This window comes from Acanthopagrus latus, chromosome 11, assembly GCF_904848185.1.
Source record: "Acanthopagrus latus isolate v.2019 chromosome 11, fAcaLat1.1, whole genome shotgun sequence".
Taxonomy (NCBI): Eukaryota; Metazoa; Chordata; class Actinopteri; order Spariformes; family Sparidae; genus Acanthopagrus; species Acanthopagrus latus.
Window position 1 is genome coordinate 30239730 of NC_051049.1, and position 144179 is coordinate 30383908.

A 144179-nucleotide genomic window follows, 5' to 3' on the forward strand; every position below is an offset into this window, starting at 1 on the left:
ATTATAATGACCACATCTAGACCAAGAGGAGATGAACTACACATTATACAAAATAATGTGGCACAACTGGATGGGTGAATTCTCTTACATAATCTAGAAGAACAGGTCAACAAAAATACCCCAACAAGAAGCACTTACATCATTCAGACATTCAGGTCAGTGCTTATGTTTGGGTAATCTTGGTGACAAAATATGATGCTGGTTACTTGAAAGTTGTAGGTTTCTACTGCTGGTGAATTCACAATCAAGGCAACCCCAAAGAGAAGCACTTATGTACACAAAAATCAGTAGTGTCTCCATTTGAAGTGGCCTTAGTCTGATTTCAATGCTTTACCTGATGTCCTCATTACGCAGTTGATGATTCTGTCAAATGCAACCGCCCCAACAAGTAGCACTTACTGTTTTCAGAGGTGAAGAGTCAATGCTAAAGTTGGGTCAATAACAAAGACGCAGGCTAAATTTCATCAGACTTTCTCTGTATTCCTCTTGTTTCTGGCATCTGCTTCATGTTGTCCCTGTTGCAGTGGAAGTGATGCCTCCCAGAAAGGGTTGCCCATCTTAACTACTCAGCCAAGACCTTGTCACCATACTCCGCCTACTTCGAAAAGAATGGGAGGTAAATGATGACGCTCATGCCTGCATGCTTTCAATTAGCATGTGTTGAGTGACCAACAGCACGGCAATGAGATGCCTTCATGAAAGTCTTTGTCACATATTGGCCCAGCTGCAGCTCCAGCAATGAAAATGTAAAGTGAAACTTGAAAATGCAGCGGTCAACAATGCTCTCTGTGACAAACTTGTTTTGTCAGGTGAAAAGGATGTGAATGAAGGTTCTCAGCAGTTACTTGGTGACTTCTCTGATGAATTCACAAGCAAGACAACCCCAAAGAGAAGCACTTGTGTCCACAAAAGTCATCAGTGTCTCTATTTGAGGTTATCTTCATGTGATACCAATGGTGATACTTTAAGATGCAGTGCTGAGCATAACTACCCCAACAAAAAGCACTTACTGCAACGAAACCAAAGTCAGTGTTTTTTATTAGGGTAATAATAATGACCACATCTAGACCAAGAGGAGATTCACTACACATTATACGAAATGATGTTGCACAGCTGTCTGGGTGACTTCTCTCACATGATCTAGAAGAACAGGTCAACAAAAGTAGCCCAACAAGAAGCACTTACAACATTCAGACATTAGGGTCAGTGCTTATGTTTGGGTAATATTGGTGACAAAATATGATGCTGGTTACTTGAAAGTTGTAGTTTTCTACTGCTGGTGAATTCACAATCAAGGCAACCCCAAAGAGAAGCACTTAAGTACAAAAAATCATTAGTGTCTCCATTTGAGATGGCCTTAGTCTGATTTCAGGGCTTTACCTGATGTCCTCATTACGCAGTTGATCATTCTGTTCCGATGAAATGCAAGCGCCCCAACAAGTAGCACTTATTCCTCTTGTTTCTGGCATCTGCTTCATGTTGTCCCTGTTGCAGTGGAAGTGATGCCTCTCAGAAAGGGTTGCCCATCTTAACTACTCAGCCAAGACATTGTCACCATACTCCGCCTACTTCGAAAAGAATGGGAGGTAAAAGATGACGCTCATGCCTGCATTCTTTCAATTAGCATGTGTTGAGTGACCAATAGGACAGCAATGAGATGCCTTCATGAAAGTCTTTGCCACATATTGGCCCATTTTCAGCTCCAGCAATGAAAATGTAAAGTGAAACTTGAAAATGCAGTGGTCAACAATGCTCTCTGTGATAAACTTGTCTTGTCAGGTGAAAAGGATGTGTATGAAGGTTCTCAGCAGTTGCTTGGTGAATTCTCTGATGAATTCACAAGCAAGACAACCCCAAAAAGAAGCACTTCTGTCCACAGAAGTCATCAGTGTCTTCATTTGAGGTTACCTTCATGTGATACCAATGGTGATACTTTAAAATGCAGTGCTCAGCATAACTACCCCAACAAAAAGCACTTACTGCAATGAAACCAAAGTCAGTGTTTTTTATTAGGGTAATAATAATGACCACATCTAGACCAAGAGGAGATTCACCACACATTATACCAGATGATGTTGCACAGCTGGCTGGGTGACTTCTCTCACATGATCTAGAAGAACAGGTCAACAAAAGTAGCCCAACAAGAAGCACTTACAACATTCAGACATTAGGGTCAGTGCTTATGTTTGGGTAATCATGGTCACAAAATATGATGCTGGTTACTTGAAAGTTGTAGTTTTCTACTGCTGGTGAATTCACAATCAAGGCAACCCCAAAGAGAAGCACTTAAGTACAAAAAATCATTAGTGTCTCCATTTGAGATGGCCTTAGTCTGATTTCAGGGCTTTACCTGATGTCCTCATTACGCAGTTGATCATTCTGTTCCGATGAAATGCAAGCGCCCCAACAAGTAGCACTTATTCCTCTTGTTTCTGGCATCTGCTTCATGTTGTCCCTGTTGCAGTGGAAGTGATGCCTCTCAGAAAGGGTTGCCCATCTTAACTACTCAGCCAAGACATTGTCACCATACTCCGCCTACTTCGAAAAGAATGGGAGGTAAAAGATGACGCTCATGCCTGCATTCTTTCAATTAGCATGTGTTGAGTGACCAATAGGACAGCAATGAGATGCCTTCATGAAAGTCTTTGCCACATATTGGCCCATTTTCAGCTCCAGCAATGAAAATGTAAAGTGAAACTTGAAAATGCAGTGGTCAACAATGCTCTCTGTGATAAACTTGTCTTGTCAGGTGAAAAGGATGTGTATGAAGGTTCTCAGCAGTTGCTTGGTGAATTCTCTGATGAATTCACAAGCAAGACAACCCCAAAAAGAAGCACTTCTGTCCACAGAAGTCATCAGTGTCTTCATTTGAGGTTACCTTCATGTGATACCAATGGTGATACTTTAAAATGCAGTGCTCAGCATAACTACCCCAACAAAAAGTCCTTACTGCAACTAAACCAAAGTCAGTGATTTTTTTTACCAGGGTAATAATAATGACCACATCTAGACCAAGAGGAGATGAACTACACATTATACCAAATGATGTGGCACAGCTGGCTGGGTGACTTCTCTCACATGATCTAGAAGAAGAGGTCAACAAAAATACCCCAACAAGAAGCACTTACAGCATTCAGACATTCGGGTCAGTGCTCATGTTTGGGTAATCTTGGTGACAAAATATGATGCTGGTTACGTGAAAAGTTGTAGTTTTCGGCTGCGGGTGAATTCACAATCAAGGCAACCCCAAAGAGAAGCACTTATGTACATAAAAATCATTAGTGTCTCCATTTGAAGTGGCCTTAGTCTGATTTCAATGCTTTACCTGATGTCCTCATTACGCAGTTGATGATTCTGTCAAATGCAACCGCCCCAACAAGTAGCACTTACTGTATTCAGAGGTCAAGAGTCAATGCTAAAGTTGGGTCAATAACAAAGACATTCATTTAGCAGGCTAAATTTCATCAGACTTTCTCTGTATTCCTCTTGTTTCTGGCATCTGCTTCATGTTGTCCCTGTTGCAGTGGAAGTGATGCCTCTCAGAAAGGGTTGCCCTTCTTAACTACTCAGCCAAGACATTGTCACCATACTCTGCCTACTTCGAAAAGAATGGGAGGTAAACGGTGACTCTCATGCCTGCATACTTTCAATTAGCATGTGTTGAGTGACCAATAGCATACCAATGGCAATGAGATGCCTTCATGAAAGTCTTTGCCACATATTGGCCCAGCTGCAGCTCCAGCAATGAAAATGTAAAGTGAAACTTGAAAATGTAGCGGTCAACAATGCTCTCTGTGACAAACTTGTCTTGTCAGGTGAAAAGGATGTGAATGTCTTGTCAGGTGAAAAGGATGTGAATGGCAACCCCAAAGAGAAGCACTTAAGTACAAAAAATCATTAGTGTCTCCATTTGAGATGGCCATAGTCTGATTTCAGGGCTTTACCTGATGTCCTCATTACGCAGTTGATCATTCTGTTCCGATGAAATGCAAGCGCCCCAACAAGTAGCACTTATTCCTCTTGTTTCTGGCATCTGCTTCATGTTGTCCCTGTTGCAGTGGAAGTGATGCCTCTCAGAAAGGGTTGCCCATCTTAACTACTCAGCCAAGCCATTGTCACCATACTCCGCCTACTTCGAAAAGAATGGGAGGTAACAGATGACGCTCATGCCTGCATTCTTTCAATCAACATGTGTTGACTGACCAATAGCACAGCAATGAGATACCTTCATGAAAGTCTTTGCCTGATATTGGCCCAGCTGCAGCTCCAGCAATGAAAATGTAAAGTGAAACTTGAAAATGCAGTGGTCAACAATGCTCTCTGTGACAAACTTGTCTTGTCAGGTGAAAAGGATGTGAATGACGGTTCTCAGCAGTTGCGTGGTGAATTACCTGATGAATTCACAAGCAAGACAACCCCAAAGAGAAGCACTTGTGTCCACAAAAGTCATCAGTGTCTCTATTTGAGGTTATCTTTATGTGATACCAATGGTGATACTTTAAGATGCAGTGCTGAGCATAACTACCCCAACAAAAAGCACTTACTGCAACGAAACCAAAGTCAGTGTTTTTATTAGGGTAATAATAATGACCACATCTAGACCAAGAGGAGATTCACCACACATTATACCAGATGATGTTGCACAGCTGGCTGGGTGACTTCTCTCACATGATCTAGAAGAACAGGTCAACAAAAGTAGCCCAACAAGAAGCACTTACAACATTCAGACATTAGGGTCAGTGCTTATGTTTGGGTAATCATGGTCACAAAATATGATGCTGGTTACTTGAAAGTTGTAGTTTTCTACTGCTGGTGAATTCACAATCAAGGCAACCCCAAAGAGAAGCACTTAAGTACAAAAAATCATTAGTGTCTCCATTTGAGATGGCCTTAGTCTGATTTCAGTGCTTTACCTGATGTCCTCATTACGCAGTTGATCATTCTGTTCCGATGAAATGCAAGCGCCCCAACAAGTAGCACTTATTCCTCTTGTTTCTGGCATCTGCTTCATGTTGTCCCTGTTGCAGTGGAAGTGATGCCTCTCAGAAAGGGTTGCCCATCTTAACTACTCAGCCAAGACATTGTCACCATACTCCGCCTACTTCGAAAAGAATGGGAGGTAAAAGATGACGCTCATGCCTGCATTCTTTCAATTAGCATGTGTTGAGTGACCAATAGGACAGCAATGAGATGCCTTCATGAAAGTCTTTGCCACATATTGGCCCATTTTCAGCTCCAGCAATGAAAATGTAAAGTGAAACTTGAAAATGCAGTGGTCAACAATGCTCTCTGTGATAAACTTGTCTTGTCAGGTGAAAAGGATGTGTATGAAGGTTCTCAGCAGTTGCTTGGTGAATTCTCTGATGAATTCACAAGCAAGACAACCCCAAAAAGAAGCACTTCTGTCCACAGAAGTCATCAGTGTCTTCATTTGAGGTTACCTTCATGTGATACCAATGGTGATACTTTAAAATGCAGTGCTCAGCATAACTACCCCAACAAAAAGTCCTTACTGCAACTAAACCAAAGTCAGTGATTTTTTTTACCAGGGTAATAATAATGACCACATCTAGACCAAGAGGAGATGAACTACACATTATACCAAATGATGTGGCACAGCTGGCTGGGTGACTTCTCTCACATGATCTAGAAGAAGAGGTCAACAAAAATACCCCAACAAGAAGCACTTACAGCATTCAGACATTCGGGTCAGTGCTCATGTTTGGGTAATCTTGGTGACAAAATATGATGCTGGTTACGTGAAAAGTTGTAGTTTTCGACTGCGGGTGAATTCACAATCAAGGCAACCCCAAAGAGAAGCACTTATGTACATAAAAATCATTAGTGTCTCCATTTGAAGTGGCCTTAGTCTGATTTCAATGCTTTACCTGATGTCCTCATTACGCAGTTGATGATCCTGTCAAATGCAACCGCCCCAACAAGTAGCACTTACTGTATTCAGAGGTCAAGAGTCAATGCTAAAGTTGGGTCAATAACAAAGACATTCATTTAGCAGGCTAAATTTCATCAGACTTTCTCTATATTCCTCTTGTTTCTGGCATCTGCTTCATGTTATCCCTGTTGCAGTGGAAGTGATGCCTCTCAGAAAGGGTTGCCCTTCTTAACTACTCAGCCAAGACATTGTCACCATACTCCGCCTACTTCGAAAAGAATGGGAGGTAAACGGTGACTCTCATGCCTGCATGCTTTCAATTAGCATGTGTTGAGTGACCAATAGCATACCAATGGCAATGAGATGCCTTCATGAAAGTCTTTGCCACATATTGGCCCAGCTGCAGCTCCAGCAATGAAAATGTAAAGTGAAACTTGAAAATGTAGCGGTCAACAATGCTCTCTGTGACAAACTTGTCTTGTCAGGTGAAAAGGATGTGAATGAAGGTTCTCAGCAGTTACTTGGTGAATTCTCTCATGAATTCACAAGCAAGACAACCCCAAAGAGAAGCACTTGTGTCCACAAAAGTCATCAGTGTCTCTATTTGAGGTTATCTTCATGTGATACCAATGGTGATACTTTAAAATGCAGTGCTGAGCATAACTACCCCAACAAAAAGTCTTTACTGCAACGAAACCAAAGTCAGTGTTTTTTTTACCAGGGTAATAATAATGACCACATCTAGACCAAGAGGAGATGAACTACACATTATACCAAATGATGTGGCACAGCTGGCTGGGTGACTTCTCTCACATGATCTAGAAGAAGAGGTCAACAAAAATACCCCAACAAGAAGCACTTACAGCATTCAGACATTCGGGTCAGTGCTCATGTTTGGGTAATATTGGTGACAAAATATGATGCTGGTTACGTGAAAAGTTGTAGTTTTCGACTGCGGGTGAATTCACAATCAAGGCACCCCCAAAGAGAAGCACTTATGTACATAAAAATCATTAGTGTCTCCATTTGAAGTGGCCTTAGTCTGATTTCAATGCTTTACCTGATGTCCTCATTACGCAGTTGATGATCCTGTCAAATGCAACCGCCCCAACAAGTAGCACTTACTGTATTCAGAGGTCAAGAGTCGATGCTAAAGTTGGGTCAATAACAAAGACGTTCATTTAGCAGGCTAAATTTCATCAGACTTTCTCTGTATTCCTCTTGTTTCTGGCATCTTCTTCATGTTGTCCCTGTTGCAGTGGAAGTGATGCCTCTCAGAAAGGGTTGCCCTTCTTAACTACTCAGCCAAGACATTGTCACCATACTCCGCCTACTTCGAAAAGAATGGGAGGTAAACGGTGACTCTCATGCCTGCATGCTTTCAATTAGCATGTGTTGAGTGTCCAATAGAATACCAATGGCAATGAGATGCCTTCATGAAAGTCTTTGCCACATATTGGCCCAGCTGCAGCTCCAGCAATGAAAATGTAAAGTGAAACTTGAAAATGTAGCGGTCAACAATGCTCTCTGTGACAAACTTGTCTTGTCAGGTGAAAAGGATGTGAATGTCTTGTCAGGTGAAAAGGATGTGAATGGCAACCCCAAAGAGAAGCACTTAAGTACAAAAAATCATTAGTGTCTCCATTTGAGATGGCCATAGTCTGATTTCAGGGCTTTACCTGATGTCCTCATTACGCAGTTGATCATTCTGTTCCGATGAAATGCAAGCGCCCCAACAAGTAGCACTTATTCCTCTTGTTTCTGGCATCTGCTTCATGTTGTCCCTGTTGCAGTGGAAGTGATGCCTCTCAGAAAGGGTTGCCCATCTTAACTACTCAGCCAAGCCATTGTCACCATACTCCGCCTACTTCGAAAAGAATGGGAGGTAACAGATGACGCTCATGCCTGCATTCTTTCAATCAACATGTGTTGACTGACCAATAGCACAGCAATGAGATACCTTCATGAAAGTCTTTGCCTGATATTGGCCCAGCTGCAGCTCCAGCAATGAAAATGTAAAGTGAAACTTGAAAATGCAGTGGTCAACAATGCTCTCTGTGACAAACTTGTCTTGTCAGGTGAAAAGGATGTGAATGACGGTTCTCAGCAGTTGCTTGGTGAATTACCTGATGAATTCACAAGCAAGACAACCCCAAAGAGAAGCACTTGTGTCCACAAAAGTCATCAGTGTCTCTATTTGAGGTTATCTTTATGTGATACCAATGGTGATACTTTAAGATGCAGTGCTGAGCATAACTACCCCAACAAAAAGCACTTACTGCAACGAAACCAAAGTCAGTGTTTTTTATTAGGGTAATAATAATGACCACATCTAGACCAAGAGGAGATGAACTACACATTATACCAAATGATGTGGCACAGCTGGCTGGGTGACTTCTCTCACATGATCTAGAAGAAGAGGTCAACAAAAATACCCCAACAAGAAGCACTTACAGCATTCAGACATTCGGGTCAGTGCTCATGTTTGGGTAATCTTGGTGACAAAATATGATGCTGGTTACGTGAAAAGTTGTAGTTTTCGACTGCGGGTGAATTCACAATCAAGGCAACCCCAAAGAGAAGCACTTATGTACATAAAAATCATTAGTGTCTCCATTTGAAGTGGCCTTAGTCTGATTTCAATGCTTTACCTGATGTCCTCATTACGCAGTTGATGATCCTGTCAAATGCAACCGCCCCAACAAGTAGCACTTACTGTATTCAGAGGTCAAGAGTCAATGCTAAAGTTGGGTCAATAACAAAGACATTCATTTAGCAGGCTAAATTTCATCAGACTTTCTCTGTATTCCTCTTGTTTCTGGCATCTGCTTCATGTTATCCCTGTTGCAGTGGAAGTGATGCCTCTCAGAAAGGGTTGCCCTTCTTAACTACTCAGCCAAGACATTGTCACCATACTCCGCCTACTTCGAAAAGAATGGGAGGTAAACGGTGACTCTCATGCCTGCATGCTTTCAATTAGCATGTGTTGAGTGACCAATAGCATACCAATGGCAATGAGATGCCTTCATGAAAGTCTTTGCCACATATTGGCCCAGCTGCAGCTCCAGCAATGAAAATGTAAAGTGAAACTTGAAAATGTAGCGGTCAACAATGCTCTCTGTGACAAACTTGTCTTGTCAGGTGAAAAGGATGTGAATGAAGGTTCTCAGCAGTTACTTGGTGAATTCTCTCATGAATTCACAAGCAAGACAACCCCAAAGAGAAGCACTTGTGTCCACAAAAGTCATCAGTGTCTCTATTTGAGGTTATCTTCATGTGATACCAATGGTGATACTTTAAAATGCAGTGCTGAGCATAACTACCCCAACAAAAAGTCTTTACTGCAACGAAACCAAAGTCAGTGTTTTTTTTACCAGGGTAATAATAATGACCACATCTAGACCAAGAGGAGATGAACTACACATTATACCAAATGATGTGGCACAGCTGGCTGGGTGACTTCTCTCACATGATCTAGAAGAAGAGGTCAACAAAAATACCCCAACAAGAAGCACTTACAGCATTCAGACATTCGGGTCAGTGCTCATGTTTGGGTAATATTGGTGACAAAATATGATGCTGGTTACGTGAAAAGTTGTAGTTTTCGACTGCGGGTGAATTCACAATCAAGGCACCCCCAAAGAGAAGCACTTATGTACATAAAAATCATTAGTGTCTCCATTTGAAGTGGCCTTAGTCTGATTTCAATGCTTTACCTGATGTCTTCATTACGCAGTTGATGATCCTGTCAAATGCAACCGCCCCAACAAGTAGCACTTACTGTATTCAGAGGTCAAGAGTCGATGCTAAAGTTGGGTCAATAACAAAGACGTTCATTTAGCAGGCTAAATTTCATCAGACTTTCTCTGTATTCCTCTTGTTTCTGGCATCTTCTTCATGTTGTCCCTGTTGCAGTGGAAGTGATGCCTCTCAGAAAGGGTTGCCCTTCTTAACTACTCAGCCAAGACATTGTCACCATACTCCGCCTACTTCGAAAAGAATGGGAGGTAAACGGTGACTCTCATGCCTGCATGCTTTCAATTAGCATGTGTTGAGTGTCCAATAGAATACCAATGGCAATGAGATGCCTTCATGAAAGTCTTTGCCACATATTGGCCCAGCTGCAGCTCCAGCAATGAAAATGTAAAGTGAAACTTGAAAATGTAGCGGTCAACAATGCTCTCTGTGACAAACTTGTCTTGTCAGGTGAAAAGGATGTGAATGAAGGTTCTCAGCAGTTACTTGGTGAATTCTCTCATGAATTCACAAGCAAGACAACCCCAAAGAGAAGCACTTGTGTCCACAAAAGTCATCAGTGTCTCTATTTGAGGTTATCTTCATGTGATACCAATGGTGATACTTTAAAATGCAGTGCTGAGCATAACTACCCCAGCTAAAAGCACTTACTGCAATGAAACCAAAGTCAGTGTTTTTTATTAGGGTAATAATAATGACCACATCTATACCAAGAGGAGATGAACTACACATTATACCAAATGATATTGCACAGCTGGCTGGGTGACTTCTCTCACATGATCTAGAAGAACAGGTCAACAAAAATACCCCAAAAAGAAGCACTTAAAGCATTCAGACATTCAGGTCAGTGCTCATGTTTTGGTCATCTTGGTGACAAAATATGATGCTGGTAACTTGAAAGTTGTAGTTTTCTACTGCTGGTGAATTCACAATCAAGGCAACCCCAAAGAGAAGCACTTAAGTACAAAAAATCAGTAGTGTCTCCATTTGAGATGGCCTTAGTCTGATTTCAGTGCTTTACCTGATGTCCTCATTACGCAGTTGATCATTCTGTTACGATGAAATGCAAGCGCCTGTAGTGTCTGTGTGTTTCCTACACATCCTGGGCTCTAAGACAATAGTGAATAGGAGGAAGACAGGATGAGATGGGACCAGATGCTCTCCTTAGACAACTGCGGGAATGTGACAGGGTGAGGGCCCCCACAACCAGGAGCCCTGATCAGCCCTGAAGTGGGCATCAGAGATAAGCTACAGGAAGGAGCCCACACCAGAGGTTAAGAGCTGACTCAAGGTATACATTGTCATTTAAGTGTAGAGAGACCATCCTGTCCACTTTAGCTGACATCAGCAAAGTTAAGTAACGCACACAAGAGTTATTTCATAGAGGATGTGAGGCAGACCCATCCTTCTCTTCTTTCCCATTGGATAGATGTACCTTGAACCCACCAAAGTGACCAATTGGGACAAGTAGGCGGTTATGGAGAACAGACTTTAAAAAAGGCCCCCACACCAGAGAAAGGGGGGTGGCACTTGGTAGAATTCCTAAGAGCGAAGGCGTAGGAGTTCCGATAGGGCAAGAAGGGGCAAAAACGTTTGGCATTACTTTGCCCTAGATTGGAGAATATCAGAGGTGTGGCCGCACTCTGTTCGGATGCTAGGCTCAAGTCTGTTTTAATAAAGATTGCTCTATCATTCCACCCAGCCTTGCCTCCGCAGAATTTTTTATCAACATACTACACGCCGACACCTTTGAGGAAGACAGCCCAGAAACTACAGGTGGCGTCACGAACAGGATGGTTTTTGACAACTTGGACACACGACAGGAGTCCAGAGACTGACTTTCACCCCAGCCGGCAAACAAGGTGAGCATTTTCGCTCCAGGGGTCAAACTCAGGCCCTGGATGGGACTGTGTGTGTGTTTTCCAATATCTGTCAAACCGAAAATTACCAAAACGGGGGAACTGGGCAACAGGTGTGTAGTTTGTTGATACGATTCTGTCTAAATTTTCTAAATTAAGAGAAAAGGAGAAACTGATGCAGTAGAGATTTGTGAATTAATTGGTAATACGATGCAGGTATGGCGTTGAGCCATTTGCTGGAAGTCATGCGTGAGATTAGTCACTATTTCCTATGCGCTAAGTTGTCTCAAAGAGTGAAGAAGAAACAAGAAAAGAAAATGACAGAAAAGAATTAAAAAAAATTTAATGAAGAATAAATAAGAAAAGAAAATGACAGAAAAGAATAAAAAAATATAATGAAGAAGAAATGGTCAGACAATATAGAGAAAAGAGATTGCTGACAATAGAGGAATAGAGAAAAGAGAATTAGAGAATAAGTGAAAAAGGGAAACTGCTGTGGCAGCAATGACTGAATTGATGGCCATCCGATGCAGGCAAACATTGTCATAAGACATGCGGGGCATTGGTCTTCATTGGCTGCATGGTTGAGTTGTCTCAAATACAGAAAAAGAATAGAAAAGACTGGCCGGAAAAAAAAAAGATGAAGACCACAAAAATTTAGAATGAGAGAGAAATGTTATGTCAAATCAAACTTATGGTTGTGACAATAGAAATTCGACAAGTCTATGGGTGCGTGCGACGCCCATGGACTCTAATCTAAAGTGGTTTGGCACTTGGTGGGCTGTTAGAGGCGGTTTTCCGTATTCTGAGTCCAACAAACCAAGTTGCAGTATGTGTTAGGTAGAAGAGCTCTGATGAAATTCAGCTGAATAAGTGTTTGTGTTTGTTCGTCTAAAGGAAAAAGAGGGGGCCCGGTGGTGGTTTGTAGTGTTCAGTGCGTATTGTGTCCTCTGAAGCTGTGTGTCGGGGTTAGGAGTCAGCTAAAGTTGATGTGAAAGCTGAGTGTTTGTCCATGGAATTAATTATAAGTAATCTATATAAATGCGCATTATTAGAATATATCATATACAATGCATAGGTGTTGTATAGATAACGTGATATTCAAAAGATAGGATATTAGATGGATGACCCATAGGGAAGTACGATTCCTGCCCTTCCTTTGCCTTATAGGTGATTTGTACCTTCAGCTAAAGTTGTTACTGTAAATCCGAATTAGATCTTGAAGGACTAAAATTTAGGTGAAATAGAATTAAATCTATGCAGAACTGCACAGAAGTTCACATGAAGGAAATATTACTTGGTGTTAATTAGCTGTATAGCAAAGGAAAGGAGGAATTGGTGGTTTGGAGATTTCCCTATCAATAAAGTTATAAGTCTTATGCATGACTAGCACTATCGATCACCTAAAAGAGAAAGAGTAGAGGCAATAAGGAGAGCTAAAGGGATATTATGCGGAGAGAAGATGCAGAAAGTAGGTGGGAAAGTTGATAGCAAGTCAAATATAAGATTAAAACACGCATATATGATTTGTGTGACTAAAGGCAATGCATCCTAGTTGACTGTGGATCAGAGGAATCCAGTGGGGTGTTCTTAGCCGTTATCAAGCAGGGGATGAGTAATTAACTGGGGATGATGCTTGATTTGTTGGTGGAGAAGTTCAAGGAGTACGAGTAAGTAGACATTTGTGGACGTACGGACAATTGTTTATTTGGCTGACTGGTGTAGCTGGTCAAGGTATGGAAATGGCCTTTATGCACAGTAGCCCCCACATATCAGAGGGGGAAGCCCTGATGCGAAGTGAAGGAAAATTAGTTCAATTAGAGAAAAGTAATATCTCAAGCCTAAGTATTTGTAAAAAGAAATTTGACATAAAAGTTAAAACATAAATCGCTGAAAAAATCTGAAGATAGGAGACAGCTAAAAATGCATGATTGGAGTGTGACAAATACCAAACCACAGTACTGACAGGATTGGGTATTTAAATATATTGGGGAAATCTGGGTTATCCAAAGCTGATTAGTTAGACATATATGTAGTGGAGCCTGGATATTTTCGTACAGGGAGTAAAATCAAATCATACACATTGAGTTTGCTCTAAAACACCTCCTCAGAGCAAATGATTAAATCGAAATTTATAAATGATAAAGTGGTCATGAGTTTAGCAATATTTCTTTAGGGCGTAGTTTTGATCTAAAATGGCGGTTTGAATGTTGGCAGATAAAAAAGGGTTGATTTAGGATTGACAATAAGCTGATCCAGCTGTCTTTGACTCGCTGAGGTTGAGGGGAGTTCAGAGGGCGCGTGACCGCGTAACAGAGAGAGAGGACACAGAGAATACAGCTGGTGTGTGAACGCGCAGATAGAGAGAGCGTCGCTGCGAGTGTGGAGTTACTCCCCCTCCCACACTTACATATGGATAACCGGTGATAACTGTTTAAAGCTTCAATGATTTTACCTCCGAGTTTTTTGAAATACATTGGATCCGCCTTAATAACATGATAGCGATGTTAAACTAAACCTGCATGATGTTTATATTGTTTGGATGATGATAAAGAGTTTTGGCTTGCTCTATGGATGAAACAGTCTTCATTTGTGTTTTTTAATCTACTTCTCTCTATATACCGGGGTCGCGAGAGTCCGAGAAAGAAGACATAACATCTAAGAACGGGAGACGTACGACAATCACCGGACACCGGTTAGGTATGCTCGTGACATCTGCCTGCGTGACCCACGCTGAATCTGTCAGGCTAGTGCGATCTTATCCACAAACCCCTTAAGGACACGCACACGGATACACCCCCTGAGATAACCCTAAGAAGACAGAGACACGCATGCTCATAAACTCACAGACGTTTAAGGCGACAACATTTACATGCTCACAGTGTTATTGAATATACAAGGGGAACACGAATAAGGGAAGAATTACAAGTAGAGCTTGGTAATTGACTGATCAGCTACAGCAGATCATTGGTTGTTGACAGCAATTTCATTATTTGAGTATAGGATTTGATTCAATCTTGGATGATTCAGTATCTGATGTCTGAATTAGTTTATAATTATTGGAGGACATAAACAGTGGAAAGACTGGCACAGACGTCAGCGACAGTTATCAGTTGTCAGAAAAAGCTGATGAACTTTTAGGTTTCTATTTTCCTTCTATCCTCACAGACAGTCGAGTCCAGAAAAGTTACAGTTATTTAAGGCGATACATTACGGGCTCTCACTGCGGTCCGCAAATTTACTCCATTGTTTCTTAAGAGATGTTTCTGGTGACACAGTGTTCTGGGAACACAGTTTTGATTGATTTATTTGGATTTGAGTAACTTCCTGAAAGGGGTAATTATCCTTTTTAACAGTATCTAAAAATTTATGAACAAGAAAGTAGAAGGATAGAATTTCACACTGTCAATCCTGATGGGCTCAGGAATTTCAAAAACATCTACCCCTGTTGGTGTGGTACAAAAAAGCAACGTCTTCATAAAAGAGATTGCAGATATATCAGAGAAAGGGCATAAGCGCTGACTGGAAATTGGTCAACCTTAACCGGTGAATGAAATCCTTAATGAATGAATTAAGCCTAAATTTTTCCAGGGAAGCTCAAGTGGGCACAACTGTCTTTTCTAAGGATGCCCGGAGCACAAAATACATGAATACGCATACACAACATGATAAATCACGATTACATTCAGACTGCAGAACATTGAACAACAGATATTTTGGGAAATATCTAAAGAGATAAGATGATTCAGCTTAAGAGCGGACTATAAATCACAGTCTCTCTGAATATGGTTCTTATAGTAGGAATGTCTAAAATCAAGGACTCCAGTGAACAAGTGTAAGCATTACAATTTCTAAAAGAGATAAAATTGGTAAGATAATTAGATAAAACAATCAGTAGGGCCTTGTAGATACGAATCATGTAGTGTTGTTCTGTCCTTACAGATATAGACGGTGATCCAACTTTGTCGTGAAGGACCCAGTGATGAGTTCTAAACCCATCACCTGTAATAAAACAAAGTACAAAATGATACCTGCCTCAAGGGGTTGCAAAGGGGGGAGAACAGCTTGAATGTAAATGACGTCAGCATAATCTAGAGCAGAAACAAGGGGGGACCTGAACAAGTTGTTTTTTATATTTCAAAGTAAGGCAAGATAGGTTATAATAAATCAGTGATCATCTAGATTTTAGTTGGTTCAGTAATGCGAATTTAAAAGATAGCTTATCATCTATCCAGATATTCAGATATTTGTAACTGGACAACTTTCAACAGGAGTCCCATTTAATATAGAGATTCTACTGTTTATAAGAGGAGAGACAGACAAAGCTCGGTATCTTGGAGTTGTTTGAAAATCAGAGATAGAAAGAAAAGAGGAAGAAGCTTGCGGAGGAATCAGGTACTTCAGGTGTGCGGCTCAGTCAGGTTCAGATGAATGGATAAGTCGCCACTCAAAACAAACTCTGCTCAGCTTCAGTTGTATAGTTGTGGGACCACAAGAAGCACCCATGAGAACAAACAAGGATGAATATCTTGGCAAAGAACATGACATGACTCTTAATCAAGGATTATGAACAAGAACATGTGAGAGAAATGATGGCAGAAACAGAGGATGCTGCTTCTGTTCCAACAAAAGAAACTCTGCCATTTGGGAAAGTAAAAACCAGGAGCTCATGAAAATGATGATCTCCACCCAAGGACTGGGACAACTACAAACAGTTGTTTACGGACACAGCACGGACATTGGACTCGGGAAGTCAGCCTGACCAGCAGAAGTCGAGCTCCAACCCAGAACCTGGCCTCCACGGAAGAACTAGTACCCAACAGAGGAGGAGGTAATCCAGGGGACGATATCACAAACAAAAGGGCTACTATAAACACGTCTTGTAGATAACTAAGAGTCCTCAGAGCAACACACCATTGTTGCCTGTAAAGAAACGTATGGCTGTTTGGCTGACTTTCCAGCAGACGTACCTGATCCACATGCCTGGGTGGCTTGAACTCCTCCAAAGGCTATAGTTAGTAGAGTGGAAATTACAAGAAGCAATATGAATTAAAAAGTTCTTACTGGTCCAGATCAGTCAAAGATATTGAACGGAACTAAAATACTAATAGTGAAAAGAAAAACAGAATTAGTCAGTAAAAATGTTCAGGTTGTAAAATATACATGAGAGGCAAACTATAAGTAATTAGTAATACAATAGTTACAGCACTGGGTAAACAACTGAAAACAGCAGGCTGAACTATGCTTACAAAAGAGAAGCTGAAAATTAGTGTGCATGAACAGGACTTGCCATTTAGAATTAGACCACATAGGCGCTATGGCTGTTGTGTATACAGGGTCTCCAAGTTGAGCTATGGCTCAATAACCAGCCTGTTAGACCAGTTTACTATTTGATTGAGTAAGTTTTATTTCCAAAAGAGGTTCCAAAGTCAGGCTGCACGATAACATAACTTCTATTCAATACAAGCATGGTGAAGTAGAATCATGATGCATTTGTAGAACATCAGGAGCTATAGGAATGAGAGGATGTCATTCTAGCAGAACGCACCACAGTAGATTTGTTGAATATTTGCCGACCCCAAATTGAAGAGACCACCAGATGGTGTCTAGAAGCAAATGGGCAAGCCCATGTTGCAAGGGGGGAAGGTAAGAGAAGAAAATTCCAAAGGAGCAGAGTTTTTGCAGTTTTTGCACCATACCTACTGGAACAAATTGATCATGTTATAAATGGATGTACAGTCTGTGTGAAAAACGACGTTAGGAGAGGGGCGATGGTCCCTTCTGGTTATATTCGGACTCCAAGAGATTATACGTATGAGCTAGTCAGGGACTTTGTTGATATAATAAAATCAATTGAAGAAAAAACAGATACAAATTTTAGCAAAGGCCTGAGGTTTGTCCTACCAAGCAGAAGGCAGCTCAGTCTGTTGCCAAGTTCTTATGTTGGGAGGTCATAAGCCGATGGAGACTTCCAGATCACATATTTACAGATAATGGGAGAGAGTTTGTGGATAAAATTGTAAATATGATTGTACAAAAATCGTGAACTCAACAACATGTAGGAGTGGTTTATCATCTCCTCAAAACCAAGATATCTGCGAAATTTTATAGTGTCCTGAAAATCCAAATTGTTAAAATCTGCCAACACACAGGTCTAAATTGGGTAGTGGCGCTTCTGCTTGCATTGATGGCGTGTCGCTCAAGCAAATTACGACAGAATCAATCCCTATTGGAAAAAAAAAGAGGAAGGTGTAATTTAAATATTTGACTGATTTACATGGGAGTATATTTACATATGTCTCCAACAGGCAAAAGCAGGAGGAGGTGCTAGAGAGGCTTGAGAAGAAAGAAAAAAAGAGACAGAGGGAGACCTGGAGAAAAGGTGTTTGTGAGTTCAGAAGGAAATGGTTTAATAGCCACAGGAAGGTGAATATTGAAGGAGATTTCGGCCTCTTTCCCCTATACATAGAATATAGTCCAAAGACCAAGGAGAATATAAGTGGTCTTAGTAGGATCACATCTTGAAAAAGAAAGAGAACAAGGCACGTGGTCTGGGTCAATCTACAGGACCAACGGCATGAATCCGGTGATATTCAGGGACTAGTTTACAGCCTACATGCTATAAATTGGCGCTGTTTAGAACGAAGGTGTCAAACAACTCACTTGGCTGAATAGATTACATAAAGTGTTTATTTGATGAAATCCGGCGTATGAGAAGATCAGAGTGATTGTGAAGTTTGTGGGAACGATAAGCTCACTGAATGTTTAGGCAAATCTGTCCCAGTGAATCACCGAAACATGAGGAATAGAAGGGAAATTAGGAAATCTATCTGACCGTTATAGGCACTGAAATAAGGGCAGACAAATGGGGTGTTGCCATTGAAAGGTAAAAGTAAATATAGAATGTTTAAAGAAGGTCAGAGCATTGAGCAGTACATAGATAAGAACAAGATTGGAAATGAAGGGTTAGGGTTAGGGGTTAGGGTTAGGGTTAACCCTTGCCACATATTGGCCCAGCTGCAGCTCCAGCAATGAAAATGTAAAGTGAAACTTGAAAATGCACTGGTCAACAATTCTCTCTGTGACAAGCGTGGCTTGTCAGGTAAAAAGGATGTAAATCAAGGTTTTCGGCAGTTGCTTGGTGAATTCTCTGATGAACTGACAAGCAAGACAACCCGAAAGACAAGCACTTGTGTCCACAGAAGTCATCAGTGTCTCCATTTGAGGTTATTTTCATGTGATACCAATGGTGATACCTTAAAATGCAGTGCTCAGCATAACTACCCCAACAAAAATTACTTACTGCAACGAAACCAAAGTCAGTGTTTTTTACCAGGGTGATAATAATGACCACATCTAGACCAAGGGGAGATGAACTACACATTATACCAAATGATATTGCACAGCTGGCTAGGTGACTTCTCTCTCATGATCTAGAAGAACAGGTCAACAAAAATACCCCACCAAGAAGCACTTACAGCATACAGACATTCAGGTCAGTGCTCATGTTTGGGTAATCATGGTGACAAAATATGATGCTGGTTACGTCAAAAGTTGTAGTTTTCGACTGCGGGTGAATTCACAATCAAGGCAACCCCAAAGAGAAGCACTTCAGTACAAAAAATCAGTAGTGTCTCCATTTGAGGTGGACATAGTCTGATTTCAGTGCTTTACCTGATGTCCTCATTACGCAGTTGACGTTTCTGTTCCGATGGAATGCAAGCGCCCCAACAAGTAGCACTTATTCCTCTTGTTTCTGGCATCTGCTTCATGTTGTCCCTGTTGCAGTGGAAGTGATGCCTCTCAGAAAGGGTTGCCCATCTTAACTACTCAGCCAAGACATTGTCACCATACTCCGCCTACTTCGAAAAGAATGGGAGGTAACAGATGACGCTCATGCCTGCATTCTTTCAATCAGCATGTGTTTGAATGACCAATAGGACAGCAATGGCAATGAGATGCCTTCATGAAAGTCTTTGCCACATATTGGCCCAGTTTCAGCTCCAGCAATGAAAATGTAAAGTGAAACTTGAAAATGCAGTGGTCAACAATGCTCTCTGTGACAAACTTGTCTTGTCAGGTGAAAAGGATGTGAATGAAGGTTCTCAGCAGTTGCTTGGTGAATTCTCTGATGAATTCACAAGCAAGACAACCCCAAAGAGAACCACTTCTGTCCACAGAAGTCATCAGTGTCTTCATTTGATACCAATGGTGATACTTTAAAATGCAGTGCTCAGCATAACTACCCCAACAAAAATTACTTACTGCAACGAAACCAAAGTCAGTGTTTTTTACCAGGGTGATAATAATGACCACATCTAGACCAAGGGGAGATGAACTACACATTATACCAAATGATATTGCACAGCTGGCTAGGTGACTTCTCTCTCATGATCTAGAAGAACAGGTCAACAAAAATACCCCACCAAGAAGCACTTACAGCATTCAGACATTCAGGTCAGTGCTCATGTTTGGGTAATCTTGGTGACAAAATATGATGCTGGTTACGTCAAAAGTTGTAGTTTTCGACTGCGGGTGAATTCATAATCAAGGCAACCCCAAAGAGAAGCACTTACTGTATGTACACAAAAATCATTAGTGTCTCCATTTGAAGTGGCCTTAGTCTGATTTCAATGGTTTATCTGATGTCCTCATTACGCAGTTGATGATTCTGTCAAATGCAATCGCCCAACAAGTAGCACCTACTGTATTCAGAGGTCAAGAGTCAATGCTAAAGTAACAAAGACGCAGGCTAAATTTCATCAGACTAGTAGTTTTCTACTGTTTCTACAGTTTTCTACTGCTGGTGAATTCACAATCAAGGCAACCCCAAAGAGAAGCACTTCAGTACAAAAAATCAGTAGTGTCTCCATTTGAGGTGGACATAATCTGATTTCAGTGCTTTACCTGATGTCCTCATTAAGCAGTTGACGTTTCTGTTCCGATGAAATGCAAGCGCCCCAACAAGTAGCACTTATTCCTCTTGTTTCTGGCATCTGCTTCATGTTGTCCCTGTTGCAGTGGAAGTGATGCCTCTCAGAAAGGGTTGCCCTTCTTAACTACTCAGCCAAGACATTGTCACCATACTCCGCCCACTTCTCTATGTGGCACAGCTAGCTGGGTGAATTCTCTCACATCATCTAGAACAACAGGTCAACAAAAGTACCCCAACAAGAAGCACTTACAGCATTCAGACATTCAGGTCAGTGCTTATGTTTGGGTAATCTTGGTGACAAAATATGATGCTGGTTACTTGAAAGTTGTAGGTTTCTACTGCTGATGAATTCACAATCAAGGCAACCCCAAAGAGAAGCACTTATGTACACAAAAATCAGTAGTGTCTCCATTTGAAGTGGCCATAGTCTGATTTCAATGCTTTACCTGATGTCCTCATTACGCAGTTGATGATTCTGTCAAATGCAACCGCCCCAACAAGTAGCACTTACTGTTTTCAGAGGTGAAGAGTCAATGCTAAAGTTGGGTCAATAACAAAGACGCAGGCTAAATTTCATCAGACTTTCTCTGTATTCCTCTTCTGGCATCTGCTTCATGTTGTCCCTGTTGCAGTGGAAGTGATGCCTCCCAGAAAGGGTTGCCCATCTTAACTACTCAGCCAAGACCTTGTCACCATACTCCGCCTACTTCGAAAAGAATGGGAGGTAAATGGTGACGCTCATGCCTGCATGCTTTCAATTAGCATGTGTTGAGTGACCAATAGCACGGCAATGAGATGCCTTCATGAAAGTCTTTGTCACATATTGGCCCAGCTGCAGCTCCAGCAATGAAAATGTAAAGTGAAACTTGAAAATGCAGCGGTCAACAATGCTCTCTGTGACAAACTTGTTTTGTCAGGTGAAAAGGATGTGAATGAAGGTTCTCAGCAGTTACTTGGTGACTTCTCTGATGAATTCACAAGCAAGACAACCCCAAAGAGAAGCACTTGTGTCCACAAAAGTCATCAGTGTCTTCATTTGAGGTTACCTTCATGTGATACCAATGGTGATACTTTAAAATGCAGTGCTCAGCATAACTACCCCAACAAAAAGTCCTTACTGCAACGAAACCAAAGTCAGTGTTTTTTTACCAGGGTAATAATAATGACCACATCTAGACCAAGAGGAGATGAACTACACATTATACCAAATGATGTGGCACAGCTGGCTGGGTGACTTCTCTCACATGATCTAGAAGAAGAGGTCAACAAAAATACCCCAACAAGAAGCACTTACAGCATTCAGACATTCGGGTCAGTGCTCATGTTTGGGTAATATTGGTGACAAAATATGATGCTGGTTACGTGAAAAGTTGTAGTTTTCGACTGCGGGTGAATTCACAATCAAGGCAACCCCAAAGAGAAGCACTTATGTACATAAAAATCATTAGTGTCTCCATTTGAAGTGGCCTTAGTCTGATTTCAATGCTTTACCTGATGTCCTCATTACGCAGTTGATGATCCTGTCAAATGCAACCGCCCCAACAAGTAGCACTTACTGTATTCAGAGGTCAAGAGTCGATGCTAAAGTTGGGTCAATAACAAAGACGTTCATTTAGCAGGCTAAATTTCATCAGACTTTCTCTGTATTCCTCTTGTTTCTGGCATCTGCTTCATGTTGTCCCTGTTGCAGTGGAAGTGATGCCTCTCAGAAAGGGTTGCCCTTCTTAACTACTCAGCCAAGACATTGTCACCATACTCCGCCTACTTCGAAAAGAATGGGAGGTAAACGGTGACTCTCATGCCTGCATTCTTTCAATTAGCATGTGTTGAGTGACCAATAGCATACCAATGGCAATGAGATGCCTTCATGAAAGTCTTTGCCACATATTGGCCCAGCTGCAGCTGCAGCAATGAAAATGTAAAGTGAAACTTGAAAATGCAGTGGTCAACAATGCTCTCTGTGACAAACTTGTCTTGTCAGGTGAAAAGGATGTGAATGACAGTTCTCAGCAGTTGCTTGGTGAATTATCTGATGAATTCACAAGCAAGACAACCCCAAAGAGAAGCACTTGTGTCCACAAAAGTCATCAGTGTCTCTATTTGAGGTTATCTTCATGTGATACCAATGGTGATACTTTAAGATGCAGTGCTCAGCATAACTACACCAACAAAAAGCAATTACTGCAACAAAACCAAAGTCACTTTTTTATTTTTACGAGGGTAATAATAATGACCACATCTAGACCAAGAGGAGATGAACTACACATTATACCAGTGGTGTCAAACTGATCCAGTAAAGGGCCATGTGGCTGCAGGTTTTCATTCCAACCAAGCAAGAACACACCTGATTTGGATCAGCCAACCAATCAGCCAACCAAGCAAGAACACACCTGATTTGGATCAGGTGTGTTCTTGCTTGGTTGGAATGAAAACCTGCAGCCACATGGCCCTTTACTGGATCAGTTTGACACCCCTGCATTATACCAAATGATACTGCACAGCTGGCTGGGTGACTTCTCTCACATGATCGAGAAGAATGTCATGTCTCCTCTTTGTTTTGTTCTTGTTTCTGGTTTTTGGTTTCTTGTATTTGATTTTCATCCTTGTATCTTGTCTTGTGTTATGTTTTGCTTTCTCCATGTCTTGTGTCTCGTTTTGCTTTCTCCATGTCTTGTGTTTCTTGTTTTGATCTTCCATGCCCTCATGTGTCCTTTAAGTTCTCCCCTCTGGCTCCCTCTGTCTGTTGTCTTGTTCCCTCCTGGTCTGTTCCTCTGTGCTCCTCCCCCTCATTATCACACCTGGTTTCCTTCCTCCTCTCTCCTCACCTGTGCCTCGTCATGTCATTAGTGTCTGTGTATTTAGTCTCTGTGTTTCCCCTCACTCCTCGTCCAGTCATTGTATTCTGTTTGTTGTTTCCATGCGCCATGCTCCATGCTCCATGCTTCGGTCCCGTTTTGGTATGTCTTGGTTTTGAGTTTTTTTTTCATGTTTATGTTGAACTTTGAGTTTTTGTTTGAACTTTGTCTTGATCTTTTGTTTGCTACTTTGCCTGTTGAATGTTTGCCTGCTTTTGGTTTTTTTTTTTTTGTAATCAGCTTTTTTTAATAAAGCTCGCCTTACGTTTGTTCCCATATCCTTGCCTACCGTGCGTACTGCGTTTGGGTCCTCCTTTCCCTTCTTTAGTTTTCCCCTTTTTTACCCTGACGTGACAAAGAAGAGGTCAACAAAAATACCCCAACAAGAAGCACTTACAGCATTCAGACATTCAGGTCAGTGCTCATGTTTGGGTAATCATGGTGACAAAATATGATGCTGGTTACGTGAAAAGTTGTAGTTTTCTACTGCTGGTGAATTCACAATCAAGGCAACCCCAAAGAGAAGCACTTAAGTAATAAAAATCAGTAGTGTCTCCATTTGAGGTGGCCTTAGTCTGATTTCAGTGCTTTACCTGATGTCCTCATCACGCAGTTGATGATTCTGTCAAATGCAACCGCCCCAACAAGTAGCACTTGCTGTATTCAGAGGTCAAGAGTCAATGCTAAAGTTGGGTCAATAACAAAGACGCAGGCTAAATTTCATCAGATTTTCTCTGTATTCCTTTTGTTTCTGGCATCTGCTTCATGTTGTCCCTGTTGCAGTGGAAGGGATGCCTCTCAGAAAGGGTTGCCCATCTTAACTACTCAGCCAAGACATTGTCACCATATTCCGCCTACTTCGAAAAGAATGGGAGGTAAAAGATGACGCTCATGCCTGCATTCTTTCAATTAGCATGTGTTGAGTGACCAATAGGACAGCAATGAGATGCCTTCATGAAAGTCTTTGCCACATATTGGCCCAGTTTCAGCTCCAGCAATGAAAATGTAAAGTGAAACTTGAAAATGCAGTGGTCAACAATTCTCTCTGTGACAAACATGGCTTGTCAGGTAAAAGGGATGTAAGTCAAGGTTTTCGGCAGTTGCTTGGTGAATTCTCTGATGAATTCACAAGCAAGACAACCCCAAAGACAAGCACTTGTGTCCGCAGAAGTCATCAGTGTCTCCATTTGAGGTTATCTTCATGTGATACCAATGGTGATACTTTAAAATGCAGTGCTCAGCATAACTACCCCAACAAAAAGCACTTACTGCAACAAAACCAAAGTCAGTGCTTTTTACTAGGGTGATAATAATGACCACATCTAGACCTAGGGGAGATGAACTACACATTACACCAAATAATGTGACACAGCTGGCTTGGTGAATTCTCTTACATGATCTAGAACAGTGGTGTCAAACTGATCCAGTAAAGGGCCATGTGGCTGCAGGTTTTCATTCCAACCAAGCAAGAACACACCTGATTTGGATCAGCCAACCAATCAGCCAACCAAGCAAGAACACACTTGATTTGGATCAGGTGTGTTCTTGCTTGGTTGGAATGAAAACCTGCAGCCACATGGCCCTTTACTGGATCAGTTTGACACCACTGATCTAGAAGAACAGGTCAACAAAAATACCCCAACAAGAAGCACTTACAGCATTCAGACATTCAGGTCAGTGCTCATGTTTGGGTAATCATGGTGACAAAATATGATGCTGGTTATGTGAAAAGTTGTAGTTTTCTACTGCTGGTGAATTCACAATCAAGGCAACCCCAAAGAGAAGCACTAAAGTACAAAAAATCAGTAGTGTCTCCATTTGAGGTGGCCTCAGTCTGATTTCAGTGCTTTACCTGATGTCCTCATTACGCAGTTGATGATTCTGTTCCGATGAAATGCAAGCGCCCCAACAAGTAGCACTTATTCCTCTTGTTTCTGGCACCTGCTTCATGTTGTCCCTGTTGCAGTGGAAGTGATGCATCTCAGAAAGGGTTGCCCATCTTAACTACTCAGCCAAGACATTGTCACCATACTCTGCCTACTTCGAAAAGAATGGGAGGTAACAGATGACGCTCATGCCTGCATTCTTTCAATTAGCATGTGTTGAGTGACCAATAGCACAGCAATGAGATGCCCTCATGAAAGTCTTTGCCACATATTGACATAACTAATATTGATCTAAAATTAGTCTTGACAGGCATAGTCTACTATTCATATGCAAAATATGGCTAGGCAATATGTTCAGTGCATAAGCTGGAATATCAATGGATGTGGCAATCCTGTTAAGAGAGGGAAGGTGTTAACTTATCTGAAGTATAATAAGGCGGACATAGCTTTCCTACAGGAAACACACTTTAAAGAAGGAGAGGCATTGAAATTGAAACAGAGTTGGGTTGGACATGTTTTCCACAGCTCCTTCTCTAGTAAGCAGAATGGAGTAATAATATTGATAAACAAAAATTTAAGTTTTATTCTACTCAAGGAGATAAAGGATAAAGAAGGCAGAATGGTATGTATTCAAGCACTGATCAACGGTTCCAGGACAATATTGTGCAATATTTATGCACCGAATAAGGGTGACCCACACTTCTTTCATGATCTGAACAAGACGCTGGGAGAAATGGAAGGCCAGATAATCTTGGCAGGAGACTTTAACCAGGTTTTAGATCCCTGCCTAGATAGAAGCAAATTTAGGGGCCCTCTGATGCCAAAGGATAGGGCCGCAATGCACATGATAAACGAGGATGTAGGGCTGGTCGATGTATGGCGTTTGGTGAATCCCACTGGAAGGGAATACACTTTCTTTTCACACTGCCAAAAATCTTACTCTAGGATCGACATGTTTTTGATTTCGAAAACCATTATAAAACAAGTTGTGACGTGTAAAATAAATGCAATGTCTCTCTCGGACCATGCTCCAGTAGAGCTCGGCATTGATATAAATACTGATGTAGAGAAAAAAGGTAGATGGAGAATGAATACGTCATTGATAAAAGATGAGAATTTTAATCTACTGTTGAAGGAGGATATTAAATCTTTCTTTGAAATTAATGCTGGCAGTACAAACAAAGAGCGATCAAAAACCAGGAAATAGAATTAACAAAGCATTTTTTGGATAAACTGTATCAACAGGTTTGTGAGCTTAAGTTCCAATTGCAGGATATTTATAATAAAAAAGCAGAATATGCTTTATTTAGGCTTGGGACAACATTTTATGAAGGAGGAGAGAAATCAGGCAAGCTACTGGCTAGACAATCAGGCAAGCTACTGGCTAGAATGTGATTCCTGCAATTAAAAAAGGCAATGAATCAGTGTCTTCAACAAAGGAAATAAATGAGGTTCTACAACAGTTCTATAAAGAATTATACACATCAGACATTAACCCTCAACAGGATGAATTGACGGACTTCTTTATAAACATCGATATGCCTAAACTGTCTACAGAACAAATTGAGTGGCTGGACAGCTCGATAACAGAGAATGAAATCAGGAGGGCTGTTTCTTGCATGAAAACAGGGAAGTCGCCTGGCATGGATGGTTTTCCGGCAGAGTATTATAAGCAATATATAGATATTTTGGCACCAATATTAAAAGACGTATTTAATGAAGCTTTCACATTAGGTACTCTCCCTCCAACATTCTATGAGGCCTTGTTATCTGTTATACCTAAAAAAGACAGGGATACAGCAGACCCTGCAAATTATAGGCCACTGAGCTTAATTAACGTGGATTGCAAAATTTTAACCAAGATTTTGGCCTTACGTCTGGAAGGTGCATTACCGAGCATTATACACTCTGATCAAGTGGGATTTATGAAAAATAGGTCATCCACCGACAATATGAGAAGACTTTTACACTTGATATGGTCCAATAGGACAGGAACAGATTCGGTGGTTGCTCTCTCACTGGACGCTGAGAAGGCATTCGACCGGGTTCAGTGGGAATTCTTGTTTGTGGCCCTATCACATTTTGGATTTGGACAAACATTTATTAGCTGGATAAAAATCCTATATAAAAGTCCAAAGGCAGCAGTGATAACAAACGGTTTGATATCACCCTTATTCAACCTCACTAGAAGAACCCACCAGGGATGTCCTTTATCCCCACTATTGTTCAATATCGTGTTGGAACCTCTGGCTATTGCTGTAAGAGGGAATGGAAATATTAGGGGGGTGGATTTGGGTGGGAAGCAACATAAATTACTATTTTTTTATTATTTATTACGGATGATATTTTGATGCTGGTAAAAGACCCACTGAATTCAATACCCCACTTAATGGATATAATAAAATCATATTCCATATTATCAGGATACAAGATTAATTGGACAAAGTCAGAGGCCATCTCGGGATTATGCCATTCGAACTCAGTGACAAATTTTGGGTTTAAATGGGTATCAAATGGGATGAAATATTTGGGAATAAAACTAAGCCAGGATGCCGAAGAAATACCAGCATCTAACCTCGAACCAATACTACAAAAAATAAAAAACAATTTGGATAAATGGGAGAAAATTAGGCTTACATTATGGGGAAAGGTTAATGTCATAAAAATGGTGATTTCACCACAACTCAACTATATACTTATGATGGTACCAGTTACTATATCTCCTCACTTCTTTAAACAATATGATACGATAATTAAAGACTTCTTATGGGAGTGAAAAAGACCCAGAATTAAGCTCAGTAAAATGTGCGCACCCAGAGCTAAAGGAGGACTCGGATTGCTGGACCTAAGATTATATTATATTGCCTTCGAGATGGCCAAAATAGCCAAACACTGGATTAAAGATAATAAATTAGATTGGGTTGCTATTGAAAATAAATTGGCATCTCCATTTTCGCCTATAGATAGACTGTCTCAGCCTTCACTTGACTTATCCAATCCTATCATGTCACATTCCAAAGAAATATGGACTAAAATGCATAAGATGTTTAATTTGTCACACTGTAAGCAATCCTATTCCTCCCTATGGCATAACACCATGATTAGAATTGGAAAGACATCAGTATTTTGGAAGAAATGGCATGATAGTGGTATATGTACTATTGCTGACCTTTTTGGAAGTGATGTGTTTGTGTCATACCCGGAGCTAATTAGAAAGTATAAGCTCAAGGGGAAAGATCATTTTTGGAGATATCTTCAAATTAGGAGCTGTATTACCTCCAAGATTCAGTACAGAGATGGAAACCACATCACAGACTACTTCACACTATCTGAGGAGTGCCATCGAGCCTCTGTATCTTACAGAACAACCAACAATTTGCTAAGTAGTGACTGCAATAACTTAAAGGTGATATGGGAGAAAGACTTAGGATGTATGATAGAGGATGAGGATTGGTTGAAAATACTAGCTGACAAGGGAAATTACATTAGGGAAGCTAAAGGGAAATTCATCCAATACAAAATAATACATAGATACTACTGGACACCTTTAAGATTATATAGGATGGGAGCAATAAATGACAATTTGTGCTGGAAATGTCAGAAAGAAATGGGCACTTTTTTACATTGTATGTGGGAATGTCCAATTATACAGCCCTTCTGGCGAATCATTCTGGAATATTTAGGTAATTGGGTTAGAATAAACTTACCAGTATCTCCTAGACTCTGTCTACTAGGTGACAGAAGTCAATTACACAACATATCAGGTAGAGAGTTTTCTGTGATCATGGTTGGCATTACAGTGGCTGCTAGGACAATACTTAAACACTGGAAAACGCCTAAAACCCCAGGATTGAAAGAATGGGTCGATGCTATGATAAAAACAACTTCTTATGAGCGTATGCTAAATAGGATAAACATGGTTAAAAAGGGTAAAGCACCAGCATGGGACAATTTCTGGTCATATATCACGCTGACTAATAAACCTGTAATATGAACATGGCTAATAATTATTTCTGTATTGACTTGCCCCTGAAGCTGATTTGTATCTTGACGCTGTGTATTGGATATTGGATTTTATATGTATGTATGTATGTATGTATGTATGTATGTATGTATGTATTTTTATATTTTAATATTATTATCATTATTGGTATGTATGTATGTATGTATGTATGTATGTATGTATTTTTATATTTTAATATTATTATCATTATTGGTATGTATGTATGTATGTATGTATGTATGTATGTATATATACACTATCTGTTCTGCGCTTGTCTGTCATACACCAAAGGAAAAACCAATAAAAATTTGAATTACAAAAAAATAATATAAACAGTACAAATGGTCACATTACAACCGGAAATGTAGCGTGTTTTTGTTTTTAGTGAAGGAGGCACCGGGTTTGATGAAGCAGTAGGTTTGTGACGCTTGTTTCCTGTTGACAAGTACTTTCACTTTTAGTTGGGACGGAAGCCTCCTGTGTCCGTGGGAAGGTAATGAGCCTTTTTTGACTCTTTCTCTTTGCTGACGGACTCTGCTTCTCTCGTTGGTGATGCTGGTGACTGCTGTTTGCTTGCTGCAGTAAAAACAGCAGAAATGTTTCGCTCGGCTTCTTTAAGAACGGTCGGCTGGAGAACACCACTGGCGCTCCGCCATGTTGGAGGGAGTGATCGATGGATTAGGAGAGTTAGAAACAGTACAGTAGTCATTATTACTGCGCAGTATCACTACTGATGACTGACTGCAGCCTTTGCTGCAGGCGGAGACAGCTGTGAGCCACTGACCGCGTCTGTCTGCATGTTAGCGCTACAGCAGAGAGCTGACAGAAGACGAAGCTGAGGTTAGCCTCCGATGCGGCACTTAAGGGGAAAGTTAAGAGGAAATTAACGTAACGTGCAGTGCGACTGTTTGTACACTTATTGTCTGTTTTTGTGACACTTCTTGATGTAACTTCTTGTTTTAGACATTTTAGGTAAGACATTAACTTTGCCTGACACCCGCTATTGTATTTGTGAAACGTTTGTTTTATTTGTAAAAATGCTAAAAGGGAGATTTCTCCGTTTTTGTTTGATACCTACAGACCTCATTAGACCAGGTCCAGATCAAAAACCACTGTACCCATACTTCTCAAATCTGGATTCGATTATCCTACAGAGGCTAAAGATTAATTATAACACAGTTTATGATCTGTGAAACCTTTATTCTACTTGTGAAAATGCAATAAAGGCAGATTTCACTGTTTTCTCTGCATATCCTCATTAGACCAAGTCCAGATCAAAAACCATTGTACCCAGACTTCTCAAATCTGGACTAGATTAATCTACAGGCCCTGATGATTCATTCAGACACAGTTTATGATCTGTGAAACCGTTATTCTATTTGTGAAAATGCAATAAATGCAGATTTCACCGTTTTCTCATCATAGACCACATTAGACCTGGTCCAGGTCAAAAACCACTATGCCTAGACTTCTCAAATGTGGCCTAGATTATCCCAACGAGGCTAAACATTCATTATAACACAGTTTCTGATCATAAGTAAAGCTAAAAAGCATCCAGCAGTAGAAAATAAGTTTAGCTTTGGATTTTTGGTGTTTAACAGTTTTTTTGTTTTTTTTTTTAATGTCTGCTCATGTTTTTTCCTTTGAGATCACATTACAGGTTTTGGCTGCATGAGATCACAGGCCTCCAAAGAACTAATTACAGGAATAGTATTCTCTGTGTTAACAGTGTACTAAATATTTTGGAGAATAAATCTTTGTTGGGTGGTCTATATAGACCCATGTTTCTTTTGCATTCCTGTATGAAAATTATTACTTGGACCAACCTTTTTTGTTTTTTAACATGGTCCAAGTTTTATGGTCTCAAGTATGTTTTTGTAAGGTTGTGTCTTTTTTTTATTTATTATTACATATGACTTATGATTAACATAATAGTCATAAAATGTGTCAACAATGTCCTAATGAACACAGTGTAAAAATTTTTTTAAAAAAAAGGACATTTTGTTTGGTTTAAATTTGTCGACGAGGCAATATTTCTCCTCTATATACTCAATATATTATTCTGTCTATAATAACTTGATCTATCACATTTGTAGAAAAAAGTTTCTTTTCATGCAATGACTGCTGGTATTACTTTAATATCACATACACCACTTACGCACTGCTGTGTATTTTAAAGCCAGCTTTAAAATAATTACATTATCTTACTTAATAATTCAGGTAGGTCCCTTGTAAATGAGACCCTGGTTAATTTAAAAAAAGCCATTGGCTGTACTCAGTGGGGCATGTCATTTGTTGGATTTTTTGATTTGCCTGGCAACAGATTTTGTTTTTTTGTTTTTTTTTTTAGTGGGAGGGGTTATAAATATAACCATATGGCCACTAATTGCAACGGTTGCCACAATCCAAAGGATAATCAAGGCCTCATTTGAGAAGTCTAGGTACAGTGGTTTTTGATCAGGACCTGGTCTAATGTGGTCTGTATGCTGAGAAAACAGTGAAATGTGCCTTTATTGCATTTTCACTAATAGAATAAAGGTTTCACAGATCAGAAACTGTGTTATAATGAATGTTTAGCCTCTGTAGGATGAACTAAACCAGATTTGAGAGGTCTAGGTAAGGTGATTTTTGACCTAGACCAGGTCTAATGTGGTCTATATGCTGAGAAAACAGCGAAATCTGCATTTGTTGCATTTTCACAAATAGAATAAAGCAGGGGTGTCCAAACTACGGCCCGTGGGCCAACTGCAGCCTGCGGTCCAGTTTTTATTGGCCTGCAGCAAATTCTGAAAATATAATTGAATATGGCCCGCACAAATAGCTTTAGCTCAACTCTGTTGCACTTCTCAGTTTCAACACTAGAGGGAGCCAGCCACAGAAAAGGTGCCTCTTCACTAAACAAAATTCAGCACAGAAAAAACTTTACCACGAGTCACTAGAAATGGCAGCACCGAAGAAACGCAAGACAGCAAGTGAGTGTAGAAGATTTCAGACACGGTGGGAAAATGAACATTTTTTCAAAGAAATCAACGGAAAGTGCGTCTGTTTGATTTGCAATGAAGATGTTGCTGCGATGAAAGACTATAATGTCCATCGGCACTATGAGACCAAACATCGGAGCTACACATCGTACACCGGTGCCGAACGAACACACAGAAAGTCAAGCAAATGGCAGCTAGCTTGCAAGCTCAACAACAGTTTTTTTTTTTTTTTTTTTTTTTTTTTCATGTTAACAAAATACAGGAAAACGCCACAACAGCAAGCTATGAAGTCGCTAAACTTATTGCTCAGCACGGCAAACCGTTCTCAGATGGTGATTTCATAAAGCAGTGCCTCAACAAAGTCACAGAAATAATGTGCCCGGAAAAAGTGCAGGATTTCAACAACGTGAGCTTATCCAGTGGCACGGAGAATCGAGGACTTGTCAGCTAACTTGAAACTTCAGCTGAGAGACAAAGCTTGTGCTTTTGATTTTTTCTCGATAGCATGCGATGAGAGCACAGATGCCACAGTCACTGCGCAGGTGTTAATTTTTTTGCGGGGAGTAGATGATAATTTTTGCTGTACGGAGGAGCTGCTTGATATGATGAGCCTAAAAGGCACAATGACGGGTAGAGATATTTTTGAAGCTGTGTCAGAGGCAGTTGAAAAGATGGGGCTTAAATGGGACAAGCTTTGTGGAGTAACAGCAGATGGAGCTCCAGCCATGACGGGCGAGCGCAAAGGAATGGCATCGATAGTGTGCACCAAGGTAAAAGAGAGCGGAGGTGGGACTGTTAGGATGCACTGTATAATCCAGCAAGAAGCACTGTGTGCCAAGACTGTCCAGCTCGACGATGTGATGAACACTTTGTTAAAACTGTCAACATAATTCGAGCTAGAGGACTGTACCACAGACAATTTCAAGCTTTTCTATCAGATGTGGATGCTGGATACGGGAATGTACTCTACCACTCTGATGTGCGCTGGCTCAGCTGCGGTGCTATGTTGAAGCGGTTTTATTCGCTGAGATCAGAAATCGACCAGTTTTTGAAGGAGAAAGGCTGACCTCTTCATGAACTGAGTGACCCACTGTGGCTGGCAGACCTGGCATTTTTAGTTGATCTTACTCATCATCTGAATACACTGAACAAGAACCTACAAGGCAAAGAACAGCTGGTGCCACACCTGTATGCGCACATGAAAGCCTTCTGTGTAAAGCTCCGCCTGTTTGAGACACAACTACGAAGCTTTAATGCTGCACACTTCCCTGCGCTGTCTGAAATCAAGTCTGCTTTCCCAAAGGCCAACCTTTCTGCTAAAAAAGAGAAATATGTGTCTGTGATTGCATCTCTCGTGACAGAATTCAACCAGCATTTCCAAGATTTTTCTGTCATTGAAAAACAAACCAAGCTGTTCTCAACCCCCTTCCTGGTGGATGCAGAAGAAGTGGAAGAGAAAATGCAGTCAACATCAAGAGTCAACATCAGCTTCTCTCCCTCCTTGACTTCTATCAGAGTTTGGATAATGCCACGCTCCCTCTGATGAGACACCACTCAAAAAGAATGATGAGCCTGTTCGGCTCAACATACATATGTGAACAAACATTTTCTCTGTTAAATCAGAACAAAAGCAGACTGAGAACCAGAATGACTGTTAGCCATCTCTGTGAGGTCCTTTGTGTCTCAACCACCAAACTTTCTCCTGACATGTCAGCCATCCTTCAATCGAAAGGACAGCATTTGGCCCTCACTATAAAAACTTTGGACACCCCTGGAATAAAGGTTTCACAGATCAGAAACTGTATTATAATAAATGTTTAGCCTCTGTAGGATAATCTAATCCAGATTTGTGAAGTCTAGACCAGGTCCTGATCAAAAACCACTGTGCCTAATGTGGTCTATATGCTGAGAAAACAGTGAAATCTGCCTGTATTGCATTTTCACAAATAGAATAAAGGTTTCACAGATCAGAAACTGTGTCTGAATGAATCTTCAGGGCCTGTAGATTAATCTAGTCCAGATTTGAGAAGTGTGGGTACAGTGGTTTTTGATCTGGACCTGGTCTAATGCAGTCTGTAGGTATCAAACAAAAAACGGTGAAATCTCCCCTCTAGCATTTTCACAAATAAAATAAACGTTTCACAAATACAATAGCGGGTGTCAGGCAACGTTAATGTCTTACCTAAAATGTCTAAATGTTTTTTCCATCAAGAAATGTCACAAAAAACAGACAATCAGTGTACAAACAGTCGCACTGCACGTCACGTTAATTTCCTCTTAACTTTCTCCTTAAGTGCCGAATCTGAAGCTGCTGAATTGGAGGCTAACCTCAGCGTCATAGAAGTAGCCTACAGTTTTCAAGTAGATCACTAAATCCTCCAGGAGAAGTCTAACTGTAGGACGAGTACATTACTGCTGATGAAATGTGTACTAGACTTTATATAAGTAGGATTTTGAAAACAGGGAGGTTATTATAATACAGTATGTTTTCTTGGTACTTTGAAGCAGTTCGTGTCTGCCAAGTCAGTTTCACTGTGGCCGCGGTCAGCAATGGCTGCCCAGCAATATCATCTTTAGACAGGGAGAAAATGCCCTAGCAGCTGACCTCAGAGCGACATTGGAGCTACGGAGGCCCAGAAACTGTACATAGGAGAGAATCTGCTGGACTGGAATTGACCTGGACTTTTATTGTAATTTTCAACTCTGCTGCTAAGCAGCACTTAAACACAGATGCCCGAAATGCTACTCGTGGTTATTTGGGTTGTCCCATCCTTTATGATCATTCAAATGTCAAATAACAAATAAGCCATGTTTTAATGTGCGTTTTAGTCTCCAGTTTGGTTTTACATTGCCCTTCGATTGAAGGAACGTATCTGCTTTTAAGTCATGGGCCTTAAGTTATCATTATTTATTAATACTATTGTCATCCTTTTATTAGTCTCTATATTTAGGTTCAAACAACACTGCTCCCAACTGCTGACCAAGGCCAGAGTGAAATTGTGAAGTCAGACACTGGCAGCTACACAAAAACTCCCTTGCTGCCACATTTAGCAGCTGTATGAAAACAATGTTTCAATTAATTTTATTGACACGAAACATGTCAAATTTTACAAATACACTTAACAGTAACCAATATCCCTTAACAAATGTCTCAGTTTAGTGAGTTGTTGAGTTAGGAGACACTTTATAAACTCTGTGAAACTCTCTGACTAGTTCTTCTAGATTTGGACCTTCTTGTACAGTGGCTTGCAAAATTATTCACCCCCTTGAACTTTTCCACATTTCATCACATTTTAACCACAAATATGAATGTATTTTATTGGGATTTTATGTGATAGACCAAGACAAAGTGGTGAATAATTGTGAAGTGGAAGGAAAATAATACATGGTTTAATTCATCTCCCTACTCTGATACCCTTGAATAAACTCCAGTGCAACTAGTTGCCTTCAGAGGTCACCTAATTAGTAAATGAAGTCCACCTGTGTGTAATCTAATCTCAGTGTAAAGCCTCAAAGGTTTGTTAGAGAACATTAGTGAACAATCAGCATCATGAAGCCCAAGGAACACACCAGACAGGTCAGGGATAAAGGTGTGGTGAAGTTTAAAGCATGGTTAGGACATGAAAAAATATCCCAAACTTTAAACATTTCATGAAGCACTGTTCAATCAATCACCCAAAAATGGAAAGAGTATAGCATAACTGCAAACCTACCAAGACATGGCTGTCCATCTAAACTGACAGGCTGGGCAAGGAGAGCATTGATCAGAGAAACAGCCAGTTAACGTTAGCTATCTAGTTATAGGGTTGCCACTTTCCATGCTGACTAGCTGAAAGATGTCCATGAGGTTGTATATGATGAATAAGCAATTACTCTTCAGGTGCTTTGACTCTAGCAAGTGCAAAGGTAGAAACTAGCTCACTACTCATTAAATAAGGAGTGAAACTATCTAAATCAACATATTCATTTGGCAATTGATTTAAAAATAGTATAAATCAGGTGAGTTTGCAAGATTACCTAGCATGATGGCTAATTAGCGGTTAGCTTTACTAGCAATTAGCATGCTAATAATATAATATACATTCATGAATATGAGTGCTATTCTTTGTCCATGACAATCTGACAAACACATCAGTAATGGCAAACTAGCCTACATTTAGGTTAGCCTATTTAATGTTTAATCTTCAGTGATATTAGCTGAGCTGAATTCCACATTACTAACCAGTTAAACATCCTTTAATACCTCTGATCTGTTACTCTCTAACCTGTTAGGGCTAGACAATCATTCCCATGATGGGAATGATTTTGGTTTCCAACTTGCTCAGCTAGCTAGCCATCGAGTTGTGTGTGTCATCATCTTACCCAAACATTGGCATCTCCGTGGCTACGGTGTAATGATTCCATTCGACTCCCAAGACTATTCTCACCAGACTGGCCAATAGGAACGTGGTGCCACTCATGACATTATTTTCACAGAGAGCAAAATCCTGCCAGTATGCATCGAGAGCAAAGACAAAGAGGTTTTGAGAGAGAGAGAAGAAAAACTTTTTGAGAGAAACACATTTTTTTTTAGAGAGAACATGTTTTCACACTGATAGGAAAAAAAGTAGAGTTAAAGTATTTTGAGAGAGTATTTTTTTCTCAGAAATAATTTGAAAATTTTCAAATTTATGTTTTTTTTTATGTTTTTATGTTCTGAAAACACTTTCTCTCAAAACTTTTTTTCAGTCTCAAATATTATTTTTTGCTATTGGTATGAAAACTTTTTCTCTCAGATATTTTTTTTCCTCCCTTAAAATGCTTTTTTTGCTGTCAGTGTGATAACTTTCTCTCAAACATTTTTTTTTCTCTAAGATCATTTATTTTCTCCCATGTAATAAAGACACAAATCTAACTCCATAGGTCTATCACATAAAAAATCTAACTCCATAGGTCTATCACATAAAATCCCAATAAAATTAATTTAAATTTGTGGTCAAAATGTGAAAAAGTTCATGGGAGGTGAATACTTTTGCAAGCCACTGTATATTCAGCAAATGCTACATTAACTTCTTCCTCACAAATTGTCACTCAGACATGGGATCATGTCAGCTGTGAACTGACAGACTTTAAGATGTCCAGTTTCGGATCGCTCATGACAGATGTTTACATTAATTGTAATTGTGTGTCCGTCAATGTAAATGGTCCTCCATGCTTTTTGTGTGTGTGCTGAGCTGCTCTTCATTTCACTGCAGCTTCATGACTCCATCTACTGGACAAATGGTAGAGGTGATTAATGATTTGTGTTTCTTCTCCAGATGAAAGTATGTGTGGCTGTGGCTCAGGGCTAGAGCCAGCATCTTGTTATTGGAAGGTCGCCTTGCATGGCAGCCACAGACATCAGTGTACAAATTGCTTTGGACAAAAGCGTCTGCTAATTGCCCTAAATGTAAACGTGTGTGGGTTAAGAAGCATGAGTGTAATGATGAAGCATCAGTGTAATGATGGCGTGGAGGGAGTCCTTCCCTGTAAAACCCCTCTGCAGGGGGAACATGACAGCCAAACCAAATCTCAGAGGTGAGATAAGAATCTCTACCTATACACATTTTTTCTTAACATCAAAGATCAGAACTATAAAGATCTGCTATCATTATTCACACTCAAAGCTCTGCGTGTGCTGTGTTCCAGCTCAGGACAGCAGGACACACCAGATTATGCTGGACCTGAACCTGAATGCAGCTGTGAGTCTTTCAAGACTGACAAGTCCATGGAGCTATTGACATCTTTCAAAGAAGATGCTTTTCCAGTGACAGAGTAAGTCAACATTAAGTTACTTTATAATGTCAGGAACATTACAAAACACTTACAAGAATGAAGTTGAGTGCAAAAATTGTGAATGATATTCATGACGAAGTTTTCATTTGAGTATAATCACCTGAAACTAAGAATCACTGTGTTTTCCTTGCTCTGGAACAGGGCTGTTCAACTATATTGTTCCTAAGCAATTATTCTTATTATGTATGTAAACTTGACACAACACACCACCACACTTTTTACAAGGATTATGATGTTTTTATTATCACACCCTTTTGATCCATTTCTGTGTGTTTTGGTTTCGTACTGATGTGGTAAAACAGATTTTTAAAAAAAAACAGAAAAAATGGACCAACTTATTTTATTGGAAATTCACGTGTTCAAATTCAGCATTCAGTCATAATGTATTGAATGGAATTTATTATTAACAGACAGTAATTTCTCTTCTCTATCCAGCATAAGGCATTCCAAAAGTTAACCATCAAGATGATGGTTAACTTTTGGAGTGCCTTATTGCATGCCCCAATCACCAACACCACGATAGTAGCTATGTTGTTTGCTATCAGAATGGAGGACATCAGCAAGTTGAGCCATCCTGACATGACAATCACAACACAGCATATGAGAAATAGTGTATGGAAGTATTAATAGTTCTGAACCATAGATGGTAAAGCAACAAAGATCAGGCTGCTCAATGACTTGGTACAAAGCAGCTGTCTTAGCTGGCACATAAGAGTAAGAGTCAGGATGCCACTTAGCTCAGTTAGTAGAGCAGGTGTCCCATGTACAGTGGCTTTGTCCTTGCTGCGGTGGCTCTGGGTTAGAGTCCCAGCCTGGGACCCTTTGCTGTATGTCACTCCCTAAAATGTACTATCAATAAAGGCTGTACTATCAATAAAGCCCAAAAGCTGTACTATCAATAAAGGCCAAAAAAAATACTTTAAAAAGAGTCAAGAAGAGTATGCAGATTTATAGGAAGTGTACAGCCTCGCCTGACTGCATCAGCTTCAGTAGGGCCCTCAGCAGAAGCTCGCAAAAATGCTGCCATGATAAGTCATTAGGATATATCAAACATTTAATCAATCAATCAGTCAGTCAATCATTCAGCCTTTATTTAAACTTGAGAGATCATTGGGGGCAACCTTCATTTACAATGACATTGAGACAAATAAAAAGACGTAAGGTGAGAACAACAAGGAGAAATGCTGACAACATAAAAACAGACCCACAACAGGCTAATAAAAAGCCAAAGCCATGTCAGATAATTTGACACCAAAATAGTGTGAGATAACATTCAGTTAAGTAAGACCACTAAAACCTTGCAGTTATGCTGGAATAATTTAATAGATAAAATAATTGCAAATAAAACAAAGAGACAGTCACATCAAATGGTGACAATTAAAATAAGTTACAACATGGTCTGGGTGGATACTGGATTCTGATTGGCTGGAAGGTGTAAATTAACATTTACATATTGACACCACTAGGATTCACCTCGTTTTGCATTATCCCTTAAGTGGATGGTAATAAAAATAGAAAAATAAAAAACAATTACAACTGGTGGTTGGGAGGTTCAAGATCAAACTTCTGAGATGGCTAAAGGGTACAAGGGTAGTGATTTTGATTAGGTGCAACATTTTGTTCCAGGAGATGGGTCTATAAAATTAAAAGCAGTCTTTCAGCGTTTGGACCTTACCTTGATGATAGTGTGAGAACTTTCTAGTTAGGGCTTTTTATATATAGAGGAAAAATGATTATCACGTCTTTCTTTGAGGAAAGACCACCCAACCTCATCATCTAAAATACAATGATGTGTGCCACAATCATCACCAATAATAAATCTAGAGTACAGAACACTAGTCCAGAAGTTGAAGAGATGAAGAGGCTGGTGCCTAGACTGCCTCAGCAACCCGTTTTTCTACAAAACATAGAGAAGATGATTTGAATCCAGTGGAAGTGGACATTTTTTGTCTCAGTCGGCACACAAGATTCTCTAAGTGTTTTTTTACTTATTTATCAATCCACAGACTGCGATATTTATGTTCTATGAATATCCCAATCTAAAGTCTGTTTATAGCTTTTATTATCATAATCTGTAGCTCTGGCTCTGTGAAATATCATGAACTTTGTTGATGACGGTTCTCAGTCATTCGGGTCATGGTAATTCTAATAGCTGTTTTGTAGGCAACTGGACTTGTTTTCAGTTTGTTAAAGACGTTTCACCTCTCATCCAAGAGGCTTCTTCAGTTGTAACTAACTGGAGGGGAGTTGCAGGCTTTCAAACTCTGTGTGGGAATGTCCTCACAGAGCTGTTAGGAACAGGCGCGTGCACACATAGGGCCCCAAGGGGTGCTTGAGCCCCTGCCTTTTTTGCCTTATATTAAAGAGTGCCTTTTTCGTGTGGGTTTTTTTAATGAATAAATAAATTCCTGTTGTGCGAAGGGATGCCAAAAAAATGGTGGTATAAAAATGAGGATGGACAGGTTTCTGCCTCAGTGTGTTGGTAGGTTTGAAGTGATCCAGGATATGATGTTTATTAAAGATCCTCCTGAGTTTCTCAGATATTCCCGCGACGTAGGGATTGATGATGTTGTTATGGTTTCTCTTCACCTCCTCTCTGTCTGCTCAGGATCTTTTGGCAAAGGTTCAGTTTGGGTAGCCACAGGTTTTAAGTGTTCCCTTGATGTGCTTCTGTTCCTGCTCTTTACCCTCGGTCTTTCTGGGCATGACCTCAGCCTGATGGTTTAGGGTTCTGATGACCCCCTGCTTGTGCTTCAGTTGGTGATGAGAATCAAACAGCACGTATTGATCTGTGTGCATAGTTTTTTCTGTACAATGTTGTGACGCCTGTCTTCCTCAATGTGTACTGCACAGTCTGTGAAGGGGAGACTGTCTCCTATGACACCATCCTGTGTAAACTTGATGATATTGTCTACTGTATTTATATTACGGCTTCTTGAGTAGAAATGTATGTAAAAAGTGAGGTTACATCATAAGAAACCATTGTTTTGTCTGTGTCCAGTGTTATTTCTCTCACCTTGTTGGCAAAATCCTCTGACTTTTTGATGTGGTGTTGAGTGTTACTGACCAACAGAGCTAGGATACTGGCTAAGTGCATAGATATATTATAGGTAGGGGTGTCACGATACCAAAAATTCAGTAGTTAGTGCCAATACCAGTAAAATTACACGATTCCCCACAAACTCTGGACCTTGCTGACCCCCCCCTGACCCCCCCTCCCCCCACGGACATTACTGACCCCCCCCCGCCCAAAAGGCACCAGCCACTTTACAAACTCAGTAAAACTCAGTAAAAGAACACTTAGAAAAAATAAATAAATAAATAAATAAAAAATAAAAAAAATAAAAAAAATTGCAAATTGCACTATGTACAAATGTTTCACATGTTTACATTCCGTGATGTCACCTGTATATATTTAAAATCTATATTTAAATCTTTATTTTTTCATTTTTACTTTTACTTCTACTTTTTTTACACTCATTGTGGGTAGAGAGTAACAGAATTTCAATTCTCTGTATGTCTTGCACATATTGCAGCATTGACAATAAAGCCAACTTTGAACTTTGAACTTCTCGATGCCAATTTCGATGCCACAGTAAAAAAAAGGATTTTCTAAGATTCCATGTGCGTGAACTTGGAACATGAATTTCTTTATTAAGATATTTTAAAAATATCAAAGAAAGAGCACAGGTATAAAGTGCAAGCACCTGCCTGCCCTGCACATTAGCTCCAGCCCGCACGCATATGTACAGTAGATGCAGTCATTTGAAGTCACAGACAGGTGGTGGCAGGCAGTTCATTTTAAAACATTAACTTAAAACATTAACATAAAAATCAGAGCTGTCTATTGATTTTTTAAAAAAGCCAAGAATGGGACAGCAGCACTGCACTTGTTTTCAATTGCAAATTTAACTCTAATGTACTAGTGCACTATCCAGTTATCAATTAGGAAGCAGTTCAGTGTGGCATTCAGTGTGGTCATGGCAAAATTGCAGCTCTGTCACTCGCAAATTGTCTTTTATGTGGTAAAAATTGTTTTTTGGGGCGTAATCATGTTTGACAAACCAATTGCATATTAATTTGTAATTATATTAAATTAAGATATTCTGTGAATTTCACTAGTTTTGACACGATTTTTGCAAGAGACATGCTTTCTTTCTCTCTCTCCTAACAGAGTTGTGTTAAAATGTTAATGTTAAAAAAATGTTAAAGCTACAGCATAAGCTACATGCATAACCTAAGCCATAACAAATGTGCCCACCATCCCAAACATCATGTAATGTGTATTTCAGTACAACAGATTAAACATCAAAACAAAACAGAAAACATTCATCCTTTGGATGTTGTTAATATGAATCAGAGCTCACCATGAATTATTTAAACAAATCTGGATGACAGTGCTTTGCTAAATTGGAAATATTACCTCCCTTGGTCTGAAGACCACAGTAGCATCGTTTGCACAATGGCTTCTGCGGGTTAATGATAATGTCACAGTCATCTGCCGCATACGCTATCGCTATTTCTATTGCTATTACTGCAGCTGCCGTTGCCACCTTCCACAGGTGTTTTTTGTTATGCCTGCCATGTGTAGTTCCACTTGTTCCTGACCTACTACTTCTGAAGTAGTGATGGGAATGGCAGTTCTTTCTACTGCACTGAATCTCTAGAATCCGTTGATTAAAATGATTCGTTCAAAAGATTCGTTCACCGAATTGTTCAGTGCTCTCTAAATCCCTGAACTGATAAGCAGCCAAATGATCTGTCATTCAGTTAATAATTCAGCCCTGAGGTTCACGTTCACTTACTGAGGGACGGTGTGTTCAGGGACTATAGTACACAATCATTCGCGGGAGATGCAGCGCTGCTCAGAGTTGTATATATGCACTAAAATTACTACACAGTGAAAGTGTCCTCTGTGCACAGTAAAATCACTTAACATGATGCTACACGGATGTTAGCAACACAGCGCTAATTTTAGCAGTATGGTTACTGAACGTGAATCATCTCCTCTGCCCTGGCTGAGTGAGAGACACAGCACCACTTTCAGCACAGTACGTGAACGAGAATCACGTCCTCAGCATCAGTTCTCTGCCTGCAGTTAGGTTCGCATATCATGAACGAATCACAGGGGAACGTGATTCACGACCTGCTGTCCCTGGTTCACGAACGACCTGCTGAGGACGTGAATCACGTTCGCGCTGTCACTGAATCAGCAGAACATGAGTGACGGCAGCTGCTGAGAATCACGCTCGCGAACGCGCTAATTTTAGCAGTACGGTTACTGAGCGTCAGTTCTCTGTGTGCAGTAGGTTCGCGAATCATGAATTAATCACAGCGCGAACGAGAATCACGTCCTCACAGTTCTCTGTGAGTCGCGGCAGTTCCACTCCCGACTGGCATGTTTGCAGCTGAGCTCAATTGAACTGAGAAAGGAACGAATCAGTCCATGAAGTGATCCCGTTCACTTCGAGAGGTACTATATGGGCATCTATGGGCATCATCGGTGTTTTGACATTTAAGAATTGAAAGGTATCAAAAGTATCGGTTCTCGTGACATCTGTAATTATAGGTAACTGAGTTTATGCTGCTGCTGATGGGTCTGAGTGGTGTTCCTCCCTTGTGTATCTTGGAGAGTCCATAGGTGCATGGGATGGATTCCCCAGGGTACAGTCAATAATATAATGGCCTGTCAATGGCTTTGTCCTTTTCCAGTTTTTTCAGATACGTCAAAGGGAGATGCACTGTCGTGTCTAATACAGTGGACTACCAAACCAAATTCACTGATCTGCTTAGTGATATTACACTTTTGAGACTCTAATGTAAGATGTTAGTATTTCTAAGGTTTAAAGACAATCCTGCTGGATGTTAAAAGAATGTTGTAATTGCTGAACTGTTAAAAGCTCAGAATCAGCAGCCCGATACAGATGGCCATAACAGTTTGTATGTGGCCCATTGGTATTTTGTTGGAAGAGGGGTTTCAGGATCTCTTGATGCAGAAGTAAATCTCAACACTCTTAATACAAAAACATAAAGACTATAGATTGAATCACTGTGATATCACACTACCCGCTACGGTGTCTTTCAGTTAGACAACCGGATTTGCAGCTTGATTTCCATTGCAGAGATATGTGAAATCAGTGAACTTGTTTATTTTTCTTGTCATTTTTAGCTGTAACTGTAATGTTTAAAGATACAGAGTTAAAAAATGTTGGTCCTGTAATGGCTGTGGTTGGTCCAGTGGTGGTGCACTCTATGGCTTTTTGTTGTTGTGTCATAGATGTGACAGGAATCCTGCTTGCAACTTGATATGACAATTTCAGTGCATTTATTTTTGTTGTTCTTACCTCTGAATTTTGAGTAAATGTCTCTTCAAAATTCCTGTGCTTTGTCTCATAATGTCATTTCAAATTGGAAATCTTCATCACAGCTATCGTCTCCTGGCATATGAAGCACATGGGTTTTGTGCTGGTTGGAGGGAGAACAAGTGCACGTTTTTCAGTCCACACTTTTTGAATTGCCAGCTCCTACAGCTGACAAAATGTCAATATGCGAACTGCTCCAAAAACAAAAGTGAAATTTTAAAATTGCGCTTGCAGTGACCCAGCTGTCTGTGTATCGTTGGCATGGAGACAAGTCCCGGTATACACGTGCCAGCCCAACCAAAACACATAGTGAAGGAATAACAGTTTGGGGGCCACAAATAGGAAGCCGGCAGGCCGGGTGCAGCCTGGGGGCCGCCTATTGAGGACCACTGGTATAGAGGAACAATACATCGGGTCAGCTTATAAATCATGACAGAATCTAAAGGCACAGTCAACAAGTCGGAGCAGTTTAATGTTGTGGAGAGTGAGAATGGGTGACCTGTGGACCAAGAAAAAGCTAACAACAAGCTAGTGACAAGCAAAAAGCACACAGCATGGCCCACACATTTACCATCACACCACCGGGACCATTCAACTTCGAGCCAAGATTGTGTCCCGCATTGATAACATGGTTTGAACGATTCAGGCTTGCTTCTGGTTTGAAAGAAAAAGACCAGTGTACCAGGTTAATTCTCTCATTTACACAACAGGAGACAAGGCTGACGATATCCTGAGTATAACGACAACAACAGTCCAACAATCTGCTACTGTGCGTTCAGCGCTACTGTGTCTATGCTCAGTAGCCTGAAGCTAACCTTGCCGGTAAGGGACTCACCTCTGCGGGACGGTCGGATCTCCCCTGTGCACTGTGTGGCTGGATAAAATGATCTGGTGTGTCTTGCTAAGTATGCTTGATCGGGGCTGTCCGCTGCTAACTTGCATGCTTTCCTGGGTACCAAGTCATCCCCGTGGATTATAACTAACACTGGTCCTGCTCTGTCCTGGTGCATGATGTCTGCCCGCCTGCCGACTGGAGTGTAGCATCCTGGAGCGTAGCATTGTGGCTACAACCAGTTAGGCCTACATTCTATTCCATCGCACCTGCCAATCTGGACTCATAGCCTCCACATCATCACCTGGACCATCAACCTGCTGGACTACACTGATTCCAGACTTTTCTCACCATCATGTGGATTTTCAAACTCTTTATCTGGATCGCTCTATGTTTCACCATCACAAAGGCCTCCCTGCAGTTGAAATACTCCACAACGGAGCTGCTGTGTCTCTGGTCCCACTTCAGGACCCCTCCAGCTTTACTTGCCCATCGTAACATTCCCAAACGACCAAGATATGTGCACCATGGATCTGGTCGGAACTTTGTATTGCTGTCACGTTGTTTGTATTCAAACATCGGCACTTTCTGGTCCACCGAGCCCCACCCCCCTCAGATTATCACCCGTACTGTCAATCATAGTGAGTTATCCACCCTGCCCAAAGCCGCCACTTACGCGCCACTGAGTGATTGTGCAAAAAGAATGGACTCTCATTGCACACCCAAATCTACGCTGAACATCTACACAACTACAAGAGCAGCCTCTCCGCTGCTGAAACTTCCTACTATGCCAACCTAATCAGCACTGGCAAAGGCCCTCTTCTCATCAGTCAGCCACCTACGTCGGCCTCCTAGAACCCTCCCCCTCAACATCTCCACTGATCAGTGCAATGCTTTTCTGCAATTCTTCGACACCAAAATCCACACCATCCACCTCCAGTAGGTCTCAACTTGCATTTCTTCAGTGGAGCCACCTTGGATGGTTTCCTCGGGGGCCACCCATCAGCACCCTCTCCAACTTCATCCCATTAACGGAATACACCATTTCTGACCTCATCCGTAAAGCCATATCTACTACCTATCAGCTTGACCCCTCTCCCCACGACCCTCATCAAAGCTTGTCTCCCATCCATTTCCCCTATGATGACAAAAATAATTAACTCCTCCCTCTCCTCTGGAAGTGCATATATATATATATATAAATATATATATATATATATATATATATATTATATATTATATATATTATATATTATATATATATATATTATTATTTATTTTATATATATATATATATATATATATATATATATATATATATATATATATATATATATATATATATATACACTGTAAACATTAGCGCATGCTACTGCTAACGCAAGGTGCATCCTCTCCCTGAGAGTGACATAGCAAGCAGGGCTCTCCAAGTGGCGTTGACAGATGGCACTCATTAGTATTTAAAGGTGCAGGCACAGAAACAGACTGCTCTGAGTGGAGCTCTGTAGAGCAACTTTTAGACAGCTGAAATTCAGGACCACGGATGGGTTTGGGGCCATGCATATCGAATACAGAGCTGTTGGACCTCTGACAGCTGTGTGAAACAGTATAATATGGGACCTTTAAGACCAGTTGAAAAATTGCAAGAATTTACATTTTGCACTGTTGGATCTTAAAAACGTTCTGAGTTTCAAAATGCAAAAAGAAGAAATGGGAGTGACACAAAAAAAAGAGTGAGCAATTTATTGAAAACAACAATTAAACTGAAATAGGCTGTTCATCAGCTGATCAAAAGTTTAAGACCACAGTCTTTAAAAGCCAAAATCTGTGCAAAAATGTGGATTTAATGTCATTTTCATTGCATTCACACTGTCATGACCTTCTGATGGCAAAAGCCAAAAAGCTTTCTCTTGTTGAACGTGGTCAGATTGTTGAGCTGCATAAGTAAGGCCTCTCACAAGGCTCCATCGCTGCTAAGGTTGGACACAGTAGGACAGTCATTTTGAATATCTTAAAAGATCCTGAGGGTTATGGACCAACATTCCATATTCTGGCCTTTAATTCAACTCAGTTTAAATATAACCTGTTCCTCCTCCTTGTGTGAGGTAAGGAATGCAGACAATACGGGGCTCACAGCTCCAAGGGCCACTATAGGGACTAAATTGGAGCCTGACTCCTGTGTCAGATGGAGGATGATATCTAAACACATACATCTCCAGAAAAGGATAGAGGGCTCATTTAGGTAATTTAGGAGTACAAGACCGAAGGAGTGACAGTAACAGATTTGGGAGATGGACCACATCCTTTTCTAGTTGATTGGGTAGATGGACCTTCAACCCACCACCGTGACCAATCAGGAGTAGGCAGGTACTGCCCAAGGGACTTTAAGAAGGACCCCATGAGTAGAGACGAGGGAGGGGTGGCACTTGGTAGAATTCCTAAGATCGAAGGCGTAGGAGTTCTGATAGGGCAGAGGGCAAAAACGTTTGGCATTACTTTGCCCTAGATTGGAGAACATCAGATGTGGGGCCACACTCTGCTCGGACGCTAGGCCACTTGAAGTCTGTTTAAATAAAGACTGCTCTATCATTCCACCCAGCCTTGCCTCCGCAGAATTCTTTTATCAACATACTACATGCCGACACCTTTGAGGAAAACAGCCCAGAAACTACACTATGCGGAGATGTTGCAGAGGGCATCCCTCATGACTGAGGGCCCTCTTCTGTTTGGTAATGACTGGGTTTTTCAACAGGACAACTCTGCAGTTCACAATGCCCACCTAATAAAGGACTTCTTCCAGAGGAATAATGTCAATCTTTTGGACCATCCTGCGTGTTCCCCTGATCTAAATCCAATTGAGAACATTTGGGGATGGATGGCCAGGGAAGTTTACAAAAATGGACATCAGTTCCAGACAGTGGATGCCCTCCGTGAAGCCATCTTCACCACTTGGAGCAATGTTCCCTCAAGCCTCGTGGAAACACTCGCATCAAACATGCCAAAACGAATTTTTTAAGTGGTCAACAAGAACAGTGGAGCTACTCATTACTGAGTCCTTTTTTGAACCTTTTGTTTCTATTTTTTGGGGGGTTCAGGGTTTTTGGTTTTTTTTTTTTTTTTTTTTGAGCTATGGTCTTTTGATCAGCTGATTAACAGCCTATTTCAGTTTAATTGTTGTTTTCAATAAATTGCTTGCTCAATTTTTTTTTTGTGTCACTCTGATTTCTTCTTTTTGCATTTTGAAACTCTACTTAAAACCTTTTTTAAGATCCAACAGTACAACTGGTCTTAAAATATTTTATATTAGGAGTGTATAAATTGTAAATATCAAATAATAGGTGAAAAATTGTGTTATAAATAATGGGTTCTTTTTTATAATTCAATCAGAAAAACAAAACAAATCACAAATATTAGATTATGAAATTCATTTTAGCAGTAATAAGGCTTACAGTAAAAATAAACACCAATGTATGCCATTGGAGTGTTATAAAAAAAAACTGTTACAAGGTCATAACATCAAAATCACATACATTTCACTATTTATAGCTAAGATTTCCATAAATGGATTACATTTTCTTATTGCATCACTTTATAATGTCATACAAACCTGTGATTGATTGAGTACTACTGTCCCACATTATAGTGTGTGATTAGTAAAAGAAAAAGAAAACAAAAACCTAGTATGGCTTACTACATGCATTGGGCGTATGTGTAAAGATGGACATTTTGTCATTAGCACTAGTTTTACCTGAAGAGGGCGAATGATCATATATGGTCTCTTCATTTTTCACACCAAAAAATTAACTAATTTAACTAATCTTAAACAAACAATACAAACATTGATATAAACATTTAGCTGAGCTATTTAAACATATAATATGTGAGTTTCATCAACTTACATGGTTAGTTTTGATAATACGACTGTCGGTCTGGGAGTAGGTAGGGGTCAAAAGCCGCACCCTGTGCGTCCTGGCGAAAGAGGGAAATTCGAAATGCTCATGGCCGCTGCTAATTGGTCCGATAGCATGATGTCACTATCTGTGATGTAGCCTAATGGTCGCTGATTGGCTGAAATAAATCACATGGTTTTACGACCTCACTAGGCCGCATAACAGCGCCATTTTGGATGTCTGTTTAAGTGATCATATGTAGTTGCTTGCCTGATAAAGGGTTAACACAATGGACCTAAAATCACAAAAACAGTGAAAAACACAAATATGTTTAACAAACCAATTTTATTACTTAAAATGCAAATAAAAATAGTTGTTTGCTAAAATTGTGCCTAAGTTTTTGAAATTTACAAATTTCAATCTTTATTTTCAATCTTTATTTATATGGCGCTTTTCATACAGAAAAAAGTAGCTCAAAGTGCCTCACAGAAATAAACAAACAACAGCAGAAGAGTAGAAACAACAAAATAAAATGAGAAGATAGTTAAAAGAACCCAACCCTCCCACCCCTTCAGACATGGACAGAGACATACACACTCATACACACACTCACACATACGCACACAGACACACACACACTCATACACACCCATGCAGTAGCTGTCACTAAAGAGACATGGCTGGACAGCGAGACTTGGTGCATGGAGGAAGCTACCTTTCAGGAGCCAGCCATACTGGGAGAGATCTCGGGCCAAGGCCGCAGGAAGCACCACCACAGAGACCACCCCAACCCGGGCAGACAGGAGGCCCCACACCAAGGTGCAGAGCCCTCTGGTCACCCGGGCCAGAGCTGTCCATGGGACAGAACCCCCCGCGGCCAGACCAGAGACCACCCCCAGCCTGGCAGGCCCCCATGAGGAAACACTGGAGATTAAAAACTGACAGACTAAAACAGTAGAATAAAGCAAAAGCATATAAGCTGAAAACACGAGGGACTAAAACATAAAAGTATAAAGGCTAAAAGCACGAGGGACTAAAGGTTAAAATATGAGAGATTAAAACAGTAAAAGAAGAAATAAATAAATAGGTAAATAAAATAAAATAAAATAAAATAAAAAGGATTTATATGAATAAATAAATAAATGAATGAATAAGTAAATAAATAAATAAAAGTGCTCTAATTAGTACGGCATAAAGGAATTAAGAAGAATTTAAATTTCAATTAAAAGCCTGGTTAAAAAGAGCCTCTTTTTAAAAACCTCTACAGTCTCTGCGACCCTGAGGCTCTCCGGCAGGCTGTTCCACAGTCGGGGCCCATAACAACTGAAAGCCGCCTCCCCGTGCTTTTTTGAACTAACCTGTGGTATGGTTAAAAGGCCGGTGCCAGAGGACCTCAGGGTCCGCGGGGGCTGATAGACTAAAAGCAGGTCAGATAAATAAGAAGGCCCAAGACCGTTAAGACATTTAAAAACTAGTAAAAGAACCTTAAAATCAATCCTGAAACGCACGGGGAGCCAATGAAGTGACTTTAAAACCGGTGTAATGTGCTCCCGCCCTCTGGTCCTCATCAGCACTCGTGCAGCTGAGTTTTGTAATAATTGTAGATTCGAAATGCTCTTTTTGGGAAGGCCAGAGAGCAGAGCATTACAATAGTCTAAACGACAAGAGATAAAAGCATGCATCAGCACCTCCGTGCTGGCCTGAGAGAGAAACGGGCGGACTCTGGCTATATTCTTAAGATGGTAAAAACCTGTCTTTGTTATATTTTTGATGTGTGGAATAAAACTGAGCTCAGAGTCAAAAATCACACCCAGATTTTTTACAGATTGTGATGGTTTAAAATCCTTTAACTTTGGTAAAAGTTTCTCTTTCAGGCCTTCAGGACCAATGAGTAAAACCTCTGTTTTGTCCTGGTTGAGCTGTAAGAAAAAACAGTTGTGTATCATCAGCATAACTATGAAAGCTGATGCCGTGCCTCCTGATGACGTTCCCAAGGGGAAGCATGTACAGATTAAAAAGAGTTGGACCTAAAATTGACCCTTGGGGAACCCCACACTTTATTTTGTGGGTTTCTGAGGAACATGTATCCATACTTACAAAGAAGTGTCGGTCTGTGAGGTAAGAGACGAACCAGTTAAGAACAGTACCAGAGAGGCCGACCAGGTTCTTCAGTCTGTTTAATAAAATGTGATGGTCTACTGTATCGAAGGCGGCGGTTAGATCCAGCAGTACCAAGACTGTGAGTTTATGGTTATCTAAGTTGCACCTGATGTCGTTTAAAATCTTTAAAAGGGCTGTCTCTGTACTGTGGTTCGTCCTAAAGCCAGACTGATACTTCTCCAAAATGTTGTTTACAATTAAAAAGTCATTCACTTGATTGAAAACAAGTTTTTCCAAAATTTTACTTAAAAACGGTAAGTTGGATACAGGCCGATAATTATTAAAGGTGTTGGGATCTAGGTTGCTCTTCTTCAGAAGGGGCTTCACCACTGCCGTTTTAAAGGAGGCGGGGAAGACACCCGTCTGAAGAGAGCAATTCACCATATATAACAGCTGATCCTGAAAAAATCCACAAAGTGTTTTAAAAAACGGTGTGGGAATTGGGTCTAATAGGCAGGTCGTGGGCTTTACTTGGGAGAAAACTCGACCAAGTGTCCTCGCATCAACCAGGGCAAAACTCTCTAGTGTTTCCTCGGGTAAAATCAATGATCCAGGTGTGTCGACATTTAAAATCTGTTGAGGTAAGAGACTCGATCTGATGTCATTGATTTTACTTCTGAAGTGGTCTGCAAAATCCTCGCAAAGAGCGTTAGTTGGTGTTTTGGAGGATCTATTAAAATGTGTGTTTGTTAAAAAGTCAATTGTGGAAAAGAGGAATTTTTGGTTGTTTTTATGTTCGTCGATTAGCTTTTGGAAATGGGAGATTCTTGACTGTTTGACTGCGTTATTGTAGATTTTGAGGTGTCCGCGTAAAATTTCATGGTGAACGGTTAACTTTGTTTTTCTCCATCTCCTTTCAGCACTCCTGCAGTTTCTCTTGAGTTTTTTAGTTTCTGTATTTCTCCACGGGGGTGTAGTATTAATGTTTTTTATTAAAAGTGGAGCCACTGAGTCCAGTGCTGATTTTATTTTATGGTTAAAGCTGTCAACAATAAAATCACATGGTGCTGGTAAAATTTCTGCAGGAGTGCTCTGTAAAACCTGAATAAAATTTGCAGCCACTTCAGAAGTTAGGTAGCGTTTCCTCACTGTTCTCACTGGGGCCTCCCGCTGGTTAAAACTGGTGATTGTAAAAAACACACAAAAGTGGTCAGACACAGCCAGGTCCACAACAGAGGGCACACCAATGGACAGGCCATAGGTTATGACCAGGTCCAGGGTGCGCCCCCTGCTGTGGGTCAGCTGCGTGACATGCTGATTAAAATCTAGACAGTGTAGAAGGTTTAAAAATTCTCTCGACATTGAATCGGAGGAATTATCTATGTGTAAATTAAAATCACCGGTTATCAATATTCTGTTATAATTGCTGTGAGTTATTGACAGTAGCTCTGAGAATTCACTGTTAAAAGAGGTGGAATAGCGGGGTGGTCTGTAGACTGTAATACAGAGGATGGGGGGGCTACTAAAAACAAAGGCATGGTATTCAAAGGATAAATATTTGTTAAAAAAGACTTCATTTGACATCATGGTGTCTTTAGTAATTGATGCAGTTCCTCCTCCTTTTTGTCCCCCTCTTGTAGAAAATAAAAAGTTAAAATTTGGTGGGGAAGCCTCAGTGAGAACAACAGGTGCATCAGTGCCAAGCCATGTCTCTGTCAGGAGAATGTTGTCTAAATTGTTATCTAAAATTACATCATTTATGATAAAAGATTTGTTTAAAAGAGAGCGCACGTTCAGCACGGCCATTTTAATGTCCGTGCTGAACGTGCGCTCATCATGTCTTTTCAGAGGAATGTTAAAAACACAGTTTGGTCTAAAAACAGTCCTGCGTGTGATTTGTCTGCATGAGACTCTTGTTTCAATGGTATGGATGTTGTCCGGTGCCTCGGGGGCGATTGAATGGAGGGCGTGTGTCGTGTAGGTAGGGGCGGGTGCGGGTGAGTGAGTGGCAGGTGTGTTTACCGTGAGTCAGGAGGTCGGTGTGGTGCAGGAACGGACAGTCAGGTCAATGTTGACAGATAAAAGCCGTGATCCCTCCTGGTTTGGGTGGAGGCCATCCCGTTTAAAAAGGCTAGGCCTGTTTAAAAACACTGTAAAATTGTCAACAAACGGGATGCTTTTTGTCAGGCAGTACCCCTTTAGCCACAGGTGCAGCTGACGAAGGCGGCTGGTGGTGACGTCACCATACCTAGGTGGGGGAAGCGGGCCAGCGATAATTAGCCGCTTCCCCGTGTCCAGCAGGCGATCCACGAGGGAGATGTAATCCTGTTTTAATACCTCCGACTGCTGGTTTTTGAGGTCGTTGATGCCGGCCTCCAGGACCAGCGTGGAGGCCGAGCTGTGCTGTTCGCTCAGCATGAGGGCAGAGGATGCGACCTCTTTCACGCTGGCTCCAGGGTGGCAGAAGGTCCGGCCGCTGTGTGCTGCCACGTGCCTGACCATGGAGGTCCCGACAACCAGCACAGAGGGGGTGCGCCGCTCCACTGGCTGCCTGGAGGTGCGTCGGAGGCGGGATGGGGCGACGCCGGATGGAGCCTGAGGCTCGGATTTGTGGCGCCGTGCTGCGGTTTTTCCTCGCCGAGATGGAGGGGAGGGATCGGGCTGGACAGGTGGACCCCGGACCCTGGGCTGGTGAGAGCCACGACCAGTTGGATGAGCAGGTCCCGTGGGCGAGCCGGACATGGCACCCACGGGAGGGAAATCCTGCAGGTTTAGAATGTCAAACCTGTTATCCAGTGGAAGATCCGGGGGCGGAGGAGGAGGAGATCGATGAGCAGCCCCCTGTGCACCACTGACCAGTGGTCCCCCAGCCTGAGTGGAGTTGAGCTCACCGGAGCCTCCACTCCATCCTCCCGTCTGAGGCACAGCGGGTCCGCGGTGCGTAGGCAGGCAGTGGAGGGTGCCGATGACTTGGGCTTGGCTCCCTGGTGGTGCCAGCGGGACTCGGCTAGTGCTGGTGCCGGAGTTTCGGTGGTGATTGAGCCGGTCCATGGCAAGGTGGTGTTGTCCATGGTCGTCATGCTCCGGTCACCAACGCCGGATGTCCTCAGGTGGGAGATCAGCTTCGCCTGGTTTGTGGCGACTGTGGAGAAATCCATAAGGATTTTGTCATTCTGTTTGAAGTCAGCCTTCAGACCAGAGACGCTGTCCCTCAGTTTTGAGAGGGTGGGGAGGCAGGATTCACATACCGCTAGCATGCCTGCAGCCGGCGAGGAGATTCGGCGTCTGGTAAGTCGCTCCCAGAGCTACCTGTGGCTAGCTGGTTAGCTAGTTTGCTAACGTTTAGCGACGAGGTGACGGGAGTCAGGCGTATTCTGTCCTGACTGTCCTGACTTAACAAACGTTTGTGCTATGTCGCTGTTTGTCAGAAAAACTTAACAAACTTCAAAAACAAGTGAATCCAAACTTACACGATCGGCACACTTGAGTAAACACGTAAACACGTAATACGGAAGTGCTACGGAAACACGGCACCTGTGGTCTCTCTCCTGCGTGTCTCCCACATGTACACAGTAGAGCCAGGTGCGGAATCAACAAAGGTATATGTAACGATTTACATTTAAATGCAGGCATTGCCTCAGGCTCAGGTTTCCTTCAGCTCCTTCCTTCCTGCTCCACATTCAGCAGTCTCCTCATTGTTTTTGGCTCACAAAACAAAAAAACGACTCCATTACACACTAAACACATTACACCAAACACTACATAACGCATTAACTATACACTCCAAATTCGCCAAATGTCACAAATCTCTCAACTCTCAAAACTTGCTTTCTCCATCGCTGTCTCTGTCACTGTTACTGTTGCTGTCACTCTTTCGCCATCCACCCTCCCACAACTTCCCCCTGTTCCTCAGCAACCAAATGATGTGCTTTGCCATATAATATTGTGATTTGTTGGTGTGGTGCCTTTTTCCACCAATAGGAACGTGTTTTTTTGCTTGCAAACACTTGCAAAAACACTGCGGACACTTTCATGAGAAAAGTGCAGCAAACGTGACGGCAGTGTTAGCGAAAAAGTGTGGCGGACATTATTTATCATAACTCCGGTTGTACTTGGTGTATCAACACAATTTAAAAACTGTTATATAGCTTGAAGGCACAGATAGAGCCGGAACCAAGACTCACTGAGGGTCCGGCTCGCTGCTTCGTCATCTTAAATCAGTCACGTGATTTGATCACGCCGGCATGATCGTCGACTCCTAAGGGTTAAACTAAACTATCGTTTTAATGTTTCGTGATCATGTTTCACCTTTCCCAGAATTTCATTCTGGCTTGATGGGTGGACATTTTCTCCACATTAAATAATATGACAGGATTGAAATCACTTGAGATATAAAAATAAAACAACTTGATCAAAACATTGGGCGGCTGTAGCTCAGTGGGTAGAAAGCCAAAATTTGGTCAGGGCTAAGCTGCATGCCAAAGTGTCCTTGAGCGAGACACTGAACCCCACCCCAGGGCCCTCACTGATGACCCCTGTGATGAGCTGGCGACTTGTCCAGGGAGTACCCTGCCCTCGCCCTGAGACAAGGCTGTGATTGGCTCCAGCAGCAACACCCCGCGACCCCATGGAAAGGGATAAGTGGTTACGGACAGTGACATGACATGACATGACATGACATGACATGATCAAAACATAAAACACACTTGAATATACAGTAGAACTGATGACTTGTACATATTTCTTTTAGTTGTAGCTTAATTATGACTTCACGCATGTGACAAGCAGCCCCCATTATCCCCGCAGCAATGGGGAGGCTGAACGGGCCGTCAGAACTACAAAGTCTCTCTTAGAGAAAGAGGGAGATTTCTACAAAGCTCTTTTGGCCTACAGGGCCACTCCATTGTCGTATGGGAGCTCCCTAGTGCAACCACTGATGGGGAGGAGAATCAGAACACCAGTCCCAGTGACACCAGAGGAGCTACAACCACAGCAGCCTGATTTTGAGAGATTCAGCAAACGAACACAATGTTGAAACTGCAACAGCAACAAACATTCAACCGGAGACACCATACTCAAACCTTGCCACCTCTTCAGACTGGACAGCAAGTGTGGATCAAACCCACACGCATCAGAGGGACAGTTGTGGGCCTTACACATGCACCACGCTCATATGAGGTGGAGATCCTGGATAGAGGAAGACTGCCACGCAACCATCCACATCTCAGTGAAGTACCAGTGCCTCCAACATCAGGTGATGTGACAATACTAGGTCAGGAAAGCTGTCTGAGGCTCCTGAGAGACTGGACCTTTGAACTCTGAACCTCTATATGCACCATGGAGGACAAGAAAGAAAAAAACATATCAAGAGATGTTAAAAAGAGGAAGAAAAGGCCACAATTTTCTGTTTGAAAAGTGAAATTATTAGAAAAGCCATGTTCTGATTTTTTAAAATCTAGTGAGTAATGTCAAGAAAAAGGTTACAACATGGCTACAGTGAAATATAATGTCTTCTGTTAACTTCTCAGTTTACACCAGTGTTGCCAGGTATACGATAATTATCTTATTTGTACGATAATTTTGCCCTCTGTGCGATGTACGATCAATAATCCCAAAAAGGCCAAATATACGATAATTTGACCATTCCATGAATGTGTAGTTGTAACCGGCTGTAATCAGCCTGTTGCAACTGTCAGAGTTTCCAGCCAATCGTGCTTTTCTCAATGTGAGCTACAAGTGACGTGCATGCGTTTGCCTCAGAGCAGCGGTCATGTTTGGCTGATTAGTGCGCTGTGCCCGCCCCCCATGAGTGAGGAAAAGAAAACAAAAAAGAGAAGAAGAAGAAGCAGAGCTGCTCTGGAAGAAGTGCGGAAAAGAAAATGAGAGAATCTGGCGAAGGGGGAGGTAGGAGGAGGAGGAGGAGGAGGAGGAGAGGTTAAGAAGACGGCGGGGCAGAGTCGAAGTAAGCAGCATCGCCTACAAACTTACAGAAAAGAGTGGGAGAGCCAATTCACCGGGTAGTTGAGACCTGTTGCAGGCTTGGAAAGCAAAGCGTTCTGCCAGTGCTGCAAGACAGAGCTGGTGGCCGAATTAACTGTATTAAAAAAACCACAGCAAATCCAAAAACCTTGTCACAGGCACCCTTAATGGGCTCATGCACACGTCAGAGTGTGTGAAAGTGGCAGGTGGATGTGCCAATTTTAAGACAACAACCACCATGCTGCGGTCCATGACAACATCAAATCTATACAGTAAAAGGACTGCCCCCACCCAGCAGGATGCAGCAGACTCAGACAGTGACTCAGAGCTGGGGTTTGAACCTTAAGGTAAGCACAGGAGTTTATTCTGTGTGAAACACATCAAGAATGAGTACAGCAACTTCTCTGGTACAGCTCTTCATTAAGCACACCTCTCCTCACGGGGTCCGGAAACCAAGTGAGGAAAACAGCGCCAATTTACAGGAGGTGACATCACAGATGTCAAAGATCACACATCTAAACACAGAATTAGCTGTAAATACACACAAAGAAGAAGAGCAAAACATGAAAAAGGATTTTGGTGAAATATAAACTACCTCTGAATAAACCAATTATTACACTGGGACAACTGACCAAAACTTGGAAACCCGGCTAGGACTCACTGTAGAACTCTAAGCTCTACCATCAGCTGCATATGCTACCAAAAATATTGGTTCAGAGAAGCGTAAGGGTGATCAAGCCTTGGTCCCTCTTAGATGAATATGATGCCTTTTACACCATACAGATTACCTTCCAATTCCAAACACATAAAGCACACTGCATTCTGAGCTTCACTTTTGGCACAATGTCCCTCAAATACATATTCACAAAAACACAGATACACAAAACAACAAAAATACTTTATGCCCCTTTAAAACAGAGTAAGAAGCAACTGGGACCTCTTAGTAACTGAACCTGTCAAATCCCTGAAGCCAAACGGCTTTTGAACCATGGATTCAATGAGTCTATTAACTCTTTTTCTGACCCTGCCAACCCATGTCCTGATCTCTTGCTCTGAGGCTGCAGGCAGGTGCATTTCTGCAGCCGTATCATGAGTTGGGCCTACCAGTTGTGACTGTGTCCCTGTGCCACCATCTGTATTTGAGGGTTGTAAGCAGGTGTCGGATTTCTGTGAAAGTGCATCTGACATGAGTGGGTCTGAATCGTTCTCTACAGCCAAATTGTCCAAATCAATGTCCCCATCTGAAGGACTCTGCTCACTTGAGGGGCACTGGATACGGCCATCGACAAACTGCTCTTTACAGTCCAATCCTGGAGCATCTTGACCTGACTCATCCAACTCTGACAGTACCTCAGTCAGAATCTCCTGACTCATTGAGCATTCCCTGACGTGCTCCTTATGCATGCACTGGTCCTCATCTCTGTATCCTCTTCCTCCAAAGAATCCATGAAATGAGATACACATGCCCCTCCCTCTGGTTCGATGTCACTCAACTCCCCATCGACTGTCTCAACAGGCAGAAAACTTATATCCAACACCAAATTACGGTGCACCACCTTTGTGTTGCCATCTGCGTCTTCCAACTTGTATGTGCGGGTCTGTAGGTTTCTGTCTTTGACTGTGTACACTGTCGCATTCATCATCTGCCAGCTTTCTCGTTCCTTTTTCTCCCTTGTTAGCAACAAGTACTCTGTCACCTATGTTCAGATGAGTGCCTTTCAGTTTTCTGTTATAGCCTTCTGCTTGCTTGTCTTGTTCTTGGATGGCATGCTTTGTGGCAATACTGGCTGCTTCATGAAGGTGTGACAAGAGTGTTTTCACATAGTTCTTGTGATCAACAACCACTGGGTCGTGCAGCACCTGTTTGAACATCACATCCACAGGGAGCCGCAGAATACGGGCAAACATAAGCTGAAACGGTGCGAATGTTGCATTGAGTGCGAAAGTCAGCGTTTGAATCTGCTGAGGCCACTTGTGTTTCTTTCGTAGGGGAAGGGATCGCAGCATGCTTCCAAGCATCCGATTAAATCTCTCAGTCCCTCCGTTTCCCATGGGATGATATGCAGTAGTATGTGACTTGGAGATACCAGACAGTCTGAGCAGTTCGGCTATGAGCTCGCTTTCAAAATTAGCACCCTGATCAGAATGGACACGTTGAGGGAATCCATACACACAGAAAACGTGATCCCACAGCTTTCTGGCCACTTGTTTAGCAGTCTGATTTGTGCAAGGGAAAGCATGGGCCAACTTAGTGAAGTGATCCGTCACAACAAGAACATCCACTGAATGCTGTTTACGATCCTCCGCACTCCAGAAATCTATGCATACTAACTCCATAGGCGTTCTAATGCTCTTGAGGAGGGCTCGAGCAGACGGGTCAGGTGTTTTGGCCAGAATAGACCTTTGGCAGCACTTAACATACTCCTTCAAATTGGACTCCATCTTTGGCCAAAAGAACCGCTGCCTCGCGAGATGCAGGGTCCTCACCTGCCCCTGATGTCCAGCAAGATCATGTATGCCCTGTAAGACTTTTTCTTTGAGGCTCTCTAGCAGAATGTACTGTTGTCTCTTCTGCTTACTAATGTAGTCCTTACCAACCCGGTAAAGAATACCATTTTTAACCTGGAGTCTGTCCCACTGTTTGATGAGCAAAATGGCTTTTGCATCAAGTCCTGCTCTCTCACGCAGGGAGTGAATCTTGCCATGGCAGTGAGAAATCCTGCACAGACTGGATCAGCTCCACAGCCCTGGTCTCAGTAGCAGCCTCCCATTGATCATGAGCATCCAAAAGAGCCTTAACAGACATAGCATCACAGGGACACTTGAGAAGGTCAGACTGAGACTTCACACCACCACAGGTTGATTTCTTTACTCTGTGACACTGCACCTTTAACCTGAAGGTGTCTTGGATGCCATTGTAACCAACACCCTCAGCTTCAGCAAGAAGATGGCTGTACTGTTCTGTGATGAGCCTGTGACTGACTGTTTTTGCGAAGGGGACTCTACTGATAGCATCTGCCACTATGTTCTTGGTGCCAGGTATGTGTTTCAGGTCGAATGTGTAAGGGGCAAGCTTTGACACCCAGCGCTGCTCACAAGCATCAAGCTTGGGCTTTGTCATTATATAGGTGAGGGGGTTGTTATCAGTCCATACAGTGAAAGAATGACCTCTTAACCAATGGCTGAACTTCTCACACACACTCCATTTTAGAGCTAGAAACTCAAGCCTGTGAGCTGGATATTTCTTTTGAGAGCTGCTCAAAGTTTTGCTGGCAAATGCAATGGGGCGTTCCTTCTCTTCTCTGCTCCCAGTCCATCTATTGAAGCATCAATAGAGAGAATCAGAGGCTGAGAGAAATCTGGGTGAGCAAGAACCACACAGTTTAACAGACACTCCTTCAGACTACACAGGGCTGCATCACATTCATCTGTCCAATCAGAGGGTCTGAGCCTCCTGTAAGAACCAGCGTTGGAGTTTGGCTTGATCTTCCCACGTCTTTTTTGTCCAGCAGTGAGGGCGAACAATGGTTTGGCCATGGAGGAGCAGTTAGGGATAAATTGTTGATAGTAGAACACCATTCCGAGGAATGACTTCATCCTCTTCACTGACGGCATGCAGCCATCGTCCTCCATCAGATCAGCTTTTGACATCTTTGATATGATCTCAACTTTTGCTGGGTCCACAGCCACTCCATTACCATATGATATTGTCAGACTTAGACAAAAGAGAGCACTCAGGTGCAGAATGACAGATGTAATGTCAGATTTTATTTCTCTGTTTTGCGGCTCTCCAGACAGAATGATAAATCAAAAACTATGAAATACTAGAGGACTCACGAGACAAACAAACATGAAACACACAATAACGAAAAGCGCTCCCGAAGGAGGAAAACCTACTCTGAACTATGAATCTTATATATACACACAAGTTAACAACCAAAAACACTCCGAAGAGGAAAGCACACAGGCTATGAAACTTAACTACTCTCTCTATTTTCAAAAGGATACAACAGAAAACGCTCCAAGAGGAGGAAAACAAAAGACTATAAACAAAGCTAAACTGAAACACAAAAATCCTAACCAGAATATTAACAAACAAAAAATCACTCTACTAGAGAGGACAAAATCAGACAATAAAACGTGACAATACTTAACGTGATTGGCAAAGGCAAGGCTGTGGAACAAGGGCTTCAGTTTAACGACAAAATGACGAAATACTTGGGCGACGCAGACAGGGGAAGACAAAGACTTTATACACATGGGGGCAAGGGAACACAGGTGAAAACAATCAGGGATTAGGGATGACGTCAGACCAGGGATACAGGAGGAAGGGCAAGTGACCTGAAACGAGAGGGAGAGATATTTTCAAAATAAGACATGACATTTCACAAGACAGACCCCAAGACAGGACAAACCTCACCACGATGTGACAGATATGACCCAAAAACTTGACTGAGGATTTCATCAGATGGCATTACTTGGGGCTCAGTTTAAGGTTATGGTGTTGTAACCGCTGGAAAACAACCTCCAGTCTCTTCAAAGCCTCCTCTTCAGTTGCTGCGAACACGAGTAAATTATCAAGGTACTGCAGACAGACTGCTGAAATTCCGATCTCCAAATATACTGAGCATCATGCGCATAAATGAGGCAGGACTGTTACACAAACCCTGTGGCATCCTGTTGTATTCATACAATCCCATCGGAGTTGTGAACGCTTATAATTATACATACATAATATGTAATTAATCTAAACAATAGTCCTCTCTGCTCTTCTTCATTTTATTCAGAAAACTGCCAAAGGCAGAGACGTGACATGACGCAGACCAAAAAATCCAATCTTCTCAAACATCATTATCATCATTAACAGTTCTTTATCTTGAATGGGTTCTTTTAAACTTGAATGGGTTCTTTTAAACATGAACGGTTCTTCTGGACATGAACTGTCCTGAACATGAATGGAACTTTCATGTTTGATTCAAGTCCTTTTAATCAATATACTAAAAAGATTTGTTCAAAGGACAATAAAAAATACAAAACAATGTGCTTTCTCTCATTGAAATAAATACACTGCATGTATGCATTGATATTCATTGTTATTTATGATTATTTATTAACAATATCTATGTAATGTTTATTGTTTGAGGCATTTACTGTGGAGTAAAATGTTTTGATGAACAAATCTTTTTCTGCAAATGATTCAATACATCCCACTGTCTCAATTTTTTTTTCAAATTATTTGTCCGTGAATGTCACATCATTGCATGGCAAGTATGAAGTGCATGAAGCTGGGACAGTGGGACACATTTATTTATTTATTTATTTATTTATTTATTTATTTATTTATTTATTTATTTATTTATTTATTTTAAACAAACCATGGGATGCAGCCATGGAGGCATTATTTACTGGCTATTATTTTCTATAATGACTCCATGGATACAGTGGGCGCTGCTAAGCTAGCGGCGTTGTACATCCTAGCCAACACCTGTCAACACATGTTCTGTTGACTATATCACCGAGGCGAGTAGACCCCTGATGAGGCTCCAGTCTACCTTCGACCATCGGCCCCGACGCGGGACAGCAGACAGGAGTGGCCCCATCGGAGGTCCACTCCCCTCGGTGACTTCTTCAACGGAACATTGGTGTTGGTTGTTAATCTGAACGTTAATTTGCAGATTTGTCATGATAACAGATCATCCGCATGAATAGTGGCGATCATATCTTTAATTTTGTATAATAAAGGGATATTAAGATAGGATAAGATGTATATTCATTGACTCCCTGATACAGTAGAATAAAATACAATATTTAAGCTGAGTCAAGTACTGCAATGTTAGAAAAAAAGGCCAACAGTGTCAGTGCTAATGTACCAGACAATGAAGTTTATCACCTGTCAAAAAATGTTGAATGTCCTCAGAAATCAGTCCTGGTTTGGTCCAGTATTTGATTAAAACTTAAGTGATAATACACAGTCACACAGCTTCATATTTTATTGAACTCTGGTGTGTTGATTCTTTTCTTGTTGATAGCTTCTAGCTTATTCAGCAACTTCTGTGTTTAAAGACTTAAAGGAGAATTTCAGTCCCTGGTGGTTATTCTCTCAAACAGTATGTATGGGAGACCAGCCTCTGTGGAACCTGGACCTGAATCCAGCTGTGTGTCCTTCAAGAGTGACCAGTCAATTGATCATTTCATTGATTTTAAAGGGTAAGAAGCCCTCACTACTAAAAAGTAAGCTGTTAATAACATTAACATATCACTGATCCGTGTTTTTATTACTGTTAATCTAACCTGTATGTTTGTTTCAGCATTGATCTTCTTCACTTCATTTATACTATTGCATTTGAAAGCTGCCTAGTATAACCAGTCTTTCACTCTTGACTACAGTTTAACATTCTTTCCCCACTCATGTTCTTACTTCTGTCTGATGACTGCATGAGTCTAAAACAGTGATTGTATTGAGGCTGTGAAATGCTTACTGCAAAAAAAGGCTGATTCCAATGAACGCCTCTATCAAAGCAATGTTTCCTAGTATACGGTAATGTCACCAAAGAAATATGTCATGTGTCAGTGTTGACAGCCAGACTGTGATCAGCTGCTCTAAAACACAGAATTTACTATCAGAAGAAGTTTGAGGAAACACACACTTGGTTTCTTGCTGATGCTGCCGATGGATTCACGAAAGTATTTTATAACACTGACAGTTGTGTCACAACATTCGATGATCAGGCTGGAATTCTGCCTCTGTGAAGATAAGTGATAGGGGTTAGAGAAAGGTGTTGTAGGTATCTCAAGGGCTCCTGACACTCAATGAGACAATGCACACCTCTACCACAGCTAAAAATAATGTTTGATGTCGAAGCAGCAAAGAAAATAATACATGTCAGAGAAGTATGAATTGCTAGCCATACCAACTTCTATGATGAACACCTGTGCCTGCAGCCTGAAGAAGTATGCTCTTGAAGGCAGCACAGGAATGTATTCTGGACTGTTGATCAATACAATTGACACTTTAATATGAGGGGAAACCATTTGATTTACTTTTGTAATCAACACTTTAACTCAAAGGACCTTTACCTTGTGTTTGTCTCTGTGTGGTTAGATACAGTATAACATGAGCTAATTCTTCTTAAATCCTCCAAAGAGTCAACCAGGAGAGCTCAAAGGTTTCCAGGGATCAGTCTTCCCATCCGCATCAAACACACCTGGACTCCATATTTATGGTCTGTACATGTACAAGTACTTTAACATCTTTTCTGTTACCAATAGTTTCTATTAGACCAGTCTGTCCAGCATGGATCGGATATTTTTTCCATGATTTATTTGGCTGTGTTATTCATATAATACTTTGTTTCAGCTGCTGGAGGAAAACATTGTCACGTTTGTGAAGACTGAACTAAAGATGATAAAGAAGGATCTGAGTTCAGATAAACCAGAATGTTTTCAAAGTCCACATGAGGAGCTTTTCGATGGTGAGGATGAAGAGCAGAGGAAGAGCAGCAGAGAGGCATTTCTGAAGATCACACTGCACTTCCTGAGGAGAATGAAGCAGGAGAAGCTGGCTGAATGTTTGCAGAGCAGTAAGAACATTTCTCTATATGGACTAGATAGAAGAGACATATATAGACTTTACAACAGGAAATTAAAAAATAGTCATATCAACTTTAACACTGATGATAACAGTATTGCAACTAGGGATGTAATGATACACCAAAGTCACAATTTGTCTGCATCCTGATTTTTGACCCATGGTTTGACACAAACATTGATTTAATATTTTTTTTAGCGGGGGGGGGGGGGGGGGGTTTATTAAACATTTTATTCATGTGACATTTCAATAACTTGGGACACTAGAGGAATTATGAAGATTAAGAACAATATTATGGTCTCAAGTCAGTTCTCAATAACATGAGAAAAATAAATAAATAGCCAAAGCTATAAAGTTACAAATACTGTTGACTAATAAACTGAATTAAACTCCATTTTGGAGATGGGGAAAAAAATAAGTACAAAATATAATATACCTATAAAATATAAATATACAAAGAAAATTAAATAGCTTTCACACTGAGGTAACAGACTTGCTGTCTGTGATGTCAATCACAAATCAATTAACTTGTAAATATACAAATGAACAACTTCTTCCTCTTAAAAAAAACATGCAAACTTGTTGCATGGTAGAGTGGATTCAAGAGAGTTTAAAATTCTTCGGAAACACCATCATGTCCACATTGTCTGGTGAGAGGCTTGCTCTCTGTGCTGTGACGATGTCCCCTGTAGTGGAAAATACCCTTTCACTGGGGACAGATGTGGCTGGGATTCCAAGGTATTGTTTAGTCAACTTGGCTAAATGAGGAAACTGGTTCTGATTGTCCTTACACCACACAAGTGGATTTGTCTCCACTGAGAGGCTCTGCACTGCTCTGTAATGCTGCAACTCCTCATCCACTACTTGAGACAAAGGCTTTGATGATGCCTGTTCCATTGGAAATAAGTTTCCAAACAGTTCAGCCATTAGTGCTCTTTTGGCTGGGGGACAGTCATTGCTGCTGGAGGCTATCTCTGCTTGCTCCACTGTCTCCTCCCTGAAAGTCTGGGCCTAACAAAGACAAAACTCTTTGTCAGTTTGTCTGTTTTATTTGGCCCTTGTATTCATGTGTGTTCATGTACCATCATTCCGTCATGTGTTTTCAGTTTTTGGTTCCTGAATCCTCAGCAGTTTTCTCCTGTTTTGTCATCTGGCTTTGATGCAATGTTTTTGGTTCGTATTTTCAGGTTTGAGTTATTAAAGCTTGCTTTTTATTCTAATGACTAACCTGCCTGTGTGTCGGTGTTAGGGTCCCCTTTGATTAACCTAACCTTGTTGATATTAATTATTGTGTATACTTTCAGAAAGTAACTCTGGAGATTGTCAGCTTAAACTAAAATCTAACCTAAAGAAGAAGTTCCAGTGTGTGCTCGAGGGGATTGCTAAAGCAGGAAACCCAACCCTTCTGAATCAGATCTACACAGAGCTCTACATCACAGAGGGAGGGACTGCAGAGGTCAATAATGAACATGAGGTCAGACAGATTGAAACAGCATCCAGGAAACCAGACAGAACAGAAACAGCAATCGGACTAGAAGACATCTTTAAAGCCTCACCTGGAAGAGATGAACCAATCAGAACAGTGATGACGAAGGGAGTGGCTGGCATCGGGAAAACAGTCTTAACTCAGAAGTTCACTCTGGACTGGGCTGAAGACAAAGCCAGCCAGGACATACAGTTCACATTTCCATTTACTTTCAGAGAGCTGAATGTCCTGAAAGAGAAACAGTTCAGCTTCATGGAACTTGTTCATCACTTCTTCACTGAAACCAAAGAAGCAGGAACCCACACCTTCGACAAGCCTGAGGTTGTGTTCATCTTTGACGGTCTGGATGAGTGTCGCCCTCCTCTGGACTTTCACAACACAGAGATCCTGACTGATGTAACAGAGTCTGCCTCAGTAGATGTGCTGCTGACAAACCTCATCCGGGGGAAACTGCTTCCCTCTGCTCATCTCTGGTTAACCACACGACCTGCAGCAGCCAATCAGATCCCCCCTGAGTGTGTTGACATGGTGACAGAGGTCAGAGGGTTCACTGACCCACAGAAGGAGGAGTACTTCAAAAAGAGATTCAGAAAGAAAAAGCAGGCTGGGAGGATCATCTCCCACATCAAGACATCACGAAGCCTCCACATCATGTGCCACATCCCAGTTTTCTGCTGGATCACTGCTACAGTTCTGGAGGATGTGTTGAGGACCAGAGAGGGAGGAGAGCTGCCCAAGACCCTGACTGAGATGTATATCCACTTCCTGGTGGTTCAGGCCAAAGTGAAGAATGTTAAGTATGATGGACGAACTGAGACAGATCTACACTGGCATCCAGAGAGCAGGGAGATGATTGTGTCTCTTGGAAAACTGGCTTTTGAGCAGCTGCAGAAAGGCAACCTGATCTTCTATGAATCAGACCTGACAGAGTGTGACATAAACATCAGAGCAGCCTCAGTGTACTCAGGAGTGTTCACACAGATCTTTAAAGAGGAGAGAGGACTGTACCAGGACAAGGTGTTCTGCTTCATCCATCTGAGTGTTCAGGAGTTTTTGGCTGCTCTTCATGTCCATCTGACTTTCATCAACTCTGGAGTCAATTTGCTGGCAGAAGAACAAACAACCTCACAGAAGTCTGAAAAAAGAAAAGATGAAAGTGCAGAAACACACCTCTACCAGAATGCTGTGGACAAAGCCTTGCAGTGTCAAAATGGATACCTGGATTTGTTAATCCGCTTCCTCCTGGGTCTTTCACTTGAGACCAACCAGAATCTCCTACGAGGTCTGCTGACAAAGACAAGAAGTAGCTCACAGACCAATCGGGAAACAGTCCAGTACATCAAGAAGAAGATCGAAGAGAGTCACGCTGCAGAGAGAAGCATCAATCTGTTCCACTGTTTGAATGAACTGAATGACCATTCTCTAGTGGAGGAGATCCAACAGTCTGTGAGTTCAGGGAAACTCTGTACAGATAAACTGTCTCCTGCTCAGTGGTCGGCTCTGGTCTTCATCTTATTGTCATCAGAAAAAGATCTGGATGTGTTCGAACTGAAGAAATACTCTGCTTCAGAGGAAACGCTTCTGAGGCTTCTGCCAGTGGTAAAAGCCTCAGAGAAAGCTCTGTAAGTTGGAATTATTCACTCGTATATACAGTGCTAGCTTTCAGCCAGAAAGAAATGTTTCTACTTGTTTCTTTACTGTCTCTCCAGACTGAGGGGCTGTAACCTCGCAGAGAGAAGCTGCACGGCTCTGTCTTCAATTCTAAGCTCCAAGTCCTGTAGCCTGAGAGAGCTTGACCTGAGTGATAACAACCTGCATGATTCAGAAGTGAAACTGCTTTCTGCTGGACTCGAGAGTCCACACTGTACACTTGAAAGTCTCAGGTCAGGATTCATTCTAACAATCACTAATGACCATTAACAATCTGATTTACATTAGTTGATAAACAGCTAACCTGTGTAGGATTGTGTAAGAATTGAATTTGTTGAAAGACCTTCAACTACACTTGACAATAGTTTCTAAACCACACATGGGCAAAATACAGCTTGCAGAGAATCTCAAGCCAGCCCGCACAACCCTTAAAGGTCCCATATTATACTGTTTTTCATCAATTTCACACAACTGTCAGAGGTCCAACAACATTGTGTTCGATATGCATTGCACCAAACCCAAACGTGGTCCTGAATTTCAGCTGTCTGAAAGTCACTCACATGAGCTCTGCTGAGGTCTCCTGAGAGCAGGCTGTTTCTGTGCCTGTACCTTTAAATGCTAATGAGCTCAATCTGTCAATGCCTACTTGGAGAGCCTTGCCCTATGGCCTTGCCTGCTGCACGTCCCTCTCAGGAAGACGATGCTTTTTTTTCTTTTTAAATGCTTTATTTAAATGAATAACACTACATGAGCAATGACAAACTCACATAAAAAAATCATTATTTTACAATTTAATGTAAATTCACATCTCCTCTGAAGATCCAAATTGAAGGATTCTTACGGTTATGTATATCACATTTCTAAGGCAAACATATAACAGATATAAAAATGAAAGAAAGAATGAAAGGGGCATGAAGATGATACCACTAACGCTAGCAGTAGCATGTGCTAATGTTATGATGGATGTATATATATGTATCACGGAGATGCTTTTGTTTAAACATGCCAGTTTGACCCAGAATTGGACCCAGAAGGAGAGGCTCCTCAATAAGTACAGACTCTGTGGCTGCAGCAGGACATTTCAGAATGGTTACTGTGTCTGAATAACGTGAGTTCGTTGGTATGTGTTGTTACAGTTACTACCCTGTAGCTAATGGCTAACAGTTAGCGAAAGTTGTGTTTGTCTTCAACACAGTCTCCAAACTCTTCACTGTTCGCATCGTCTCTGTCTCCAGTCTGCTCGTGTTTCCAGACTTTTTACAATGACAACCAAGCTCCATTTGAATATTATTAACATTAAACTCACTTCAAACACCACTGCATAGTGGACCGAAGTGGAGTTAACTTGTTTTCCAGCTGATTGCACCATACTCGTAGGCAACTGTAAATGCCATCAAACTGGTTGTGTTAGCTCATTGTTGTGTCAACAAGCTAAGGGCGGTCGCTACTTTCAAATTAAAAGCCGCCCGCTAAGAACCCAGTTCTAAACTCCTATGGGGTGCAATGTAAAGCTCTTATTTTGACGACAAATTCTATGTCACTGTTCACAGCCCAACTTTGAGCTTCACATCACGTCGCATGTTTATGCCTACCACAGAAGCGGCTTTTGGAAAAGGAGGAATATTACGCCTCGGTTTTAGAAAAACAGGCTGGCACATTGCCACCCTTACCTTGGAGCAAATGTGCCTTTAAAAAGGGCTACTGTCTCTTCTGTTCTTCTGTAGCTGGGACAGAATATATGTACTTAGGTTGATTTTTACAACCAACAACAGAGCAATTTGCGTGTCTAGCTCTGAGCGACGACATTGCGAAACACTGCTATCTTACCACTGGACACACCGAACTTCACCTCGGGGATAGACGCCCCCTCTTGGATATATCATATCACCGCACAGAGGAGGTCGGCCTGTGTTTTTCATAATATGGGACCTTTAAAGATAATAGGGGTAGCATGTAAATGAATCTCAGGGCAAATAACTACAGTCAGTCTGCATTGCTATTTAGCTTGATTCCAACAGAGGGCGCTGTCTACATTTCAACTGACAATAGACCTCAAGTTTAATCTTGGTTACTCACATCATGCAACAAGTTGCAATTGCGGTTGCATTTAATGTCCTTGAGCAGTTTTCAAGATGGAGATGACTGACTAACACTGTGCATTTCAACTTAAGACCTGACGCTTGGCTTTGATGAATTTGCAAAGAGAGTTGACCATCTCAACTGTTCATATTAGGCTAAATTACATGGGTAGGCATTAGAGGTTGACCAATTAATCGGTATAGGCATTGCTATTCATGTTGCCATAAATATATTGGAGTTATAATTCATTCTCAAAGGTTAGTAACTAGAGCTGCACCATATATTGTTTGAGCATCGTTAGGAGGCAAATTAACTCATCTAAATTCAAGGGTACCTGACACACACTGTACATGCAGAGTCTGCATGCACAGCGATCTATCAATCACATTAGTTCTTATTCAGTGTGCCGAAGCTGATCACACCCCTGCACGTGGAGTGAGTCCCTGGTAACAGCATGGAAAAATGACCAATGAACAAGAGAAAATCGCTGAAAATGAGGACTTGGTGCCAAAAAGTAAAGCAACGTCAGTTATCTGGAATTATTTCAGCTACAAGAAGGATGATATTGACCAAACACATGTTCTGTGTAGACAGTGCCTTACATCTGTTGACACAGAGGTGACACAAGTAATTTGTTTGACCCTTACGTTGGTACCACACAGCTCAGTACGACAAAAAGAGGAAAAATCAGTGCAGGTCAACTGTCCACAAGATGGCAGCAGTGCAGCATAACATAAAGTGCTACTCAGGTCATCTGATGATAATTCCTGCATCCGTATCAATACAATATACACTATATTACCAAAAGTATTCGCTCACCCATTCAAATGATCAGAATCAGGTGTTCTAATCACTTGGCCTGGCCCCAGGTGTATAAATTCAAGCACTCAGGCATGCAGACTGTGAAACAAGACATTTGTGAAAGAATGGGCCGCTCTCAGGAGCTCAGTGAATTCCAGCGTGGAACTGTCATAGGATGCCACTTGTGCAACAAATCCAGTCGTGAAATTTCCTCGCTCCTAAATATTCCACAGTCAACTGTCAGCTCTATTATAACAAAATGGAAGCGTTTGGGAACAACAGCAACTCAGCCACGAAGTGGTAGGCCACGTAAAGTGACGGAGAGGGGTCAGCGGATGCTGAAGCGCATAGTGCAAAGAGGTCGCCGACTTTCTGCACAGTCAATTGCTAGAGAGCTACAAACTTCATGTGACCTTCAGATTAGCCCAAGTACAGTACGCAGAGAGCTTCATGGAATGGGTTTCCATGGCCGAGCAGCTGCAGCCAAGCCACACATCACCAAGTGCAATGCAAGGCGTCGGATGCAATGGTGTAAAGCACGCCGTCACTGGCCTCTAGAGCAGTGGAGACGCGTTCTCTGGAGTGATGAATCACGCTTTTCCATCTGGCAATCTGATGGACGAGTCTGGGTTTGGAGGTTGCCAGGAGAACGGTACATTTCAGATTGCATTGTGCCAACTGTGAAATTTGGTGGAGGAGGAATTATGGTATGGGGTTGTTTTTCAGGAGCTGGGCTTGGCCCCTTAGTTCCAGTGAAAGGAACATTGAGTGCTTCAGGATACCAAAACATTTTGGACAATTCCATGCTCCCAACCTTGTGGGAACAGTTTGGAGCGGGCCCCTTCCTCTTCCAACATGACTGTGCACCAGTGCACAAAGCAAGGTCCATAAAGACGTGGATGACAGAGTCTGGTGTGGATGAACTTGACTGGCCTGCACAGAGTCCTGACCTGAACCCGATAGAACACCTTTGGGATGAATTACAGCGGAGACTGAGAGCCAGGCCTTCTCGACCAACATCAGTGTGTGACCTCACCAATGCGCTTTTGGAAGAATGGTCAAAAATTCCTATAAACACTCTCCTCAACCTTGTGGACAGTCTTCCCAGAAGAGTTGAAGCTGTAATAGCTGCAAAAGGTGGACCGACATCATATTGAATTCTATGAGTTAGGAATGGGATGGCACTTCAGTTCATAGAATGAGTAAAGGCAGGTGAGCGAATACTTTTGGTAATATAGTGTATATCACAGGGTTAAAAAAATTGCAATGCCAGTTTTTTTTCTAATATTATGCAGCCCTATTAGTTACAGTCATGCATTAAACAGAAAATACGTGAATGTGGTCTTAAACATGAAGTATTAGACTGAATGTTTGTTCATGAGTAGTTGATACTCAGTGGCAGATTTAGCAATTTGGGTGCCCAAGGCAAACTTAGCCAGGGGGCTCTCCACATCTGTTCTTTTAACACATAAAAAGTAGGAAAGGCACCTGTCAGTACTTGCTCTAAATAGAGAGTAAATGGAATGTGAGAATGAAGTTTCAGATATAATACCAGTGTATGTCAAAATGCCAAATCCATCCATCCATCCATCCATACATGCATCTTCTTCCACTTATCCGGGGCCGGGTTGCAGGGGCAGCTGTCTGAGCAGAGACACCCAGACTTTCCTCTCCCCAGACACTTCCTCTAGCTCTTCTGGGGGGGTCCCAAGGCGTTCCCAGGCCAGCCAAGTGACATAGTCACTCCAGTGTGTCCTTCGTGTTCCTCGGGGTCTCCTCCCGGCTGGGCATGCCAAGAACACCTCCTGAGGGAGGGGTCGAGGGGGAATCCAATACAGATGCCCGAGACACCTCAGCTGACTCCCCTCGATGTGGAGGAGCAGTGGCTCTGCACCAAGCTCCTCCCAGGTGACCGAGCTCTTCACCCTATCTCTAAGGGAGCGCCGTGCCGCCCTGCGGAGGAAATTAATTTTGGCTGCTTGTATACGGGATCATATTCTTTTGGTCATGACCCAAAGTTCATGTCCTGGCTGAGGGGAGGAATGTAGATTGACCGATAAATCGAGAGCTTTGCCTTTCGGCTCAGCTCTTTCTTCACCACGACAGACCAATACAACAACCGCATTACTGCGGCCACTGCACCAATCCGCCTGTCAATCTCACGCTTCATCCTTCACTCATGAACAAGACCTCAAGATACTTAAACTCCTCCACTTGAGGCAGGAGCTCTCCCCCAGAACGGAGGGAGCAAGCCACCTTTTTCCAGTCAAGAACCATGGCCTCGGACTTGGAGGTGCTAATTCTCATCCCAGCTGCTTCACACTCGGCTGCAAACCACCCCAGGACATGTTAGAGTTCCTGGCTCGAAGGAGCCAACAAGACAACATCATCTGCAAAAAGCAGAGGTGAGATCCAGTGGCTCCCAAACCAGACTCCTCCAGCCCATGGCTGCACCTAGAAATTCTATCCATAAAAATAATGAACAAAACCAGTGACAAAGGACAGCCCTTCCGGAGTCCAACAGGCACTGGGAACAGGTCTGACTTACTTTCACCATTCACTTGGTTGAATGCCTTCTCCAAGCCCACAAAACACACATGGACTAGTGGGGCAAACTCCCATAAACCCTTGAGCACCCTGTGGAGAGTATAGAGCTGGTTTAGTGTTCCACGGCCAGGAAGAAAACCGAATTGTTCCTTCTGAATCCGAGGTTCGACTATTGGTCGAATTCTCCTCTCCAGTACCCTGGAATAGACTTTCCCAGGGAGGCTGAATAGTGTGATCCCCCCTATAGTTGGAACACACCCTCTGATCCCCATTTTTCAATAGCGGGACCACCACCCAGACTACCAGTTCAGAGGCACTTTCCTCAACTGCCACGCAATGCTGCAGAGACGTGTCACCCAAGACAGCCCCACAACATCCAGAGACTTGAGGTACTCAGGGCAGATCTCATCCACCCCCGGTGCCCTGCCACTGCGGAGCTGATACGTCAGATGTTGGCCAGAATTTCTTCGAGGCCCATCAGTAGTCCTCCTCCATGTCCTCCCTGAACTTTTCCCAGAGTTTTTGTTTCCGCGACCACCCGTGCTGCCGCACACTTGGCCTGCCAGTACCTATTAGCAGTACCTCATTAGTCCTCTGACCCAACCAGGCTCGACTGGACTCCTTCTTCAGCTTGACAACATACCTTAATTCAGGTGTCCACCACCAGGTTCGGGGGTTGCTGCCAGGTCAGGCACCAGAGACCTTACGGCCACAGCTTTGAACAGCCGCATCAAGCAATTGAAGTGGAGAACATGGTCCATTTGGACACAGTGTCCTCAGCCTCCCTTGGAATCTGGTCAAAGCTCTCCTGGAGGTGGGAGTTGATGACCTCCCTAACAGAGGGTTCAGCCAGATGTTCCCAGCAGACCCTCACAATGTGTTTGGGTCTGCCAGGTCTGTCTAGCTTCCTCCCCTGCCAGCGGTTCCGACTCACCACCAGGTGGTGATCAGTTGAGTGTCCAAGACATACAGTCAGAGGTCAGATGACACGATTACGAAGTCAATCATTGACCTTCGACCTAGGGTGTCCTGGTGCCACGTACACTGATGGACACCCATACGCTTGAACGTGGTGGTCATTATGGACAAACTGTGACTAGCACAGAAGTCCAGCAACAGCAGTCAGATTGGGGAGGCTGTTCCTCCCAATCACACCCCTCCAGGTAACGCTATCGCTGCCCATGTGAGCGTTGAAGTCCCCTAGTAGAACGAAAGAGGCCCCAGTTGGAGTAGTCAGTTCAAGTGTAAATTGTAAAGGGAAAATTCACACCGCTTTACATCGCCATCAGACTGGCCTTTCTTTTGGCACTACATTCTCTCAACTGTAGAACCTCCGTATCCCTATGCAGTTGCGCTAATCCTTGAGCTGTTATAGATTTTTTGAGGTGAGCCTTGTTTTAGGTTGTTTATTTCGCTTTTTCTCTGGACCCCGTTCACTGCAGTACAAAGCTGAGCGTCTGGGCTGGAGCGGCTCTCTACTTCTCCAAACTGAGGCTGCGCTGATAGGTGATTATGGTAGGGAACAGATCGACTATAGATATGTACTTTATATGACCCCACTTCAAAAAACCCGAACTATCCCTTTAATGGTAAGACCACACCTGTTGATATTAGCCAGATCTTTTCTTCATTCAGTGTTGCATGTGTACTGAGAACTAAATTAGTAGAGGTGGGAGTAAGTCACGTACATGCGAGTCATATACAAGTCTCAAGTCTTAACCTTCAAGTCTCAAGCAAGTCCCAAGTCACTGTGATGAAAATCAAGCAAGTCAAGTCCAGTCATTGTTATTACACAAGCAAGTAATGTTGAGTCATGGCTCAGGTCAAGCAAGTCAGCAAGAAGTTCTTATGAATGTATTCTTCATATCTGGAGGCACAGTAAACAGAAGAGGGTGGTTATTCAATAATATGATGTAATTGCAGATTTGATCAATTTTATAATTTCTTTAAAACCCGTTCAAGAATAAGATTAGATTAATATCTCCCCTGGAACTGCACCATACTGCACATCCTGACAGCTAAATTACTCTCAGGTATTGTTCCCCCTCCCCCTCAATAAAAGGAGGCTGAAAATAACAGGACATGTCTGTTCTGTCCTGAAATGTGTGTTTCTCCTCTATAAAACACATTCTACATCCTGGAGGCGATGTCTTTACACATATGGGCCCCCTTCTACTTTCAAAAGGGGCACAGCTCCATGAGAAACAGTAGGAGAGACACAGACACAACACCTTACGGAGAAGCAGGTCCATCACAGACGTGCACAAAGTGCGTCGCACCGAATGTGTGCCGATACGGTGTCGTGTTGGGTTGTAGGCATGCATCATGTGTACCTGTATTTAGAATAATGGCTTTGTGCGCACTGAAGATGTTATAGACACTATTTGGTGGCCAAAATCACCCATGCATGAAATAATCTTTGAATCCAGATTTTCAGAGCTCCCTCCATGCTGCCTCTCCTCCTCTGATCCTGTCCACTACAGTGCCACTCTGACACGCCCGCCACCTCCCAGGCTTGCACACACTGCGTCATACTGACAGATGGCAGAGTATCAAACACGAAACTAACGTCTCAATATATGCAAAAAAGAAAGAAAGAAAAGCCAATACTTTAGAGTCATCTGTGTCAAGTCTAAGTCAAGTCTCAAGTTATGAATGCAAAGTCAAAGTCAAGTCAAGTCTTTCATCAGTGTTAGTCAAGTAAGTCTCAAGTCCTGCGACTTGAGTCCGACTCAAGTCAACTCATGTCACTCAAGTCCCCCACCTCTGTAAATTAGCATAATTTGTGTTTAAGGTTTTGATGGAATTGTCCAATTTGTGGCTCTGTGCTCACATTTTGAAAGTCTCTGTTTTTTCATATAAAGAATATATATATGTCTGTATGTGTAGCTGGTGGCTAATTTGATATACTGTGAAAGTAATATTTTCTTGAGTGCACACATCACTCAATGTACTTGACATTATTCTCCTTGACAAAAGTTTAACTCTTCATAAACACAATTTAATTTTTTCATGCTAGCACACTCCAGTTGGTCCTCCACCTTGGTCCAGACTAACATATCTTAGCAGCTATTGGATAGATTGTGATGAAATGTGGTTAACATCTGTTCCACTAAGATAGATTGTAAGAAATTTAGTGATTCTTCCAGTTTTAATTTAGCACCATTATCAGGTCATTCAATCATCAATTATTGTTCATTGATGTGTCATGTGTCTAAGGCTTCTTCTGTTAACTTAAAATTATAATGTTTTCTTTAACAGTGATTACTACAGTAATGTACAGTAAATGCTTCAGTACAATGAACAGGTTGTCTGCCTGACAGCTGTCCTCATGTTCAGTCATGGTGTTATAAACGAAAATGTATGCATGTCATTCTTAGCTAAGGAAAAATCCACAGTGCCCAGCGATCACTGTCTCTGTCCTGTGTGTTATTTTGTGTGTTTGCAGGCTGTCAGGGTGTATGATCACAGAAAAAGGCTGTATTGCTCTGGCCTCAGCTCTGAGCTCCAACCCTTCCCATCTGAGAGAGCTGGACCTGAGCTATAATCATCCAGGCGACTTAGGAGTGAAGTTGCTGTCTGCTGGACTGCACAATCCAGAATGGAGACTTGAGACTCTCAGGTACGAAGATGCCTGCTACAGCCACAGACAGTCATCTTGATGGAGGAGGGAGGGCTGAAGACATTTTCTCTGTGGTTTTGATTAATAGATAATTTACATGAAAATTTACAGATGTGGGAAGCCTATTCTTTTGCTCAGAACATAAACGCTAGTTGAGCATGAAGAAGAGATATTTGTGTAGGAGGTCTTCAAGGAGACCTTCTCTAGAAGAAAACATTTATTGGCCTGTTGGTAATAATCGATGGAGTTTGGACAGACCACTGCATGTTAAAGGAACTGTTATTCTGAGAAATATCCATTTTGATCAGTTTCATGTCTGTTCAGAAATAGGCCCATGACATGTTTACCATAGTTTAACACAAAGACTGGAAGCAAGGATAAACTGCTAGACTAGCTCCAAAAAAAAGAAAAGCCTCCTTGGCAGAGGTAATAAATGATTAAAGCTTGCGTTGGTTTGTTTAGTAGAGACTGAACGCTGAATAAAGAATTTCATACCAGTGAGATATTAAGTCAGATCGAGTCTGATAATTATGAATATGACCACTAGGTGTCTCACATAATTCCGCCACTCCTCAATGGAACATGATGAGACAACTTGCTAGTACATTTTATTTCTCGCAACAGCCACCCAAAAAATCTAAAATGTATCATCAAAATAATAAATAAAGTAAGACTTAGCTCTAGTAAACCATGCAAGTCAATGAGTTTAACACCCTATGTTCCTGATAATGTTTCACAATAAAAGTCTTGTTCAGAAAGTAAGTTTACAACAACTGAAATGCTATCTGAAATTCATACAAGGGGCGTTGAATTTGTATGAACTACTTTATGCAGTAATTTAACATGGCAAACAGTGTAGATGAAAATTAGGCTTCCTCCAAAAGTATTGTCAAAATAAAGAGTTTAACCTGCACCAACTAGTTACTGATGACATGGAAGTCAGTTGATGCAGTAGAGCCAGTAGACCATTTGAGGGGGAAACGAGGGGGGACGCTGTCCCCCTTGCAAAATGACCAAATTCACTTTGGATCCCATCGCTGCTGTTACAAAACCCACCTTGCTCCTCTTCCAATTGGTTGGCTTTGTTGGTTGCATACCCTACACTGGACACAGTAGCTCTGGCAAAGTCTGTGTTCAAGGGTTCTGAGCTGTAGTTTAGCGAGTAAACACACGGAACTTTCCTGCCTATGTCCTGGTCCTCTGCCGCTCCTGTCAGCATCACTAATCCTCTAGAGCCACTCTAAACTGCAAGTGTGTCTCTGGGCCCAATATACAGAGCAGACTACTGCTCTGCCACCTGACCTTTCCACTCTACTTAACGAGCCCAGAGACACTGCAATTGTGACAGCCAGAATGGTTGGGCAACTACAGCTCACAGTCCACTGTATCACCTCCACTTCTGGCAAACCATCTGTTTCCAACTTACAGTTAGGAAATAATAAGAAGTGTCTGTTCCATGGAAAAAGATAGTCATGGTCTTGATAGTCTGCTGGACAGCAGGAGGAGTGAGCTCAGTGGGCCATGATGAATTTAGTGTATAATCAGGCCACAGAAGAGACAGGCATTAGCTATCTAGCATGCCATTTCCTCACTGTATGTTCAGTGGTTGCCTGATATAAGTGAGGCACCCATGAGGGCATGGGAAACTTAATATTTCATGATGGCACTTAATCATAATGCTAGTTTGAAATTCTGAGGTTTTGAATGTTTGCATGGTAAAATTTTAAAAAACCTGCTAACTCGCTTCATGCTGCTAACACTATCCACCAAAAATTAAACCTGACAAACATCGGTTCAGTCGGTCACATAAAATCACACTTGATTAAGCTTGTACACCAGACAAAAACTTGAAATTCACCCCTAATCAAAGCAGAGCTGTGTGCACAAATTGTGATAATGTGTATGCGAGTAATGTAATGAAAATCTTTGCATGCTAAATGATGTGCACATCTAACCCCTCCTTCTTTCAGGATGGAGCCTGGTGGAGTCCAGTGGTTGACACCAGGTCTGAGAAAGTGTAAGTGTGTTTCTCATGAAGTTACCCAGAACAAACTAGCACACATTCCACCATCTTCAAACTGAGACATTACTCATTCAACTCTCTGATGTCATGATCAAACTGTCATAAAATAAATCAACAGATGACAGATTAATAACTGCAGCCATATTGTGTCTTGTTCTCTCCCTCAGATTCCTGTGAACTTGCAGTTGACACAAACACAGTAAACAGAAATATCAAAGTGTCTGACAACAACAGGAAAATGACATATTTGGGGGAGGATCAGTTGTTTCCTGATCATCCAGACAGATTTGACCCCTGTCCTCAGTTGCTGTGCACAACTGTACTTACTGGTCGCTGTTACTGGGAGGTTGAATGGAGAGGAAGAGTTTCTATATCTGTGACCTACAGAGGAATTGGACGGAAAGGAGACAGTGATAACTGTGTGTTTGGAGAGAATGATCTGTCCTGGAGACTGATCTGCTCAGATGGTGGTCGTTACTATGTCTGGCACAATAACAGTAGAACATCCATCATCTCCTCCTCCTCTGTCTCTAACAAGGTAGCAGTGTATGTGGACTGTCCTGCTGGCACTCTGTCCTTCTACAAAGTCTCGTCTGACACAATGATCCACCTCCACACCTTTGACACCACATTCACTGAGCCTCTTTATCCTGGCTTTGGCTTTGGTTTCCAGGCTGGTTCCTCAGTGTCTCTGTGCTCTTTGTAAGAGGGAGAGTCTTCACTTGTTAGACAAACATCATCACTGTGACACTGTATAGACTCAACTGATCTGTTCAGCATCACAGTTACACACTGTAAGTACAAAAAGTCTAAAGTCACTCATCAAAATACTTACCGTATTTTCACGACCATAAGGCGCACCTAAACGTCTCAAATTTTCTCCAAAATGTGCGGCGCGCCCTATAGTGCAGTGCACCTAATGTGTTGTTTTTTTGTAAGGCGGACTACATGAGAATGTTGAAGGGTGAAGTGTGGGCGTTATTGTTGTTGTTGTAAGACGGACGTAACAGAGGACTAGATGAGAACGTTGTACCGGTATGTGCATCATTGTTTTGGCAACCCCGATAATGGCAAAGAGATACGCTTACGAAGCACAGTTTAAACTGAAAGCTGTCAGTTACGCGGTGGAACAAGGGAATCGAGCAGCCGCGAGGGAATACAATATCAATGAATCCATGGTTCGCAAGTGGAGGAAGATGGAAAACGAGCTGCGACAGGTCAAGAAGACGCAGCTGAGTTTCCGCGGACACAAGGCGAGATGGCCCGAGTTGGAAGACCGACTCGAGCAATGGATTGCCGGTCAAAGGACAGCTGGAAGAAGCGTCTCTATAGTCACCATACAACTAAGGGCAGTAACGCTAGCGGAAGAAATGAAAATTTAACATTTTCAAGGAGGTCCGTCTTGGTGCTTTCGCTTCATGAAACGGTGCGATCTTTCCATCCGGGCCAGGATTTCAATAAAGCACAACCAAACTCAGTTTTGCTCCCGCTGCCTTTTTAAATACACACACTAGCATGCATGTTTTACCGGTGTTTTTTACCATGCCCGCGCCCTATGGTCCAGTGCGCCTTATGTATTTGTTAAATACAGAAAAAGCACCCGTAACTGAAACCGCGCCCTATAACCTGGTGCGCCCTATGGTCGTGAAAATACGGTAATATTTTGGATTTGTTTGAAATGTACTTTAAATTACAAGAGATCATGTCAGCTCCAGCAAGTATATGCATACTAACTAACTAAAATACTAAAATCAGAACATCTTAATATTGATATATCCCCTTTTGCTTTAATTACAGCATGTACTCAAGCTGACACGGACTCCTCAAGTGAGTGTTAAAGCTGCTGCTGATGAGGTTATCACAGCATGATTTGACAGTGTTCCACAAAGCTTATTGTGATGTCATGATGATGTTGTGACTACTCTTTGGAAACAACTGATCCAGTTTCTGTGAACATTATAGAGTTTCGTGCACTTAGAAACATTTAGCCTAGCTATGCTTTGACTTAATTTCATACTACAGAAGGATAATGAGTCCAAACACACCTTAGACTTTTAAAGAACTTTTTGAAAATCACAGAAGACAGAAGGAGTCCTGACTGTCGTTGACTTTCCTCAACATTCACCTGACCTCAACTTCATCATCACAAGTGGTTTTGTGGAGCATTGTGAAATCATGCAGGGACAGCATGAGTTAGCAGCTTTTACACCAACTTGTGGAGTCCATGCCAGTTGAAAAGGAATGTTGAAAGTCCACCAATCAGTCAACCCAGACAATATCTGAAATGGCAGAAGGGGTGGAAATTCAACAGCGGATGAACAAAGATACTATTTCAACTGAGATGAAAGACTTAAATCTAAAACCTACTGTATGGAGATTGAACAAAACATCAAAACAATAATAGAGCAACCTACAGAGCTGCAATAAAAGAGGGCAAATAATAAAAAGAGTACATGACAGTGAAGAGTTGGATAAAGTAAGTCTTCACAAAAAAACAAAAACAAAAACATGATAATAAACTCTTCAAAGAGGCACCAGGCTCTTGACAGAGGATTTTAATCACAGTGATACATTTTATGAAAATTGAAACAGCACAGAGCTATTTCTGATCTTAAAAAAACATGACAACCTGGACATAACAGCTAGAGGTAAGAACTTTAGCCCGAGCCCGAGCCCGAGCCCGACCCGGCCCGAAATTCGGGTCGGGTCGGGCCTAAAATGTCAATCATTACGTTCGGGTCGGGTCGGGCTCGGGCTTCTCTCTCGCTGACTTTTTTTAAAAATAAATATATGTTTATAAAAATGTATACTAAAACGATGTGTGGATACTAAACTAAGGAATACTTGTTGTAAATAAATAATTTGGATAAAACAGAGAAGGCGGCGCTGTAAGGTAATTGCTATATAACTACTACTAAACAGGAGGCGCAGAGCAAGAGCACGCTTTGCGCACGGCTTTGCGGACATTTCGTGAACGTAATCTTGAAATTTCGGGTTTGCTTCGGGCTCGGGCCTGCAAATCAAGTTAATTGGTCGGGCTCGGGCTGGGTCGGGCTTTAATGCCTGCGGGCCTGGGTCGGGTCGGGCTGGATTTTTTAGGCCCGATCTTACCTCTAATAACAGCTAAGGTCCTAAAAGAAGTGCATATCACATGCAATGAACTAAACCTTAGGTCACTAACAGGCGGACTGTAGTCAGAATCCAGACCGTGACGCCATCCTATATGAACCTGGACCTATAATCAATAAATTACATAAGTAGTTTAAATTTTGACAGGGCACAGGGCAGCCTTTATAGACTTTACGGTACTTGTTTGGCGAATCAGACTATGTTGCACATTTGCTATAATATATTTGGAAGTCATTCAGAAAACTCCAAAACTCCAAGCTTATTAACAGGAAAATGTCAGTTTGCCGCATACACTCCACATAGTATAATATATTGTCAATTATTTGCATTGTTTCATTCAAGTTGAAGTTGAAATAATAAATGTTAATTATATCAACACAGAACCACTAATTAGATGTTTTCTTGAAACACTCATGAACAGATATGTATTTGTAGTAAGGTGTGTTTGTGTCAAAAATGACAATTTGCAACAACAATTAAGCCTACTAAAGAAAGTTTGGTTTGATTTGAATAGTTTCAGCATCTTTACTGTTCACCGATCTGATACAGACAACAGTAGCGCTTCAACAGTAAGTCAAATAATTCATTAATCAATCAAAAGATTATTCACAACCAAGTTGTTTGAAAATTCTTTTTTTTTAAATATCAGAATTTGCAGGCTGTGGCTTTTCTTAAATGTATGAGCACTGCTGGAGGGAGCTGAGAACTAAGATTATCTTTGTCATCGTCTTCTTCGCAGTCATTGTTGTCCAAAATCAAACTCTTTTAGTGACAGCTGATAGGCAGAGGTTGGCAGCTCATTTCCAGTAGTAGAATGTAACTAAGGTCAAGGTCAAATATATTTTTATAGCACATTTAAAAACAACCAAAGTTGACCAAAGTGCAAGTTCAATAATTCACATTATAAATAAATACATCAAACAGGTCTAACTTGAATTAAAATCCAGTGACAAAGGGTAGGTTTTTAGCAATGTCTTGAAAGTTTCAGCGGTCCAAGCAGTTTTTATTTGCAGAGGCAAAGTGCTCCATAATTAGGAGCAGCTGCTGAAAATGCTTGGTCACCTCTACTTTTCAGTTTGGCTCTTGGAACGTTGAGAACGTTCTAAGAGGACGACCTCAGAGCTTTAGCTGGAGAGAAAATGTCGACAAGCTCACATAAATATGACAGTGCCAAGCCATTTAAAACCTTAAAGACAAACAATAAAATCAGTTCTGAAGCAGACAGAAACCCAGCAGACGCTGAAACTGGAGTGACGTGTTCATGTTTTTGGTCTTGGTCAAAAGGCGAGCAGCAGCATTTTGCGCCAGCTATAGTCTATAAAGAGATTACTGCAACTCTCTGTATGTGGGTCTGAATCAGTCATCACACATACAGAGACTTGCAGTAATCAAGCCGAATCGTCCAGTCCTTTAGTCCTTCCTTATTAAGTCTGGATTATTTTGAAGAAAACATTTATCAGCAGAAGCAGTGCAAGCTATCATTTCTTCTTGAGTACATCAGCCAGCTTCTTTTGATTTTTTCAGCATTGACTAATACTCTGTTATGAAAGTCATGTTGACACTCTCCCATCTTTGTTTTGGGGAAATGTGTAACTGCTTTTTTGTTTGAACTGGTCCTCTGTGAACTAGCTCTGGTAGTCAGTAGGTAGTCAGTTAGAAGAGATGTCCAGTCAGCAGGTCTAATGGTGCAGCCTTAAGTCCTGATGCTGTGTCAATCTACTGTGCTGAGGTAGAGGGACAGGAGCACCTGATGCTGTGTCACTGGGCTGATGTTAAAGTGCATCTGAAGAGAGAGGAGAAGTATATGTGACCACTGCATGTTACATTTTAATAAAAATAAAAATAAAAAAAAAACAGATGCTTGATGTGTGTTGTATGTAAGACTAATATAGACTAATAATGAAAAAGTAATTAGATTCTTTATTGTCATTGCAATGCAATTCAGTCTAACCAGAGTGCAAATGTGTGTGTGTGTGTGTGTGTGTGTGTGTGTGTGTGTGTGTGTGTGTGTAACACTAATACACTGTAACTGCACCTTAACATTGATGTAAACTTTAACAAACATAAACTGTGACACAGTAAACCAAAGGCTTACAATGACCCTATTACAAAGGGGATGGAAAACCAATATCATTTTAACTGACATACAAGCAGGAAAGACACCTGTAAAATAACACCTGAACAGGCCTAACATTAACTTTCCAAATGTTCCTGATGAATTTAAGGTGGAGTATCATTAACACACATCAACTTCGTTATTTATTGATTATTAAACAATGCTGCTATTGTCCGAAGTAAGCTAGCAAGCTAACACTCGTCTCCAACAACAGTAACTACGATCATTAAACTATTCATTTCATTCACTTCATCACATTGACGTGACTGTACCTGTATCTTCTTCACGACTTCCTCTTCTTTCCTTCTTTTCCTTCACTGGGCGCTGGATGGTTTCAGTCTTTTGGATCTTGTAATTCCACTACAGGATCAGTAAATCTCTCTCCTGGTCTTGAGGTCTTGGTTCAGTCAGATTCAGGCAGCTGGCCTCTCGACCCGCCCCCCTCACAGAGGACAGGTACAGTGCAATGAGCCAGAACTCAGAAGAAAGGCCTCTCCATTATTTAATAGTCTTTGCTATGATGCTATGTTGCTGTGATCTTATAATATTTAGAATTACTTGTAGTAATGGTGCTGGTAAAATATATCTATTTTTTATTTTTAAAATTATTTTTATTATTTTCTCCCCCCATTTTTGGCGGCCCCCATGGATGGCAGCGCCCCTAGCATTTGCCTATACTGCCTATGCCCAGGGCCGGCTCTGGATAGAGTGCTATTAGTCAGGCAGCCAAAGTCTCAAAAGCTCAATAAAATGGGTTGAACCTGACATGGTCTGCCATACTTTATTTGTGTTTTTTCTGTTAACCTCGACCCTAAGAACCAGTAATTGGAGGGTCTGCTCTGCCGGAAATATCATAAAACTATGGCCATTTTAGTGTATGTTATGACATCAGTCAATATGCCATTCTTTTCACCAAATAGTATACTCATTCCACAGAAAAAAATGTAAGAATCCAACCAAAATCAATGGATCTGTGGAGATTTCACAACTAGGTGGCAATCAACAGGCTCAGAACCTCAATAGAATTTAGACATATTAGTCTATTTGCCAGCCCATAGAGCTCCATTGTGAACCTAGAAATGTTGAGTACACCAAATTTTATGTTAGAAATGTACAGTATGGGTCCCCAGCATTAAGAAACTTGCATATGTTTGGCAATTTGCATAATTAGCATTATTAGCATTAATCACCTATATGGCAACTGCTTGGCCGATTTGGACTATATTGGCGTGGTATTGGCGTGGTTTTGGGGGTTACTGAGGATGCTGAATTCATTTCTGACATTTTCAAAATTGGAAATGGCAGTTTAAACCAAAAGTGGCCATATTTCAACTCCCACTGGGCCGATTTTAATAAATTTTGAGTCAATTTAGAAGTCTTAGCTGAATCTATAAAAATAAATTGTAGGATATTTATGAACACAATTATCCAATTGATGCAGAATATGTACCTTTTAATTCACATAACGTTACACTCTGAGTTGACATTGGAGATAACAAAGGCAAGTACCATATCTAGAATACTATGGCTAAATAATATAGAGAAAGGGGTATAATACATGTTAGAGGTAGAACACAAGAGTCCTGGAACAGGTTTTAAAACACAAGTATAGCCAAAAAAAATCAAAGCAGAAAACTCTATGTGCACTAGTTACACAACGTGTTACAACTATGAAACTTTCATCAAGCAAGAGTGCCTTGCACCTCTGCTTCTCTGCACTATATAACCATGTCTTCAGCATCAACATCATCATCTGCTGTGTCTTCATTTTCTTCCTCAGACTAATACAATTGAATTAACTAGTCTTGTTAGGAAAAGAAATATTAATGGCACAGAGTTCTTGGGGGTTTTAGCCTGTGATCAACTCCCTAAGCATGGTGTTTATAAATACCCTGCTATGTTGATTGTAAACACCCACCCTTCTAACATGCCTGGTGAACACTGGTTGGCAATTTAGATCACAAAAGATAGAGAGGGGTATTTCTTTGACAGTTTTGGTAACCTGCCTGACAATTTCCTAAGGAGATAAACAGGTTTCTGGTGAAAACTTGTGCAATCATATCTTATTCTAGAAAACAGGTTCAGAATAACTTAGCTGTAACATGTGGTCCACATCGTGTCTTTTTTCTGTGTCATGTGCAAAAAGGGATGTCGTATACACAGTTGTTAAACATGTATGGACCCAATCTTGTATGTAATGATGCAATGGTATGTCAGTTTGTTAACAAGATACGTCCCGACACGTGTCATGGTTATAATTTTACATGTGTGCAGTATGGAAAACAAATGTGTATTTCAATGATAAATGGAATGTAAAACATGTCACATCAAATAAATATAGAACTCAATTTCATCTTAAATGGTTGTCATTCTTTATTCATACTGCAAAATCATCATTGTATAAAACTGAAACTAAAGAAAAATAAAATTAAAAAATGAATAAATAAAAAAGAAGAAAACAAACAGGCACTTATTAACATAAAACATTCGATAGTACAAAAAATAAGGAAAATAAAAAAGAAATCACACACACAACAGTATACACCTGGTAGCAAGAAAAAAGAAACGGAAGAAAAGATCTAGAAATTACAAGTGTCTAGTCATTGAAACATTTGTGCGCCAAACAAGGATTTCATAATACAAATTACACTGTCCATAAAAATAACCCAAAAAATATATATATAGGAAAAACAAAATAGAATTCATGATACAAATTACAGCATACATAATATGACAAAAATGTAGATCAGAAAAAATAATTATAGGAAAAAAAAAATAAAAATTTGAAATTTAACCAGGAGGTATTCCAGCTGTCTGACTCAAACTCAGGTGTCCTAAGAGGTGTGCTGGATCTGTGTTGGCTTCCTAGTCTTTTTCTCTTTTGAGTAGAGCTACGGCTCATAAGGCTCTCATCATCAAATGTGTCATCGATTGCTTTATACTCAGTAATAGCCCTATGCACCATAGTGTTAGGCATAGCAGATAAAGGAATATTTAGACATGCCATAGTTTTTAAAAAGACGTTCCAACCTATAGGTATTGAAACGTCTGAAACATTATGCGCTGCAGTGACACTTTTTACCAGATCATATAAATGCAAACCTTGGACAGGGCGGCTGTTGACTACAATCTCACCCTGGTCTGTCCACGAGATCACGTTTTTTGCACGGGCTACAGCTTCCAAAATATGTTCAGCATTTCTCCTACTTCTTTTAGGTAGGTGTTTTAATACCTCTTCTGCAATTAAATCTTTTTTTTATCATCCTCGTCAAAATGCGGCACTAGGTCTGAAGTGTTTGGTATTGATAGAGTCAAAATGTTTTTTTCAAGATCATTCTGCTTTGTCAACACCAAGTATCTCTGTAGAATAACCGCATATTTTTTGGCTTTTTCATAAACATTGGTGTCTGGCAGGTTTAGGACATCAATCATTGCTTTATCCAATTCTTTTTTGCGCCGTTTGTCTTATGGACCTGTTGTTCTGCTTGTACTGTTGTGGCTGTTTTAAGGCATCCAACTGATGCTGTGGTACCAGGAACATTTTCTCCGTATATTCCATATCAACTTCTGTTAAAAAGAGCAGTTATGAACGGTATGACTGCTCCTAGTAGAGGCAATAAAAAACCTCCAGACTGATTGATACCCTTTTTTTTAAAAAGTGTGACTTTTTTGTTTTGTTTGTATTGTTTATCAGTCAAAGGGATGTTGCCACTTAGCACATTGAGAGCTATTTCAGACAGAGCATTGATAAAGTCTGGGCTGGCATCCCCTACTATGACCCTTTGTACACTCGGTGTTGAAGTGGTACTGGTGGCGTCATTAAAAGCCTTTAAAAAGAATTTGGAGTTACCGGGAAACATTTGTCTGCCTATTAACGTGATCTGGTATTTATCTCTAGGATTTTTGAACAAGACTTCATGATTCCTGTTTGTGTTTATTCTTGTATCTGGTTTTTGGTTTTTGTATTTGATTCATGTCCTTATATCATGTCTTGTTGTGTCCTATGTTTTGTTTTTCCATGTCTTGTGTCTTATGTTTTGATTTTCCATGCCCTCGTGTGTCCTTTAAGTTTCTCCTATGTTCTCCCCTCTGGCTCCCTCTGTCTGTTGTTTTGTTACCGTCATGTTTTCTCATGTGCTCCTCCCCCTCGTTACCTCACCTGGCATCCTCCCTCCTCTCTCCTCACCTGTTCCTCGTCATGTCATTAGTGTCTGTGTATTTACTCCCTGTCCGGTCATTGTTTGTCTTGGTTTGGCTTTGCCTGTTCATGCTCCTGTTCAAGCTCCTGTCCCCTGTTTGGTATGTTTTGGTTTTGAGTTTTCCATGTTTGCGTTGCACTTTGATTGTTGATTTATACTTTATCTTGCTGTTTTCTTTTGTTGCTACTTTGTCTTGCTGGTTTTGTTTTGCTACTTTGCCTTTTGTCCCATTTTGTCTGTTTTTGGGTTTGTTTTTTTTTTGCATTCAGCCTTTTGTTCCCCTTATCTTGTGTCCTGTGTAACTGCGTTTGGGTCCACCTCCCCTTCCATAGTCTTCCATTTTTACCCCAATCTGACAAAGACAAGGTAATTGGTGTTCAAACTAATAGTCCGGCTCGCTTTGCCTTGAATAAACAAGTTTTGAACTAGATAGGTAACTTGGGGTAACAACACATCACACAGAGATTCAGGTAGACTGTTCAAAAAATGAATGTCTCTAATCTGTAGCAGCTGATTATATAAAGGTTGCTGTTACGGCCCCAAACTAAACACAACCAAAGACTCGAACAAAGAGGCCAGTAACATATAAAGGACGCCGACTCAACACAGTCAAGTTTAAAGGTTTTTTATTTAACAAAAGAAAAAGGGCAAGAGTTCCTGGCCAAACTAAAAAAAAGAGAGAGGAGACCCCAGACCAGCCATGACCGTCGCATCTGGGGAATCCTCCCAACTAAAGCTGCCTAAACAACTAAACCTATTTAGAGAAAGAAAACAAAAGATACGAAAACAGGACTACCAGGAACTCAAACCCAAATTAAAACAACAAAGCCCTGGCACTCTAACAGGCCAGGGAACTGAACCCAAACTCAAATCAACAACAAAGTAGAAAACAGCAAAAGACTGTGAGGCCAGCGCAGCCTCCCTCCTCCTGCAACACACCTGAAATGAGAGAGAGAGAGAGACGCCCTGATACTGCCTCCTTTTACCTGCTCAGGTGATTGCCCACACCTGAGCTCAGGAAGGCAGAGCAGGGCGGAGACAGGACACACACACACACATAGGGCACTAACCTGGCCACACGTAACAGTTGCCAACAGGAGTATATGTACACAATATTGTCAATATTGTGTGATATGATTGTCAACGCTTTTTCAACAATGTTTTTGACAAAAAAAAGTCTTCCCACAATTTGAAGGCCCACTCATCACCAGACTAAATGGATGTTGCAGCCTTGCATCAAATTCTTGATCTAGTCTAATAGCCATAAGGCAGGGTGGTATAATCACTCAACACCCTACACTTGTTGTAAACAACCTCAACCTTTTTCGTGACTGTGTCATTCTTGAGGTGGAAGTGCTTTTTGTCTCTTTTGATGGTTTCAGAAACAGTCATCACGTGTGCATCTGTATTCTGATTGGCGACAAAAGCCTGAACCAGACCCAGAAGAGACTTGTGGGTGACCACCGCTGTTTTTTTTTTTTTTTGTTTGTTTGGTTTTTTTTTAGTTTAGTGTCATGCCCTTGCATTCAACCATTGTTTTGCTGCGAGCTGTGTGATAGGCATAATATTTCGGACCCCCTGACACAAATTCTGTGATATAATCTTCTTCTGGGAGGTTACACACATTGCCATCATTCAGCTCATCGGTCAAATCACCCAGGCATTCACCTAAGGGGGGTATTCACTCCCCCGGCTGCAATGTAAAAACAACACTGTCCATATCACAATACAACACCTGCTGATCTAACTTATCCAACACATCATAAAGCATGAGACGGGCATGGGCAGCGGTAAAGGCACCAATGAAGATATTTACGTCTTTCGTTCTGGCTGCTTTAATGTCAGCATGACACCACTGCACCATAGCCACATCGTCTGATATGAAACAAAACTGTCAAACATGATATTGATTGCCAAACATAAGCTGGGTGAATCTCTGTGATTCTGTTATCAACTCACATGATGGTAGATTATTCTGCATGCTAAATCTACCCCACAGCGAATTCAGAAGAAGTTTGTTGCAACTTCTCACCACCTTGTTGATGCAGATTTTGTCTGGGTCTAGCTGGATGCCCTCTTTTTTGAAATACTCATTGTATTTCTCTTTTTCCTCTGGCGTTTTGACATGTCCTGGATAGCCGGACGCCTCCTGCTTACATTTGAGAAAGGTCTTGACATAGTCCTTGAACAAGGTGTCTGTTTTGTTTGGGAAATGCCATACCTCATCAGTGTTCATGACCTTGTAGCCTTTTTCAACTGCCTTTTGAAGCTCAAACGAGACCCACACACCTGACAGCTGCTTGTCTTTGTCGCTATGTGTGCACTCGCTGGTCTGGTTCAGCTCCTCGGCACATATTCAACATAATGGGAACATGAGTTTTTTGTGACACCTATAGGGCAGGACAGGATGGAATAACCCTCTCGGAGCAAGCACATCGCACTTCACAAAGCTGAAATACTTATCAAGGGAAAATCCCTATAGATTATCTGTGGGTGTCCAATCAGATACTGATTTTGTGAGTTCACAGCAGGATACAAACTGGTGAAGTCATAATATCTCACCTTCTCACCATCTGCCACCTGGTGATACAACTTCAACATATTTGTACAGCCTCCAAACAAAGCCTCTCGAGGGTCCAAACATTCTGGTTTCCTGTAACTCTGTAAAAACATTTGGACGCTAGAGTCATTCTTTTTACGTTGGAGCCACTCACACTACATTACCTCAACTTCATGACCGTATCTAACTTTCAAATCGTTTAATTTCGACATGAATTGCCCATAGAGTATGCCGTAAGTCTCTCTGGTCAAAGGATTTAAACTAGCTTGAGCATAGCACCTGATGCACCTGACACACCTATGGTAAAAATAGCCTGCAAATTCATAACACTTTTTTGTATCAGGTTGATACCCATCCACAAAGTACAGACCTGTCTGATGTTCCCCTTGGTTGATGGCATGTTTTATCGTGATCGAGTGTGACTCAGATATTCAAACCATTGTATAGACACATCTGAAAATACCTTGTACTGACCGATGTATGCACCGTCATACGTGAGAGCGTGTGTCTTTCTTCAGGAACAATGTTTTAAACACGCCCATACAACTGGATGCCAACATAGTAAACACAAAGGGGTCAAGTTCTGTGCATTTCCGGTGTCTAAAACAGTCCATACGCCATCTACAAGTTTGAATTTTTTTTTTAAGAGAAGGCATGTTGATTAATAATATCTGATAAGAAGAGACACAGCAAAAATCTAATTCAGAAGCCTCTGCACCAGTGTTTCAAGCAAAATTGAAATGGAGGTGTTATAAGCCGCCTGCTCCCCCAACAGTTGCCTCACAGCTGCAAGGTCTTCTTTATACTGCACTGTAGAACTACCTAGTTGTAGTACGATTTCAATTAACTTTTCATTTTTTTTTTTTAACAAGATTCTATTTTCACTCGCAGATTTTTCCAAAGCTATGTATCGCTGTTTTAATTCTGTAAATTCACTATTTACCACTATAGCCAACCGGTCAACTCTGTTATCCACAGAGGGTGGGAGATTAAGTAGTGTCTGTGTCTCTGCGCCAAGTTGTACAGCTAGACCAAGACTGCTGATGTCTAGCTCTAGTCCATAACGGCTACTTAATTCGGGCAGATCAAAACCCTCTAGGGAAGTAACATGCTCTGACAAGGCATCCTGATTAGTATTTCGATGGTCATCAAACACACCTGATAAAGCTAGAGAATCAACTGTAAACAAACCAGAGGTGTGTTGGACACACCAATCACACCACTGTTAGGACCCACTGATGTTGACAGCTGTATACCGCTGGTTGTGTCCTGACTCTGACTCTATTTGAACAGACAGAACTGGCAATAAATCTGTTGACATATGATCAGAAGGTGTACTGGACCGAGGGGTTACATTGGCAATAGCATTGTCAGACACAGCATTTTCTACAACACCTGTTTGAGAAGATGCGATCACAAATCCAGGGGCTGGATGGACCTCATCACACTGTGTTGCAACAAGTTGCACAAGCATCTGCACTGCCTCATCCACTTCTCTATGCAGAGCCACAAGATTGATCCCTGTCCCGGTCTCTTCTCTTGAAGGTGCACCTGGTGGATGTAATGTGCTGTTCACCAACCTGCAATGATAAGTTAGAGACGGGAAAAAAAGAAAAGACAAAAAAGAAAGAAACTCGAAAGAAGTATAAACCAGAATAATGCCTCACTGTCAATGTCTTCTTGGTCCTCCACATTAGTTCTCTGTTTCCAAAAAGCTATCCGATCATGAAGTTTTTTTTGTGCTGCCCTGAGGATTTCACCAGGAGGTTGTGTTTCTCCCTGGAAAACTATACAAAAGAGGATAAAGAAAGTATTTTAAAACACATGTTAGATTGAATAAATGATAACAAAAGTGAAAAGACACCATTTGAGTAACCCTCAAGCAGCTGCCGATCACTCGTGACTTAGAGATGATCCGCCACCTCCAAACGTCAGAGCTTCAGAAAAAGTAAGAAAATGAGTTTTAATACAATAATACATATTCCCAATTGTAAAATTTGAAAAAAATAATTAATTAATTAATTAATAAGAAATAAATAAAGAAAAGAAAAGAAACCTGTGATAAACACATACCTTGGTCGTTAGCAGTTGAGTTTTCACCATCAGCCAACACAGCAACCACCGAGTGACCTAACAAACAAAACCTTTAAAACAGTATGCAAATATTATCCTATGATTAACTCAACCATTACAACAGTCGTATTAGGAATAGAATAATGACAGATTAAGAACTCACCATTCGGAGATTCCATTGGTGTTTTAGTTGAAAATGTTCTTTTCCAAAAGAACTGAAATATAGAAACAGGTAGAAACAGCGAGTGAAACAAAAAACTTTAAGACAAAGCCAGTATAAACCTACTAGCCTTAAAGCCGCACAGCGAGACACCAGTAGAGCAGGAGAAAAAGCTAGCTTTTCTTCACAGCTAGTTATATAAAGACTCAGATAACCACACCCCTCCTAAGCAGGACCCTTGTTGACCCCCAGGTGTTAACAAAAGGGCGGGTCATTAGACAAGTTAATTTTACATAAATGTTAAACTACATTCTTTAACTTAACAACTCTGCCCTGGTAATTCATATGAAAACAGAATTAATCAATTAAAACATCCGTATTTATACGTAAAATGTGCTTTACTTAGATACCAAACACCACTGGGATCTCTTAATGCACGCTTCATAAGCCTTAAATGCTCACGTAGGGTTGCATCTAGCATGGCAGAAATGGTGACCATATTAAGCCAGAGAAACACTGGGTAAAAACATCATGACAAAATCATTTAACTACCTTGTAAATATATCATTTACTGATTAAAAACAATTATTAAAACTACTTACCATACATAAAATCACAGAACTCCTGAAATAGCCAACGGATGGGCTACCTGGCTACATGTCCAAAACAATCCCCCCCGATTCATCTATGGCTGGTTAATCTAATGAAGATCTTTAATGATAGACATCCACACTGTTAAGTAAATGAGACAAGACTGAAAATGGGGATAATTATACATACCTAACACAACTCCTTACTTTAACTTAAATCAGTAGGGATGTGTTTCCTATATCGACCATTACAGAGGAACAACAAAATATCAAACGATAACAGCCGCATTTCCCAGATTCGTTAAGAACCTCTTAAGTGCTAAGATCTTCTTAGGAGTGCTCTCAAGAACGGTGTGAAAGAAGGATGTGTTTCCCAGAGTCGCTCTTAACTTAAGAAGATCTTTCACTAAGAAGGAAATGTAAGATTGAGCTGACCCACTCTTAACAGCCTTCTTAGCGACCAAATGCTCAGTGATCGAGCCACGTCAGGGAAATTTATATCCTCCACTTTTCAAAAAAATAAAACAATGATCAATGTTGAAATTCTCTCATAGCTGCGGACCACTGGCGCAAGAAACATAGGCTAATAGTAGAGAAGAAAAAAAAAACGTTTTACTGATTTACACGTTCAAGTTTTCCACACACATCTGTATATATGAGTTTATAGTACTGCACATAAAAAAACATGAACAACCCTGTGGCATTTCACAGGTATCAAGGAAATAGATGTAATTGAAATCAGCTGAACCTCATCCAGAGAGGCTCCACCTGCTACTCTGTATAAAGGTGTTGCCAAAGTCCGTGTCTGTGAGAAACCATGGCTGCAATACAGCATAGTCTCGCTGTGAACCAACACCATCGCCGTGCGCGAAGCCAGACGGTTTACATAAATGCATATGCGAGTCAGCACTTCTCCCCACTGGACGTGCTGTCAGACCGCGCTGTCCAGGCAAAGTACTGGCTGCCCCGTGCGGAGATCCAACAGCTGATCACTCTGGTGTCTCCACACATCCAGAGAGCAACCCGCTGCAATTTTGCCCTCAGTCCGGAGGTGCAGCTCCTGGCTGCGCTGAGTTTTTACGCAGTGGGGAGCTTCCTGGAGGTAGTGGGGGATGGCACCAGCCTCAGCAAGGCATCGGTGTCACGGAGTGTGGCAGCTGTGACACCGATTCTCCTGCCCCATGCCCGGACCCACATAAAGATGCCCACCACGGGTTCCATGCAGTGGCTGGGATCCCCCGCCCCTACCCCTTCACCACCAGTCACTGATCACTAAACCAAAAACCCACAACCACCACACCACCCATATCAACTGTCAGGCCTGAAGGCTGAAATAAATAAATAGAACCAGCAGATGTAGGCTACATGTAACGTCCTGCACACTATAATTTATTGCTGCAGTGTCTGGGTGCTTTACCGGAAAGTCTGGCACTGCAATGTTAAGTATTGTTGCATATAGTATGTGGGAGTATAGTGTCCACGTTTCTGAGGTGACCAGGTAACAAGTGGGAAATTAGCAGCAAAACATGCTGTGCTGAAAGTAGTGAGAAGCATGTGCGTCAGGGTGCACATTACGCACAAGTCATGAACCTACGCTTAGATAAATTACAAATTGCCTGGGACTTTTCATTGCTAGGTTTGACACCCTCATTTCAATGCAAAATGATCCACACAATACATGGTTGAAAAGGAAACCAAAGTAGTTTATTGCAACCATATGGGGGGGGGCTTCATGCTGTCTTTACTGGGCGTCTGCATCACCTGCAATGAAGGGAGATTGATAAGTGAAACTGAATGGGACACATTGTGTAATGCAGATAAAATATAGAAATGCCCTGTACCTGAATCCTGGGGAGGGATGATTGGAGCCGAGATGGAGGGACGGTTGAACTGCACCTCGGCAAGCGCCAGCTGTCTCTGGTGCAGCTGCTTTATCGGGACCATCTCTTCCTGCAGGGCAGTTTGTTGTTCGAGTTGGCCCTCTATCCCCCGCAGCACCACCAGCTTCTCCCTCTCCAGGCGCACCAGCGTCTCGCTGCAAGTGCAGGTTGTTACTGTGGGCCACCCTGTTAAGCCTCCCAGCATGCGGACACCAGGCCCTGCTGGTTGGCGTGCTGGGACAGGACACGGTTGTGGGGGGTCATCCTCTCCTGGGGGCGTGCACGTCCCTGCTCTGCTCCCAGATGGCTCCTCTACATCCCCACTAATGCCCTCATAGGCCGTCTTCCCGATGATGGAGAGGACTTTCTGCTCGTCGGGAGTGAGGGTCGTCCCACAAGGTGCTCCACCACCTGTGCCCATGGATTCTCTCTCTTCTTTTTTGTTTGGCTCTGGAACTCCTGCCACTTCTTCCTCACAGCACCCCAGTCATGCAGGCCACATGGGCTGGAGGGGGACATCTTTTCGGCTATAGCCTGCCAAACACGGTTCTTCACTGTGATGTTCTTTTTGCCCCTTGTTCCCCCGAATAAAACATCACGGTGATGCCAGACCTCATCCACTAAGACGCCCATCTCCTCTGCGGTAAACGACGGTGCCCGCTTGTTTCTTTTACTGCCACTTTCTTCCATTCTCACGTGTGTGCCTATATCCACAGTGGTATATATGTGCTAATGGGCTTGATTACTACTTGGATACACATGTTGGCACACACAGACACACAGACACCCACGCTCAACAGAGTGTGTCTACAAAGATATGAAATCATGCATGCTTAGTGGGTCACGTAGCCTGGTAAAGCTCTTCACCATGAAAATAGGATACTCTTGGTGTGGCCTGATACATATGCACAACACATTGAGACTCATCGACTCCTGACAAAGGCCAGCGTGGACAGTGTGAACGATCTACCTTTTGGGGCTTTCTATCAACTATCTGTCTTTGAACCACACAGACGTTGTCTGAAGTCCCCCCCCCCCCCCCTTTTTTTTGGAAAGGATGTGACAAACAACCAAGAATCACCCCTGAAAAACCCACTCACACGAGCACACTCATACAACCACACAAACACCCCCTCCAAGAACAATTCACAGTGAACAGGGATACCATGGGGGGCCTGAGATCACACACAACCAGAATGAAAGGTTTTCCTGTCTGACACAAGGGTGACAAGTACCTAAGAAATACTAATTAGCCGCAGCACCTGAATCACACCCATAAGACATGCAGTTCACAAGAGATGGGGTGTCAAGAGGAGGTCTGACACACACACACACACACACACACACATTTTCACACCTTTTTCATGCACAAACAAAGGGACATCATATGTACTGCTCAAGTTGCACTCTGTAGGAGGCAGTGTCTTCAGCGCTGGGGGAGGGGTTGCACTTTCAGTATATGTCGTATCTGGCGACATTTAGAGATGCAGACTTCCTGTGGTTGTACAGAGCCAGGAAAAAAAAAACCTCACTGCCTCTCTGATTTGCAAGTCAGTAACTCCCTCCTCTCACCAGGTACTACTGTCATGGCCTTGTGTGGACACCTTCCCTTTACCAACGGGATAGGAGGTGGTGTCAAACCCAGAGAGAACATGCATGGCCAGGATGTAATGTCCACCTTCCAGCTCCATGAGCACAACCACATCAGTGTCATATGTACAGTTTAAGCACCACACCTGCACCTGGCTGCATCAAACGTGTTAGATGAGGGAGATGTCAGCTTCGTCATGAGTGACAATACTATCTGTTCTGCTGACTATCTCGATGTGATCTCCTATGTTGTGTGTGCACAGTAGCTCGCCTGGCCTCCGCTTGTTTGTCTAACCCTAACCCCCCTAACCCTAACCCTCACAAAAATGACTTCTTTCATTAAACCAGCCTCTCCTAATCCAACTACCTCTGAGAAGGATAAACTGAACACAGAGACCTGGATTCACCAGAATTTTGTCATCTTGAGAGATCATTATGATGCTGTCATTTCCTCCCATCTGTTAAACTTACCATCGTTTCAGCTCGAGGCTTACAATAGGGCTCTGAAATGGGCCCGTTCTAGATATGGCCGCAGGTTGACTACTTCATCCATTGATACCTTACGTGCAATGACCATGTCTCCCCCAGTGGTTAATTCGGCCCCTGATGACGCTTTCCTGGTCCAGGATGGGGATTTTCCACCTTTGCCCCGCCCGGTACAGGACATGCCTTTGATTTTTCAAACTGACAGATTGGAACAGGTTAATACAGCTCCTTTAACTGATAAAGAGGGTTCGAACGCTCCTGATCCGAAGCCTGCTCGTACTGTGGTTGCGACTGTTGAGGTCTGCCCTCCTTCTCCTAAGCCCCAACGATTTCCTAGAACATCAACTAGTAGGCAGGCTCTGGAAGAGAAGGAAACAGCATCTCTTTTAACATCTAGTAGCGTGACTATTTAAACCTGTCCTTATTGTGGGGGACTCTAATCTCTCCCGTATCCCTCCTTTTCAAAATGAGGAGATACAGGTGGATAGTTTCCTGGGTGCTACTTGTTATCACATCTGTCAGATTCTTCTGAAGGTTCCCACTGATCCAGAAGTCAGGGAGGTAGTACTTTCAGTAGGCTTAAATAATTGCCTTAAATGTTACCAACCTAGTACTACTGATAAACAGCTGACTCACCTGATCACAGCAGCGAAGAGAGCCTTTCCTAATGCCATCATCAGGGTGCCTGTAATTAACTATTCAGATAAGTTAGATGAAGCCCAGCAACATCTGGTGGAGATTCTTAATCAAACCATCACGCGTCGATACACTTTCTTGAACAAGCTATCTAAACTCAGATTTAGAACAGAGCCCAGAGACCCAGTTCATTGGACGGCGAAAATTGCTAAATCAATTCTCGAACATTGGCTGGATCAATTAAACTTGAGCGGGGACAGGAATCTTTCCCATCCCCCCTCTAGTAATGTGATGGTACTCTGTTCTTTCTTTGCACTTAGCTCTGCTGAACTAGCACTATTGGAGAGAGGCCTTAATTTTATCCCTACGCCGACTGTTTTTGATAAAACATTGCTTCGCAAAGACCTGTATGATTATCATAGGAGATTGAAGATTTTAGATCATTTTAATTTCAACCAGAACCGGACTGTGGTCCCCTTTAAAAATCCATCGACTTAATGAATCTCTGATTTCCCCCACTTTCCAGGCTTTGATCAGAAATGACATTGCATCTTTTAATTCGTTCAGAGCCCCTACAGCGCCCTTGAGGCATAACATCACTAGGGAGCAACGTATAGCTCTGTCGTCTTTAAGAAAATTGGATAACATCATCATCAAGCCGGCTGACAAGGGGGGACAGATCGTCCTACAGGATAGAATTAGTTATCTGCTTGAAGCTAACAGACAGTTACAGGACACCAAATATTATATTGAACTGTCAAATTCTATGCAACAGGCCACACAGAGGCTTATACACAGTCTGGTTCAGAAATTATATGATCAAAAATTCATATCTCACAAACAATTAATCTATTTATATGGTCCTGAAAATCCTCGCCCTAGCTTATTCTATTTACTGCCTAAGATTCACAAATCACCTGAATCATGGACTGTACCATCCAAAATTCCAGCTGGCAGGCCCATAGTAAGTGACTGTGGCTCAGAATCGTACAGAATAGCGGAGTTCATAGATTATTACATTAATCCTTTATCTCGTATGCGGATATTTATATGGCGGATTGGGAGCGTTCGGCCTTTCAGAAGTGTACGACATTACCGTTACTGTATTTGCGATATTTGGATGATATATTGGCCTATGGGTGGGAACGGAGACATCTTTTTTGGAATTTTTTTCTGTCTTGAATGAACATCATCCCAGTATTAAACTTAAATATAATCTACAAAAAGAGAGGGTTGAGTTTTTAGATACGGTCGTCTTTTTTATGCCTTCCTTTGATGGTCTGACAAAAAACTTGGCCACAAAAGTGTATTTTAAACCGACTGATAGGCATGCACTTTTACATAGGAAGAGCTATCACCCCCAGCATACGTTTAGGGGATTAATTAAATCACAGTTGATCAGATTTCACCGTATATGTACTTACCCCGACGACGTAGAAGAAGCGACTCTTACGCTGTTTCAAGCCCTAGCAACGAGGGGTTATTCACGGCGCTTTTTGCGTGAGATAAAAGCGGAGGTGGCTAAGATCTTTAACGACCAGAATGAGTATAAGAGGGAGGGTCAGGGCCCCCCACTTATCCCCATGGTTTTAACGTTTTCACACCACCTTTATAAATTTACCTCTAGCATGAAGAATAACTTTGCTCGGGCTCAGCAAGAATGTACTCCTCTTCGAGATTTTAAGACGATTACAGCATACAGACGGAATAAAAATTTAATAGATGCCCTAATCCATACGGCTTTTAATCCAAAATGATCTATTAGCGACCCCTTTTGGCTGTCTCAAGTCTCGTTCATTTTTAATAAACCCTCAGGCAGAGGCCTTCCTGTTGCGCAGCAAATTACCCCGCAAAATAAAAATGTCATATATGTTATACAGTGTCAACACTGTGAAAAATTATATGTTGGAGAGACGGGCAGAACACTCAAGATGCGCATGTCAGCACATCTGCACCAACTCCAACTCCAACACAACCACAGCGCTATATAGACATTTTATCACGTACGGTATTCACCGTCTAAAGTACGTAGCCTTAGACAGCAATAGCTGTCCATAGGATTGCAGAATTTTTCTTTTCTTTCATCTTTATTATTATTTTCCGGGTTACAGAGCATTTAACAGACACGTGCATTCATCTTGGGGCGGGAACCTCTCCTGAAGAGTTGTTGTATATTTATTTATGATTTGTTATCACTTTTTCTTCTTTTTTGACTTTTGTATATATTATTCTTTATTATTTTTGCTGTGTTTTCCCCCCCGATTATCTGAGCACTTATTGTTTGAGCACTTATTTGTCTGTGGTGTTTTGTGTGTGTTTGGAAGTCTATATTTTGAGCACTTTCATGAAGTATTTCATTGATTTAGCACTTAACCTTGTTTGTGGTGATAATTTGGATTATAGCACGTATGATTCTTTATTGTTTCTCATTTTTCATGATTTATTTCTCTTCTGGAGATTGTTTCTCTCCCCGGGATGACTGCAGGGTTTCATTGTGGTCTTAGGAGTCTACGGATGGCAGGGAGCAGCTCCAGGGAAGCCCGGTTCCTGTGAAATAGAAAGAAATGCATTTAAGTTATTGTACATATCTTGCTTTATATTAAATATTTATTTGGTTTGGATTTTCTGGTTGTTATGATTTGTTTATGAATTTCGTGTCTTATTTTTGTTTGATCTTTCTACTTCACTTTCCTACCTTCCCTGGCATTGTGTCTCTCTCTGACTGTATTTTCTCTTTGTGATCTTTCTACCTTGTCTTATCTTATCCTAACCATAACCATAACTTTCTCTGTAGGGACCCTAATCATAACCATGTCCTGTTCTTGTTTAGGCCTAACTTCTCTTCATCCTTATCATAACCTTCACTTCATAGGGCCCTAAACTTAACCATTACTCCCTCTGTATGACGTATAATTTTCCCTTAATGTCTGTATTGATGTTATTCTCTTAACCCTTTTCCCTTTTTCTCAGCCCCTAACCTCAACCCTAACCTTCCCTTGGTTTCCTCTTTGTCGCCTTTTTTTCTCTTTTCATCCTTTCCTTTCTTTCTCTTTTCTTTCCCTCACCCTTCTTTTCTTCTTCCTTTTTATTTTTTCTCTTCTTTCTCTCTTCTCCTCTCTTTTTCTCCCTCTTATTTTCTAATTCTTCTTTTTTCTTTTTGATTATTCTTATTTTTTTAATTCATTCTGTAATTCTATGGTCTCTTAACTGATGGTGCTTGATGGTTAATAGAGTAGGGCCCCTGCCTGAGGATTTTCTCCTTTATTTAGTTAGTTAGTTTGCTTTTTCTTGTTTATTTCTAACCGATGATATAGGTCTGATTAAAGATCCAGAACTAGGGAGTTCGTTAATATTCCCCTTAATTAACTTACAAAGGATTCAGCCCGTGCCCACGCATAAGCAGTTCATCTTCTTTGATGACTGTATCTGTTCCCCTACCTAACCCTCAATCACAGAGCCAGCCTTCCTGATGAGTTTGTTGAGTCTGTTGGTGTCACTGGCTCCGATGCGGCTCCCCCAACAAACTACAGCAAAGAAAAGTACACTGTCCACCAAAGACTGATAAAAGATCTCCAACATCTTGCTGCACACGATGAAGGATCTCAGCTTCCTCAGCAAGTAAAGTCTGCTCATCCCCTTCTTGTAGACAGCTTCGATGTTAGATCTCCAGTCGATGCTAACACCAAGGTATTTATAATCCTCCACCGCCTCCACATCCTTTCCCAGAATGCCCAGTGGTTGGGGAGCCGTCTTCCTCTTCTTCCTAAAATCTGTCACCATCTCTCTGGTCCTGCTGATGTTCAGCCGCAGGGGATTCTGTCCAGTCCACTCCACAACGTTGTCTACCAGTGCCCTGTACTCCTCGTCCTGTCCCTCATTTATACACCCAACAACAGCCGAGTCATCAAAAAACTTCTGCAGGTGACACGACCTGGTGTTGTACTGAAAGTCAGTGGTGTATAAGGTGAACAGGAAAGGAGACAGTACAGTCCCCTGTGGAGCTCCTGTATCACTAACCACTGCATCAGACAGAACACTGCCCACACAGAGAAACTGAGGCCTGCCTGTCAGGTAGTCAGTAATCCAGGATATCATTGTGTCATCTACACCCATCACCTGCAGCTTTTCCCCAGTAGCAGTGGCTGAATGCCATTAAAAGCACTGGAGAAATCAAAGAATGTGATTCTCACAGTGCCTCCTCTACCATTCAGGTGCAAATGGGCTTGTTGCAGCAGGTAGATGACAGCGTCATCAACTCCCAAGTGGGGCTGGTAAGCAAATTGCAGAGGGTCTAGCAGGGCTCTCACCTGCGGCCTCAGGTTGGCCAAGACCAGTCTCTCCAGCACCTTCATCACGTAAGATGTGAGGGCCACTGGTCAGTAGTCATTGAGATCTGATAGTGTCGACTATTTGGCACAGGAACCAGGCAGGACATCTTCCAAAGCACCGGTATTCTCTCCTGACTAAGGCTCAGGTTGTACAGGTGTTGTAGGACAGGAGACAGCTGGCTGGCACTGTCTTGGGGCTGATACTGTCAGGGTCTGCGGCCTTCTGCTGGCGGAGTCTCTCCAGCTGTCTCGTAACCTGGCCTGCAGTTACAGTCACGCGGGGAAGGGTGCTGGTGTCTTGAGTGGAGGAGGAGGAGGAGGAGAAGGAGGAGAGGTGCTGCACAGGAGAGTTCACATCAGGGGAGTGAGGGGGGAGGGGAGGAAGCATATGGGGCAGTGAGGGTGTGTGGGGGTCTGGAGGTGTTGGGGAGACAACAGAAGCCTGTGAGCTGAACCTATTGAAGAAATTGTTCAGCTCGTTTGCCCTCTCCAAGCTGCCTGATGACTGTCTGCCACTCACCTTACACCCAGCGATGTGCTTCAGTGCAGTCCACACATCCCTCACATTGTTTTGCTGGAGTTTGGCCTCCAGCTTCCTCCTGTAGGTGTCTTTACAGGCCCTCAGCATATCCCTGAATTCATGCTGCACTCTCCTCAGTTCTTCCCTGTCTCCAGACCTGAACGCCCACTTTTTCTTGTTAAGAAGGGCTTTCAGGTCATTGGTGATCCAAGTCTTATTGTTAGGGAAGCAGCGTACAGTCCAGGTTGGCATGGTGGTGTGTTCACGGAACCTGATTTATTCTGTGATGCAGTCAGTTATTGTCAGGGATTGTATGCATCCTTAGCATTTGCATACAAAAGATCCAGTGTGTTATAGTCTCTGGTGGGACAGTCAATATACTGGTGAAATGTAATGCGTTGATGACAATAAATGCATTAGGATGCTGCGTCTGTATCTGGGCAACAGTGGATGACATCACAGGCCACCGCTGCATCACAATTGATGAAATATCATCTCTCACACAGCACCAGGGTTCTCCCCAGAAAGTTTTAGTATATTGGCGCACTGTCAGCCGGGGGGACGGACGGACACTTGTTATTGTCAGCTGGGGGGGACAGACGGACGGAGGGAAGCTCGTCACCGTCAGCGGGGGGGACACTTTTTTTGTGAGAAGACTGCGGCAGCCCACAACCACCGACTGTAAAGCAGCTAACATTGAAAATCAGTATAGTGGCGCAGCACCGTTGTTCCCCCGTCTGGGGAGGACCCTGCAGCACAAATTCAAGAATTGACTCCAAACTATTTACTGATGGACACCCTCTCCTGGTTAAAAAAGTTAATGATAAATTCATGAGGAATACTATTCATGCTAAAAATGAATGTTGTCCGAGAGGGAAATTCTTCTGGAATGAGTTTCTAGCTGGTTAAGTGTACGTTTATTTGGGGCAGGCACAGACGGTAAAACAAAACACAAATGTACAGCCATCCCTCTGACGGCTGAGGATAGGATTCTGTCCTCTTTCTCTCTGCTGCCCGTCTCCACTCCAGTCCTGCCCCCGGACCCAGCCTACTGCAAGAGATCAGAACCAGGTTACAAGCGTGCTTATGTAGCTGGCTGATTACCTGATTCTGTCCAGCTGTCTGAACACCGGCCACTCCTCCCTCTCCTCCAGCAGCCGGTGCATTAACCACTCCCCACTGCCACACACTCCTCCTTTCTTCTTTCTGCTGCTTATCACATCCCTGTCCGCCCAAACAGTGCTGAAGCTGGGAACCACCACGCTGTGGTCCAGGATGTGTGAGTGAAGCCACGTCTCTGTGAAAACACAACACACTGCACTCATGATATTCCCTCTTAGGTTTTATCAGGGCTGTGAGCCTTTCTTTCTTATTCCCTACAGACCTCAGATTCCCAGAGTTGCCAACTCTCCCAATTCACACGGGAGACTCGCGATTTTTAACCCTATCTCCCTCGATTCTCCCGGTCAGTAATTTCTCCCATTAATCTCCCGATTTCACAGTTAAGGAAACAAGTAAGATTGTGGGGGATATTTGTCCAATGGGGTGGGGTGGCAAGGGGTGGCCATGGCCACCTCACGCTGAATCCTGGCCACCCTATTGGCCACTCTGGCCTGACCCCAACCACCCATGCAACCACCATAACACAGCTGTCACTACTTGCCGGCCCATACATTGACGAGACTGTGGCTGCCCGCCATAGTCTAATTTGCCCCACCATATTCTAAATATGTGGAATGTGAATAAACATATCAGCCTTTTCAACGCATACCGACGTTTCAGTCAGTCTCTCTTGTTTGCATTACCTTTAATGACTTCAATACTGCTAATTCAGGGCTGTATTAGTGAAAAAATAATAATATGAAGCTGTTATCGAACCTGGAGCATCACGCCCTTGGAGGCTCCTCCACTCGCACACATACACAGCAAGGTGGGTCCGTGTGTTGGTCTGAAGCAGCCATGAATTAGTTACAAAATGACAAAAATGTCACCCATGACTGACTGTTACGGTGAGTTGAAGAGTATCAGAAACATCTAGTTTGTTATTGTAGATGTGACAGGGTCAGTTTCTGTGTTGTATCTCAGTATATTGTTTAGTTTGCTGTGATTGTTAAAGACATTTATGTTACACTGCATGTTGTGTTATTTTGCATGTTATGCTGTGTTTTTACAGAGTTGGGTTTAAGTATCTTGGGGTCTTGTTCACGAGTGAGGGAAGGATGGAGCGTGAGATTGACAGGCGGATCGGTGCGGCGGCCACAGTAATGCGGTCGTTATACCGGTCTGTCGTGGTGAAGAGAGAGCTGAGTCGAAAGGCGAAGCTCTCGATTTACCGGTCAATCTACGTTCCTACCCTCACCTATGGTCATGAACTTTGGGTCATGACCGAAAGAATAAGAACCTGGATACAAGCGGCTGAAATGAGTTTCTTCCGCAGGGTGGCAGGGCGCTCCCTTAGAGATAGGGTGAGGAGCTCTGTCACCCGGGAGGAGCTCGGAGTAGAGCCGTTGCTCCTCCACATCGAGAGGAGCCAGTTGAGGTGGCTCGGGCATCTGTTTCGGATGCCCCCGGAACGCCTTCCTCGGGAGGTGTTCCTGGCATGTCCCGCTGGGAGGAGACCCCGCGGAAGACCCAGGACACGCTGGAGCGACTATGTCGCCCAGCTGGCCTGGGAACGCCTTGGGATCCTCCCAGAAGAGCTGGAGGAAATGTCCGGGGTGAGGGAAGTCTGGGTGTCCCTTCTCAGACAGCTGCTCCCGCGACCCAGTACCGGATAAAGCGGAAGAAGATGGATGGATGGATGGATGGATGGGTTGTAGTTGTGTTTTATGTTGACTTGTATCTCGTTTTATTTTAACTGACCGTGAACTACTCACAGACCTGCCAGCAGCAGTCTAATTGATAACGAGCCACAGATGGTGGTGAGCAGGAGAGTGCCCTTTATATTTCAGAGGCGAGTGCACACAAGGAGCACCAAACAGCCAGATCGCGAGGAGAGGACCGACTGCTGAAGAGAGCACCCGCACCTGAAGCACAGCAGCCCCGTCCACTCGGTGTGACAACTCCAGCCCAGAGAAGTAGTGTGTGCTTCACCTGGAGTGCAGAGCGCGGGAGAACAGAGAAGGCTGTGGAACCAGGTGGAGGAGAGACTGCGTGGAGTAGGTGAGCTGGTGTGTCAGTGGAGGACTGATGGCTTAGCGCCCCCACATCAGGTGGATTGAGTGCCGGACTGCGGAGGCCAAGGGAGCGAGAGAGCGGGGTGTGGGCTGTAAACACGGACGAGTGCGACCTTCATCCCGGCTGGAGTTGAGGGGAAGCAACTTGGGCTCGTAGAGGGGTGTTGTCACAATGCACCCCTTAGCAACAGCTAAGTACCCTCTTCTTCCTCTTTTTAACATGATTTGGGGTTGTTTACCCCATCTATTTTTTATTTTATTTATTTATTTTTTTCCCCCTGTGTGTGTGCACTGACTGAAGGCCTTGTCCACCTCTGAGGAAGACGGGGACTGCTGTCACGGCCGGGTCCGAGAGTGGGCTATCCAGGGGCACAGAGGGATCCTTGGGGGAGACTTTGGGCTGGGTTCATTTTATTACCTCTTTGTTTTATTTTAATAAATAACGTGTACATTGGCAATTGGAGTCATGGTTTTTTAACTCTGCTCAAACCCTGATTTTAATGAAGAACCTGTGTGTGTGTTTACCTTTGAGGGTCCTAGGCTCTCATACCTAGGTGGCGTTGTTGGCAACACCTTTTTTAACATCAGTTTTGAACCAATTGAAAACGGCACATGTATACACAAAAAATCTGATTTCATTTAAAACCTTTGGCATAAATAAATCCAGTGTTAGAGAAAGGAAATATTTTACCATTGTCTTCCACCACAGTCCTTGACATTAATTAGCATTACTGCGGCCGCCGCACCGATCCGCCTGTCAATCTCACGCTCCATCCTTCCCTCACTTGTGAACAAGACCCCAAGATACTTAAACTCCTCCACCTGAGGCAGTAGCTCTCCCCCAACCCGGAGGGGACAAGCCACCTTTTTCCGGTCGAGAACCATGGCCTCAGATTTGGAGGTGCTGATTCCCATCCCAGCCGCTTCACACTCGGCTGCAAACCGCCCCAGGACATGCTGGAGGTCCCGGCTCGAAGGAGCCAACAAGACCACATCATCCGCGAAAAGCAGAGATGAGATCCTGTGGCTCCCAAACCAGATCCCCTCCGGCCCGTGGCTGCGCCTAGAAATTCTGTCCATGAAAGTAATGAACAGAACCGGTGACAAAGGGCAGCCCTGCCGGAGTCCAACATGTACTGGGAACAGGTCTGACTTACTGCCGGCAATGCGAACCAAGCTCCTGCTCCGCTCGTACAGGGACCGTACGGCCCTTAACAGGGGGCCCCCGACCCCGTACTCCCGGAGCACCTCCCACAGAATGCCACGAGGGACACGGTCGAATGCCTTCTCCAAGCATTATAACCAGAGAAAAAAATAAAATTATTGAAGTAGCCTATGACACAAGTATAAATATTGCAGTATATTGACCCAAACTTTTTGACTGAGGGATAATGTTAGGGTTCTTTTTCAGTGCCAGCTGAAATAGCCCGGTCAGAATGTTTTGATATAGAATTCAAATGTTTCACTATGTAATTTTAAGTGGAGAACCAATTATCATTGTTTTTCTAACAGCATTCTAGATAGTGAGTGTATGTATGTATGTATGTATGTATGCGCGCCCCCACAGGGTTGTACAGCATGTGCTAGGCATGTTGGCTGCATCACTTCATTTGCCTCTGTTCTTACCCTGATGCACCCATCACTCTGGGACAGGGTAAATCAGGACTCATCAAACCACATGACCCTCTGCAAGGTCCAGAGTTTGTGGGGGCCGCGGGCGGAGAGGGAAGGGGGGGCAGTTCTGGGAGAGAGTTCAGCATCCTGGTGGCCTGGTGCATGAAGCTGTCTCTCAGTCTGCTGGTTCTCGCCCGGAGGCTCCTCACCCTCCTCCCGGATGGCGGGAGACTGAAGAGATGGTGGTTGGGGTGGGTGGGGTCGCCCGCAATGCTGAGTGCTTTGCAGGCTAGGCGTGTTTTGTAAATGTCCTGGAGGGAGGGGAGGGGGGTACCGATGATCCTCTCAGCTGCTCTCACTATGCGCTGCAGGGTCTTCTTGCAGGATGCAGTGCAGCTGCCGTACCACACAGTGATGCAGCTGGTCAGGATGCTCTTGGTGCCGCGGTAGAAGGTGCGCATGGTGGGGACTGGTGCTCTGGCTCTTCTCAGTCTGCGGAGGAAGTAGAGGCGCTGCTGAGCTTTCCTGGCCAGTGATGCGGTGTTGCTGCTCCAAGAGAGGTCCTCAGAGAGGTGCACACCCAGGAACTTGGTGCTGCTCACTCTCTCCACAGCAGCACCATTGATGGTCAGTTCCATTGGTCCAATTTTTATGCTCCCTAGCAAATTGAAGCCTTTTTTTCCAATTAGCCTCACTAATTAGTGGTTTTCTTAAGGCTGCACAGCTGTTCAGTTGCAATCTCTTGAGTTCCCTACACATTGTGCGTGTGGAAATGCTCTTACATTCACTATTAAACATAGCCCTGAGTTCTACTGTTGTCGTTTTTACCAAACATTTCAGTGATCGGGTTATCACTCAGGACTTTTTTCCAACCACTTTCTCGAAGACGATGCATGAAGTCTCCCCACACTATCCTTCCAGTTGTTAATAATGCATTGGACAGTTCTTAAACCAATTTTGGTAGTTTCTGCAATCTCCTCAGATGTTTTCTCTGCTTGATGCATGCCAATGATTTGACCCTTCTCAAAAGATAATCATCCATGCAGTGGCTCTTACCTATTTGCTTAGTTAAATCCAGGTGGCAACTGTTTATTTTTTGGCCAGGTAGTGTGTAACTATATATAACTATACATGTATATGTAACCCACAGCATCTGGGTGTTAGCTGCCGGAATCCCCCTACAGCTCCCCTGGACTCTGCATTGTTTTTTTTTATTGTTGTTTGTGTCATGTGTCATTGTTAGTGTCTTGGGGAGAGCAGGAAAGTGAGCTAAGGTTATTCTTGTTATCACAGGACACGGGTAAATAAATTTTGATTAGCAAAAAGAAAGAAAAAGGTATATCAAATAACAATCTAGAGTCAAAATATCTAATACTATTAAAATAGATTTAATAGGCTACTTTCAAATCAGATTAAATACACTGTGGAAAGGAATCAATTACAAAATGTAAAATACAAAATATCAAATGGGAAGTTAACAAGAAGAGCTAAAGCTATGCTCTACACTATCACAGACTACAGAAAAAATGGCAACAACATATATATATATATATATATATATATATATATATATATATATATATATATATATATATATATATATATATATATATATATATATATATATATATATAGTTAATTTGTCATTCATGACTGGTGTTGTCCCTGCTAATTTTAAGCCTGCTGTGGTTAAGCCACATCTTGAGGCAGGATCTCTAAATAACAAGAGTTGTGTCAACTTGTAGTTGTTGCAACTCAGGCTACCTTCTTACTAATAATCCTCTGGAACCTTTCATTCAGCTTTCAGAGCCTGTCATTCCACTGAAGCTACCCATATTAAAGTGGTAAATTACATTTTACTTGTAACTGTCACAGAGACAGTTTCATCGATGTGTTTATTCTGTATGTTTCCTTTTATAAATGCATTAACATTTAAGCTCATAAAGTCATTAAAAGTTTATCATAAATTTGTCTAAAAGGTACTTAAACATATCTGTTTAAGAATACATTGCAGAATAAAACAGCATGGCTGTGGATGAAGAACAAGCAACACCAGAGTAACGTTATTCTACATGTGGTCCAAGAGGCGCACATGGTAATTTTCCTTATATGTTTTCATGTTTACGTGTAATGTTGTAAATATACATTTTTATGTACATTAATGGTGCATTTTAAGTTATTTTATTTTACTTCATCACATATAGTTTGTGTCAGATATTCTGTCAATGGAACTTTTAAACTGTGATTTTATTGTTCTTTTTTGTACATGTGACATATTTTGCATGTCTGTCCATCCTAGGAGATGGAGCCTCCTCTGTGGCTCTTCCTGAGGTTTCTTCTATCAACTCCTGTTAAATAGGGTTTTTACCATCAACATGTCAATGTTTTCCTCACTTGAACTGAGGGCTAAGGACAGCAGATGTCGTTCACTGCACTGATTATAAAGCCTATTGAGGCGATGTGTCTGTGATTTTGGGCTATGTAAATGAATCTGATATTTGCAATTTGCAACTTCACCACTAGATGCCACTAAATCCTACATACTGGACATTTAAGTCCTCTTTCAGTGGTTGTCTTCATTCTTTGTTCCACATTGGGGTGATAAATACAGTGATTAAGGTTTTAAATGCAGTCTGTTCTCGAAAAACAACTTAAAGTTAGATGGGTTAATTAACTGGTATGCTGGATTTAAATAGCAGTGAATACCAGTATGTTTAATATTACATAGCGTCATACAAGCACGTATGAGTTGGCAAAGGAACGTAGATGTTGTAACATAACAATCCAGTATTTCTCCCATACAATGTTTTTAATCGGTCGGGAACGACAAAATTGCAGCGCAGCCTCGTTATTGAAATACATCATCAGTATGAGGGATGGTCTGGTAAAGAGGGTGGTCTGATTGGTTGGGAGACTACGGAACCCCTCCTGCTGAGCTCCATGTAAACAAATACACACTGGGCATGCGTCATTGGAATAATGGAGGACTGTCTTTTCTAACCGGACCTATCATGTCAATATTTCTACTCTACTACCTGTGATCTGAGAAAATAACAACTCGCTCACCTTACTGCGTGTGTAAGTTAACGTCTGCTACTATAGAATGAGTTTGTTTCATGGAAAATCGTAGTAACTCTAAGTTTGTGCAAAAGAAACTGACGGTCAGCAACAAGCTATGTTTGCTAGTTGGTAAACGTTAGCTGAGAGCGGAGGCAGCTGTCAGATCTCCCAGTCTCACACGCTTGTTAGCGGATACATCCTTATGAGGTTAGACAAACCGAGCACATTATCTGTAAATGTTTGTTGTTTATTGTTTACTCCTGAATATGGCAGTGCGGTTTTATGTTGACTACACTTCTCATTCCCAATACACAGAGCAAGTTATGCTGTAGTTAGCATGTTAGCTAGCGGGCTGGCTAAATATTTTCCCGAGGAGCAGCGCTGTCAGTGGGCCACGGTGTGTGACAGGCGTGGGATTCACCCTATCACAGATGGAGGGTCGGAACAAATCAGAATTGTGTCCAACCAGGGTCAGACAATGGAGCCCAACTCTCCAAGCTTTTGCTAGTCAAGTCCGTAGTGCCGGAGTTCAGGGTAAATGTTGCCTGTTAGCAAAAAGTGAACATCTCGTCGGTTGGTTAACTGTACATCTCATAGTTAATGTAGTTAGATGGGAAGTTTATGAGTTTTCTCAAGTGTTCAGCAGCAGCGCGACTAGTCTACTGGTAACTAAAAAGTAAAAAAAAAACACACACACAAAAAACAGGATTTGCTATTTCTGTAATATGACATCAGTATTATTACGCGTTGTCCTCTAAAGTTTTTATGTTTGTTTTTTTTTTTTCAAATGGGAAAAAAGATTTCTCAAATCTGAAACTGGGTTTTAAATTGTGTTCCACGTACAGTCAGTGGTTAGAGTAAAGTGTCTTTATTTTTTTTTATTTGGACCTGGTCTCATGAGGTCAAGGTAGAGAAAGGAGTTAATGTTGCCCTTTTACACTCCTGACCAATAGAATAACATTTTCACATGAGAAAAAGCTTTTACAATAAATGGCATGGCTTCATCTAGTCCAGTTTTGATTTTTGTTATACATGTTTTGGAGTTAGTGTGATCTGGATGGAGGAAAAATTGTGAAGTCAAACCTTTTTTTCTTTTGTCACAAATGGAATGAATGGCTCACAAATATGACACAGGTTTGAAATCATTAAAGCTGTTGCTAGTAAGGTTTAATAACTTTAAGTGGTGTAACCATGAAGAACTGTCTAAGAAATGCATTGCACTACTTTAAGTTTCCCCTTAACTCCCAAATTAGAGCAACGTAAGCATTGTGCTTGAGGTGGTCTGTTACTGTAAAGTGATGGCACAGAATTAATGCAGACACTGTTGTCATGATGTCTACTTTTTCCACAGATCAGAGTTAAGGTCAAAGAAACAATTCCAGGATGACCACAGACACATCCCCAGCCCAAAGCATGGGCTCCAGAATGATGACGTTCACCCCATCCCAAGAGGAGTTCAAGAACTTTAGCCGCTACATAGCCTATATGGAGTCACAAGGAGCACACAAAGCTGGAATGGCAAAAGTAAGACTGATCTGTTGTTATTATGACACAGTGTGTTGTCTGATTATTTCTTCGTTAATGTACAATGTGTGGTATAGATTATACTGTTTGGGGTTGGGATGATCTACTGTTTCATACTGAAATAGGACTTCATTATTAGCCATGCTACTTGGCTCAGTAATTCGGGTCCGGGCAGCTAAGCTGCCAGGACACTATTGTATTCCCAGGAATTCTTTCTTTCTTCCGAGGAAGTCATACTTGCCAAGGGCGAAAACTCACCAGACTTTACTGAAATGTCCGACCCCATGCCAGATTTACTTGATTTCAAGGGGGGGGGGGGGCCACAATAAGCGTTTAAATTTTAAAAAACTTTAAAGATACCTACAAAATCAACAGTATATGCTACAGTTTTGAAACTTTAACCAAACTGTAGCCCCAATACTGCCAAAACTTTAGTCCACTTAAACTCATTGTAAATTATGAAGTCAGTTTTTTTCAAAACCTGTAAAACTTATAAAAACCTATCTCCTCCCACAATTTTTGCTCAATTGTCACCAAACTTGCTAGAGAGCATCTTCAGGCCATCCTCCACAAAACTTGTTTCACAGATTTTTGATTTATCAAAAATTAAACCTACACTGCATCAGAATGTGTGACTGTAAACATTACTGTGAACATATACTATCAAAGTCTTGCTAAAGTCATTTTCAATCTTCCTGAAAAAAATTGAGAATATTTTGTAGTGAATGGTTGATGAAGTCTGACAAATATCAGAATTTTATCTCAAAAACTGAATTTTTGAGAACATTTTGAATTCTGCTGTCATGGGAACAACTTGAGTCAATGTGAGTGTGGCATTTTTAATCATCAGATTTTCTCTTATTAAGCAAAACACTTCACAGAGTTAAAAACAAATCACCAACATTTTCATGCTGTCAAGAGGCAATTTATGTATTATCAGATTTTTGTTCAGGTAACAGAATTTCTGACATTTTGACCATTTTTGAAATCTGCCTTAACAACAGCTATCCGGACAGTGACTCCAGAGTTGACAAATGAAGCTACACAGCAGGTCTCACTTCCAGCCAATAAGCTTAGTGAGTTAGGAGCTGGTTCTTGGTGTCAGGGGTTGTTGATTCGAGACTCAGCAAGGGTGATGATGATGATGACAGATCAAAATGTCAGATGTCCTCAACATGAAACACAAGACAGTTGTCCTGATGGTGGCATCACAGCAAGACTCTAGATTAAATAAAGACCAATAGCTTGGACCGGACCATGGGTGAAAGCTAACCAAATTTTGCACAAAGGTCCAGTCTCATGCCAGATTACCTCAGCTGTAAACCCAAGCAAATAGTCCTGATGGTGACGCTACAGCAGGCATCTAAAGTTCAAAACTTTAAAAATTCATAACAAATCAACCACAGCTTCAGAACTTTCATCAAATTGTAGTCTCAATATTGAAGAAACTTTTGTACATTTAAACCTATTAAAAATTATGAACGTTTTTTTTCAAAAACTGTAAAACTTCCTCTCTCCTCCTTTGATTTATCAAAAAAATTGAGCCCCAAAAACTGAATTTTTCACAGCATTTTAAATTTTTCTTTCATGTGAACAATTGGAGTCAGTGCAATAATGACATAGCTAAACATCAGTTATTCACTTATGGAGCAAATCAGTCATTTTTACCACACAAATTACCAACATCTCCATGCTGCAATATGTGGATTTTCAGATTTTTCTATTAATAACTGAATTTTTTGCAGTGGTTTCAAATCTGCCTGCAAAACAGTGAATGGCTTACTCAGTTTGTGAAGCCACTGTTGTTTTGCCACTTGCCAATTAGCTCAGAACGATAGATGACAGTCTTTGGTTCCAGAAGTTGTGAGTTCAAGCCACAAGTGGTCCAAAATGAACGTTGTTGTCAACTGTGTTGTCTTCCTGTTCTCCTGTTTGTTGCTCAGAATTGCCTAAATTTGCCAAAAATAGCCTGGACCTGACACATCGCTGCACAGCAGCTGTAATTATTATTTAGTGGTTCATAGTGAACAGGACAAGTAGTACAGAAATTGATTCAAGCTGAGACTACAATTAGCCCAGTCCATTACCTGAACCAAGGCCCTGTCAAAGAAAAAGAGAAGCAAATATTTCTTTGTAATCTTAGTATAGTTTTCATGTAAATGCAACACTTCCTACTTCACAGTAAAAACCTTCCAAATAAGAATTTCATTTCACATTGTCTCACTGCATCAGGGCATAGTCCTGTACTATCATAGTTCACATGGTAAATGTTGCATAATGCACATTTCTACAGTGCTAATTACATTATTACAGTATGTAATTCCACTCATATCTTCTTTACCGTTTCTTTCCGATTGCTGTTAAGCTACCATCAGTAAAACTTGACAAATATGAGTTTCAGGGATGATAACAAAGTTGCAATAAAAAATAAAAAGCTGCAATCAGTGATGAACAGGCCCTCGCTCCATGCACGTCAGGCTGCGGTGCCGTTGGAGGGTGCTCTCAGCTGTTACTTGTATGACCTCCAGTGTCCAGTAGGTGGTGCTATGGATATGACATGGTATTGATGCATAGATGTATTCAGCGCAACACTCTCTACCCTAGAAATTGTATGTTGAAGTTATTAGGAATTCCTGCTTCATGGTAAAGCATCAAAATGTAGCGCACCACCAGGTATGACATAGGCGAAAGCTTTTGAGCACTTGTCATCTTCAAAGTCTGAGGATGATACTTACTGAATTTGAAGTCTGTGGTGCTAAATCTGTAGGAGGACTTCGTTAAAGTACGAGGCATGGAACTGAGGGTTTTGGTCTATGGACCATTTTGTGTGTCTGGTCATGATACATCCCGAATTTGGTAAATTTATGTCAGTGATTCCAATAGGGGGCACTATAGAGTCCCCTGGCCCCACTCATACCCAGTCAAGTTGAATTATCAAATTTTTTGCCAGATGTGACGTACATACCGAGTTTGGTGCGTTTTGGGGTATGTTCAGGCCTTCAAAACTATACTTAAAGTAGCAGAAAATTAATAATAATCCAGACAGATTCAGTAGTGCCCTCGCACTGGTCAGTGCTTGAGCCCTAATAGAAGCCCCTTTCACAGAGAGAAGCCGCATTATTGCCACAGCGGTGGTTCGCCAATTCTCCGCCGTTGGTCATTCTCACAGAGCGAAGCAGCTCCGCCTTAAAGATGAACCGCTGAGTGTTTCAGACAGAAAGCCGGCGCTGCAGCTCCTAATGATGGCACACTTCATAATGATGACGTCTGTGTGTTTTCAAGGTGTTTCCCCTAGGGCTGCTCCCAAATAGTCGAGCAAGCACTGGTCAACCAAAAACTCATTAGCCGACCAAAATTTCATTGGTCGATTGGCCACAGAAAAAAAATAAAAAAACATTTGGAGCCGTGTCTTGTCAAAATTAATTCAAAATCTATGTGACTGGCGGCTGGCCTGTGTATAAGAGACTGGAGGGCTTTTAATTTGAAGGGCCAGATACAGGCAGTCATGACACTCACTCACTGTCAGTGTTTTTTTTTTTTTTTTAACAAGACAGGTCCCTTCCACATTGCGGTTAGACAGTTAAAAATTAAAAGTCAATTAAGTAGGGAAAGACGTCTAAAATATGGGATCATTTTGAAAACAAGGATGACCCCAGGAAGGTGACATGCAAACTTTGCAAGAAAAACTTCGCCTATCACTCCTCCACGACAAACATGTAAGTAGTACATGTAAAGCAGAGTTGTGGGGCTGAGCTGACTTATCCAGTCAAACTGGTTTGGTTCACCAATGCTGCACTTCTGATACCACCTCCAGAGGCAGATTAGCGCCAGAGAGAAATTTCATCCCTGCCACCTCAGAAACATTCACGCAGAGGCGGAGAATTGGCGCAGGATTGCCGCATCCAAACGGCAGTGTAAATGGGGCTACTGAATGGCATTCAGGGTAAACAGTAATACCGAATTCTGTCACTAGGTGTTGTACTTGATTAAGCTGCTTCCAAGCAGAACAGAATAAGAACCCATGGATGAGAGTATAGAAGTACCTCAGTCCATCAGGGCAGAGACACGTTGTGATTTTTTAGCATTTTATAACAAGCAGTTAACAGAGCTTTGGATTCCACAGTTCCTTGAAATACTTTAAAGTCTGTGAATTTGAGAGAAAAGAATCATGGTCTTTTGAAATAAATAAATAAATAAATAAATAAATAAATGGACAAGGGTCATTGTAGTAAGGCGTTAGCATAATGCTCGTCTTCGCACTGCTAATTTCATCAGAGTCATTTCACACTCGCCACATGATGCTCTGAGTTTCTCTTTAGTTTTCATTCCATTTCTGTTATGTTTTTCTGTTGCAGGTTATTCCACCTAAAGGCTGGAAACCTCGGCAGACATATGATGACATCGATGACCTGGTAATTCCTGCTCCCATTCAGCAGGTAGTGACCGGGCAGTCAGGACTGTTCACACAGTACAACATTCAGAAGAAGCCAATGACCGTCCACGAGTTCCGCAAGACCTCCAACATGGACAAGTCAGTTTACATAGTAGATTATAAACTAGTGTTGATCAATTAATGTTTTTCACACAGTTATTATGACACTATAAGACGCACAGCCTGGTGTAGTATGCCATTTCCATTAGCCTATCACCACTAGCCTTTGATTACCAGACATGGTCATTCCATGGACTTCAAATTATTTTTACTCTATACCTCAAAACATTTTTGACTGTAGGTTCTGCAGTCCCCGATATGTGGATTTTGACGAGCTGGAGAGGAAGTTTTGGAAGAACCTGACCTTCAACCCACCCCTTTATGGGGCTGATGTCAGTGGAACGCTCTATGATTCAGTGAGTAGCAATAGGTTGGATAGTGTCACTTACATTTCTTCATTGTGTTCAAACAGACCTTTCCATTTCATGCTCACATACTCATCAATCTCTAGTAATTTATTTTGTTCATGATCACTCAAAAGTCACATATTGCACTTTTACAACAATGCCATTTACGCCCTCTGCTGAATCCATCCTTTATAGGATGTGACTGAATGGAACATTGGCCATTTAAACACCATTCTGGACACTGTGGAGAGCGAGAGCGGAATCGAGATCAAAGGAGTCAACACACCGTACCTCTACTTTGGCATGTGGAAGAGTGCCTTTGCGTGGCACACTGAGGACATGGATCTGTACAGCATCAACTACTTGCACTTTGGAGAGCCAAAGTCATGGTAAAGTCAGTGACACACACTCACACTGCTGGACACACGTCACACATAGAGCTTTCCCAAACGATTATTTTTCAAACGATTAATCTAGCGATTATTTTTTTCGATTAGTCAACTAATCTAACGATTAATTTAACATTACATGACCAAACAAAAGTAACGTAGTTACTGTAACTGGCGTTGGTAACTTATATGAGGAAAAAATACCGCAGCTCCCGCCTGGCCTACCGACTCATCATCGCATTTCTGCCCGAAAAACGGCGTCTGTCACTGGCAAAAACCTTCAACTCACTGAAGTGGTTGTGTTGATAGAAATCACTGCGATGGTCAGCCCTCCCGACTGACACGGTGGTTTGTCTTGACTCCAGCGGTACTTCGCTCTGTTTGAATTACCAACGGTGAAGAATTGATGAACCGCTGCTGCGGCGTTAACGCAGCATCTTTGTGAGAGAAGGGCTATTCTCAGCATCCGCGGGTCCTACCACTTCCTGTTTGGGACCGACGCGTCATCCCAGCCCTAGTCACACATTGTTTCTGCTTGATAACCTAAATGTGATAATACAGTAAACCTGTAAGCAATCCTGTCCTTCTGCAGGCATGCAAAATACAACATCTCATTTGAATTAGTTACGTATATTGTTCACATACTGATTTTGAGCCATAATAAGAAAATATACTTCTGTTTCCTTTTATAGATCACCATCAGGAATCAGTCCAAAAACCCCAAAATAATTTAGAATTTTTCACTTCCCTTGATATCACTGTGTTCTTTTTTCACATTTTGTTCTGTGACATAAAATACGCCCTAAAAGGTCCTAAGAGAAGCTGAGTCTCATTCCTAACTCGCCAAACACTGACGCATTGGGACGGTGGCCAACCCATCCTACAAACCCAAAGTGTATTTGGAGCAGCAACACCGAGACTCATCTACTCACTAGTCCATCTTTACAGGCTCTTTTCAGTTACAAACTCTTCTAACTCTGACTTTACAACTTGTGCATTAACCAGTTTAGCTTGCTATACATCTCTAGCATTGTATGATGTTCAGTGGTGGTGATGTACAAGTCATACTCCAGTATGCTGTTTGTTTGGAGTGTTTGTCCTGTATGTGCTCACTCAGAAATTAACACTACACTTATGCAAGATGCAATATGCACATCAATGGTGGGAGCAGTGTAGCACCAGTTTGGGGATGTAACTGGGTCGGGAGTCAGTAAACAAGTCAGTAGCAGCAGGGGCAACCATTAGACGACAAGCTTACGTGTGCCACATAGTGATATCATCCAGTAACAAGCATAGTATATAGGCAAGTATGTGAATAACCATGTTCATCACACAGTTGGTTGTTCATGCAAATGTGTGGTTCATAAGCAAGTACATCATGGCATCAAGACTGCTTAAAAACAGCAGGAGAAGTTATTGGTGTTCTTTTTTGCTGTTTTTACTAAGGTCATCACACATCTGAGTGAGGCCATCATATATGGAAATGTCGTTCATTCAAAGTAAATATGGTGGACCTTAGATATGACTTCACTACGGAGATAAACTAGTCCACTCAGCTTATTGAATCCTTCGACTCACCTGTTAATGCTATCATTATGCTAGCAAGATTCAAAGTCAATAACATAACGGTCAACAAGCAGTAGATATAATTTTACAGCATGTTAAACACCAAGACACGCTAGTTAACCATAAATGTCCATAAATCCCCCCCAAATATACATGAACAAATGAGTGTTTGTCTGACTGTAGCTTGAAGTGGTGAGTTGAACAGCGAACAGGATGCTGGAGGATCTCTTAATGCAGTGCATTCAGAGGGACAGTCTAACAACTGTAGTGTGGTGTAAACACACATAAGGTCGGTTTACCAGCTTTTTCAAATCAAACAGGGTTACTCACCCATTTATGACTAATCAATTAGTTATTATGGACAGTTCAAAATAAAGTGCAAAAGTCTGTATATAGTGTAGAGGCACATGGTAATCTTGAATTCTGAATGTAACAATTCAGTATAATGCAGATATTAAGTAATAAGGATTGAAATTGGAGTGGGATTGCAGAGGAAGATTGACAGCACTAAGATACAGCGCATTGCCATATCCTTCAGGTTCGCAGTCAGGCACTTTGATACAGGGGCGAAAATCCCATTTCATAGTTTGTGGGGGGGGGACAATAAACAGTAAAATTTTAGAGAATAATTCTAGGGGGGACAAGGAATAAAAATTGCAGCCTGTCTCTTATACAGCATCTTTTACCGCAGTTTGAGGCTTTAGTCTCTCAGTCTCTCCAACAGGCAGGCACTGGCTGAGTCCACCTGCACATGTCTAGATTTAAAACGAAATGAGTGAAATCAAATTAACATGTACATGAAATGAATAGATTAATTATCAGGTAAACGTCTAAGTTTGTTCATCAGATTTCTCATAATCAGAAAACTGCCTTTTTCCAGATGAAAGATATCAGATTATGCTATCTCTCTCCCTCTCTCTCTCTCTCTCTCGCAGTGTTGCACTCTTGCACTGTCAGCAGGTTCAAAAGTCAAATGTTTTAAAAAATGCTATCAAAAGTAACGAGAATTACAATAATTACATTATACTGTATTAGTCCTTACAAATACATATACATACATACATACTATACAAATTCTTGTTTATTCACGTAGCACTAAAAAACAATGATATCGGAATAATACACATTATCTCTATTATATCTGACATAATACTTTTGTTCACTGTTCTAACTTCCACCACAGTCCATTAAATATCTTTACAAGAGGTAAAAGCTCCAAACAATCCGAAAACTACAGGAAATGCCTTAAAGAATAATCCAACATAAAACGAGTTCTCAAAAATATATATTTATTGTGTTGTCAACATCTGAAAACTATGCCACAAAACTGTATGTATTCTAACTCTCGAACTTTATAACTGTATGTATTCTAACTCTCTAACTCTGTCTCTCCATATCTATAGATTTTAACTTAGCTTAACAGCACTCATATTTCAGTAGGCTTTTGAATAATGCAGGATAAATGTTGCAGACAGCCTGGACCTGGCACTTTTTGTAAATGTGATGTGTGTTGTTGTAACTTATGTAACTATTTCTGTGTGGTATACACAGCTCTTAACCCGCAGCACGGTGTGAGTAGCAGGCTCCGTCCACATGCTGCTGCAGCTGCTAGCTCCGCCTGTTGAAAAGAGTGTGGGGTGGACTCAACCATTTCTAAGAATGGGGACTAAATATTTAAAAATGTAAATAGCACATTACTGTGCGATTATGATGAGCACTCTTTCCATTGTGCTTTCAGTAAATGCTACTGCATTGTTCAAAATGTATTAATTGTGTCTCAAATTATTCTGTGGGGGGCAGGTTTACTGGAGGGGCAAGTGTCCCCCCCTGTCCCACCCCCCGGGATTTCTGTCTATGCTTTGACAGATAGTTGTGGTGAAAGGTTTACATCCACTGGTAAGAACATGTGCGTCATGGCAGTCTTAAGTTCCACTAATGTCTACAGCTCTCATTTTTCTGCAGTGGACCAAGTGGAACACATTACTTTGTCTCAAAAAAATGTATGAAGTTTGCTTCAATAATGAATTTCTTCTTAAAACGTGAGCAAATCTACTGGATCAAAAATATACATACATTAACTTCAACAATCAGTTTTGGTGATTCTGACAACAACTGATGACCTTTCTGGGCCCATTTTAACTGGGCTTGTTTGGTACAACCATTAGACTCAGCTACAAAAATTACAATGAGACAGTCTCTAAGGAGCTGAGCTCAGCATTGATCTGAAGGACCACATTATTGATTTGAACAAGTCAAGAAATACACTTGGAGCCATTTCAAAGCAGTTACAGGTCCCAAGATTAACTGTACCAACAACTTTTTGATCATGGCAGTGACACAACTTTACCATGCCCTTTATACTTACCAACTACCACCTGCTGCTTAGAAGAAACTGGTCAGGATGGTCAAGTGTCAACCAAAAAACACCAAGAGGCAAGTCTGCAATGAATTAGAAGCTGCTGGAAGACAGGTCCACAGTCAAGTGTGTTGTACTTCAACATGAGCTGAGAGAATCATGATTCACATTTTAGCAGGAATTGTATTGCCCTGTTTTACTGCCATGACTTTTTTTGATATATTTGTACTAATGTTGCTCTACAGGTATGTTGTCCCACCAGAGCATGGGAAAAGACTGGAACGACTTGCCAAAGGTATGTGATAGGTTCCACTCCAAAGATGGATTTTAATGTGTAACAACAGGCACTTCACATCACATTTATCTCTACTCCCCCTTGAAATTGATCATTCACACTGTTGCTGCTCAAATCTTAACTGTTGGGTCACTTCAGCTTCACATGCTCATTGATATAAAAGAGGAAGTCAGAACTATTTACAGTGAACCTCTGTACTGTATGGAAAGTACCTCAGAGACCCCAACTGTAGTTAGAATTAAAATCCACTTGTAAAGAATATGTATATTGTGGCAGTCTTCAGTTCCAGAAGACTACTTTGTCACAAGAAACATCCATGAAGTTTGGTTCATTAATGAATTTATAATAGGTCTTCTGAAAATGTGACCAAATCTGCTGGATCAGAAATATATGTACAACAAAATGAAGGAACAGTTTTGGTGATTGGAAAAGTTTGTGTGAATCACATTTTCTTTTACTTGTGTGATACAGCTAATAGACTCCGCAAACACTACATTGAGAATGTATAAAGAGCTCAGTATTGATTTAAAAGAGCGCAGTACTGATTTGAACAAGTCAGGAAAGTTACAGGTCCCAAGATCAACTGTACAAACAACTGTCTGCAAGCACAGTTGTGTCACTGGCACAAAAAGAAAGACAACACAGATTAGAGAAAACTGGTCAGAAGTCAACCAAATACCACCAAAAAAAAGTCTGCAGTGAATTAGAAGCTGCAGGTGTCAGTGTCCACATGTGGACTGTGCTTAAGAACATGTGGACTGTGCTTAAGAAACAAGTCTGTGCTAGGAAGCTAACAAATTTTGTTTAACTTCAGCAATTCTGATGGAGAAGTGGTTAAAAATTCAGCCAGAAGACAACCAGAAGCTAACGGATGGAAATCAGAAGCAGCTAACTGAGGTGAAAATGGCTGAACAACAAAAAAATAATAGAATTACTGTATGTATAGTTTTGATCCAGCAGATTTGGTCACATTTTAAGAAGACCTACAATGAATTAATTAATCAACCAAATGTCATGAATATTTTTTTTGAAAAGTCATATGTGTTATACTTGTTACATCACAGAAAAATGAGAGCTGTAGAAATCATTGGAACTAGAGACTGCCATGATATACATGTCCCTTACAAGTGGATGTACACTTTTGACCTCAACTGTCTACATTTCCACTAATGGTTACAGTTACGGTTAGTGGCTCTTTAGTTTGTTTTAAAATACAAGAGCACAAAGAGAGAATTTCACTGATGCCATTGATATCTTCTGTATTTCCAGGATTCTTTCCAGGGAATGCTCAGAGTTGTGAAGCCTTCCTGCGCCACAAGATGACTTTGATTTCACCCTCAATCTTAAAGAAATATGGCATACCATTTGAAAAGGTGACCTTTCACTTACTTTGTTTTGACCCCAATACACTACAATACTTTATGTTTAAGAATAATGCTGCAGAATTGCAAATAACTAAACTAACAGGTGCACTTTCATGTATTATCTCTAACGATTCTGTGTTATCATTTTCAGGTCACACAGGAGGCCGGGCAGTTCATTTTGACGTTCCCATTTGGCTATCATGCAGGTTTCAACCATGGATTTAACTGTGCTGAGTCGACCAACTTTGCCACCCAGCGATGGATTGATTATGGCAAACAGGCAACACTGGTACACAGAAATATCATTTAAACAGCTGTGAATGGATGCAGGAATTGTTGCTCACAACAACAAAGCAATAATCACTAATTCATGATTCATTACTTTTAAATCTTTAGACCAATCATTTGGCCTGAACCAAAGCAAAAAGACTATTGATGCATGGTAGTTATGATTTGTTTAATGTTCGCACTGACTTACTGACAGTCTCAATAATCAGCACATGTACCAGTAGTTTATCCTTTGAATTAATCCTAAACTCCATCCTATGATAGGATCACACTGGCCACGATGCCAAATCGGTGCCAAATGGTGCAGTGGAACACATGACCTGAGAGAAGACAGGAGAACTGTGCTTGACCATCCTCATATGGTCAACTTTTAAGCTTTGTTAGTATGGACATTAACATTGTCTCTCAAGTTATGTGTTGCATACTTATTGGTACTCAGCCTTAATTTTAATCTCAACTACACACATGTAAAGTTTGGTGAATGAATCCTGCATGGGCAAACAGGCAGTCAAACAAGATTTTTTTAACCAAATCAAAGTTAAGTGATCCTGCTGTCACTGACGATTATTGGACAAAAACCCAGATCGAGTGGGCGGCTGTAGCTCAGTGGGTAGAGCAGGTCGACTAGTGATTGGAAGGTCACTGGTTCAAATCCCAGCTCCGGGCAGGGCTGAGCTGCCTGTCGAAGTGTCCTTGAGCGAGATACTGAACCCCACATTGCTCATCAGTGAGGGCCCTGTGATGAGCTGGCGACTTGTCCAGGAATACCCTGCCCTCGCCCTGAGACAAGGCTGGGATTGGCTCAAGCAGCAATCCACATGTTGCCTACATCACAGGGAACCTGAACAAGTTATAGCCAATGAGAACAGACACACTTCTCCTTTTTCCCTCTTTCCTCTGCTGAGCTCTCTAAAACCATGCAACTACTCGACCAGAGTGGGTACCGGCCTTGCTGTGTTGGCCTTGCTGAACCACAATATGAGCAGGCATTGTCAGGTATTCAAAAAATAATCCCTGCTGCTTGTCACCCTAATCCATCTTTGCTTCGAAACGGCACACAGAAAACTTGGACTGTTTGGGCCGGTCATTTCCCTGTCAAACTCATGCGTGTCACCCGCTGATGCTGTTCAAGCAGAAGAACAGTCCATATTACAAGTATTACAAATGGAGTAGCATGAACTGTACAGTCATCTGACAACTTTGCAAGTGGTGTAATGTGGCCTGACCGACCTCAACACAAGGACTTCTGAGTCATTGAAAAAAAACTTTGTGGCCTTTTTAAGATTTATATTTGAGTACCCCTGATTTGCACTCAGTTATTTTCTCAATAATAAAAGTCTGCCTATAACTGTGAAATGTTCGACTTCATGGTTGATCCGGAAAGGTCTGGAGCAACTTCAACAACAAGTGGAAATACTATTACTCAAATGCCACAGTGAATGCAGCTGTTCTCAAAGCATTGTTTTGTACTGCTACAACTGCTATGGTGCAAATCTAAATCTTTGTTTTCCTCCTAGTGTTCGTGCCGTCAGGATATGGTGAAGATCTCCATGGATGTGTTTGTATACAAGTTTCAGCCTGATCGCTACAAGCTGTGGAAAGCAGGCAAAGACAACACTCCAATCGACCACTCCAAACCCACACCAGAGGCTTATGAGTTTCTGAAAGCAGACAAGACCAAGTCTTCCAAGAGTCAAGAGAGTGAATCTAAATCTCAGGAGCCCACCACTCCTATCCCGGAGGACAGAAGGTCTGCACTTACATATCTTTTATGTCAGTCACTGGTTATCTTATTGTAGAAGTGAATTGTAGGAAATGTGTTTTCTTTTGTTGAGTTCACTTTTAAGACTCGGGTCATTGCCTATGTATTTATGTTTATCTTAGCTACCAGAAGCCATTACCACTCTGTTCAAAAGAACTTCAGTACATACAACTGTAAGACTATGAACAGATCAAATATGGCAGTATGGCGAAAACCCAGGTCTTCCCATTCATTTTAATGAGGGTAGTCTGTTTTGGTAGTGGTGGTTCTGGCTGCAGGGGGAGCTGAAAAGTGAAACCCAGCTGGCTTTGGTGAAAAGATTTAAACTGACTCAACTTTTGGAGAAACATGGCGGTGGCCAATCACATAAACTAGCGATGAGTGGCCAGCAGAGCAGAATGGGTCAGTAGCGGGGCATGTTATTTAGAATGGTTAATAAAAATGCTACAGAGCGAACACAACAAAACGTTTCTCTGTGCACCACAGTGTTTCACTTGTGATCACTTGGCTTGGCCTTGTGCCTTAGTTTTAAAATACACATTAATGATCTGCCTGGCATCCAAGTTAATTACTGTAATTTTCAAGCAGTGGCTGTGGACAAGCAATCAGCGAGGCACAGCGCTTGATCTGGTGTAGTAGCCTGAATGTTGAATCACTGATCAAACTGCTGAAACATTCAAAGCAGTTTGACAATGCTGACAATGCTTCTCTCTGTAACCAGTGAGGAGGTGCACTGCTTAAAGCTACTGATCAGTGACATTAGTTTAAGATTCAGTATAGTTTTCAGTCAGTTGAAGTTTTTTTTTTTTTTTAAAGATTCATTCACAAAAGTGTACTTCACTCACTCTTCTAGTCTCTGAGAAACAATGTTTCCCTTTGAATCCTGTCACATGTGTTTTCACTGATGTCTCCCATCATGCATCAGTCCAAAGCCTCGGACTGGGACAAAGCGTCAGCTTGATGCTCTTGAACCCTCTGAAGACATCAAACCTGAGTTGACCATGAAGGAGACTGAAGAGGTGGAGGTAAAGAGGGCTAAGCTTCCACACAATGAGTCTCCAACTAAGGTCCCTCTCAAGCCAGATAGAGGTAATGCACAGCTTTTGTTCAAGTTCCTAAATGTAGTAAAACATTAAATTCCACATATGAAAAAGGAGCTGATTGTCAAATTTTTTCCTTTTTGCTTTTTTCATTGAAATAATTCCCGTTTTTGTGTTTTGTTGTGATATGTTTTGGATTTAAAAATCAGTCTCATAAGTATACACTCAAGAACTGGTAAGTAAGTAAGACATAAAAAACACTGAGCAGTGTTTCCACACAATTATGGGGGTGGCTGTCCAGCTGGGGTGTCATAGAGCATGCACACTCAAGACTTCTGCCGACCGAGTGGGCTAACTTCCGGTTTAGCGACGAGATAACTTGGATGGGGATACATTGTAATTGGGTGGTTCTTCTAGACTCTCCAAATTTTATTGGACCGAATTTCCCAAATTCTGACAGTAAAACGAGTCATTTCACTGGGTTGTAAGGCTTTTATTGCTTTTTTTACAGATGTGTCTTTCACAATGTTTGCTTTTGGAAGAAACGTTCCCTGTGCATCACATGACAATGTAATTGTACAGCTTTACCACAACAGACCTGGCTTCAAGGCCTGGCTCTCTTTGTGGGTCTCATGCACAGCTCCAAAAATATAAAACCGGACTGCCTCAAATAAATTAATGTGTAGGAAACACTGCTGAGACACTGAATATCAACCTTATATTTCATGCTTGCACTGCTCTCTGCCTCTTTATTGGTAAAGTTAACCAAGAGCAATTGGGAGAATAAGCCAAATCTCTATGGATAAAAATGTCACTTTTAGAATTACTGTCTCACACTAACATGTAAACCTAATGAGTCTGTTCAACAAATTTCATATGATGTAACAAACTAGAGAGTCATATAGGGAGCCAACCTCCTGTACCGATAGTATCAGTAGGTGTAATAATTCATATCGATGCTGAATTGTTCTTGCAGACACAGTGAAAATCACACCAGAGCCTAAGAAGGACAAAGACACCAAGCTGCAGACAAAATCGCAGTCCAAAGTCAGTACTAAGAAAAACAGACGAAGCCCTTTAAAGAAAGAGAAGAATGGCGTGTCAACTGGAGATGTGTGTCCTCCTGAGTCTATTGAGAGCCAGGTGGTGGCTCCGTGCTTTGAGGAGGCAGGCAGCAATGAGGAGCCTCAGTTGGGCAGCAGCTGCAGCCCAGTACACAAACTATTCCAAAGGACGCTGAGCCCTGCAGATGTCCTGCATGTTCACAGCTATGCCAAAGGAGACTATGGAGAGGGAGAAACCCTGGAGAAGAAGAGTGAGGGCAGTGACAATGAGGTGGAGAAAGACAACAGACATATTGGCAAAGCAGTGAGTGCAAACAGATGTTACACCCATTTGAAAGTTCCGCCACATTTTATACACCAAAAAGTGCTTCTTGCATGTTTCAACTGCTCAGTTGTAATTGAGTGCAATTTACATGTTGATTTTATAAAGAATGCTGAACCAAAAAGTTAACAATAGCCTAAGAGCTTGAGATTTGAGTTTTGGTTTGGTTTGGGTTTCAAAGATGGTCAGATGTCAGTTACAAGAATTACACTGATGAGCCATCAAACCCAGAAAAGAACAAAAAATCAGCAAATAATGTGAAACAAATGAATGTAGATTGGTTTGTTGCATTTATTGCATGCCTTTTACCAGACAGCTCAAATAAAACGACACCACATGTTTTTTAATATCATTGAGACATTACTTAAAGCTCACTTACAGACAAAATAAAGATCAGTCTGCACAGTAATAGAGCAAGTTTGGTCCACATTTTAAGTTGTTAAGCATGCAAAAATGAAATCTGTTTCCCTCCAGCAGGTGGCAGAAGGGCTGGCTGCAAACAGAGAACCAGAGAGTGATCTAGGGCAGCTGCCAGGCCACCATCCACTCATAAATGATGGCATAAGTGACGAAGGTCAGCAGCAACACAAGAGGGATGCCTCAACATCATACTTAACATCAACATGAATGCTGTAGAACTTTATTATTCTCCCTCTAGTTGTTATTTCATGCAAATGTGTTTGTTAATCTTGCTGATGTGCTTTTCTGTGCTTCAGAGGCTCCACAGGAGGCCCCCCCTGTAGAGGAGGGTGGACTGGAAGGGGAGAGCTGGGCTAAACCTCTGGCTCACCTGTGGCAGAGCAGACCTCCAAACCTTAAGAAAGAGAGGGAATACAACCAGCGCATGTGCTCCAAACCTCCGTACTGCTCTATCTGTATGCTGTTCCACACATACCAGCAGGTGATCTGCAGCAGAACACACTACTTCTTACAAGTCATCTATAGAGTTATACCAGCATATAGACGGTGCACGGCAGAGTGCAGCAGGTGTCATGGAGGAAAAACAAGTCAGTTTGAAATTGAAGATTCAGTTTGAGGAAAAAACATTTCAGAATAGGACATGACTGAACTCCATGTTTCTGTGTGCTGTGGCTGCTGTCAGACTGAAAGTGCGAAAAGCATAGATGGACCTGTTCTGGTGGCTGGTGGGCGGATGCGGACCAAACCTCTGATCCCAGAGATGTGTTTTACCACCACCACAGAGGAGGATTCTGAGTGTGAGAAGCAGCCAGTCACACCTCATCTAGAGGAAGATGGAACCAGCCTTCTCATCAGCTGCTCTCAGTGCAGTGTCCGGGTTCACACCAGTCAGTACATACATTCATGAACTCAGAGTACTTCACACAACCTGTGTGTACATGATTGAAGCCCTTGTCTACCTTCTTGTTATCTCATATGTCGGTAGCACATAAATTTGTTATTATAGAATTAGACGGCAACATTTGGCATTAACTTTGGCATAACACAGTCACTGAAACCTACACTGACCAATGCCATGGTTGGCAGCACATGCTGACAGAGCTTCATGATAAACACTCTACCTGTGTGTCAGACTGAGTCTTGGTGTCTGTGTATTCCAGGCTGTTATGGTGTTGATCCAGGCAGTGTGAGCAAGGAATGGAAATGTGCACGCTGCAAGGCCAACGCCATGACTGAGGTCAGTGAACTCCCCAGGCTGAATTTACTCAACATCGATTTACTCAGCCTTGATAGATACTATCCGTGAAGGATTTTGCTCTTAATTGTATGTCTGGACAAATGCTTGATCACATGTTCTTTATGCAGAATTGCTGTTTGTGTTCACTGAGAGGTGGAGCCTTACAGAAAGCGAACAACGACAAGTAAGTTGTTACAGTGTCGTCAGAAACAGGAAAGGACATCTATTAGGATTAGGATAACATTTACGTATTCAAAACGAACTGGTTTATAATGCTAAGATGCTCAATTTAAGTTTTTTAAACACCTTAACAGCCAATATGGAGTCCTAAATCAGAAAACTAGTATTGTCTTGGTCTAACAAATATAGACTATTACTGCATGTAGGGAATTCACATTACGACATGTTACTGACTGTATACTCGGCTATAGTGTAAATTATGATTCACACAGGCTCTCCCTGCCTTCCTGTCCTCTGCTCTGTCAGTGCACATGGGTGGGGCTGAGCTACACACACACACACACACACACACACACACACACACACAGAGGAATCAGCTATCAATTTAACAAGCTGTCAGGTTCACAATCTATCAACAGTCAGGATGAAAAACATGGTTGAATCATTTCCATGGTGAATGTGGCATTTTCAAAAATAAGAACAGGAATAAGGCCCATGTAGTTCCATAAACCATATAAAACAGTACCAAAAATAAATAATATCAGCAACACTATGTGTGTGCGTGTTGCAGGTGGGTACATGTGCTGTGTGCAGTGGCTGTGCTGGAGGCCCGCTTTGTCAACATCACTGAAAGAAGTCCTGTGGATTTAAGTGGAATCCCTTTGCAGAGATTCAAACTGGTGAGTTCCAGTAACAGTCATTATCAGGCTATTATGGATCAGCTACGGTCCTATTCTTGATAGAAAGCTGGTTCTCAAATAACAACAAAGCTCAACCAGCATCAATTATTAATAATCTATATTAAGATAATGTTAATTTACAGTTAGTCGGTCTCTCTCTTTGTAACAAAAATATAGTTTTTTGTCACTAATTACCTATGTGTTAATTAAGTCTGTAGTTAGTTGAATTTTTTTACTATTGCTATTTCATGCCAATATCTCTCACAAACAAAAATAAATTCATACATGAAATAAATTAAATTATGAAATACTGTACCACTATTTTCTTGCAGGGGAAAAAAGAAAAAACGCACACACATATATCAGTTGGCAAATTAAAATGAATTGTACAGTGAAAAGCAAATCTATAGTTTATCTTGATAAAATGTTGTTGTTTTTTTCTCATCTCCCATGCTTTCTCCAGGTAACTGGCTACTCATCCTTTTCACTTTTTGAATCAACAAAACGTCTTCTCTGCATTGGTTACTTTGCTCTCTAGCGTGTAGAACCCAAAATCCGTCCACACATTGCATCTCAAATGCTTTTGGTGTGTTATGTTCTCTTGGGATGGCTTTGCTCGCATTTTTAGAGCAAACATGACAATACTAGAAAGTTTACTGGCAGGCCAATCAGGCATGCAATAGGTCAAGCTGATTATTGATAATGCACTTTGCTGAATCACATTTCAAATTACTTAAAATGGTGTTTTGCTCTTAAGGTGTTGACTATACATTTCAAATTCCAAAAGGTCATTACAATTTAAGTATTAACTTTTCCCCATATTCAAACGAACATTCAATATTGAATATATTCAAACACAGTTAAGAACAGAACCAGTACATCATTAATACATTGAAATATGCCTCTGCTGCTAAGGTAAATGAAGGCCCAAGCTACTACGGGAGCATTCACACAGTGTGTTGAAACTTCCAGCTTTGGTCCTCTCAGAAGTGTTGCCCTCCCAGCTACAATGACGGACTGAAAACTGGAATATTCAGTCATCTGTATGTCTTGAAGGCCAATTGATTTAGCTGAAAATGTATCCGCAGCTCTCAAACTATTGGTGGTCTCCGTGTGTCAGCTTCACCGTCATTGAGTCAAAATCCACTGCACCTTGGTGAGACCCGGCTTCTTTGTTTTAATCTCTAACAGAAATGTTACTACTGTAAAAAGCGGATGAAGAAGGCGTCTGGCTGCTGTGTGCAGTGCTCTCATGGCCGGTGTCCCACTGCCTACCACCCCACATGTGCCCAGGCTGCTGGAGTACTCATGCAGCCAGATGAATGGCCGTTTGTAGTCCATGTTACCTGCTGTCGGCACAAAGGCCCCGCTCAGATTGAGGTAAGGAGCAGCTGAGGATCTTTTCACCTCATCTTTAAGGACTAACTGAACTGCAGATGCACTGTTTACACTTGTGTGATATCTCATTCTCTTCTGATAGCGCAATAAAGCAGCCATGCATGAGCTCACTGTTGGACAGAAGGTGATATGCAAGCACAAGAATGGCCGCTACTACCAGTGTGATGTGGTGCAGCTGTCTAAAGAGACGTTCTATGAGGTCAACTTTGATGATGGCTCCTTCAGCGACAATCTATTCCCTGAAGACATTGTGGTAGGAACTAGAGACCATCTTACGCTGCAATCACACCAGCTGCAACATGATGATCCATTAATACTCAGTAGGCATTACTGCATTATAACCAGCCTGGACAGCATAGGCTGCTAATGTTATTTTTCACTTTGTGTGGCTGTAGTGTGTGTTATCATGGCTAAATATGGATCCTGGATAGGGCTTGATATCATTTTTGCTACCGGTACCAATGCCTTGACTTGGATACCAGTTCCCGAACAATACTTTTTGATAATTTTATGAACTGACAATATCTGACGGATGCCGGAGCACGTCGCAGCAATTCAGCTGAATTTTGCACCGAGCAGACAGGCAGTCAAGTGCTGAAATAACAATATAACATCCGGTTACTTTTCAAAATAAAACATTCAGTGCGTTTACATGCACAGCTTAGTCAGATTGCAGCCATAGTTCGACTATGCCACTCAGTCAGACAAGGGCAATTATCCGAGTATACATGCCGGTGAGAAAATCGGATTATTGGGCCGGAGCATGTCACACCCTGGTACGCTAGGTGGCGCTGTGCCCATTTCAACTAGTGGTAACAGAAACACCTCCGGCTGACCTCTTAATGTCACCAGTTGCCTCGGCATTCGAGAAAGATGGCGTACCAATAGCGAGACGAAGCTACATCTTTGTACACTTCGTATATGGTGTACATGATAATTACACAAACTAGATGCAAAATGGCGCTCTTTCTTGCGGTGATTTGGGAGCAACGACGCCGCTGCCGCCGCCGCCGTCCTTCTACTTCCGGCTCACGGTCCCAGGGAAAAATCTTGCGCCTGCGCAGAACGCCAAAATCCGATCCAATCCGTTGGAACGTATACATGCAGGAGTAATGAGACTATCAATCGAATAATCTGGGTGCTTTAATTCGACTATGAGAAATGCGATCTGGTCCAATTTTAGTCAGACTAAGGTGTATACATGCATCTTAAAGATCTGATTATAGTCGGGATAACCCAGTAATTTGGTTTTCTTAAGTGTCATGTAAACACACTGATTCTGTGTTGACACCAGCACACAAATCTCAAAAAAGAGACAAAAAATTCTCAATAGGTCCGATTTTAGTCAGACTAAGGTGTATACATGCATCTTAAAGATCTGATTATAGTCGGGATAACCCAGTAATTTGGTTTTCTTAAGTGTCATGTAAACACACTGATTCTGTGTTGACACCAGCACACAAATCTCAAAAAAGAGACAAAAAATTCTCAATAGTATTTCAATTCAGGAGGGTGTGAAAAAATTTCTGTCCTCTGGAGGGGGCGTGACAAAAAATAATTGAGAGCCACTGCCTTAGTAACTGAAATTTGGTATCACATGACAAGATATTAGTAGTAGTAGTAGTACAAACCACAGAAACAGTTTTTAGTTTTTTTTCTAGCTGTAGGTAAATGTTTCCTGATAACCTCACTTCCATGCAAGATGCAATAACAAAATGTGACAGTAGTACTGTGGGTACAACTACACACCTATAAAATTTTGTGACTGCGTTGAATTGAATGTGCACCAGGGGTTTAAAGTCAGGGGCCACTTAGGGGAACTCTGCCTTCATTTTCATTTTTTACAGCTCCTAAAAATAAAGAGTTTACTTTTCGTGATTACCTGTCCTGTCATGTGGTGTGGCTCATTTAATGACGGATCTTTCATTTATATTTACACACACACACACAAATTACAAATATGAATCAACAAAGTAGTGTATATATATATATATATATATATATATATATATATATATATATATATATATATATATATATATATATATATATATATATATACATATACATACATATATATATATATATATATATATATATATATATATATATATATATATATATATATATATGTACACACACTACTTTGTTGATTCATATTTGTAATTTCTCATAATTCTAAATGATCATATTTAATATAGATGGTAGAGGGAACCAGCCCTCTTCTTCTTTCAGTCAAACTGTCTTATTTTAATTTTGTTTTTTGCCATGACTGGATGTTGTATGTTTCATTTACACATCTATTTCACTTTTGTACCACAAATCAAACAGTCAAAACAACTGTAGACTATAATTTGGCATGTACAAATTATCACCACTGAGGATGTGACATGCTGTGAACATTAACCAACCCTCCAATCATTTGCCGAAAGGCAAACCTTCTATGTTGTTATGCTCCTAGAATCCTGGTCCCACCTGTGATCATTTGGCCACATTGACAGATTGAAAATAAATGCAATCAGTCAGGACATGAGGCAGATCATCACTGTGTGTTTTAAAACTGGGAACAGGCCAAATGGAGTGATCACAAGTGAGACATCATGCCACACAGAGAAATGTCCATCCCTCTGTTGCATTTATCCATGCTAAATAATATGCCCCACTGTTGACCTATTCTCATGATCAGCTTATTTGATTGGCCACCACAATTTCCCACAATGGCTGCATTTCTCCAAAGGTGTTACGTATATATTTGTTTTACTTCTGTAAGCACAAGAGAAGACGTTATGCCTCTTTGAATGTTTCTGTCCATTTTAACACAATATGCTTCATAATTCATGTAGTACATTATAGTATATACAGTTCGATTTACAGCTCTGCAATGTGTGTTTTGTCCGTCAGAGTCGAGACTGTGCTCAGCTTGGACCCCCACCCCAAGGTGAAGTGGTTCAGGTGCGATGGACGGACGGCCTGGTGTATGGGGCCAAATTTGTGGCAGCGCATGCCGTTCACATGTACCTGGTAAGATATGTTTGATTGTTTCATGTAATGAAGTTTGAAATACTACGACTGATACAATAGGCTTAATTTATATCCTTAAGAATACACTAATCATCAAGTTCTAACAGTGGCAATTATTTTTGCTTTTATCTGTAATGAAGTAATCCACCACCTTGCGCAGGTTTGCCAAATGTCCCTTTGTATTTTTTTTAGACAGAGCTCGCTGTTAGGGCTGTGGCCTGTCTGAACATGGCTTATATATCCATCTAGAGTTGCATCCAGCCTTGGACACAGACTTGTTATATAGTTTCATACAAGGCGCTTTACCATGCATTGTAAGCAGGTCTCAAGAGTCCTCTGGTCTGCTGGTTAGTAGTGCTGAAATCGTTCTGAATGACTTTTAACATTGCAAGCCCAATTATGTGTTTGGCATATCCAGCTTGTATCCATATGGATTTTAGGAAGTCTGGATACCAATAAACAACATTAAAATGTGATTTTTAAAAATCAGATCTAAACCACATTTGAAATGTGATTCAGATTTCTGTGGATGTGTCTGGTACAGACACTCACATCACATTGCAGTGTCTCTTGTGCCACGTGCAGCCTGATGTAAAATTATTAGGGCCCGAGCAGGGAACCTGCGAGGACCCTATTGTTTTTGAAGTGATTATTTATTTATTTATTTATTTATTTATTTTCTTCGGACGAAATGATTGCATTTTTCACTGCCTGGACATACCCCAAAACTCACCAAACTTGGAGTCCCACCTGGCGAAAAATTTTATAATCTATTGTCGTCCTGAATTTCCACCACTAGGTGGCGCTGTTATTAAGCACAGCGCATTTTGGCTAATAACTGCCATATACTTATATAAAACCTTATATCCACGCGTTCAGTGAATTGGGCTGAGTCTCGTGGTATAGGCCACGCCCACTTCCGCCTACCGTTTTTTTTCGTCACGTCGCAAAATGGCGAAAACCTACTTTTTCGAACTCGTCCCAGACAATTTAAACGATTTGCACGAAACTTGGCACACAGCATCTGTGGACCCTCCTGACAAAAAGTTATTAAAAGAATTTTGATAGGCCAAACAATACTCAAGTTATTAAATAACAACTTCCTGCAGATTTCCTTCCAAACAGGTAGTGTTGGATATCTCCACAATGGTGTGTCCAAATGACATGAAACTTGAGATAGTACTTTGACATGAGTTCCTGAGGATGTTTCCAAAAGTTTAGGCGATGACCACAAGGTGGCGCTCTTTAAATACCAATAGTTTATATCTCCACATTGGTTGAGCGGATTGACACCAAACTTGGTATAATCATTGCCACTCCCCTCTTGAGGATATCTGACAAAGGACTTATCAATCGGCCACTAGGTGGCGCTGTGGTACCAGTTTCATTTTATATTTGGCCCTGTGCCCACACCTTAACACTTATGGAAATGAAATTCATAGGGGTGGTATAGACTAGCCCCTGCAACATACACACCAAAAATAACCAGCAGGTGGCGCTATTTTCCACTTGAAAGAGTTTTTGGCCCGTTACTCACACATTTTGTTTCAGACATTGTTAAACCTTATATCTACATGTTCCCTCCATTCAGCTGAATTATTTGGTGTAGGCCACGCCCACTTTCGAGCTAACTTTCCATTCGCAAAATTGTGACAAATGCAAAACCTACTTTTTCGAACTCCAAACAAATTCCTGCATATTGTGTTGAAAGCAGACAATCTTGTACAGCTTAACAAAATACTGTCTGATTATCACGTAAATGTGTATAATTGTGTTCCATGGAGTGATAAGGCTTTGTGTAAAATTTGGTGCAAATCGGCCAATAGCTGACGATTTGGTCGCAGTCTGATTGGTTTGCATGGAAAGTAAATGGGAAAATCTGAAAATCCTCTTCAAAACTCATCGCCTTTCAACCTCTTGTTGTGCTTCATGCTTTAAGCTAGAGGGCGGGACATTATCGCTAGAGTGTAGAGCAGCTGGAAGAACTGGAGAAAAAAAATCTCTTCAGCTACTGGACGATGACACTTTCAGCTTCTTCCTGAAACTATTTCATTGCATTATGCCTCATGTGGACATTTTTGTTGGCCAGCTCCAGAAGCGGACCATCAACTCTGTCTTTGTCTGGGGAATCGTGCAGCAGTACACGCACTTTTTTCTGACTTCAGCGTACATTACTTAATTCCAGCGGGAGCAGGCCACCAAATTTTAAAGAAACAGCTTCTTCAAGGCGTTGCATGCGGAAGCCCTGACGGCAGCATGCCCCGAGGTGCGTGGACTGCGAGGGCCCGTCCAACGCTGCTCGCAGCTTTAATTATTATTATTATCCATGTTGCAACTAGCAGAGTAGTATGGAAGACAACAGCCTGTGGAGTCAGACTGAAATTAACAAACTGCTTTGGGACTCGACAGGATGATTGTTTCGAGAGTGAAATAATGGCTGTCCATTTTTCATGCTTTTGTGTTGGAAAGCTGTGTCAATTATTAGTAGTGACTGATGCCTACATTGTTACCACAGCAACACATTCAGATTGATGATGTCTGGAACCAAAAATCCAATATGATAACTCACAAATAACTGCAGACCGTCTGTCTTGGGGGTCTGATTTGAGAAAAAACTGACTTGCCTGCTGGCTGAACAAAGCCTATATTTCTAGCCAAAGGTCCCGACAGCATTCAGGGATGATGCATTGTTAATACAGGACCTTTCTGTACGATTCAGTGCAGTACGATGCAGTCTAATACAGTTCTTAACATTTGTTTCATACTTAATTTAATTTGGTACTTGAGGTACCCTCCAGTCAGTTCAAACTGAAGATTCTTGGATGAGAGGGGAAACATGTTCAGGAAACTGAAACAAGTCCAGTTGCCTACGACATACCACTTAGTAATAGTTGCCTGCAATAGTCCCTGTTTTTTGCACTATTTGGTCAATTTCCTGACACCCATATTTATTATTTGTATTTAAAATCTGTGTATAAAAATCTGCTGTAAATTTTGCACTATATAATGTAAATATGTATATACATCAATTTATTCTATTTCTTCCCTTTCTAATCACATTGTTTATTCTTGCTATTGGTTTTGTTCTGTAATATTCTGTCGCTGCTGAGACAAATTACCCAGTCTGCGGGACATTAAAGGATTTCTGATTGTGATTGTAAGATGTAATGGAGTAGAGGTATAAGATTTAGGTTTAACGAGGTGAAACGTCCAGTTGCCTACGATATAGCACATAGAAGTTAGAGTGGAATGTAGGGACACCACCAGGAGGAGGGAGAGACTGCCAGTAACTGGAAATCAACGGGTAACCAGCTGGAAGTCAGCTGGCAGTTGAAAGGCTTTTGTTTGAGAGGGGACTGTTTCTGCTGGTGTCCCATATTAGGAAAAACATGTTTTTTCTGGTCTCTATACAGGGAGTGCAGAATTATTAGGCAAGTTTTATTTTTGAGGATTCATTTTATTATTGAACAACAACCATGTTCTTAATGAACCCAAAAGACTCATTAATATCAAAGCTGAATATTTTTGGGAGTTGGAGTGGGGCTTTTTTAGTTTTAGCCATTTTAGGAGGATATCTGTGTGTGCAGGTGACTATTACTGTGCATAATTATTAGGCAACTTAACAAAGAACAAATATATACCCATTTCAATTATTTATTTTCACCAGGGAAACCAATACAACAGCTCAACATTCACAAATATACATTTCTGACATTCAAAAACAAATCAGTGACCAATATAGCCACCTTTCTTTGCAAGGACACTCAGAAGCCTGCCATCCATGGACTCTGTCAGTGTTTTGATCTGTTCACGATCAACATTGCGTGCAGCAGCAACCACAGCCTCCCAGACACTGGTCAGAGAGATGTACTGTTTTCCCTCCTTGTAAATCTCACATTTGACGAGGGACCAGAGGTTCTATGGGGTTCAGATCAGGTGAACAAGGAGGCCATGTCATTAGTTTTTCTTCTTTTAGGCCCTTTCTTGCCAGCCACGCTGTGGAGTACTGGGATGCGTGTGACAGAGCATTGTCCTGCATGAAAATCATGTTTTTCTTGAAGGATGCGGACTTCTTCCTGTACCACTGCTTGAAGAAGGTGTCTTCCAGAAACCGGCAGTAGGACTGGGAGTTGAGCTTGACTCCATCCTCAACCCGAAAAGGCCCCACAAGCTCATCTTTGATGATACCAGCCCATACCAGTACCCCACCTCCACCTTGCTGGCGTCTGAGTCGGACTGGAGCTCTCTGCCCTTTACCGATCCTGCCACGGGCCCATCCATCTGGCCCATCAAGACTCACTCTCATTTCATCAGTCCATAAAACCTCAGAAAAATCAGTCTTGAGATATTTCTTGGCCCAGCCTTGACGTTTCAGCTTGTGTGTCTTGTTCAGTGGTGGTCGTTTTTCAGCCTTTCTTACCTTGGCCATGTCTCTGAGTATCACACACCTTATGCTTTTGGGCACTCCAGTGATGTTGCAGCTCTGAAATATGGCAAAACTGGTGGCAAGTGGCATCTTGGCAGCTGCACGCTTGACTTTTCTCAGTTCATGGGCAGTTATTTTGGTTTTTCCACATGCTTTTTGCGACCCTGTTGACTATTTTGAATGAAACGCTTGATTGTTCGATGATCACGCTTCAGAAGCTTGGCAATTTTAAGAGTGCTGCATCCCTCTGCAAGATATCTCACTATTTTTGACTTTTCTGAGCCTGTCAAGTCCCTCTTCTGCCCCATTTTGCCAAAGGAAAGAAAGTTGCCTAATAATTATGCACACCTGATATAGGGTGTTAATGTCATTAGACCACACCCCTTCTCATTACAGAGATGCACATCACCTGATATGCTTAATTGGTAGTGGGCTTTCGAGCCTATACAGCTTGGAGTAAGACAACGTGCATAAAGAGGATGATGTAGTCAAAATGCTCATTTGCCTAATAATTCCGCACTCCCTGTATAGAGATAGGCCGATATGTTTTTTTCAGGGCCGATACCGATTATTAGTAGTCAAGGAGGCCAATAACCGATATTTGGAGGTGATATTCATTTGCAGTAAAAGGGAAAATATTGGCGTCAACATTTTAAATAATACAAACTCCAAGACTTAACTTTGAGAGTTTTTACACATAGACTTAAGTGTATCTAGACTTAAATGTGGGGCCATACATATGATATATGCTCAACTCATCATGCTTACTTTACTACAGCATTTGGGAAGCCTGTAGTTGATTTTATTATGTAAATGTTTTATTTATTTCAACGTGCTTACCTGCAATAAAACTGGACTGAATTGAGTTTATGGGGTTTTTACTCTCTCACTCACACACACGGACTATTTTTATATATATATATATATATATATATATATATATATATATATATATATATATATATATAGCGAGTATTAGCGAGTGATTAACAGGCTCGTCTGGAGGGACAGCGGGTGAGCAGAGCTGCCGCTTATGTTTATATAACATTAACGGGCTCACAGTTACTAGTAGTTTTAGAGGACTGGGATGTTTATTACAATTTTCGGGAGAGTCTGCTGCCGTAGCTTACCTTCGGAACCAAGCCCCTAGGAGCAGCGCCAGGCTATGAATCCCGCCTTAGGTGGTGGCTAAACTTTTTCTCCCCTCCACTGTGTGTGTGAGCACTGTGCATGCACAGCTTTCACTACTGACTGGCTGTTACCCGCTCTGCCTGTAACCAATCAGATGGTGCTGTGGGTGGGACAATGCTGGAGACAGAGTAGGGGCAGCAGACAGAGAGGCTCGGCTGCATCACAGCCAAAATAACCCAGTTTTAAATTGATCTCTTATCGGCCATCAGATTAGAAAAAAGGCAGATGCCGATATGCGTCAAAATGCCGGATATCAGTGCCGGTAAATGGGCGAGCCCTACTCTATATATATGTATATATAAGCTGGTCCTCCCTGAGCCTGCCAACTCCCAGAATGATGAAAACAAGCAATTCGTGCATGGTCTCTGCAGCCCACCCACTGGTAAAACGGCGCTCCTACAGGCTGTTCAGATTCAACTCCTGTGGTTATGTAATAAAAGGGGTTATTATCATAGGCCGACCTCCTCTGCGCAGTGATAGGAGATATTTGAGAGGGGGTCGTTCATCACCGAGGTGAAGTTTGGTGTGTCCAGCAGTGAGACAGCAGTGTCTAGCAATGTCATCGCTCAGAGCTGGACACCCAAATTGCTCTGCTGCTGGTTGTAAAAATCAACATCAGTGCCTATATTCTGTCCCAGCTACAGAACAACAGAAGAGACAGTGGTTGCGTTACATTGTATGTGTGTGCTAACCACTTCACATTGGACTGCTTCAGTAACATAAAAGGATCAGTCCCACCCAAACCAGACCCAGTAGTTGCACCCAAGCCACCGTTAAGTGTTGCTGCTCTCCAAGCAGGTGTTGACAGACAGCGCTCATTAGCATTTAAAGGTTTAGGCACAGAAACAGACTGCTGTCAGGAGATCTCTGTAGAGCGACGTTTAGACAGCTGAAATTCAGGACCAGGAATGGGTTTGGGGCAATCCATATCAAATACAGAGTTGTTGGACCTCTGACTGCTGTGTGAAATTGATGAAAAACTGTATAATATGGGACCTTTAAGTTGTTAGGGGAGGTTTTTTTCTTGTCTTGTTTCTGTCTTCCATCCTGATTTTCTTGTTTTTATCAAGCATTTTCTAAGTGCTGTGTTTGAAAAGTATCAGTTGGAATTATTTTTATGTCTTGACTGTATTTCTGGAATGTAGGTGGAGTTCGAGGATGGATCACAGCTAACAGCCAAGAGAGATGATGTCTACACATTGGATGAGGAACTCCCCAAGAGAGTCAAATCCAGACTGGTGAGTGCAAATGAACTTTTTCGGTGTAGGAATGAGTCAAAAGTCAGAGTTTGTAAAACCAGTGAAATAAGCTGAAAAAATGTGTCAGTGTTGACATGCAGCCTTGTGTTTGTCTGTGTAGTCTAAAGCATCGGACATGAGATTTGATGGGATCTTTGAAGAAAGGGAGATCATCCAGGAGTCAAAGAGACAGAGAGTGATCAACTCACGTTACAGAGGGGACTACATCGAGCCTGTGATTTACAGAGCCATCATGGAGTAACCCTCAGTCCCTCACCTACACACCAGCAGCACTGACTGAGCTGTGCTCACTGTAACTTAACCAGAAGCTAGCCACTGACAGAGTGTAGCTCCAGATTACTTCCTTCAGGACCCATTTTGGACTGTTTACATCTTGTTCATCTATCTGTCAACATCAGTGTTTTTATTTGACTTTTTCCACAGGACTACACATAGTACAGGAGGATGATTTCCAGCCCTGACAGGAAACTATAGGAAGCAATAAGCTTTAGTTCACCTTTCTGATAGAAACGTCTTTAGAAAAGACATGGCTGGAGTTAAAGTACAGCAGAGTTACATGTATTGCTCTTAGCAAAACATTTAAGTAACTTTACCTACCTGTTTACCTAGGTTTAAAGGATATGCTGCCATCAGTGCCTATGATACAGAGTGTGACAGGTATCAAAGGTCAAAGTTTAGTTTCATTTGTACCCTCATTTAGAATATTTAATTAGTAATTTGAGCCCTAAAATGTCTTAATCATTTCTTTGTAATTAATAGGCTTATTGCTACTGTTCCTTTAGTTCCTGTCCTCTATTCTTCACAGTTTCATTATTGAGGTGCTTGTCTAATTTAAATTGTGTCCTGGAAAAATCTAAACTATTTGGGACAAACTAACTGGAACCAACAATATTGTCTTTATCAATTAATCTTCCATTCTCTCAAACTCAGACTGAGGTTTTGTAGCTAATCCAGAAGTTAGCACTGCCTTGGTTTCTTCCACAAAAAGACTGATTTTAGAAATCGTGCAGCAAATGTTTTGTGTCAAACACAAGTTTTTCATACTTACAGGTTTTGTTCATCAAGATAATCTCCACAGATGAACACCGCTTTGTGATGTTTGAAGCATAAATTAGATGTTTAGCAGGCTATAAACAGACAACATCACAGTCACGTGACTTTTTATTACACAATTACCATACAGGTTTTCTATAAATGGATCAATGTACAAGTTAGAGTTAGAATAGTTTGTAACTGAAGTGGGCCTGTAAAAATGGACTAGTGAGTAGATGAGTCTCCGTGTTTGCTGTGAGGACGTTTAATGTCCCCAACAACTCTGTTGTCTCATTTAGACACTTGTAAGCAACTGCTAACTGTTTTTAACCCGTGTAACACTTTTTAATTCAAACATGAGGTATTTACTGATATATTTTACATTATAGACCAAAATGTGAAAATCTGTTATTTTCTTTTTATTAAACTCTCAGACCTTATTTCAGGCATCTAACCTTCAACCAGTTCAACAACCCGTAGACTACAAGATGAGGGAATCACAAAGTGCAACAGTGCGACACTATTTAGTTGAGAATGTTGTCATTTAAAATGAACATGTTCAAGTTCTTTTGACCAGTGTCATTAATCAGTTGTTGTTTAGTTAATATGAAAACATAAAGGCAGCATGCTTCACATTGTTGTCACACTGTTGAAGATATGTTTTGGCATTGTTTTGGGGGGAAATGAAAAGGTTCATGTTGATTACTTTTCTTTCATGATGAAACAGCATTGCCCCTGATACCTGCCACGCTCCATATTCTGAAGAGGGCAGAACTCTGTACAGAACTTGTTGTTAATTTCATTGATAAGCTTTTGCTTTAGCCAGCTTTGGTTTACTTTGCATGGTCCCACAGACAGTTGCTTATATCCTTCTAACAGCGGAACATAGATGAGTTGAAAGAAATTCACAAAGTCAGACAAATACATTTCTCAGTAAATACCATTTGAAAGTAACCAAATTAATGTCAATCAAAGTCCTTTCTGAGCCCATGAAAACAGTCCTGTATCGAACCTGAAAGGGGCCGAACGGGTCAGGTAGCAGCGCTTTAATCTCTTTCCAGGCATACATCAGTAATCAAAATTGCACTAGGATTGTCTTGTAATAGAAGGACTACTTTGCCCAAAACGTTTGCCTCTGATAGTCTGGAATGATGTACAGAATGTTGGTGCTTGCGATGGATCATTAAAAAAGCAAACGTGGCAGCCATTTCTTGAACCACTGAAGTTAAAGGTTGATTGTTCTTAATAGTACCCAGACAAAACACATCATATGTTTTCCAAACAGCAGCTACACACAGACTAACTCATCATCTCATTTAAAATTGGAAAACTTTCCATCAAAGAGGCTAGACCAAGATTACAAATCTGAGGTATTTAGTACATTCTGTATTTCATTATTGGGCATATGGTTAAGTATGGCATTCACAGAACTATCTTATTTTCTGATCATGATAGCCTTATCATGATC

The 144179-nt window shown here is 41.7% G+C and overlaps 2 protein-coding genes across 4 annotated transcripts in view; both read left to right on the plus strand.

Moving 5' to 3' along the window:
- Positions 1 to 29761: 29761 nt before the first annotated feature.
- On the plus strand, positions 29762 to 80105 carry LOC119028635 (NLR family CARD domain-containing protein 3-like). The gene is made up of 11 exons (XM_037114846.1): positions 29762 to 29883; positions 37466 to 37724; positions 37836 to 37961; positions 63254 to 63352; positions 64290 to 64368; positions 64503 to 64725; positions 66038 to 67841; positions 67929 to 68102; positions 76745 to 76918; positions 78889 to 78935; positions 79109 to 80105. Exons 1-11 carry the CDS (start codon positions 29784 to 29786, stop codon positions 79645 to 79647), a joined length of 3624 nt encoding a protein of 1207 aa, XP_036970741.1. The 5' UTR covers positions 29762 to 29783; the 3' UTR covers positions 79648 to 80105.
- A 30718-nt stretch (positions 80106 to 110823) lies between these two features.
- Positions 110824 to 144179, plus strand: part of kdm4aa (lysine (K)-specific demethylase 4A, genome duplicate a) — a 34385-nt gene continuing 1029 nt past the window's right edge. The window contains exons 1-22 of one of the 3 annotated variants that reach the window (XM_037114480.1): positions 110843 to 111076; positions 112410 to 112582; positions 116938 to 117113; positions 117316 to 117430; positions 117617 to 117810; positions 121978 to 122027; positions 123297 to 123400; positions 123543 to 123680; positions 125197 to 125429; positions 126367 to 126530; positions 127458 to 127849; positions 128342 to 128441; positions 128584 to 128768; positions 128970 to 129174; positions 129448 to 129524; positions 129653 to 129708; positions 130276 to 130384; positions 131576 to 131764; positions 131865 to 132035; positions 134684 to 134803; positions 141566 to 141658; positions 141780 to 144179. The exon at positions 141780 to 144179 is cut by the window's right edge and continues 1029 nt beyond it. In XM_037114480.1, the coding sequence (XP_036970375.1) occupies positions 112442 to 112582; positions 116938 to 117113; positions 117316 to 117430; positions 117617 to 117810; positions 121978 to 122027; positions 123297 to 123400; positions 123543 to 123680; positions 125197 to 125429; positions 126367 to 126530; positions 127458 to 127849; positions 128342 to 128441; positions 128584 to 128768; positions 128970 to 129174; positions 129448 to 129524; positions 129653 to 129708; positions 130276 to 130384; positions 131576 to 131764; positions 131865 to 132035; positions 134684 to 134803; positions 141566 to 141658; positions 141780 to 141920 (3153 nt within the window). In that variant the 5' untranslated portion in view covers positions 110843 to 111076; positions 112410 to 112441 and the 3' untranslated portion in view covers positions 141921 to 144179. Of the gene's footprint in view, positions 111077 to 112409; positions 112583 to 116937; positions 117114 to 117315; positions 117431 to 117616; positions 117811 to 121977; positions 122028 to 122841; positions 122925 to 123091; positions 123212 to 123296; positions 123401 to 123542; positions 123681 to 125196; positions 125430 to 126366; positions 126531 to 127457; positions 127850 to 128341; positions 128442 to 128583; positions 128769 to 128969; positions 129175 to 129447; positions 129525 to 129652; positions 129709 to 130275; positions 130385 to 131575; positions 131765 to 131864; positions 132036 to 134683; positions 134804 to 141565; positions 141659 to 141779 lie in introns of those variants that run through there. The other 2 variants (XR_005077719.1, XR_005077720.1) reach the window with 2 other exon arrangements.

Bases quoted from the DNA above. Each gene is read 5' to 3' on its own strand.
- LOC119028635 (XM_037114846.1), top strand. From the start codon at position 29,784: ATGTTTCGCTCGGCTTCTTTAAGAACGGTCGGCTGGAGAACACCACTG. The intron at 37,962-63,253 runs GTAAGTCAACAT...TCTCTCAAACAG, and splicing joins GATGCTTTTCCAGTGACAGA to TATGTATGGGAGACCAGCCT. The intron at 64,726-66,037 runs GTAAGAACATTT...GTATACTTTCAG, and splicing joins GGCTGAATGTTTGCAGAGCA to AAAGTAACTCTGGAGATTGT.